Below are 143,293 nucleotides of genomic sequence, written 5' to 3'. Positions count from 1 at the left end.
AGTATACTTGCAATAGTTCCACTTTAGCACAATCAAATATCCTTCCGTTTATCTTTAGTTGGACTTCAGCACAACTTCCACATAATTAAAGTGCATTACGTACAAAATTAGTTCCAATTTAGCAGACTTTAAGTATACCAGTTTAGTTTACCAAAATTACAATTCAGGGTATTTTTATTAAGTACATAAATATGTAAATATATTTGTAGTGTACTTAGCATGAAATAAATGTATTTCAAACACATTTAGTATATTTATTTTTCACTATAGGGTTATCAAGATATTATGTAATTACTCCAATAGCACACATTTATAAATTAATATCAGCCATTATTCACACGCAGACACACACAGACATTTTACATACATATAACAAACTCACAAGTGTGAATCATACATTATTATGAATATATGTATATTTTTTTATTTTATAGAGTACATTTGTTTTACACACACATACACACATACAAAAATGCATATACACACACGAGCTAAAGTCAAAGTGTGTAAATTATTATATCCACTTCCAAAAAAGATAAACATATCTTAAAATGACGACATATGTTGAATTATAAAAAAGTAATGCTGTCAAACGATTAATTGCATCCAAAATAAACGTTTTTGTTTACATAATATATGAGTGTGTACTGTGTTTATTTATTATGTATATATGAATAAATACAATCACATGCATGTATATATTTAACAAAAATATGATGTTTATATATTAAATATATATAAAATATAATAATATAAATATATCAATGTATATATGTGTAAATATTATTATATATATATATATATATATATATATATATATATATATATATATATACTGTATGTGTGTGTGTTTATATATACATACATAATAAATAAACACAGTACACATAAATATATTATGTAAACAAACTTTTATTTTGGACATGATTAATCATTTGACAGCGCTAAAAAAAAGCAACATATTTAAAAGAAAGATGCAAATAAGTAAGTAAGTAAGTAAGAAAGGGAGTGGAATAGAAAGCACACATTTTGGGTAACAGTTTATTTTAAGGACTAATTCTCACTATTAACTAGTTTCTTATTAACATGCATATTTCTAGCATACTGGCCATTAATGCCTTATTCTGCATGACTATATTTTAGATGCCTTAATCCTACCTCGTACATAAACTTAAAAACTACCTTAGTATTAATAAGCAGAAAATTAGAAGTTTTTAATATGAATGAACACAATAACAACAACCCCCTCTTTGTATGGGAAAAATGATAATTGCATTTTAAACGCCTCTAATTAATGTCACTAATGTGGCTAATGTCATCTATTAGTCACATAATGGAATGCTAGCAGGAATTCATTCATTCATTGGGTGGAAATCTTTCTCCTGGAAGTTCACGCTGAAAGTTGGCCCCACAGCACACTGGCGTAATGAAGCTGCGTTACGCTGCTGACTGGCTGTAGGCGACAGAAAAGCCAAACACTCATTCAGTCATTACTCTTAACAGGAGGGGGTATTCTCTCTGATGGATTGGCAACAACACAAACCAAAGGAAAAGCGGGAAAAAACGAGCAGAGTTCAAGCATGGTTAATGTCTTTGCAGCAAACACTATACTTTTAAGTCAGACTCCCCACTGCTGCCGTAATTTTGAGATCCATTTTCAAGAAACAAGAAAACACTTGAATGTCAAACATACAAAATGGATTATGGACCACTGGTTATCATTTGATTTTGATAAGGCTTTTTGTTTACTGATGGAGTAAGTGAAGTGAATACACATCACCTTGATTCACTGATCTTAAATGGTCTGTTTAAAATCTGTTGACTGACACATCTCAGAGTAAATGGACTGCTTTCATCCAATGCATTGCTTATGGGTGTCTGCTCACAGTGCCACTCTTATTATTACACAAGGGCTTTTGGTCAACATACATTTAGGAAGAGCATTTTCAGCTCTTAACTAGTAGGTTGTGACTTAAAATGTGCTGATAGGGTTCATAGTTAACTAAAACTGAAACTAAAACCACAAAACATTTTTTTAGCCAATTGAAATAAAGTCTCGATGTGCTAATATACTGAAACATAAATATAAACGAACAGTATCTTGGTGGTATTAAACTAATGCTGACAGGGTTACAGTATGCAAAGAAAAAACAATGCTGTATGTGAATAACAAACTATAATCAAGCATATTTAGAGGGACAGCAAAATAAATGAAAATAAAAAATAAAAAAACTTATCAACTTTAAAAAGGAGGAGAAAATCCAATATATGTTTATTGAAATCAAAGGTTTTGCCATTAAAGTTTAGTAAATTACTGCAGATCTATTTATCTAAAAAATGTGTCTACTACTAAAGTCAAATTAGATGTCAACATGAACACTTTGCATAATACATTCTGATTACAAAAAAATATATCAATACAATAATATTTACATTTAGTCATTTAGCAGAAGCTTTTATCCAAAGCGTCTTACAAGTGAAAAATAAAATAAAAAATAAAAATGGGTTCAGCGAGAAAAGATTAATTGTTAATTTTCTTGTTCAGCCTGTATCATATTAGTAATTAATATTGCATGTTGCTGGGCCTATGAAGTTCAAGATGATATATTAATGGTATGTTTTTATGTATGTATGTTTGGTACTGTGTCGGCTCACCATTTGATATCTAATGCAAAACCAGATGAGAGCCACTGGCTGAACTTAAATTAGGATGATTAACCTTAGTTCAAAGTTAAAGAAATTAGTTAAAAAAGTCCAATTTAAAATCCAAATTCATTAGATGCATAATTCATACTTTCTTTATAAAACACAAATTCTAAACTGCAAAATCTAACATGCAACTATGCATTTTTCACCTTCAAAAATAATTCACAAAAAACTATGTAAACTGTTAATAACCACTAGAGTGCAGCGCTACACTTATTAACATAAGTGTTTTCTATATTCTGTCTTGGCAGAGAAAGTTTACTGAAATTACATTACTGAACTGTTCAGAGGAGGTGACCCCTTACTTAGTTATTTAAATTAATTATATATATGTATAATATATAACTGGCCCCTGTTTCCATAGAAATAGTCATGATATTTTGACAACATGCTGTGCACATATTACAGGAACAAACCCAAAGACCTACTTCAGGTGTTTCACATGTTGATCAGACACCCCTTATATGTCCACTAGATTTTCCTAATATCAAGAAATTATTAAAAGATGAAACGTGAATTGTCTAGTTTAAAAATCATTTTTTAAATAATTTGGAAAGTATTATTTACTGGAGAATGTGACTAGGTTGAAGTTAAAAATATCTTGATGCATTTGTTTCTAACAAACATGCTTTCGCTTCACAAGACATTTATTTATGGATTGCTTGTGAATTATTGAAGTTTTTATCAGCTGTTTGGACTCTCATTCTGACGGCACCCATTCACTGCAGAGGATGAGCAAATGATGTAATGCCACATTTCTCCAAATCTGTTCTGATGAAGAAACAAACTCAAGCAAATTCATCTTGGATTTCCTGCATGTCGGTGAGTACATTTACAGCACATTTTCTTATTTGGGTGAACTGTTCCTGGCAATCGAAACTTTGCAAAGTTAAAAACAAACACATAACTCTTTTCTGTACTCTAATGTAGATGTATTTAACCAAAGATTACTCTTAGCTCTTGCCTTTGATTAAATATTTAACAGCATTCTTTGGTTTTGACATTTTGTGTTCTGCAATTATTATTATTTTTCTTCTTTTTTTGGTGGATTTTGAAATAGAAGAGGATTTTAAGTGCCTGGACATGGAGTCTGTAATGTTTGATTAATTTATTTTATTGTTTTCAACATTAGTTGATTGTTTTTACCGTGTGATCATGAAACTGGAATGGTAAACAGCACATAATGCAGCTTTAAATGACATTTCGGGTTTGAAAATGTAAAACACGTGCTGGAAAACTGTTAGAGAACATTCCGGAATAGCTGAGGTTTCACTCATTTTCTCTTTCGACATCCATCATCATGTGCTGAAATTTCCCCCTCCGTACACTGTGCATGTTGGCAAATACTCTCAAAATCATCAGATGTAATTAAACGTGATACCAAGTCAGCAATCCACCAAATGCCTCTGAAAACCGTAGGCTGCAATGTGAGTGTTGAATACATAAGAACTAAAAGCTGCTGTTTATGATTCTGTCAGCCTTACAGGCACTTTGGTTTCATGCTGCCTTCAGGATTCAATGTACGAGTTAGTTTGAAAGGCAAAATTATGATGTAAGTAATTTTGGTCAAAATGAAGTGGACACATTGGACAATTTCACATGTTTTTCTTTCTGTTTACACTCTTTTAGCACTAATGCAACAAAACACAGAGTAGGTGTGTAATAGATTTTTGCCACTGTATAGAATTATCTCAATGTAGCTTTATCATTACTCTTCGTCAGCATGGAAATGCATCAGACTGTATGTAATGCTGCTTTACTGATTAACAACCGCATGATTCTAACATGACACTATCATAAATGAGACTGGCAAATGCATAGATCTGTTTCACCCCTCATCCAAACACCAGTCAGAAAGATTACATTAATGACCCTGAAACCAGGCCAAGTCAGTCCAAACAAAACAGACAGTCTATCTTTTGCTCAAATTGAGTGCCATCAGGGGTCCAGGCGCTCGGTCAAGCACAGCATTCATGAGGAAAAGATCACCCAGGTGTAAAAAACAGGTCTGAATTGTGGTCAGGTACTGAGATTGGGGTGAGACGTAAACAGACATTCATTCCTGGGTCTGATTTATCATCTGGTTAGACTCCATTTGAGCTAGTCTAAGTGTACCTGGTTTTACATGCCCCATTTAATTGATGAGGTGAAGTCAGCGAGTTTGACTTGTGTTTTGGCCTTTTATTAATATGATAATAGAGAATGTACAAGAACTTTTGAAGACAAGATTGGAAAATGATGCAAGTACCACTCAAGACATGTCTAAAATGTTCAATATGAAACATGCATAAAAATGTAAATGAGTGTTTGTAATAACTATTTTTAAATCCTTGGGAGAGATTAGAATTACAATTTTTGCGGGTTAAAAATATTCAACAGACTTATTTGATGGATGGACTCTAATATATACACTATATTGCCAAAAGTATTGGAAAATGTAGAGCTGTTAAACTGGCAAATGGAGGTTTCAAAAAGTATTGAATAAAAGGGTGCCGTTAATTATGGCCAATGTGTATTAGAGGAAAACATTTATTTCATAATGATATTTACCCCCATTTTAAATTCTTATTATCCAATGAAAGGTTAGATTTTTGTGAATTAAAAAAAAAAGATCAAAAGGATTAACAATGCAGATTAATTTTCACAGCCACCTTTGATCATATTTAGCAAGGGTGCCAATAATTCTGACCACGACTGTATATATTCTTGAAGCATCTTGGAGACGTTGCCACAGTTCTTCTGGATTTAGTCTGTCTCATTTGTTTCTGTTTCTTCATGTCATTCCAGACAGACTGGATGATGATGAGATCAGATCTCTGTGTGGAGCACTTGCTGTTGCCAAACTCCTTGTGCAAACAAATATCTCACTGGATTATTACAATTAATGGCAAAATGAAAGTTTGTAAATGTAAACTGATATTTCCTACTGACATAGTACACCAAAAGATAGAAATAACTGACTTAAAACCATTTTTCAGCTGGTAAAAAAAAAAAAAAAAAAAAAAAGTTTTCTAATAATCCACTACTGTATGCATTATATACATATATGCATCCAACTCCTATGTAATCCTGGTAATAATAATGATAGCATTTCTCCAGGTGTGTTTGAACTGCTTGTTGCATTTTCTTCCCAGACTTCATTTAGCTCGTTTAGTAACCTTGTTTAGCTACTTACCTTATTGTTGTCAAAATCCTATATTTTATATGAAATCCTTTGGCTTTGTACTTCTGTTTTTATCTATGTTTGTGAACAGATAAAAACGTTTCTCAAATCTTTTCATTTTTTGTTTACAGTTTGTTTTCTACAGTAAAAGTCCTGGTCAAAATATCATAAGTCAAGGGACAACAGGCAAACAGCACTTTCCCCCAACTGACACATACAAAAATATATCCTTGTATAGTTTATTTTATTTTAAAACAGATGAACAGAAAGCTTGATACATCATATGAGACGATACATACTTGAATATTAGATAACATAATTGGTGGAACATGAACTAAAACATTTCTAATGACAACCTACAGACTCCGCGACCACTTCAAAGACATTATTTGTGATAAATAGTGCCTTTCAATGCAGGTTGAATACAATTCACCAAGACAAATCATAAGTGCACTAGAGAGATTTAATTGTATCTGTGTCGCATGTGGGTCTCTTTTGAAGCAAAATCAAACGCGACAAACCCCTCAAAGTTTATGCACCATACATTTTATGAACAAAAGAACAGAAGAAGAAGACAAAAAAAACAATTGATTTTACCATGGGTAAAAGATCCATCTAATATATGCCAAGAAAGAATAGAAACTATTAGCAAACTAAAAGACATTTGTGAGTCTAAACACAGTTATAGTCCAAAGTATATTACACCGCACATATCGAAGATTTGCATAATTATTTAAATGCATTATAATGTACCCTGAATCAATGCTCTCCAGATGAGTGATATAGTTTTTCGGCAAGTATTCAACTGTAACAGAAAAATGACATATTTGTCGCACACTTTGCGATAATGCTGCTGTGGCTCACTCCTTATCAAATTTCTGACATTTGTTTTATACTACAGTACAAAGTCACGTTGTTTGGAAATGCATTGCTTGGCTTTATGAACCTCTGCATTGTCTGTATTACAGGGATCGAAATCTAGAATAAGTTTCTACTGGAGTTCTTTGCTTTTTTTTACCGAAAGAGAGTGTCTTGTCTGTTGCCAAAATCTAACAGCTTGTGACCCACGAAGTGGCCCTCTCCCAAACTACAAGTACTGCTCCCCTTTCTCTGCTGGAGAACTTTTAACATTTGCTCTGCAATTTAAGAGAAAAACAAAACATGTTTGAGTTACAAAGAAAATGGATATCAGATCCACCGTTTCAGATGTAGTGCAATGCAACAGTCCATGCTTTGTAGGGTGTTTTCACGCACATGCTACAATAATACATATTTACAAAGACGGTTTTATGGGGTCACAAACAAAGAGGGGTTTTGGGGACCACGCACACAACAGATACGGGGTGACGATTTTTCAAACACGTTTACTGATCAGATGTTGAAAAAAAGGCACACAGATTTTAAGTATGTAGAGTGTAGATGGGACATTTGTCCAGTCATACAGACAAGCGTCCAAATTTGGATTCTAGGTGGGAGTGAGGGACACAGATACAGAAAGTGGAGCTCGGACAGTCCTCGAATAAAGGCAGGGAGGGTTGGTCAGTCAGGGAAACTAGTCTCACTCAACAACTCATCCCTGAATTAGAGAAGAGAAGAAGACAGTCAGAGAAGAACAGCATTAGAGGAACCTGGGACAGAGACAATTGACAAGAGCCTCTCGGTTCATTGGGTGTTAATACGTTATGTGGCACCGCATAGATGTTTGCTGTTTGTTAGCATGGAAATGTTAGGAAAAATGAATGATGGAAAGTGCACAGACAGCTTGTTTGATATGCCAACAACTTCAGATCTCAGAAAGAAAGACGAGTCTTGGGTTACATGACATTTGCATGCTTTAGATGCATGTGAAATTTCTGTTAGTTAAGGAGAGTTCACTTTTTTTTACCAGGTCCAAAAACTAACGCCTCATTGGTTTTGGAGACAGGAGACAAAACGTTTACTGTCCACCAGTTCAAAACGATTTTCATATTACAGATTACATTTAATCTGAATCTAAGGTTGCACATGTTATTCCAGCACCTCTTTGCATACTAGTCCAACGTATTTTTAACATAAAATCAGACCATTTGTAACTTGAATTTGTTTCTGTTCAAAACTGCTTCTTTGGAATGATTATAAACAATACAATAGTGCCAAAGCTTTTAATTGTCATTTAATTCTAGTTATTTTACCTGTACAAAAACATGTTATGCTGATTGTAAACTGGTGCCATTTTGTTATCATATATTCATAATCATAATCATAAATGCACCAGTTTGTAGCACAAATAGTTTTACAGTACTTTCTTCTTTTTTTGGATTATTTACTATATTATAACGGTTAATGAATCGTAAGTCTCACACATTTAAAGAAAATAGGTTATTTCGATGTTGTAAAATAAGGTAGATATGTGCTTGTAAAGCACTGTGCCATGCATGTTTAACTTGTCATTGGGCCTTTTTTCTTTTAAGATGATGAAACACATGCAGAACAAACGTGTGTAAATCCATTTTAGGTAATCAATAACAACTATGTTTTTATATATCCTGGAGATTAGCTAATCAAGAACTATTAGCTAATCAATAACTACTATTTTTTTAATATATCCTGGAGAACTACTAAGAACTACTGTATACAGGTTCATAATGGTAACACTTTATTTTACGGTTACACCTATTAGTTGCTTATTAGCATGCATATTACTAGAATATTAGCCATGCATTAGTGCTAATTTAGCACATATTAATGCTTATTCTACATCCCTAATCCTACCCAATACCTAAACTTAACAACTACCTTACTAACTATTAATAAGCAGCAAATTAATAATTTATTGAGGGAAAAGTCGTAGTTAATAGTTAACAAGTGTTACCTATTCTAAAGTGTTACCTAATGATTTAAGTGTTACCAAATCTAGCAAAATGAAATACTAACCAAAACCTTACAAAAACCTCAACAGTTTACAATGACTTCAGTAATTACTAGGGAGTTATCACGATCTTCACTTTAGAATGCTGGTCCAAATAATTAGTAATTCCTTCTGAAGAATTTGGTAATACTTGAGTCATTACTAGAGGGTCACCATGACCTTTACTTTAGAATGAATTATTATGTATTTTTCATATTATTTATGAACCTGTATACAGTAGTTCTTAGGGAGGTATGAAAAAATAATAGTTATTGATTGACTAATAGTGAACTACCAGATTTGACTAAGCACTATCACTTACTAATTCATTAATCAGAGTTTCCTGTTAGAGACTAGTAGTTACTAGAGTGCTAATATTGCGTTACTCATGTGTTCTTGTTATTCATTAATGATGGAACGGTATTCTAAAGTGTTACCCCATTTTTATGCAAATAATCGCATTTGATTAAAACTAGCAATATAAGAATGGTTTTACCATGTAAGACTGGTTTGGTACAGTTTGGTGTGATTGTGTTTCATAAATAAGGCCCATTGTCATTCATTTTTTGGGCAAACAGGCTTTCTTTAGGTTAATTATGGAATGCACTGGATTCACAGACCTCAGCATTATTTGGCTAATGTTAAATTGAGTTTATAGATGTTATTTATTTATGGTCTGGATATTCTGCTCACTTTGAGCCATTGTGAGGGCACATTTTTGTGAATAGGATGCAAATTGTGATCAGCACTAATTTTGTGGGTGTTTTGCCTGATTTCTTTTATTGAACTGAGTCCAAGTAAACAGAATTATCAGTGGTGCAATTCATTCTCTGTGAATTCTAAACTCTTTTCTGACACATACTTTGGTCTAAAACCAGTGTTGGACTTTCCCTCGAAAGTGCTTTGTCTAAATAGCATGTTTATATCTTGCGCTGGACGTTTTTTGATTCAAGTCAGCCAATTCCCAGTTCCCACACTGGAGCGCTGGAATTCAATGGTTTTAAATAATGTCCTCTATGGTTCTAGTGAAATTCCCTGTACTTCAGCGGACAGTGGAAGTGTTGTAACTCCTGGTCTCCTCAATGTGGTGTCAGTGTAACCATGGCTGTCAGGAACACACATAGCTGGCAAACAGAGCTCCCACCATGCAGAACAGACCAGCCAATCAGAACAGCCATGACACGTTTCTACCTACAGGCTACGTTCGGATTGAAATACTACTTGCTGAATATTGCGCACTGTATACTCTATAACGCCTACTAATAATATATAATATAATGCAAAACAGAATGCATTATACATTGTCACATGACTTCATTGTTGGATACTGGATAATATTGGATCCAGTACATTTTTATCTAAAAAAAAAATCTAATTGAATAATAAGTCAAAAAAAGAGATGTTAAAATCCTCTCAAGCTCATTGCATTGTGGAGTACTGTATTATGTGCAATGTGCTCTCTTATATGATGTCCACTATGCCAAATGTAGTATAGGTAATCAATGTATTCCATGCACTTTTCACAGTATACATATTATGTACTGCATAAATCATAAGAGTAGTATGCTAGTCCGAACATAGCCGCTGTATCCCATATTGAATCTTTTCTCTTTTGACTTTATTTGCCTTTTAGTTTGTTGAAAGGCAAAATAAAGACTGTGAAATCTTCTAAATCAGTTAGACTTTGTTCCCAGATGATATTTCCATTCACTTTACATAAAAATCGTTAAGTGTACATGGAAGTTTTCCCTGAATCCAATGTAAAATTAATTCAAAAAGTTGTCTTATGGATTTCAGCTTCAAATTAGTATGTAAAGTCTCTTTATTTTGGTTAAAATAGGATTTCCTTAATTAAAAAGCTTATTAAGGTATGTTGGGAAAACCGTACATGTCAATAAAGTACAGAATTTCCACATTCTTCATGAAAATGAAATATAGCAAAATACATGCTTATACAGTATCTCTGAAAAAAAGTACACAAACCTCCTTGACCGTAGGCCTAGACAATGTAAATATTTGTCTGTGTAATAGTTTAGTTTGTGTGTTTTGGACCTGGATAAAATGGTCAGTGCGAGTAAGAAGGTGTGCTCATGGTGGGAAGAGCTCTGTCTCTTGTACCCGCTGCTCTTTACATTTACAGTTTCTCCTTTTCTGCTGTGCTTTTTATTTTTTGGTATTTACACATACTCCCTGGCTGTAGAGGGTTGAGATTGCCGGTAGAACTGCTGTCCTCTTCTGTCCTCGTTAACGCAGGAGCAGCAGAGGAACGAGCCGCCCAACATCATCAGGATGGCAGCCGCCCACCCTACAAAGAGGGCGGGGCCAAACTCATACCTGAAAGACAGAGAGGCTACGCCTTCATTTCACAATCATAAGGTTATGTTAGCAGGTTATTTTTATGTCCAGATAACATGTACCTATAATGTACCTATATCTTATAGGTAGTGTATACATACATCCATATATATATGTATATATAATTACAAAGGAATGTAAACTAATACTAAATTAAACGAATTAAACTAAGACACTAAATTTGAATATTTCTACTCAAACATGTCTAATTTTGTAAAAAAATAAAATAAAAAATAGAAATTTTTAAGTAGAAATACTGTAATACTGAAATCTAAATATTATGTTTTATTTTACTATATAAAGAAATTATATGTGTATATTTACATAATAAATTATTATTAAATACTAGTATAAAAATCTGTATATGTGTGTGTTTTTTTTATATATATATATATATATATATATATATATATATATATATATATATATATATATATATATATATATATATATATTTTTTTTTTTTTTTTTTTTTTTTTTCTCAGGCTCTCATGTATAGGTTCAGTAATTTGATTCAGTAGTTTAATAATTGAACCTACACACGAGAGCTTGAGAAAAATGCTCATTTTAGAAGAAAATTTAGATTTAGAAATTTTAGATTTAATTTTCATTTTAGAAAAAAAAAAAATAATAAATACCAGTTTCCATCATAATTTGAAAATCAAATAATGGCTCTACCTGGCATTAATTGGCGTATTCGGATCGAAGAAATGGTAGGAGATCTGTGTGGCGTACCATGACACAGCCACCAGCGTGCACAAACCTAGACATGGTAGAAATCATAGTCTTAGCACTGTCATTGACTATATCTCTGTTTGTTTACTTTCAGGCTTTACAGAATGTGCTAATGTGACCAGACTAGTCACTTCCTGTTTACTTCTGCGTGTCAGATGGGTCAGAAGTGATACAGCGACTGAGGACCAAAACAGACCTCAAGAATGTGGAGGCTAATGGAGGAATGTCAATTTATTTACCAAAACGAATTTACACTGAATGATTTACTGTGCTGAGGTATGTGTGACATTGACCTGGATAATGCAATTTACTCATTCTTAGCACAGTTACACTCAGTGTAGTGCAGGGTTTCTCAAATCTTTCCCTGGAGGGCCAATCTGCTGCAGTTTAGCTCCAACCCTGATCAAACTCACCTACCTGTGATTTTCTAATGATCTTGAAGACTCTGATTAGCAGCTCAGGTGTGTTTGATTAGGGTTAGCGCTAAACTCTGCAGGAGTGGGCCAGATTTGAGGATGCCTGGTGTAGAGTGTAGTAATGACTTTGTTTACGTTGTCGCTCAAAGTCTGCAGTTTCTTAGTAAGCTTACTGCTATGATCATCTCAAACCAATCCAGTGTATATGAGCATTACAAAGACCGATGGTCATGTTTTCATTTGAAAACACGATTTTACATACTCTATAGCGTGGGTTTGGAAACTCACCTGAGAGCAGGAACAGACTCCCGCCAGAGATGGCGATCTTGCTCTTGGTGGATGGGTTGGTTTCACCCACCTTTGTGCATTTCATCCCGACCACACTCACAATGATAGCGATGAATCCCATTAGCACTGATATCACCATCAGAGCTCGACACGTCTGAATGTGGACTGGAAAAAAACAAGACAAATATAATAGATAGTTTAAGTGGGAACTCAAAATTGAGGAATATTCATTCATAGTCTTAATCTATTTTTTTTTTTACCATAGTAAAGACTTATATTGTTAGAAAAGATTGCTGTTTTGAAGAAATGCTGCTCTTTTTAACTTTGTATTCATCAAAGAATCAAAGAAAAAAGTATCACCTTTCCCAAAAAACAATATGAAGCAGCACAACATTTTCAACACTCAATAAATCAACATATTAGAATGATTTCTGAAGGATCATGTGACACTGAAGACTGGAGTAATGATACTGAAAATTCAGCGCTGCATCACAGAAATTAATTCTATTTTAAAGTACAGTGTCCTCCAAAAGTATTGGAACAGTAAGGCCAATTCCTTTATTTTTGCTGTAGACTGAAAACATTTGGGTTTGACATCAAAAGATGAATATGAGATGAGAGATTAACATTTCAGCTTTTATTTACAGGTATTTTCATCTGGATCTGATACACAACTTAGAAGATAGCACCTTTTGTTTGAACCCACCCATTTTTCATGTTATCAAAAGTATTGGAACAGATAGAATTAACAGATTAAAGTGAAAAAGACTTAATGTTTAGTTGCAAATCCTTTGCTTTCAATAACTGCATCAAGCCTGTGATCCACTGACATCACCAAACTTTTGCATTCTTCTTTTGTGATGCTTTTCCAGGCTTTCACCGCAGCCTCTTTCAGTTTTGGGGGGTTACTCCCTTCAGTCTCTTCTTTAGCAGGTAAAATGCATACTCTACAGGGTTTAAGTGTGGAGATTGACTTGGCCAGTCTAAAACCTTCCACTTCCTGCCCCTGATGAACTCCTTTGCTGGTTTGGCACTATGTTTTGGGTCATTATCTTGCTGCATGATGAAGGATCTCCCGATCGGTTTGGTTGCATCTTTCTGTAAATTGTCAGACAAGATATTTCTGTAGACTTCTGAGTTAATTTTGCTGCTTCCATCATGTGTTACGTCATTAATGAAGATTAATGGGCCTGTCCCAGAAGAAGCGATGAAAGCCCAAGCCATTACATTACTTGTGTAATGTGTACTATAATGTACACCTGTGTACACTGTTTCAGATGAGCTTGCATGTTTGGGATCATGAGCAGATCCTTTCTTTCTCCAAACTTTAGCCTTTCCATCACTTTGGTCCATAAAACCTTGTCCCAGAATTTTTGAGGCTCGTCTCCTATTCTTCTTGCTAATGAGTGGTTTGCATCTTCTGGTGTAGCCTCTGTACTTTTGTTCATGAAGTCTTCTGCGAACAGTAGATAGTGATACCTTCACTCCTACCCTCTGGAGGTTGTTGCTGATGTCACTAACAGTTGTTTTAGGGTCTTTCTTTACAGCTGTCACAATGTTTCTGTCATCAACTGCAGATGTTTTCCTTGATCTACCCGTTTGAGGTGTTACTTAGTACACCAGTGGTTTCTTTCTTCCTCAGGAGATTCCAAATGGTTGTACTTGCTATTGCCAGTGTTTGTGCAATGGTTTGATTTTTCATCTTCTCTCAGCTTCACAATTGCTCGTTTTTCACCCATAGACACCTCTCTGGTTTTCATGTTGGTTACACGTCTAACTAACTATAAATGCAGTCTGCATGGATCTGAAACTGAGCGCAGACATTCAGTGCTAGTTATTGTTTGAATAATCAATTAATAGGACACACCAGGGCAACAAAACACACCTGACAGTCACATGTTACAATACTTTTGGTAACATGAAAAATGGGTGGGTTCAAACAAAAGGTGCTATCTTCTAAGTTGTGTATCAGATCCAGATGAATATACCTGTAAATAAAAGCTGAAATGTTAATCTCTCATCTCATATTCATCTTTTGATGTCAAACCCAAATGTTTTCAGTCTACAGCAAAAATAAAGGAATTGGCCTTACTGTTCCAATACTTTTGGAGGGCACTGTATATTAAAATAGGAAACCAATATTAGAAATTGCAATAAGATTTCACAATATTACTGTTTTTTCTGTATTTTTGATCGAATAAATACAGCCTTGATACAGCAGAAGAGACTCCCTTAAAAAACATAAAAAATCTTACTGATCACAAACTTTTGAGTGGCAGTGTATATATATATATATATATATTAGATTAGATATTAATCAAATTTGTGTTTGCATTTTATTTTTTATTTTTTTTTGTCCATTATCCCTTATTTTCACCTGTTTTATGCATAAACATAATTAAAGTAGTTTATTTATTTATTTATTTTTCTGCAAGTAGTACATTTGACACACCAATTATTAGGTTCTGTAGACAGTGTCCTCGCACTGCAAATTCTATTATTAAACTGTGTTTTGTTTTGAAGTAAAGAAATATATGTTTAGAATATATTATTCATTTATATTTTATAATAAATAAATGAGTTTATAGAATAATCAGTTTTACATTTTATTTTTAAGTTTATTTTGTCGTTTGGCCTGATTTTCTTACCAAAAATATTTTCCGCTTTTTTTTTTTTTGCATTTGTCTAAATGTGACACTTGACAGTTATTAGGCTATTTAAAATTAGTTTTGTCAAACCTGTCTGTCCTGGTCTTGTTTCACCCCAAATTATGGGAATTATAAGAAATTATATTTCCAAACTCAATGCTTTTAATTATTATTATTTATTTTTTATTTATTTATTTTTTTACCTATGCAAAATGTAAATTTGATATTTTTTCTTCCGATTTTTAAGGAAAATTTGATTTGGACATGTTGTGGACACATTAAACTCCCCCAAAACCTACAGAATAAACATTTAGCATCATTTTCCTGGCTATTTCGAGCATTGTTTGGTAGTGATTTTTAGCTGCTTTATACATTCAAATTCCATGAATAACCCACACGGTGTTCGGTTCATGCATAATGCTGTAGGAGTGACATTTTTACATGTTTCGCACAGAAGGGATTACTGTGGCTTTCCTACAAAGGGGGATTGTTTTCAATGCCTGTTTCTCCTTTTGTGTGACATCTACATGCTAACATGCCAGTTCAGCATGGATACTGACTTCAACTTCAACTCAGAATAACACAATAGCAGCAGACCACCAACTCTTTTGAGCTGTCCATGCATAGTTATACACATCTCCTCAAAAGAAGAGTTCAGGTGGCCACATGTAATGGGAATCACTTTTGTAGCCCGCCCATTTTGAGCAGAACCTTTGAAAGTGGTGCATCAAACATGAATCGAAGCCATAAAATAAGTATAACAGCATCTCAAAGAAGTCAAGAGAGAGATTATCACACGACTTTTGATGTTTGATTTATGCGCGAAGAGGCTGCCTTTGAAGTGGGATTTCAGCACTTTATAAGAGAGGTCTTATTTTATGGTCTTTCATCCTTGTTTTGCTTCATTTCTTGATTTGTAAGGAGAGTGTTTCACAGAGTAACACCGTGATCTCAAGGTCATGTTTGAATGAGGGTAGTTAGACTCCTAAGTGAAGGGTCCTCCCACAATCCCTTGTCCAGTGCCAACGTTGGCAGCGCCTGGCACGGACGAAAGGAAGGCAAGCGCACGTACAATGGCGGAGAACATGCTTCAAGAGAAGCTGCATGTGAGGCTCGGCCATTGTCCATTGTTTGCGCTTGTGGGCTGCGACACACGTCATTGAAAACATCTCTCAATGCGTTCCTCACACAAATCACTTATTTATGACATCATCATTATTTTTTGACGCCCTCGACGAGGATTTCTAAAACGTTGTACTTACACATGCAGATATAATATTTAGAACAAAGAACCAAAAGTTTGAAAGTCTAGTTCAATTTATTATCAGATAGCCATAATTTGCATAAATTTGGTTTCCATTTCTTATCATATTTTTTTGTGGTTGTCTACTTGCATTATAGTTAATATTTTCTGGGTGGCTCTGCTTGCTTTTCAAAATCAACCTTAACTAATAGGTTTAAATGAACCAACAGTGAAAGTTGAGAGTCTATTAATGTGTTTCCTTAAAACCATTGACAGCAGTAGAACATATCACACTTATACGTTTCATTTTTATGTGACTTTTACATTTTCTTTTCTTTTAATGTATTTATTTTAATTTTAAAATGTTATATGTATACATAAAATAATTAATGTTTAATATATTTGTATGTTCAAAATGTTAATATATATATATATATATATATATATATATATATATATATAAGATAGATCGATTATTTTTTCTATATTTATTTATAGATATCATTTATTTCAAAATTTTAATCCCAGCTCAGTTGTTCCTTGTCTTTTTTTAGATCCTGTTTTATACTTTCATTTTTAGATTGACACAACAAAACACTATCATTTTTGTTTGCATTGCATGCAGTATTTCTCTGGGCACGTTTACAGTGCGAGTTTAGTAACTTTGAATTACCGTAGCTCAAGTGTGCTTCATAGTTATGTTATTTTATCCTAAATACTGTGTTTAGTTGTCAGCACATAATAACAGTTATTCAAGAAAAGACACTAGAACTTCTGCAGAAAAGAGGCAAACAATGCAAGTTTGTGGGAGGCTGTCTGTACATACAGAAGCCAGAACATTGCAATCACTATCCAACCAGATGACCTAAGGCTGGGAGGAGGGGGGGACAGTGGAATCAGATGGTCCTGTCACCCTTTGTGGGCCGAGGGTTACAGATTCCACCACCAGCAGTACAGTACTGAGTGCAGTCTTTGTGTATGAGCGGCGGATGTGTGTGATAGAGATGCTATGAAAGCCAAATGATATTCCACAAAAAACAAAAGTGTCAGCCGAGACCATGAAATTTCTTTGGATGAATATTCCATGCATAAATCTGTCAGATCTTATGTGGAAAGTTGTTCCTTGATGAAGCAAAGTGGCATTAATGCCAGTATTTTAGACAACATTGCTGTGGTGTTTGCTTTGGCAATTCAACAAAGCCTACAGCAATGATGACTACGATTAATGGCGCTCTTCAAAGTAATAAGATGTTTTTCAATGGTTCTTTGTAGCATTTTAGGTTCAGCTGAGAATATTCTCTTTATAAAGAACCATTTTGGGATTCATAGGGTTCTTGAGGTTACTAAATGTTTCTTTGGAGATTAAAACAGCTTTTGATGTAACGTTATACTTTGGGTTTTCTGATCGACAAATTGGTTTCCGGGTTCTTTAAAGCAGCAGTAGATGCTCATCCAATGACATAATGTAAGAACCTTTTGGTTCCGTTTGGAACTTTACTTTATCAGTCAGTAAGACAAAATCTGTAACAACAAATGTAGTCATCTTAGTTGTCGTCAAATGTTTGTTTACATATAATCTCCTCTAAACCAACGATAAAGACGAACTGTGTGTTGTGTGGGGATGTGCATTCTGAACATATCTTTGGTGTTTGCCTAAACACTGGCCTTTTCTTCTCAACACAACTGGCATTCATCACTTCAAGACAATACGCTGTTATTAAAGCAATGATATAAGATGGCAAACTGTTTTCTCTGAACCATGCCACATTTATATTTCATTTTCATTTTGAAAGTGTCTCATAACTCTTCAGAACCGTTACATTGTGTCACTAACTGCAATGTTGTAATATTTAACCACAAATCACAAACAGATGTGGCTATGATGCTATTTGTCATGAAAAAAAAAATTTATCATTCTAAACGCGCAATCATAGGCCACCATTCATAATTGATTTTTAGAGACATCATCTTCCCGGGATGGTCCCAGAAATAAAGGAGCAGTGACTGATTCCGATTAGATGTAACAAGTCCCCACAAAATTGACAATGACAGTGGCGCTAAATGTTGATTAATTGCCATGTAATTGCATTCCACGGCATTTCAACAGTCTGGTAGAGTCAGCGCCTCAGTGAGGTTAGTGTCACATAAGACTTTCATTACATTGTCAAAATGCACATTTTAATTTGATCGATTAAACGAGTTGATTAAATCCATGTGCACACAGCAGCTCTGTTGATTGCGCTTTTTGCCACCAACCTACTCTAGCCAAAGAATCGTGATTTAATTATTTAATATAAAGTTTTTTTTTTTTTTGATTTGTGTTATGCTTAAAACTTGAACATACTTATCATATTCTTAAAAAATAAAGGTTCTTTATTGGCATCTATGGTTCCATGAAGAACCTTTAAAATCTAAGGAACCTCGCCATTGCATAATAGTGGGAAAAGGTTCTTTAGATGATTAAAATGTTCTTCACACTAGAAAAAAGTGGTTCTTTTAAGAATGGTTCTTCTGTGGCATCGCTCTGAAACCCCCCTTTTGGAACCTTCATTTTCATCAAAATGTAACATACTTATGTCATTCTAAACCTATATGCCTGACTTTCTTCTTCTGTGGAACACTTTTGAAGAATATTTTGGTTTGTACATGGAGAGACATCCAGGTTTGCAATGACATGAGTTTGAGTAAATGATGGTAGACCATCTCTTTTCTTTTTTTCGTACTTACCATCCAGCGATAGCAAGGAGTCGAAGATCTTGCACTGCACCTGGCCCGTGCTCTGAGATGCGCAGGACATCCACAGGCCTTCGTACAAGCCCACGGCCATAATGATGGCATCCCCTGCATACGAGGACTGCTTCCACTGGGGCAGCACCGTAGTGGAGATGATGCCAATCCATCCACCCAGAGCGAGAAAATAGCCCAGAAGCTGAAACCCAGAGTTGGCCATAATTGTCCTTTTTAAACTTCTGTTTCAGTGTAGAATTAGACTGAGTTCAGAGAAGTTCTCCAGTCAGGAAGCCACCTGCAATTCCCTCAAGAATGTGCAAAGAAATCCACCTCGCTCAGAATGAGTCGAACGAGTCAAGATGAGCAGTCAAAGTCTGTCTGATTCTCGCCAACTCTTCGGTCACTCGCTGTATCCCTTTGTAGCTCTCGTTCGCTTCAGTATCTCTCATTTGGAGGCTTCCTGTGACATCCCTTGATTCTGTCTAAAACTGGGTCCTTCAAGTCTCTTCTCTGAAGGTACCCCACTTCTGGAGGCTGTGGAAAGAGCGATTGGGGTGCCCAGGATGCCGTCAGGATGTGGTTGAGTGCTGCTTACTGTCTGCATAGCTGTTCTTGTCACACATCAGTGCGTCTGGATGGTGCTCAGGGGGCAGAGCAGCAGGAATGAGGGGGGGGAAGCACTGAGAATACTTCACAGACAAAAAAAAAAAGCCTTGACGGAGTGAATGTATTGGGGGGTGGAGTACCAGGCTGATGATTACTCTCTGATTGGCCGTTTAGTGAAGAGAAACGCCTACTGAAAATAGTGCAGGAGGGACTAATTAAGCCCAGATGTCACTTGTGGAGTCAGTCCGCAAGAGTGGGATGTGCAATACACCACAAAGCCATAATTGCATAAAATTCTCATAGTGAGCAAGTGAGCAAAGTGATTTTATTTTTCTATGTGTGGATTAAAGTTATTGCTCCTGCGTCAGAAATGTGGCATCTGTAGGGTGAAAGTTGTTTTCCCCATTTTAATGTGTTCCCGCACTGACCCTTGTGAAGCTTTACAGAGGCGCATAATTCAGCATTTAAACTGTGCTCGTTTGAAAGGAAGTGTCACCCGTACACAAAAACTCTTGCTTCTGGTAGAGATTTAGGGGTTGGCCTGAGACAGCTCAGAGGATCTCCATGGGAACCCGCTCGGTGATTAAACCGAGGGAAACACACAGCAGGTCTTGCTGCATGGAAAGGAGGCACCTTTTGGGTCTGATCACGGAGCAGTTGAACAGACTGTGAAGAACTTTCAGTGACAAAAGTAGAAACTGATTTCATTTATTTTTGTGAAGAGAATGCGAGAGACTTGCCAATGCAACCACATCACCATGATGCCAGGCGTTGATATGCTGTTGCTAAGGTGTTCTGCACTAAAAACAAAAAAAACAATTGCATATTATTTTCAGATACTATTACTTTGAAAAAAAAAATATATATATATAAACTCATCAGACCAACAGTATTCCTCCAAATGTCACTCCAGCTATCCAACTACCAACTACAATTTTGCTGTTTTATTACAGGTTATGGAAGCCAGTTTCCGCCACTGAAATAAAACATATAAAAATGTAATCGTTTATCTCAGAATTGTGGGATATAAACTTCCATAGGCCAAACAGGCTTCCATAGGTTAGCATGCATTGCAGCATAAATAAATTATGAGGCTACTGTTTTAGCATTATTGTGTTGTTATTTACTGGCTTAATTTATACTGTTGGATATAATTATATCCAACTTCACCTGCATACATACAGTATATTTACATAAAGTGATATACACTATGCAGCAAATCTCAACTGTCTGATTTTTATTTTGTCAAAAAATATTACTATATTATCACCAAGCTGTTTATAAAGCTCTTTATTTACAAGTATGAACAACTTTATGTGCATGCATACAGTATATTTTTGTAGGGCGATATATAATGTATGGCAAATTTCAACTGCTTGATTGCTTGTATCAGTGTTAAATGTAAACTATATTTTCACTTAGCTCTAATTTCCAAAATCTGACTACAAGGAATAAAGATAAGGGTTAGTTCACCCAAAAATGAAATTCTGTCATTCACTTCTCACCCTTGTGTCGTTCCAAACCCGTAAGAACTTTGTTAATATTTTTGATGAAATCCGAGAGCTTTTTGACCCTGCATAGACAGCAACGCAACTGACACGTTCAAGGCCCAGAAAGGTATAAGGACATTGTTAAAATAGTCTACGTGAGATAAGCGGTTCAACTTTGTTTTCTTTGTGCACAAAAAGTATTCTTGTAGCTTTAAAAAAAAAATCAAAGATAATGTTCAACAACTTCTTCTTTTCTGTGTCAATCTCCTCTGCGCATTCACGAGAGTAACATGCGTGTGGTGCTGCTTGCGCAGGAGTCGTCGTTCTGACGTAGTACCCGGATGCACTGCGCCTTGTTTACAACAAGAGTAAAAAGAATGTTGTACATATAACAGTATTCATAAACATCTAAATATTTTGACAGAGAGGATGACTTGCAATTGTTTGCCGTATTCGACCCAGAACATACAGACGATAAACTAAGAGAGATCCTGCGTCATCAGCATCACACGCATGCGTCGTGTTACTCTCATGAACGTGCGTTGAAGACTGACCTAGAAGAGAAGAAATTCTTTAATAAAGTTGTTATTTTTGTTTTCTTTGTCCACAAAAAGTATTCTCGTAGCTTCATGTAATTAAGCTTGAACCACTGATGTCACATGGACTGTTTTAATACGTTTCTGGGTCTTGAACATGTCAGTTGTGTTACTGTCTATGGAGGGACAGAAAGCTCAGATTTCATCCAAAATATCTTAATTTGTGTTCAGAAGATGAGCTTTTACTGGAACGACATGAGGGTGAGTAATTAATGACAGAATTTTCATTTTTGGGTGGACTATCCCTTTAAGATTATGAACATTAGCATCATGATTTTCTGTAAATCTGCTTTGATTTTTACAGATTACTGACTGGCCCAACTGAAGTCCACTTTATCCAGTCCACTGCTAAATCTTGGATCCATATAACAGAATGCTTCTCCTCAGCAAGTCACCTCATTTGAGGTATCTTTCATCTCTATAGGATAAATGGTGTGGGACGAGTTACGCATATGATACTAATACTGCATATGAGCAATAGCAATAGTAATGCTAACCCTATCAAAGACTACAAATAATAAATAAAGTACATAGAGGAGAGAGAAAGAACACAATGCACTGTCCTACATATTTCGCAAGCATAGAGCTACAGCTACAACAACAAAAACAATCTCCAGACCTCAAACTGCAATCAACTTTTGGACCATTTTAAATTAGATAATTAATCTGGCGTCTTGTAGATGGCCATTACACAAGAGCTGTGAACAAGGATTTATGAAAAACAAGTCATTATTTCATTGACCTCGAAGAGGTGGGGCAGTTCTGTGTTTTCCAAAACGTCTCATTAGGTTTTTCTTTGAAGCATCCTCTCGAAACAGGATTAGCCTCCACGGTCCGTCCCGACACAGAGTCAGGGGTCGAATACGCACTCGGGGGCCCTTGGGATTGGTGTTATTACAGGGAGAGGGGTTAATTATCTAAATAGCAATGAACCTTCTTTTTTTCAAGAGACCACAAGACTATCCATTCCTTCTTTCCATTTATCCACAACCCCATCCCTCAATATAAGTCACACACATGCACAAAGATGAATTCATAATCCCAGCCCCCGTCCCATGCACCGATCACCCCAGGGTTGCTGTTTACATTCGAGTGGGTCTCACTGAACTATGTAGCTCAGATAAACCCTTTTACAAACAGCTCATCAGCCCATCTCTCTGCATGGATTAAAATACCATGTAACCATGCTTGTATGCGCCTGCACAAAACCCACCGGGGGTAACAAGACAGATCCAATGTTCACAGTGGTCAGCGTGGGAGATAAATTAACTGATAGATGGAGTAAATTAACTTGAACAGCATACTTCCTTCATATTTGAAACAATCTCTTTCAGACTGTGGAAATGTCAAATGTGTGACAAATGTCATTGTGGAACATGTATAAACATGCCCAAAAATGTAGTTGTGTGTGTGTGTGTGTTTAAAGTAGACTAAATTTCAAGGAAAATAAATTAATTTATTTATTCTGATTGCAGGGCTTCCCTAAACAGAAATGAAGTGTTGTTGACAACTGTATTTCTTAAAACAGAAAAAGTTGTGACTCGTCATCGTTCTCAGCCATCGTTGTCCCAAAAGCTTTGGTAACACTTTATTTTAGGGTCTCTTAACTAGCATGCATATTACTAGAATATTAGCCGTTTATTAGAAGTAATTAAGCACGTATTAATGCCTTATTCTACATCCCTAATCCTACCCAATACCTAAACTTGACAACTACCTTACTAACTATTAATAAGCAGCAAATTAGGAATTTATTGAGGGAAAAGTCATAGTTAATAGTGAATAAGTGTTCCCTATTCTAAAGTGTTACCAACGCTTTCTATTGTCCATGCATGCTTATATACCCATGTATACACTAGCAAAGTTATACATGGCTTGGGTTTTATTTATTTATATTTTTTGCCCTGTAAAATGTTTTTGTAATGCTGGAAAATAACTATGGATTTCCAGACTGAATGTTTACAAGGCAAGATTTTCAAAGAGCTCCAGCCACTGTTGCAGTTTTTGAAGAATAGTTCACTGTTTACGATTGGAGCATTCAAATACAGCATTTAAAACAACATGTAGTACAACACCAACCTCATGCACTCTACAGTATGACGGGTAAGTGCTGTTCTGTTGCTGTTCTGACCTTTCTGATTTCAGATTCAGACACAATCAACATGGTCTAGTATGAATAATACAAAAAGTAAGTATTTTGAGAAATGAGAAAACTGTTGCTGTAATTCAACATTTACATGCTAAGATAAGGGAAAAAGCAGTATGGATACAAATGGAGAAACTTTTGTGGAGAAATTAAAGTGGATTTTAGTGAAAGTGCCCCTCCTTCACAGGCCCAAACTTCAGCGGCTTAGGAGCTCTCTGGGAAACTTTGACCAGTGAAAAGACCATCTGGTCAAGTTCACTGCTGGCTAATTAGCAATGAGACATTCAAAGGTTTTGTTCACCTCTGTAGACTGCAGACTTGTGTAAAAAGAAAGTTATTTGCAGTTCAGACAAAATGAAGAGAATAAGTTAGAGAAGAGATCCACACAAATGACGGATTGCGAGTGTTGTTTTATGTTATATATTAAAGGGTTACTCCAGCCCAAAATGAAAATTTTGTCATTAATCACTTACTTGTGACTGTCCCATTGACTGCCAAACAATTAACACTGTCAAGGCCCAGAAAAGTATAAAAAAAACATCGTCAGAATAGTCCATCTGCCATCAGTGGTTCAACCTCTAACGTTATGAAGCTACGAGAATACTTTTTGTACGCAAAGAAAAAAAAACGACTTTTATTCAACAGTTTGTCTCCTCTGTGTTAGCGTAGCTCCGTTTTGGAGAGTATCCGCAAAACGCAAACTGCGTACGCTGTCCTGTGTCAGCCGCACCTCACAGATACGTCTTCTATGTTTCTTTACGCTTTGATTTGAACAAAAACAGCGTATCCTTGTGGCGCGGCTGACAAAGTAATCAACTGCCAAGCTACTCTATTGCCAGTATGGTGAAATTTACACTGCTACTGCCTTTAGTACAGTGTCCAAATTAGCCTTCACATCTAGTTAAATACAGATTTTGACTTGTCAAATATGTTGGAAAATGTCAGTTCTTTGTGGGAACTGAAGAAATAAATGTACTATAGATACTCAAGTTACCCAACATGCTTTGTGGCTGGGGTAAATTTGACCTGAATACCCACTAGGACTGTAAAAGTGTATTTAAAATGCAATGCAATACATATGATTGTTTCTATAATGTGGCTTTAAATGTGCCCTGAAACTAATTTTTAACAGTAATAGCTGGAATACACTACATGACTTTTAAAATACAAACAGATCTTAAAACCCTAGGCATAGACTTTTGTAAATGGTTACAGAGAAAAATTGGATATCATACACTAAACGACTAAACGAAAAACAGCAAACTCACACAGAAACATAGAAGTAGTAGACGCTAGTAGACGTATGACAAATGAAAACAATATGTGTTCTAAAATCAGCTTAAAATTTCAAATATGTTTGATATCCTCCGACTGTATGGAATCACAGTCTCAATCTAAAAAACTCAAAAAGTGTCATTGACTACAGACTGTTAAAAAATCTGGGCAAAAGTAGCAAAATTGTAAGCTATTCAGTCTGTAAATCACATGACTCAGTGTGTTCTACACAGGAAACTGGTTAATGAGATTGAAGAACTAAACAAATTAGGGCGTTATCAAATTGTAAAGTGTACTCAGCCACTGTTATGTTCATGTGGTTAGAAGGGTGGGAATGTTGAGATGCAATCTAATTTAATATTGCACAAAGAGAAACACAGTATGCCAGGCGTCCTAAATGTGTTGAGCAGAAACAATACATTCTGGCATTGAGCTGTCAGTATATTTCAAGACAAATGTGGTACTGAGAGTATTTCTTATTCCAAAAAAGCAAGCTGTCAATCCAGTCCGTAGATATCTGAAGTTGTCAGTTTGATTAAAGATAGTAAAATTGCCCAAAATCAAAAGCGGGGGAAAAAATGGGTAAATGGGTAAATGGAAACTGCTGTACTGGAAACAATTGTCAACAGTGTTATTGAAAAGAGGAAAGAGAGTTTCGAACATGATCAAAGAGTCCGTCTCGTGTGACAATGCCTTTTCTCATCAATCGTTCTGAAACCCATATGTGGCTGTATGACCCCGTTCCAGATTTGCTGTTGCCGTATGCTGAGCACGAAATCCGTCCTTGCATTAAAGAAGGTGGTCAGATCCAGTGCGTTTTTCCACTCCTCTTTTTCCAGGCCCTTAAACTGAGCTTAAAAATCAGCTGACATGATCAAAGATACCAAGTCATATTCCAGCTAACGAGACCCGAGTGTTCCCAATGCATGGAGGAGACCTCCCAGAGGACAGGGACCTGCACCATGTGCTCCGACATGGGAAAGGACCGACTTTTGTGGCCCGAGCCCCATTACCTTTCCCATGATTGCTTTTTCCATTGTTGTCGCCCACTCTTCTTTCTTTTGCCTTTATTTTACACATACAGCTAAGGGAAGCCTCTTGCATTCATCCCACTTGGACAGAGGGATCTTTTCTTTCACCCCTCTTCCATAATGTACATTTGGAGGGTTCATGTTGAGCGTGCTTCTCAGGACATCAGAATGCACTCAACAGCAACAATGTCTAGAAAGGAACGAGAACAACAGGGGTCCTTCTTATTTGGCTATGCACTTATCTAGGTCCGGATGGGCTCTTTGTTGCCAATGGCCAATTGTTGCCTGAATTGCCTCTTCCACCTGACCAACAGAAAAACATCAGGCTGGAGTGGTGCCTATAGAAAGTTCTGCTCGAGAGTTTCCACCTGGGCTGGAGGGAGGGAGAGAGTAGCCAACATCAACATGCCACCAAAGTGGGCCAAGCCCCAGGGCAGAGCAGCTGAGTTGGACGTGGGGGCTTGAAAATGGGGGATTAGAAGGGGAATGTGTTGGGCTAATCCACCATTATGCGGCGGCCCTCAGGTCTTTAGTGACCTCAAAGAGTATAAGGGCATTCTTCCGCCCAGAGAAAACCAGAATACTGTCTGAGCAATATCTAATGCAGTGGCAGAATTAAATCTCTGCCTCTTTATCAGGACAAGTGATGGCAGACCTTGCTGTGGCCTGTTGCATCCATGACAACTCAACATCTTTATTTGACAGATCTCCAGCCAGCAAAGACGACCCACAAGAAATTGCTAATTCTGCCCAACACACTCGTAATGGTTCCATTAACTCTTTCCCCACCATTGTGGGAATTTTCCAGCTTTCCATGTTTTAACAGTTTTTTTTTTTTTTAAGTTATATTTTCGGGCTTTTATGCCTTTAATGGACAAGACAGTAGAGAGATGACAGGAAAGCATTAGGAAGAGAGAGGGGAGTGGGATCAGCAAAGGACCTCGAGAGGGGAATCAAACTCGGGTTGCTGTGAGCACAACTGCGCTATATATCGGCGCACTAACAACGAGGCCATCGGTGTCGCCCGTGTTTTCACTGTTAAGGTCATTGCACACTGAGTCCGAAATATTTGCACGTTAAAAAATAAATACGACCTCACGTTGTGTCAATCACGTTTACACACTGCCTCCGAAACCTTCGTCCGTCATAAAAAAAAAATCGGATCAGGTTCAATTTTCTGCGTTTTCGTATCAGTAACAAACAAGTATTTTGATAGGAAAGAATGACGAAAACGGGGAAAACACCGCTATGACCTTTATAGCAGAAGCAGAAACAAGTGATCACATATGTAAGTGCTGTAGATGCATATGTAAAATAACGTGATTAACAAACATTCAACAGCATCGTCAAAACATCAAAATCAAATAAAATCAAAACTGCCTAACGTTACCAAATGAAATACTGCAAACTTTCACTTGTCCTCCCATACAGCAAAACGCTCAATATGTGCATAATGGACTAAATTTAAACATAATATAGTAATAATAAGGGACTTAAGGGTATTCTGTAGTCTTTGACTAAGATGATAAAGACATTAGCCTATAAGTCTTGTTGACACAAAGATACAGACCAGCAGATATGAACGTGCATTATGAAATTAAAAGGATGCAATGCGTTAAATTGCACGTTAAACGCTTTCCTCCCATGGAAAATCATTTTAAATAAAACACTCGTAATATAGCTTATTGGACAAAGACAATGATATAAAAGAGCTGTAGACCGTTTATTCTATTTGGAAAAACGCTTAACGTGAAACTTTGCGTGTTGCGTTTATTCTGGGCTCACCTGTCTGTACATTAGTTATGTATATTTTAATAATGATGAGGAGCATAATGAGTTTGCTCTTTATCATCTTAGTCCATTATGCCACATTATATGCTTTTGACATATTGCATGTTCAGATATGCATACAACAAAATAATCTGGGGGGCATGAAAATTTTGTGAGAATGATCAAAAATGTGTGGCTATATAGCAACTTAAAAAAAATGCTTGCAGGGAAAGAGTTGAGAACCTTTAATATCCATGAAAACTTTCAATTGTAAAAAAGGTTCTTTATAAATAGATATTTTCTTCACATTAAGAAAATATGATTATTCTACTATAAGAACTGCTCTTTGGGGAATCAAAATGGTTCCTCTGTGGCATCTCTGCGAAAACCCCCTTTTACAACCTTTGTTTTGGTAACTGAAGTGGTACCTTTTTGCTTTACCAACATGTCCGTTCTGCAAATGAATTTCCAACCAATTTCCGAATGCAATCTCAAAGACACCATAAAGTTCTACCTCTTATCACAGATCGTTTCTTGTCATAGACCTGCACCTCCTACCGTTTGAAGTGAAGTCAATCCCTCCTCCAGCCAGTATGGATGAGCTTCACGGTTCCCCCAAGCACAATTGCACTGACTCGGAGCCTGTCCCAGCCCGGCACCGGAATGATCCAAGTCTTAGGGGAAATAAGACGACAGTTCATTGCAGTAACCACTGAAGTCATCATTCAGGCATCCATCAAAATATACCATCTCCATTTAGACAAGATTTGGTTAAGATTTTGAAGAACTTGGAATCGAAGAAATTGGAATAGTTTTATGTGTATTTATGACTCCAGTGGATGTGAACTGTCAGGGTTTAGGGTTTTTGCAGATGACTATTTCAGCTATTGTTAACTCTATCTGTATTTTACAGAAGCCCTATAGGCATTTTTTCACTTGTTTTGTAGTGAATTTAACTTAATTTTCTTGTGGTTACTGCAAAACAACAGTTGTGCTTGCGATCTTGATTTTCTCTTGATGTCAACATAAAGATGTTTATTTTACTTTTTCTCTTTTTTTCTCGGTCTGAAGATCACAAAAGCCATTAAATGATGCTGCATTGTGGATGTGCGAATTGTTTTGCCAATTAAATGGTTTGTGAGAAACAGTGAGAAATTTGTCTAGATTACAATAAAAAAAATTTATTAAAAATGATTGCCACTGGTCTATTAAGGAAAATATTGAATGTACTGTAGTTATTTTTTATTATTAATATTTTTCTGTAGCAGGTACTGAGTTATGAACTATGTTATCTTACTTTTCCACAACTTTACTTCAACATTAGTGTTTGTGCAGTTTAAAAAAAAAAAAAAAAAAGCACTTATCCTATATCTATATTGCACATTCACATTTATAGAATTGAATTAATGCCAATAATAGCCAACAGGTTTTCTGGTCATATTCATGAATTGTGTCTAGTTTACAAATCAACCCTTAAAATGTCAGTCTCTCTGTGTTTAACTTGACTGTTAGTCTGATAAAGAAAACCTGCAGATTGTGAGGAAGAATGTGCAGTCTGATATGAATGGACACCGTCAACATGTATTTACTCAGATGGCTTTATTTTCAGAACTTGAATAGTTTTATTTCATTGCATTATATTAGCAACTCCCTGAAATGTATCTGTCAATCAGGATATGGTTAAAGTTCTGACAATTATCATTTTCATTGGCTCAAATAACTCCTTAAAGCTTGCCAGTGTATTTAGATTCACTTGCAACTGATTAACACTCTGACAGAAATATTAGGAAAGTGCTGTGATTATAATGAAAAGGATCAAATTCATGTCTAACATTTGTCCTCTTGTTCTAGCCTCATGGCAACTTTGGCTGATTCCATGTCAGGTCCTGTTAGCCTGCTGTTTTTCAGCCACCTTTTCAAGCCGCAGAGTTGGAATTACTTTCGTCAGGATGCGTCCTGCTGCGTCCGGCTAAATCCTGCCCTGGGAGAGACGTGCTGAGGCTGTCTCTGTGGAAACCACTAATGGATACTTTCAACCTCCTCACTTTCATCTAACGTTTCTTCAGTGAACAGACAAAACAAGAGGAACGGTGCATATTTAACCTCAAATGACACTTCTCTCAAAGGGCACCTCATTGACTTCTCGGAATTGGTCATGTTTCTCAGTTCTCAGCAGTTCTCAGCAGAATACTTTATCACAAGATCTAGTTTTGACATTTACAGCAGTGCCCTATCTCACCTTACTGTAAAAATATAAAATGCTAATAAGCTTTTTTATTGACAAGAGGTCCCTGTAATTTCACTGAATCTGAAATCATTGCCCGTTGAATTTAAATTTGAATGTGCTCTTTGCAGCTGATTCATATTGTGCATAAGCAAATAGGATGCGAAAACAAAACTGACTTTTGTGTCTAAGCTGCAATCATTAATAAGTCTAATTTAAAAAATATTAAAAATAATAATAATAATTTAAATGCTATTTCTGCTCAGTAAGCATTTGGTAAGCACTTGGTATCATAGAACTACTATTGTTTTAAAGTAGTTGAATTTTTATATTCTCTATTCATTTAAAAAAAATTTTTTTTTTTTTTTTTTTTCAGGTTTAGTTATTTTAGTAAATAAATTTAAAATAAATGAAACCGAGAAGCCTTGACAACTATCTTAAAAAAAAAAAAAAATTCAATTAATGAAAGTTTTATCATTTTATTTTTCATTTTCATTAACTATAATAACTCTTTCTTGCTGTGAACGATTCATCCATGCGTTTAATTTTTTTATATTTGTTTTGACCTCATAGTAGCATTCAGAGCTTCTTCAGCCATTTTGTCTGATTAAATCCTGCATCTCTCTCTCTCTCTCTCTGTATATATATATATATATATATATACAATCCTATAAACACACACACACATAACAATTATAATAATTTTCCTAAAGACCAGGGCTGCATTTCCCACAAGCATCGTAAGCCATCGTAAGACGTTCAAATAAGACGTATTTGAACGTCTACTGTCAGTGTCTTAAATGTTAACTGTATGCACCAAGGGTCTGAGAGTAACGCAATTTCAATTCTCTGTATGTATGTGCCGTACATGTGGAAGAACTGACAATAAAGCAGACTTGACTTGACTTAAATTGATCGTAGTTCCATTGTCACCAATAGAGCTATAATCAACTTAGGCTTAATGCTTTTGGGAAATGCAGCCCAGATTGTTCAGGCAACACAACACATAGTTGATGCTAAAAATATGTAGTCCCACACATCCCTGTTAGTGAATAAGAAACAGGTTGTTCAGTGGATTTGCCCCTCTGTGTTCCGTAAGGCTCAGGGGCGACTGCCATTATAAGTGTCTGATAATGGAGTAAGACAAAAGATCTAGTATGGACACAACAGAGCATGTATCATACCGCTTGGTACGGACCACAGATTACTTCTGAGTTAAAAGGCAGATATACATGTAATACTGTATTGTATGCCAGTCACAGTGTTAAGGCTTTGCTTTTCTTTTCTGTCCGAGCAATAGCCAGCCACATACACCACCATCCCTAAAGCAGACAATGTGGTCTGTGTCTCCAAGAGTTTGTATGACACGGCGGGCAGCCCCACACAAAGACGGCATACAGCGGAGACACACGCCCAAGAACTGTAAATGTGCTCGGGTAGCCATCAAACATATCTGAATGCAAACAAACTTCATGTGATAGTTTCTTCATGAATATCTCTACATAAATAAATCATGCATTTCAGTGGAAAGTGATTTACGTCACAGATTGAACTGACCAGCAGCGATGCTAAATGCACACAAGTCAGTGTACTCATGTAAGGGGAGTGTGCAGATGACAAAAGAAAACATGCAACACTACAGAAAGTGCTTCCAAAGCCATTAACATGGAAGTTTGAATTATTTTGCATTTGTTTTACATCTCATCAGCTCAAACAAAAGACAATGGATGTGTGGTAACAGTAAAGGACTGAACCAAGTATCCAAACACCAGCAATCACAACACTGTAAACTCATAAAGTATGTAAAATCAGATATGTTTCAGATGTTTATACTGTAAAAAAAAATAAATAATTGAGCCAACTTAGAATTTGAAGGCAACCAGCTTCAGCAGATTTTTGAGTTTTCTCAACTTGTTGTTTTAAATTTATACAACAAAAAGTTGAGAATCTCCTACAAAAGTAAGTTGAGAGAACTCAAAAATCTGCTGAAGCTGGTTGCCTTCAAATTTTAAGGTTTTTTTTTTTTTTTTTTTTTTTTACAGTGTATGCATGAAGTCTGAAGTGTTTGGTCATTGCTAATGGCTTTTTGCCACTTTCAGAGCAAACAAACTTACCAACAAGACCATATCCGATGTATTTTTCTTTCCTTCAAGCATACTAAATTATTTAAAATATTTCATGTGCATGCACTGCATGCAGCTTCCAGTGACACAATGACACTAATTGCTACTCCAAATAGTTACAACAACTTATAATTTGCTGAGATAGCTTAAACAGCCAGCTAAACTAAAGGTAACTAAACATTATTTTAAGCCAAACACGAACACTTACTTTTTAAAGCTGAAACCAACGCATTATTTGTTTTATTCTAATGTTGAATTTTAAGTAGTGATAATCGCAGCAATAATTTTTTAAAGTGTATTTGCAAAGAAACAAGACATTGCATTTTGAAGTAGAAAGACTACTATTTTCTTTTTCCAATAGTCATTTTATTAACTACGAAAAATCATGTCTGGTGTTACTGACATCTAAAAGGAAATTAACCTGGTTTTTGTTGATTATTAAAACCTCAAGGGGTAGTTGATACTGTGCTTAAATATTCTTTCCACCCAGTGTAACGAGGCCTGTTGAGTAACATTTTGACAGTAAGAGTCATTGTCCCCATTAGTCCCTGGCATTCTGCTCATGGCTAGTTCTGCCCACTCCTCAGCAGTGGGAGGTACACAAGAGAAACTGTTTGTGCCGCTAACAAGGGGAGGTAAAGACACATGAGGGGTCTCATTTCAGCTGCCACAGGTCACCTTTCACGTTCACCTCCACTATTCAACTGCCAGCACGCTCCAGGTGGACTATTCAATGCCTCTTTGCAAGCTGTGGCCTAATAAGTAAGAGCAAAACACGTCAGAATGGATTGAAACAGTTGCTCTTATGCCGTAGAACTTTGTGTATTATATAAACTCTTTAGAAGCAAATGATAAGATATCAACAAATAACCCAGAGAACATGGTGTAAAAGCTTATAATTTCCTCAAAATATTATGAGTAAACCACCAAAACAATGGGGTTTGGTAGCCAATTCCTTACAACAAAATGTGATACTGGTTAGCATGGGAATGCTAAGTATGCAAAACAGCTATTGCAATATGTTCAAAAAAAGAAAAAAAGTGCAAAATACCAGAAAGTTTAGTATTTTCATTCTAGAAAGTATTTTTCATCAATATCAAGCTCATCAATATTTTGAATGTTTTTCCCAAAGAGAAAGGCTGTCAATTTAAAATGCTAAAAGCTAAATGCTAAGGTAATTTTGTCAGCTTTTGATAAGTAGCACATGGATAACCTCACAATTACCAGACTTTAATGATGGACTCACTGGATTCATGTTTATTTATTTATTTGCCATAATACATAGCTGTTGATTATTTTACTCAATACTGTATCGCTTATATCGCTAAAAGCTGTTTAAAGTGATCTTGGTGGTTATTTTTGTCAACTGTCTTGCAGCAGGTGTCAATATAACATAACAGTAGTGATGTTTGTACTTTAGACTTTGTTAGATATAAGAAGTTGTCTTTTTTGATGGCTTGTATGATGTATGATCATATTGCAGTTAAATCGCTAGCCAGATAATGTTTGAATAAGAGAAAAATACACAGCATGATTACTGCAGTGACTCTGATGTCCTTCCAAGATTTTTCCCAGTCAGTGAATAAAAGGAATCAGAAGAATCTGTTTGCAGCAATAATTGACTTTATCAAGCAGATGGAGGAAAAGACTCTTTAAGGAGTAACTGTAGGTGACCTAAAGACTGCCTTGAATATTTTTGGCAATGCAGTTGTCCAGAAAATTGCACTGGGTGGACCAGACATGAAGAACAACAAACAAAATACTTAAAATGGAGGAAAAAGTTAAAGAAAAAACCACTGTAAATAGCCATTGTGACATTTCAGAATGACTATGTTATATAAGAACGCCTCAAACAACTAAGCTTGTGTTGCTGGGAACAACGTACTTGGAGAGTCATTTGAGAAAAAGCATGACAGGGATGCCTAGCTCCATGCTGCTACCTAGTGCAAATGTTACGGTAGTGCATATTCATGAACTCACTTGAGTTTGATAAATCACTTTAATATCCTATGTAGAAAACTGAATTTATGGATGAGTAAGCCAACGGTGAACGCGATTTCACTAAGTACAACATGTTCCTGGATCAACATCCTTATTGATCCTGGAACAACATTCTAATCAACCAATTAGAATTGAGGGATAATTTTTCAGGAAATATCTGTTGTAGGCTTACGATTAGGTTTTCACACTGATTTTAGGAATACATTACGGGTAGGGTTAGGTTTAGGTATATATATTTGGTTAAGTCTATATTTTTGGACAGTAATGTAATGTTGATCCATGAACATGTCTTACTTGGCAAAATCACCATGGCATCCCACAACATCTCAGCACTGTGCATGTGAGTTTTTAACCACTCAATAAAATGTATAATTTATCATTTAAAAAGATATCACTTTTATTCAGTAACTATTTTGGGAATGCAAAGTGGCAAATGTAATCTCTGAAAGCTGCCATAGTCTTTCAAGGAGTATGAAATGTTTGCTGTATTTCGGTTCCTGAGACAAGAAAATATTTAATTATAATTCAGGTAAAACAGAAAATACAACACTCAACTCTCAACTTGACAACAGTCAACTTGATTGTCAAGTCTGCACTCCTGTGATATGGTTTCGAATTCATGAGTCTTTAAAAACAATGTACAAAAACACAAACCTATTAGTACTCCTCTTTCAATGATTAAAACAAATAAAATAAAAACTCAGAATCGAAAAGAACCTCTTCTGCATGAGGCTCATAACTCATTCTTGTGGTTTTCAGCTGTAGAGTCTTTAGGTTCTGTGCTCTTTGGCTTTGTAGTATTTTTAACTGTTGCTTTGCCTGTTTTCTTCTTTTCATCTGACGTTACAGGTTTCGTCTTGTTAGCTGTTTTTGATTTCTTTTTCTCTGCTGTAGTGGTTTTTGTTTTGTCTGACACTTTGCTCTTCGTTTTGTCTGCTTTAGCTTTTGTTTGGGATTCTGTTTTCTTTTTAGATGCTTTGGCCTTTGGTTTTTCACTTTTCTTCACAACTTTGCTGTCAGTTTTGTTATCCTTAGTAGCTTTGCTGGGTTGTTCTGTAGATGTGCTTGTCTTTACTGTTTCTTTTTCTGTTGTTTTAGCAGAAACTGTTCCTTCATGTTCAGAGGGATTTGTGTTACTGTCCATTTCTGTTTTCTGGACATCAGCTTCAACTGGGCTGGAAAGCTTTTTCAGAAGTTCTTCAACATTTAAACGCTCCTGTGGACACAACACAATGCAACAAGGTTAGACAAACGAGGGAACTATTAACAATTACATCTTAAGACAAAACAGGCCTGTGTTATTTTAGTATTATTTATATGGTAATGTAGACCTTGGACTTTCTCACTAACAGACCACAGTCTGTTAGGCCTGACAGCCACAACTCCTCCAAACTCATTTTAAACACTGGTGTTCCACAGGGCTGTGTGCTAAACCCAATGCTGTACTCCCTCTTCACCCACGACTGCATACCTGTACATGGCTCTAACACTATAATCAAGTTTGCAGATGACACCACGGTGGTAGGCCTTATCAGTGGTGACGACGAGACAACCTACAGGGAAGAGTTTCAGCACCTGGTAGGGTGGTGTGCCAACAACAATCTGGCACTCAACACCCAGAAGACCAAGGAGCTGATTAGGTGGTCTGCGACAGATGGCACACACTCTCATCTACATTGATGAGCCAAAGTGGACCATGTGACTAGCTTTAAGTTCCTTGGTCTCTGTATCTCTGAAGATCCTTCCTGGATACCTCCACTCTCATCAAACAGGCATAACGGCGCTTTTATTTCTTTAGGACTATAAGGAAAGCTCCCCTCACATTGAACTTTTACCCCTGCACTATTGAGAGCATCCTAACAAACTGCATCACTGTGTGGTACAGCAACTGCACTGCCTCAGGTCAGAAAGCCCTACAGCGGATGATGAAAAAAGCTCAATACATCACTGGTGTTCAGCTACCCTACATCAAAGACATTCACTACAAACACTGGACAATAACCTGCCCCCACTGCATGTTTACAATGTTTATTATTATGCCTCCCCGTTTTTGCACATTTCTTTGTACTTCTACCTCATAATGCCATTTGCATTGTATACCATACATATGTGGTCATATACAATGGGAAAAAAAATATTTGATCCCCTGCTGATTTTGTACATTTGCCCACTGACAAAGAAATGATCAGTCTATAATTTTAATGGTAGGTTCGATTGCCAACAAGGGTTTTGCCACCAAGTACTAAGTTATGTTTTGTGAAATACTTATGACTCATTAAAATGCAAATCAATTTATAACTTTTTTGAAATGTGTTTTTCTGGATTTTTTGTTGTTATTCTGTCTCTCACTGTTAAAATAAACCTAGCATTAAAATTATAGACAGATCATTTCTTTGTCAGTGGGTAAACGTACAAAATCAGCAGGGGATCAATTATTTTATTTCCCCACAGTGCATAATATATATGTGTGTGTATGTATATATATATATGCACTCCATAAACATCTTATTGTATATACATACATTTCTGTATATTACATTATATTTATATACATATTGCTATTTACTTATTACTTCTGGTTAGATGCTAACTGGATTTCATTGGCTCTGTACTTGTACTCTGCACAATGACAATAAAGTTGAATCTAATCTGATCTAATAGTATTTTTTTAATATTTGGAGTTAATTTTAGTTTTGAGTTTTAGTCATTTGTTATGTGCTTTTGTCATTTTTATTAGTTTTTAATATTTCTATTTAGCTTTTATTATTCCTTTAGTTGGTAACACTATTTTAGGTTTACTTAACTAGTTACTTATTAGCATGCATATTACTAGCATATTAGCAATTTATTAGTAGTAATTAAGCACATATTAATGCCTTATTCTGCATGACTTTATTCTACATCCCTAATCCTACCCAATACCTAAGCTTAACAACTACCTTACTAAGCAGCAAATTAGGAATTTATTGAGGGAAATGTCCTAGTTAATAATGAATAAGTGTTCTCTATTCTAAAGTGTTACCGTTTGAGTTAATAATAACAACACTGCAACACACCCCATGAAAGTTTTCGTTTTCCAGTTTGAATCTACAGTAATTCCTATTTTATCGCTTTATTTTACCATTCACAGAACAGCACTGAAAGTCATACTTGCCTTCTCATTGTGATGAGGATCCAGAGTGAAATGAAGCACTACAGCACACCTCTGGCCTTTGGTTACTGCGGTCACTCCATGAAGGTTCTCCTGTCCAGCTCTGAATCCCACGACTCTACCACACTGAGGCTTCACCACTGCCTGAAAAGATGGTAGAGTGAAATAATATCCGTCTTAAAATGTGTTGTTGTGGCATGCATTTTCTAACAACACAATAAATTAGAAAATGCTGCAACATGGACAGCGACCGAGTCTAACATGAATCTACTTTGAAACTAGTTTTTCAAGCTACATTATACTCATAAAAATGCTTAATTTACACTAGATAAATTAAATGTGACTCCACATACAGGAAACAAAATCAAAGTGATAAACAGCAGTATTTTACAACATATTTAGTTCGAAATTTAATTGGTTGAATTGATTCATTGAAATGAACTCTTTGAAAAAACAGATTTTCAAAAATGAATCAGACTTCCCAATGACAGATTAAGATTGCAAGTCATGTTAATAGCGTCACTTATTTTACTTAGTTACTCCTCTACAGTACACAGCTCACGAGTTTGAGTAAAAATAATGTGAAACATTTAGAAATCTCACAGAGACAGTTTTGGCATCCGACTCAGTGAAGATAAAATCTCCCCCTTCAAAGTCGTCATTGAGGTACAAAATGGCACTACAAAGCAAAACAGAATGCATTAGTGAAAACTCTATAAACTAAATAACCATAATGCTTCACTGGTTCCTCAAACAGCAAACCTGTAGCCTTGATCGTTGTATGCTGACAGCTCTTTGATACAGCTGTTGAGCTCTGAGATAAGCAGACAGTCTGTGCGCTCTTCTTGTTTCTCTGGTATGAAAGAGACCAACACATGCTTGCCTAAGAACTAAATAGGTCAAGATGCAAAAATTAACATGCATTTCTCTAAAAAAGTCAGTTTACCGATGGCAGATCGGCAGACCAGGTTTGAGCTGGAGAAATATAGGGGCGATTCCAGACCAAAGTAAGTTTCCAGAACCTTACGAATCTTCTCACTGAGGTCAGAAAACAATTGTGCACTCTTCAAGGGAACCAGACCCTCCTGGCCAAGATATGAGAAAAAAAAAAATAAACTGATGAATTATACAATGTACATGTAAGAAAGTCTAAGAACAAAGAGTATCACTTTAGTATGTGCAATACAGAGTCTTGAAAATCTGAAAATCTAAATCGGCCTAATACCCCAAGCATAAATGGTTTTACTTCATGAACTTTCAAAAAGAAAGGTTCCAAAAGGTTGATTTCAGCAATGCCATAGAAGAATCATTTTTGGTTACCCAATGAAACTGTGTGAAGAACATTAAAAAAATGCAAAGGACATTTTTTGATTATAAAGAATCTTTTGTAGAACAGAAAGACTCCATGGATGTTAAAGAGTCTTCATGGAACCACTTTTTTCCCCCAAACACATACTACTGTTCAGAGGTTTGGGGTCAGTAATATTATTTTTTAAAATAATATTTTTTAGTAATTAATATTTTTATACAGCAATGACACATTCAACTGATATTTCAATTTCAAATAAATGCTGATCTTTTGAACTTTCTATTCATAAAAGAATCCTGAAAAAAAGTTTCCACAAAAATATTAAGCAGCACAACTGTTTTCAACATTGATAATAATACGAAATGTTTCTTGAGCAGCAAATCAGCATATTAGAATGATTTCTAACAGATCACGTGACACTGAAGACTGGAGTAATGATAAAGAAAATTCAGCATTGCATCACAGGAATGAATGACATTTAAAAAACAGCTATTTTAAACTGTAAAAATATTTGAGAATATGTGACCCTGGACCACAAAACCATATGGGTCAATTTTTCAAAATTGAGATTTATACATCACCTGAAAGCTGAATAAATAAGCTTTCCATTGATGTATAATTGGCCGAGATACAACTATTTGAAAATCTGGAATCTGAGGGTGCAAAAAAAATCTAAATATTGAGAAAATCGCCTTTAAAGTTGTCCAAATTAAGTTCTTAACAATGCATATTAGTAATCAAAAATGAAGTTTTGATATATTTACAGTAGGAAATTTACAAAATATCTTCATGGAACATGATCTTTACTTAATATCCTTATGATTTTTGGCCTAAAAGAAAAATCAATAATTTTGACCCATACAATGTATTTTTGGCTATTGCTACAAATACACCCCAGCGACTTAAGACTGGTTTTGTGGTCCAGGGTCACATATTACAGTTTTTACTGTATTTCTAATCAAATAAATTCAGCCTTGGTGAGCATAAGAGGATTATGAACAGTAGTGTAGCTACCAAGCCCAACAAAAACGAACTAAACGACTGATAAAGTGTTGCATGTTGCTTTAACTGGTTAGAACATGGTGCAAATATTAGTTTCATGAATTCATAGAATTCAAGAGGATTTAAGTAAGTCCTACCTGCAGAGCTTTGAGAACCATTATATCCTGAAACATCTCACTCGCTGAATGAGGGGAGGGTGTTGCTTTAAAACCATCTTGAATAGGTGCTGCCTGCGAGATTCAAATAATAAAATAGAGAAATCTTTAGTTGACTGCAGAAAATACCTTGTTGTACTCTCTTTTGGGAAATGGAATGAGAAACATACACTGGAGAGGCGATGAAGTTCCTGACACTCATCGGATGTGGTTACGCCATCTAGCACGACCCTCTGTGAACCGTTCAGGGCTGAGGATGTCAAGGTTATCACAATGTCATCAAACGGACGTTTGTTGGCATTTTCTGGAGTAGAGGCTGGATTGATATCTGAAAAACACCAATTGGATGACCCAGTCATGTGCCTTGTCTATCCCTACACATGTGTTGAATTCTAATTTTAAATCTTACCATCTTTCGCTAACTTGGCCAGGTCTGATTCTTTACTCTTTTCTTCCACAAGTGTCTCGATCTCCTTCATCAGGTTACTGATCTCCTCTGTAATCCTCGCGGCTGTTTCTTTGTCCGCCCTGCATGCACCAACATCAGGTCAGCTGCATCTGATATATTATCCATGTTAATATATCAGATGCAACAACAAAGGTATACTTACTTTTGTTTGTCTCTTAGCTTCTTGGGCATGATGTCCTCAGGGGTCCATGTGTCCTGAGACAGAATGAGGTAAAGATTTTATTATAAATTGTAATTGATCACAAATATGAGAAGCCCAAGTGTGGGTGCACACTTACTGGATCAACAAAAGTTTTACCAAACATCTCATAGCCAAAGTAAAGAAGCTCTTTTTCCAACAAAGACCTTTTAATATGCTGCTTAACAACCTGCAACAAGACAAAAAAAAGATGTTTTGTTCAAAATGAATCTGAAGATGTTCTACAAATCTAGTTGCTGAAGATCAAAAGCATGCTTGTGCATCAGTGGCATGTGCAGACGGAACCTCTCTGGCTGTAATGTTGACGGCTTTGTTTTCTCCCAGAACAGCGGAGTAGTATGCCAGGTTCTGAGCCATGACTGCATCCTCAGGGTGGAAGAGCAGGTATGTTTTAGTACACTCAATGGCCTGCTCGTATTTCTCACCTGGGAGAGAAATAGATTAAAGCTTTAAAAATGAACTCAGATGTAAATAATACATGATGTATTTAAAACATTCTGCAATGCACAAAAAATCTGACTTTATTAGCAACACTCCAGTGAATCAAACTGCTGCGCAAACTATATACAGCACATCAGTTAGGTATATATACTCGCATACAATGCATTAATGATTAATGCTAAATCTGGCAGTGTTATTTTAACATTATTTATATACTACTAGTGTATTTATTAATATTTTGAATGAACTTTTTATACTTATTTTTTATATTTTTCAGCGTTATTAATTCTTTACTTTTAGTGCTTCAGCTTATTTTAGTTAGCTGCAAAGTTAATTTCTTTTTTTTTTATATAAAATGTTGTTTGATTACAGATTTATTTCAGTTACTGAAAGCAGTTATTATAGTTAACTAAAACTACAACCATTTAAAAAAAACAAATCATTATTTATAATGAAATAAATGTCGACTGAAGCAATTTAAAAAAATGAAAACTTATTTTATTTTAGCTAGTTTCCAAGGCAACATTTCTCATTTTCTTTAAATTGATGTAGCTACTAAAATACTATAAAGCTAAAACTGTAATAAAAAATATAAATATTATAATATAATACAGTGTGTTCACTGCTATGTGTGTTCACTTTGGATGGGTTAAAATGCAGAGCACGAATTCCGAGTATGGGTCTTCAATAAGCAACTAGTTAATAGTGAGAATTGGTCCCTATACTAAAGTGTTACAGAAAAAAACTATATAGACATAAAACAATATTGGTTTTGGTTTTAGTTAACAATAACAACACTGAAATCTGGTATATGAATATGTAATGCTGAATATGATTATGCTGATGAAGAGTATATCGTACTGTTATAATATGAGAACTGAAGATAGTTAAAATGCGTTGGGAGGAAATCTTCAAAAGGCTTCTCTCTTCCAGCGGTGGATGCCAGATCCACAGCACAGTTCTGTTTGCAGTTCAGAGCATGAAGGTAATGATCTGTGATCAAAGCAAATATAGACATGACTACCTCAGAAAATCCGTATTTATGAAACATTTAGAGTAACAAGAAAAAGAGAATTCAAATGAGACATCAAACACCACGAGATTTCAAAATATCAAATTAAATTAAAAGATTACAGAGAATCTGCTGTTGTTACGTGGAAATCAAAAGCATTGGAATACCACATGCCTGTCATAGACTGGAAGAGATCGGCGTTGTACTCCATGTAGTTGTAACCGTCGTAATTAAACGATCCCTCGCAGAGAACTCTGCATTCTTCATAAGTGGTGAAATATTCTTCGACAGCGGCCTCAAAGTGCTCGATGGCTGGGGCAAAATCTTCTGTGCTGTAATGAATCTTGCCCTCTAAAAATTCAGCCTGAAAATCAGCAATCATATTTCAGCATTTTATAAACATTTTATAAGGCAGTGAGGTTATATATCCATCTATCTATCTATTTAGGGATACTCAAATTAATAAACATTGCTCGTACCATGTGCTGTCTCTCCTCCAGGTCCTTGAAATCCGTCGCTTGCACCCCAGCCATCATCCCGTAGTACTCTAAATTCTGTTTCATCTCTACATGGTCAGGGTTTGCCATGAAAAATGTATTTGCTGCTGCCACTGCCTTGTCAAGCTTGTTTATCTGTAAGCACAAAGAGAACCAAAAGTATTCAGATGTTGGTTAGAAAACACTCATGCTTTCCAAGCTATGCTTCAGAGACAAAACTGTTCCTGGAATATAGCTAAACTTAAAAACAACAACAACAATAATAATAATGAAAGTCATATGCAAGACATAAGCAGCACAATTGTTTTTTTTTACTAAAATAATAATAACAATAACATGTTAGAATGATTTCTGAAGGATAATGTGACACTGAAGACTGGAGTAATGATGCTGCAAATTCAGCTTTGCATCACAGGAATAAATTACATTTTAAAATATATTCAGAGAGAACATTAATATTACACATTTTTCCATGTTTTACTGTATTTTTGATCAAATAAATGTCTTGGCAAACATAAGAGGCTTATTTTATTTAATTTTGAAAAATATATATTTTATTTATGTATATATATATATTACATAATGGTGCTGTCATTAAAGTAGTGCTGTTGAAATTCATGATGAATGGTCTGAGGCTCATGAACCTGACTGTATATCTCATTTAAACCACTATTTTAAAAGTTTGTGGTATTTTAGAGCCCTTCATAGCAGTTCTGGAAGCATCTAAAACTCTGCAAGGCTCCACCTAAAGACGTGGCACAGTGATGTGAGTTTGGGGGGGTTGGGGAAACGTGGAAGAACTTCACAAACTTAACCATTCAATGACATCTATATAGATGTGTACAAAATGCACTTCTGCTCAGATGCATCTGATGCACTGATAGAATGTATTTGATAAGATATTCTTTGTTTACAAAAAGCTTCTTCTAAATAGCATTCTAATAATGAGATGCGCTGAACTTTTTTTAAATGCGTTTTTATATCAAGTTTTTCATGCATTTTGCAAGCCACTGTTTTTATTATTTTTTTTACCTTAAAGTAAGCCACTTGCAGGTAATTGTAAGGCGTCCTTTTCTTGAACTCCAGCTCTATAGCTTCACTAACTTTATGAAGTGTCGGTGGTCCCAGTTTCTCGCTTTCACATGCATTCACACAATCGGCCCGTTTGAGGATCCTCTGGAAAAACGCTAAATCCTCCACGGCCCCGGATCCTGGGATCGGGACAGCCACACCTGGGAAAGGATCCCCGAAAGCGGTGTGATTCGCGCAGGATAAGCGGCAGTGCGTCTGGATTTTACGCAGCGCTGCTTTATTCCGCAAAGCTCTCTCCATGTTCAGGATCACAGCCAGCCAGTCCTGCTTATAATACGCCTCCACCGCATTATCAAAAAGCAGATCGTATGGCTCAAATATCCCACTGCTTTGAGTGTCACACAAGGTGAAATGAGCAGTGAAGAGGATTGAGATCAGGGACAGGGTGATCCACATCTTGGAGACTGTATAGGCCTGTGAGGTAGAACTCGGTTTTGGAGAATCTCCCAAACACTTTGGAGAGGGTGGAGCTCCAGGGCTGTGTTTAAGAACTGAGAGATTTAGGGCAACTGTGTGAACATGGGGCTAGTCGCAAATTGCAAAGATTGGACCGATGCATTCTGAACTGAAATTATAATAAAATCAGGGAGATCTGAGTTAGCATACTTTTTTTTTGGTCTAACTTTTATTAAGCATAGTTTAACTGACAGCATTTATTATCACATGAATAGTCATAAAATGCAGTATTCTTGATAGTGATTTGATAAGCAAAATTTAATGTAATAGTCTTTATTTTAAAATTTGAATGTTCAATTTCACAATTATTAAATAAATAAAATCTAATTGTAGTCACAGACCACCTGGGATTCTTTAAACCCTCATAAAAATATTTTAAAGTTGACTAAAAAAATTAATTTGCGTATGTATACTAAATGTATAATAAACATGGCACTTTCCCCTCAGTGTTGCGGGAAAAACACCAGGTTGAAATTGTTTAGATAAAAATAAATAAAGGTATAAAAACAGAGAAACATCTTGCATAATTCAGGTAATATGAAGGACACGTCCAAAACAAGTGATAAACTTGTACAGGCTTGCAATTTTTCGTTTTATAATTTCAAACTTAGATCTTTCATAACTGCAGAAAAGTCACGTTGCAACATTATCTGCAGTCTACATAACACGACATAACCATTAACGCGAAGGCGTCCGCTAAATATGCACTGTCGCTTTGCATTTTAATTATCGATATATTAAATATAAATTTGCTGTGTAATATCCACAAATATTATCATAGAAACACGTGCTATAGTTTGACCCCCCATTAAATATGTGTAGAAATTATTAGATTAAAAAATATAGGTATTTTTACACGGGCAAATATCACGGCTACTACTCGGTGCAGGAAACACAGTAGGACCCCAGAAACGCCTCCTTCGTTTTAGACTTTTGTGACACCGGTGAGAAGTCTCGTGTTAATTACGGCAACTTTACATACAGAATGGATAAAACTGTCAGTCTACCACAACAACCCAACAAAACCACCACGGGTAAGACTAACGCTTTCAGTGGCAAAGACACTAATTATAAGAACAAGCCAATGTTTTCAGTTTAGGCTGTTGCCCGTTTTATCACGGATTGAATTGGTCGAGTTCATAATCCCATCGTTTTAAACAGCAGCGGTTGGATATTTTAAGTGTAAAGTATTATCAATGACAAACAAAATATATGCTCTTGATAAGTTGACAGATCTTTCGTAATGTTATGAAATGTCCTCTAACTGGATTGGTTCATAGGCCATGCCATAAGATACCAGTTACTCACGTGCTTCACATTTTCTCAGAAGCTTAAAATAAAAAGACAAATATATTTTTATCTATATCATATATTTTTTTCGTTTCAGCATCATGAATATATCCTGTGCACCTCCAGAGGCACTTACTTTCAATCTTGAGAGTTTATCCAACCTGTTACATAACGCTTATAAAATGCACATAGCAGCCTTCTTGATGAATTCAGTGCAGAAAGCAGTAAAAACGTCTCTTTAATGGCAGTGGCGCTGAAATGAAAGTATACTGTTTGTTACTGTAATATATATTGTATGAAAAAAACGTTGAAGATCTCAGTAAAGATGTTTAATGCACTCTAGTGCATGTAGTGCCTTGGGATCAACGGAGTCAGAATGAACCCCAAACATCATAAACTCAAACCTTTCACACATACACGATTTAAACCATTAAATGAGTTTGCTCCTGTCGTACCAGCTGTGGTCTGTATGTCTGAGATAGTTCTCTTGTGTCCCACAACCGTTCCTATTTTTCAATTGATTACCATTTGCTCAGGGTGTGATCATCCCAAATGGTGCAGAAAGAACACAACCGTTGACTTTCTTCTTCTCTATAATAAAAAAGCCATTTTGGGAAGAGATCATGATTTAATATGTATTTTGGAGTGGAATCTAGGTCGGAGCACTAGTTTCTTACAATATGAAAAATCATCTCTGTGCTGTGCAACAGGATTTTACATGTCAACACTGTTAATATTATAGTAACCTTGGTGGAGACCAGCAGTAACCCGAGTGGAATGGCACTGGTGAGTCCCTACCAGACTAACCGGGTTGGAGATCCTATGGATCTAGTTGCTCTGGCACAGCAAGTACAGAAGGTAAGTGATACTTTAGCTATTTATCACTTTTGTGATATGGACATAGTTTTTAAAAAAAAATAAATCATTTCGTTGTTTTTTTTTTTTTTTTTTTTGGGAATTTTAGGGAGATGAATTCATCAGAGCCAATGCTTGCAACAAACTTACAGTGATTGCTGACCACATAAGATACCTTCAGGAGCAAGCAAGAAAGGTAAGATTGAACTGTTAGTCAAAATGACTATTTTGTTATACAGCAGTACCATAAATGTCCCTGGACATAAGGTAAAATTGTTTACCATTAAATGCTTTTTTTTTTTGAAAATGTACTTACCCTCAGGTCATCCAACATGTAGATAAATTTGTTTCTTCATCAGAACAGATAAGGAGAAATTGCACCACTTGCTCACCAATGGGTGCCGTCAAAATGAGTTCAAACATCTGATAAAAACATCTACGAGTAATCCACACAACTCCAGTCTTCAAGTTAAAAACATGTGAATGGTAGATTTATTTCTTACAAACATGCAGCTTGTCAATAAATAGATGTTTATTGATGGACTGGAGTCCTGTGGATTGTGACATTTTTATTAGCTGTTTGGATATAATGCTACATTCCTTAAAAGCTGTTCCCATGGAGTAACAAACATCTACATCAGGGATGGGCAACTTCGGTCCTGGAGGGCCGGTGTCCTGCAGAGTTTAGCTCCAACCCTAATCCCTCCAGGACCGAAGTTGCCCATCCCTGATCTACGATGGCCTGAGTAAATCATAAGCAAATTTTTATTTTTTGGTAAACTATTCCTTTAATGTTTAAATATCTGTGCCAGTAATCTGAAATGTGTCAAATAAATAACTGTTCAATTATTTTCTGTTTACACTTCAGGTTTTAGAAGATGCCAAGAAAGATGCTGAGCTTCACCATGCTGCCTGCAATGTTGTGAAGAAACCAGGAAACATGTATTATCTTTACATGCGTGAATCCGGACAGCGGTACTTCTCGATTCTGTCTCCAAAGGTCAGTGGATTGCCTCATTATGAGTGTCTGGGTCTTATCAGTTGACATGAGTGAGAAGAGAGGTCAATCTGAATTGGTTGGTGCCAACAAGTAGTGATAGAGAAACAATACGTTTACTAGGTGTATTTGCAATATAAACTCAAAAGTCACCAGAAAACAAATAATTGTGCTAATATAAAGCACAGTATGTAACAGCTAATTTAATATGATATGGTTTCAATCTCTTACAGGAATGGGGTCCTAATTGTCCTCACAAGTTCCTTGGCGGATACAAACTCCAACATGACATGTCTTGGACACCTCAAGAGGAAGTTGAAAAGCGGGATGCTGAAATTGGCATCATGGACAAACTGTTGAACAGACAAACTGCTCTTCCAGCCTGCACAGAGCCCAACTTTGAAAATCTTTCACAGTGAAAGGTCACAGCTCACTCACGGACTGTCTTATCTGGTCATGGAGGCCACATGGTCTTAAAAGCTACTAATAGTTTTTTTAATATAAAGAGGAAATTGAATTAAAATCAGTTTTGCAAACTGGAAACTTTCCTTTGTCACTTCTACTGGACCTGTAAATGTATCATTCAGTCATGCATTTAATGTGTCTTTATGGTCAGATTTTCTGTTACATTTACACTTATTTTAATTGTTGCTGTCTAACTGATCTTAATTTCAGGGCTACTGATATCTTTGGGTATTTTGTTTACATTAAATCAGTTATTCAGTGCCTTAGTTGATTTTTCTTTTAATAAAGCAGTAGAAAAACACTACTTACTCCACATGAAACAGAATAACATGTGTGCTCATCATATATATATTTTATTAAACATGTAAGTCTGAGATTTTCTATACAAAAATGAATGGTGTTATATCAAAAGGAATTAATAAAAGTTAGTTAAAATTAATACCCATTTAGCCATCTGTTACTGTTTTGCTACAATTATCAGTAATGTTTTGGAGGTAAGAGTTCACAAAAGGTAACAGCTCCCAGTTGTCCGTTGCAATGCTGACCCGAGCGGCGTCCTCAGCCTGTGTAATCTTCAAAAGGACATGGCACTTGGGAGGAAGAAAGAACAAGACTTTCCATGATCTTTCGCTTTGCTGATCTGTAATAAGGTAACCTTGAAAATGTGTCTTGATCAGATCAGCAAGACTTTCATCTTCAGGTTTAAAACAGAACAGACTAATGGCAGATTTGTCAGGATTCCCAGAAGCTGCGGCTTCCCAGATGTGTTCGAACACTTGCTCTTTGCATTCACAGGATGAGTTTGGTGGTAAAGGCAGAGCAAGGAATATCTCAGGGAATGAAACACTCACATCAGGCAGTCGGCTGTGCCAAGAGCGTCCGTCTTGTGTGCTAAACACTGCACTGACGCATAAACTAGTAGGGTAGGGTTGAAAGGGCTTGAGCTTGACTTTGACCTCAGGTGGCTTTCTATCTCTGAACACACATGGTACGTGTATGTCACTTACCTTTGCGTAGTTTGAGTCTTTCAGCTCAAAATGCAGACAGATTGTAAAGACTTTATCGAATAAAGGATCGGTTTCTTTTGCATGAGTCAGATTGTACCTCAAGGTGACCTCAGAGCCAAATCCAGGTGTCTGAAACTGTCCTTGATAAACCTCCAACCAATTCTTAACCTCTCCTGTTGCCTCCAACGACTCTGAAGAGCTTTCAGAAGAGCTTTGAGAGGCTTTTTCTTGCACCTTGATGAGTTGTAAAACATGCTGGTTTGTTTTGTGCACAGTCAGGTTACTGGCGATCCCCTCGCTCTCGGCCATAATTGCAGAATTTGACCGCTCTTTGGTACGTCCTCCAGGTCCTTTGGCGAGAAGCCCCTTAAGCTTTTCCCACGAAAGGTTGGTTAGCAATGTGTAGTAGAAGCGAGCGTGATCCTTAATGTCCGTATCGTCGTAATGTACTGATATGTATTGCAAAAGATCAGCCAACTCGATAAACACTTGATCGATGGAGGGGTGCTCCAAAAGATTGCGACAAACAGCGAGAACAGCGTTTCCAACCTGCCAGTTGCCTCTTTCACACAAGTTGGAGTTGATGAGGACATTGAGAAGAAGGTAAATGGTGTTTCTCTGGGTAATCTGACCCTCTTTAGCCACTCTTTTCAAGACTTTCAAGTGCCAACTCAAATTATGAATCGTCAAGTGCAATGGAGGCATTTCCATAATGCATTTTTGAAGCCCTCTTAGCAACTTGACCGACCAGACTGGGTCATCCAGATGCTCCTGGATGCGATCTGCGAGGCCAATCAAATTCGGAGCGAGTCGCGAATGTCTGGAATACATGTCGCATAATTTGTCGATCAGCTTCTCGGCGAGTTCTTCCATGCCATTGAAGTGCATGAGAAAAATAAACAACGCTCTGAAAGAGGTCACCACCACTTCTCTGCTACCGTCATTGTCTACGATTTTCAAAAGGGCCGTTATGTGATCAAACAGGTAGCTGATTCCTTTGTCCGCTTCGCCCTCATCGGCGACCTCAAGGTGCACCAAACAAAGAAGGTTTAGCCTGCAGAGCATAGTTGCACTATCATTGAAAACAGTTGGACGAAGAGACGCTGCCAGACGTGGCGTAACCAGAACGGGTAGACTCTCTTCTCCGCTGCTGGATATGGGCCGGTTCTCAGGGAAGTTCAGGATGCATTCCATACAGAAGAGCTTTTCTGGAATTCTTAGGAGCGGATGCTGGGCTGTGCCCACGAGACGCTTGAGTAGGAAGTTCTCGTCCTCTGCGGTGAAAAGGCTATCTGTGAATGTGTCCTTCATAAAGAGCGTGGCATGCATGAGCGAAACATCTGCCGTTCCGAAGAGTCGCAGAAGCTGGGATTTGAATAACGTTGGAGAGAGTCCTGGGACCATGGCGACAACTTCTACAAGCTCCCTAAGTAGAGCTGACTGGGAAATAGGTGTTAGCAGGTAAGACTCCTCCAAGAGTGAAGACATTATAGATTTGAGTTCTTTACAATCCAGTCCTTGTGGCAAACGTGGGACTTGCACCAACATGTTTATTGGCATCCAGGTCAATCCTAACTGATTGCTTTTCCATGCAAACCCTTCATTTCCTCCTAAGATACTCTTAAACTCTACGTCAGTAACATCTTTTTGGTTCGTCAAGATCCTTATGGCGTTCTTCAGCCCGAGTGTGTAAAGCAAACAGTAGGACTGATGCAGAACTGTGGTTTCTTGCTGTTTTAGGAGATACAGGGCCTCTAACTTTTGAGAAAGAAGACCAGGGCTACAGGTTTCCATTTCTCGTAGGCAATCACAAGCGGTGGCCCTTATTGGCTGCTGGGATAGACCACATCTGTAGTCATTGGTGTCCTGGATCGCCTGAAATAGCAGGTCAAGCCAGTCTTCAGCCATCTTTGTGTGGGTAGCCAGGCAGGGTGTGCATATTATCACATTGGTGATGGCCAGCATGATATTGCACTTGAGCACGATGGATTTCTGTGGCGTGTGAGAGAAGACTGAAAAGAGTTCAAGGGCCGTTTCCTCTCCCACAGAGGCAGAAGGGCAGAGAATAGTTGGATGCTCCAGTAGCACAGACACAAGGAGTATCTTATAATAAACAAAAAAAACAAAAAACACAATATTACATAAAAGCAAGTTAATTACAGGGAAAATGCACAGCATTTCAACAAAGCTTTATGGTTATTAATAGGTCTGGTTACTGCAAAAGCTGCAAATAATGTGGAGCAGGGTTTTTATAATTAACTAAAACTAACACAATTAACAACTTTCATTATTGAAATAAATATTACTTGAAAAAAAACTTCAGCTAAGACTATTTCTAATTTTCATTTAACTTGATGTACTAAAATAACTAAAACTGAAAAAATCTAAAAACTATATATATATATACATACAGTGCCCTCCAAAAGTATTGGAACAGTAAGGCCAATTCCTTTATTTTTGCTGTAGACTGAAAACATTTGCGTTTGACATCAAAAGATGAATATGAGATGAGAGATTAACATTTCAGCTTTTATTTACAGGTATATTCATCTGGATCTGATACACAACTCAGAAGATAGCACCTTTTGTTTGAACCCACCCATTTTTCATGTTACCAAAAGTATTGGAACATGTGACTCTCAGGTGTGTTTTGTTGCCCTGGTGTGTCCTATTAATTGATTATTCAAACAATAACTAGCACTGAATGTCTGCACTCAGTTTCAGATCCATGCAGACTGCATTTATAGTTAGTTAGACGTGTAACCAACATGAAAACCAGAGAGGTGTCTATGGGTGAAAAACGAGCAATTGTGAAGCTGAGAGAAGATGAAAAATCAATCAAGCCATTGCACAAATACTGGCAATAGCAAGTACAACCATTTGTAATCTCCTGAGGAAGAAAGAAACCACTGGTGTACTAAGTAACACCTCAAACGGGTAGATCTAGGAAAACATCTGCAGTTGATGACAGAAACATTGTGACAGCTGTAAAGAAAGACCCTAAAACAACTGTTAGTGACATCAGCAACAACCTCCAGAGGGCAGGAGTGAAGGTATCACAATCTACTGTTCGCAGAAGACTTCATGAACAAAAGTACAGAGGCTACACCAGAAGATGCAAACCACTCATTAGCAAGAAGAATAGGAGACGAGCCTCAAAAATTCTGGGACAAGGTTTTATGGACCAAAGTTTGGAGAAAGAAAGGATCTGCTCATGATCCCAAACATGCAAGCTCATCTGAAACACAGTGTACACAGGTGGACATTATAGTACACATTACACAAGTAACGTAATGGCTTGGGCTTTCATCGCTTCTTCTGGGACAGGCTCATTCATCTTCATTAATGATGTAACACATGATGGCAGCAGCAAAATTATCTCAGAAGTCTACAGAAATATTTTGTCTGACAATTTACAGAAAGATGCAACCAAACTGATTGGGAGATCCTTCATCATGAAGCAAGATAATGACCCAAAACATAGTGCCAAAACAACAAAGGGGTTCATCAGGGGTAAGAAGTGGAAGGTTTTAGACTGGCCAAGTCAATCTCCACACTTAAACCCTGTAGAGTATGCATTTTACCTGCTAAAGGTAACCAAAGGTTGCGGGTTCGGGTCTCTGGCCGGCAGGGATTGTAGGTGGGGGGAGTGAATGTCCAGCGCTCTCTCCACCCTCAATACCACGACTGAGGTGCCCTTGAGCAAGGCACCGAACCCCCAACTGCTCCCCGGGCGCCGCAGCATAAATGGCTGCCCACCGCTCCGGGTGTGTGTTCACGGTGTGTGTGTGTTCACTGCTGTGTGTGTGCACGTTGGATGGGTTAAATGCAGAGCACGAATTCCAAGTATGGATCACCATTCTTGGCAGTATGTCACTTCACTTATTTAAATTCTTATTTTCACGGATTTACAAAAGAAGAATGCAAAAGTTTGGTGGCCGGCAGGGATTGTAGGTGGGGGGAGTGAATGTCCAGCGCTCTCTCCACCCTCAATACCACGACTGAGGTGCCCTTGAGCAAGGCACCGAACCCCCAACTGCTCCCCGGGCGCCGCAGCATAAATGGCTGCCCACCGCTCCGGGTGTGTGTTCACGGTGTGTGTGTGTTCACTGCTGTGTGTGTGCACGTTGGATGGGTTAAATGCAGAGCACGAATTCCAAGTATGGATCACCATTCTTGGCAGTATGTCACTTCACTTATTTAAATTCTTATTTTCACGGATTTACAAAAGAAGAATGCAAAAGTTTGGTGATGTCAATGGGTCACAGGCTTGATGCAGTTATTGAAAGCAAAGGATTTGCAACTAAATATTAAGTCTTTTTCACTTTAATCTATGTTAATTCTATCTGCTCCAATACTTTTGGTAACATGAAAAATGGGTGGGTTCAAACAAAAGGTGCTATCTTCTAAGTTGTGTATCAGATCCAGATGAAAATACCTGTAAATAAAAGCTGAAATGTTAATCTATCATCTCATATTCATATTTTGATGTCAAACCCAAATGTTTTCAGTCTACAGCAAAAATAAAGGAATTGGCCTTACTGTTCCAATACTTTTGGAGGGCACTGTATATATATATTCATAGTCAGTTTTGTTTTACATCACTTTAAAATAGAGAATATTTTCAACATTATATTAATATATAAAATATTATTACATGTTTTGTATGTAGAATATTTTTCTACTATTTCAACGGATGCACATACAATATTTTATAAATTACAGTGCCATAAATATGAAGTAGGTGCGTTAGGTACCTTGAGTTGATCATTGGCCTTATCTTTCCGCAGTTCGTGCAGGAGTTCAGCCAAGAAACTCTCAGTGGTGGTGCTGGCCAAAAACTGAGATGGACTCAGTAGAAAGGCAGATATTCTCTGATCCCAGAGATCCGCAATAGTCATTCTGTAAATAAACTGTGACTTGCGATTAGAAAAGATGAATGTATTCTACATTGATTTAATAATGTACCCGAACATTAACATAAAAAACGCATTCTTTAAATTTAAAGACTTACCTATCAGATCACACTTAAAAACATAAATAAGGCAATTTATGCAACGTCCAACTATTGACGTCTCTGGAAATCATGTGCTCCGAAGCTGTCATATGATCAACCGAGCAGTGACATCAGTACACTTTAAAATTAAAGTCCAAGTCGCCGATATTTAAATATCCCATCATAATTTTGTTTTCATTATCTAATTGTATAGTGAATATTTTCAGATTTTTTAAATAATTTTATTTTAATATTACACTCATATTTTACACTTTAAACTCACATTTCTGAGTTGAAACAGTGCTTTTATTTTGAAATCGTTTTCGCATTTTACTGCCATCGTGTGGTGCGTTCAATATTTAGAGAAGTAGCTCAAAAAGCAACCTAAATTAGAAAATTAAATAAATAATTAGAAATACTAAAATCATACCCTCTATGAATAATAAGCTCCTGGCTTGTAAGATAATGTGATGCACATCTTATCTTGACAGATATCAGACTTTATTGCTGTTATTACATATCAACACTGCTGCTATTGCAAAGAATTGCAAAACAATATATAAATTATATCAACATATACGTAATTAAAATAAGATATGTTTTTAAGCATGTTAAGTATTAAACATATTAAAAGGGAATTATTTTAAGACATCATTTCACATATCTAATTTATTATAAATATTAATATTTTATTTACATTATTATCACAGTTTGTGTAAAACTAATTAATTAACTTGTAAATGGCAAATTACTTTTTTTTTTTGACAAAATCCTGCTTTATCTTTTCTCCCTCCTTGTTAATGAAATATTAATTGAACCTGAAATAGAACGATGTTTAGCTAAGCAAGTTTACTAAAATGAAATGATAAAACTTGCATATATTGTGTTAGCTTTGCATTTTTCAAAAAATCCTTGAAGTTCTGTCTGTAATGAAGTGTGATGGAGTGACGCAGCGTCGCTCGCGCCCCTGTTCTTCAGTTCTGGAAACCCCGCGCGCGCGGACCTGCCAACGCCCGGCGCAGAGAAACAAACAGAAAGGATACGGTGAGTGCCAATGACGCTCTAAATATTAACTAGACTTTTCTTCTTGTAATCTAAATCAGCGATTGACTTGGTCCAACATCGAGTTATGTATGAATGTATATATTTTGAATGGGTATTTAACGAATTAAACTTGTTATATGGCACCGGACGGCAGTTAGCACAGGCGGCTAGCTGAGGCTGAGGAGAACCGGTCAGATTTTACCATAAGCGCTTTTACAATTATCATCTTTTTTATCGTATCACATAAATTCTGTTCTGTATAAGTTCTACGTAAGGTCTGTGTTAATACAATAATTAATATTTTTTTTGTCTGTGTTAAATAAGCCATTTCTGGCTTTCAATATGTCATCCTTTGCAGTCGCCTGTTGACGACGGATAACTGTCATTTATTTATATGTTCAGTTAGCACTTTATAGCTAATTAGTCTTAAATGCAGATTGAAATATTGTGGTTGGATTGCTATAAAGGGATTGTGCTGTGAATGCTTATTAAAAATCTTGTTTTGGTGGCCTTCAGTGGTATAGCATCATTGGAAATTCAGAAAAGCTGTATGTATAATATATATATATATAACATATACATGAAATCAGTGCAATATCATGGCCCTATATGTATAAAGGTTCATGTTATTGCACTAATTTCATAATTTGAGTGGTTCTATTGGTTGGAAGGTACTAGTTGACCATTGTTTCCTGTTGATTTGTGTCTTTTTTTAGCACTGTTATTAACTTATCTGCTGGTTGTAGGTTGTGAAAATAAAAATAAAAGCATTACTAATGGATATTTGCATCCAAGGTACTGCTTTCGTTTGATTTCTTCATTTTAGACTGAACGAAGTACCAAAACAGTACTCCCTCTCAGTCTCAGATAAATTTGTTTGGTAGAGAAGGACGCAGCATCATTTTTACTTGCATCATTATGTATTTTGCAACAAGTTCACTTTTACTTCTGGTCATTGAGGAAATGCTTTTCCTGCCACACATGAATCATTAAACTATCACAAGAAGAAGGCAGGACTTGCATGAGAAGAATGGACGAATACAGCTAATCTATCCCACTGTTTTATAGAATAAATAGGCGATATTCAAATTATTTTTTACTTTAATTCTTACTGTAAAGGTACATTTAATGTTCTAATGATAAGTAGTACCATTTGGTGGGTCTCTAAAGAATAGCAACCAGCAACAGCTTTCAAAGTAGTCTATTTAATATGTAGGATGGATCGTTATTTATGTTTTTACATAACAGCTGTTCATTCTCAAGTGCGAAATGTGTAGCTAGAATTAGACAGGCTAGCAAAACAGGTTGGCTCACATTTACATTATTAATGTTGCTAACAATAAAATAGTTATAGTACATTTCTATTGCAAAACTCTTGTATTTACTATATTGTCAGATGCTGAAATAAAATGATTCCACATTATTTCTGCGTTTTATCACGCTGTTTATGCATAATGTATGCATATAATATAAGCTCATCACCCATCACGTCTTTGTAAACCCATTTCTAATTTTTAAAAAAATCTCAGTTCTGACTTTTAATCACAATTCTGACATGTTTCTTGAAATTCTGAGAAGGAGAACTCAGAATTGCAAAATACAAACTTAGAATTCTGAGCAAAAAGTCAGAATTGCGACATGTAAACTCGCAATTGAGCGGGAAAATGTTTATAATTCTCAGTTTATATTTTGCAGTTTTGTGTTCATATCAGAATTGCAAGAAACAAAATCCAAATTGTGAGATTAAAAAGCTGCAATTACCTTTTTATTCCATGGTGAAAAGTCTTTCATGCATCTCAGACTAATTAAAGGAAATTATTACTGTGTAAATGTAACTAATTGTCTATAACAAGCATTACTGGTCATTCAATCCCATATGCCTGCAGTGATGTTATTAATTTTATGTATGTGTCATCATATAAATGGCTGATGATGCATGGTCAAATATTTTCCACCCCAAAAATCAGGGTGGATTTGGGGAAAAAGAAGAATTAGAGGTGAGACTGATTCAAGTAGGCTTGTCCAATGTGCCCTGGTTTTAAAGAGCACGGATTTACTGTCTAGGTTTGCACATGAATCAGGATTATATTGCTTTACACAGTCTAGAGCTTGAAGGAAATTGAAGTTTGGCCTTAATACAGTTATTTCCAGTACACCACTTTTTGTTTGTGGGTTTTTCACTGGCTGTAGAATGAGGTCAGGCCTTGCATCCGCAGATTGCAGTGTGCGAGGGGAAGGAAACAGCCGGGATGGGCTTCCATCTCCTCGTCCTGACCATCTGTGAGCTTGAAGGATCACCCGCTTACTGCTGCATAGCTCTGCAGAGGCTTAGCTCCTGCTCAGGCGCGGCGCAAACAGCAGGAAATGGTTCTCTCAGTCTCGCGGTCCCCTGCTTCCCCTCTACACACCAGAGGAAAAGGCTGCTGCTCAACTATTATTTCTGCCCCCGTGTGTCCTCTCCACACGGTTCGGGTCTGTGTGGTGTGGATAGTGCTTTAGCATACTGACCCGCTGTACGATATGCAGAAACTGGTGACGTTATGCTTGAGTTTAAAGCCACATTGACCCACAATCAGAACAGAGGAGGGGCCGTCAGAGGGGGGAATTTGAATGTTTTAAATTTGATCTGTATCAGAAATTAAATAGCGCTTGTTTTCCTTGATGCTTTGTGTTTGCTATTGGTTGCGAAATAACTTTATTGTATTCAAAAACTCTTTACAGTGTGTATCTAATATTCGCATTAACGTAATTGCAGACTGTGTCGTACTAGCTTGAATAACTTATATTGTCCAATTTTATTTTTGTTTTAGAGGCCAATTTGTCAATTAGACGCATAAAGTTGTTTACATGGTTATACAAGTGGTTTTTACACATTACAAATGTTATTGCCAAATTTATATTCTCAAATTTTAGTAAAGATGCCACTTGTGGCGCATTCACAGATTAGCTAATTTCCACTGTATGACCATTGCAAAAAATAAAATAAATACAAATAAAAAATGAAACAAAAAAGACATCTTAATATTTTAGACCTTAGATGGGTTACATTTTTCTGTTAATCAACTACTGGGTGCACAATGTGCAGATTGCGCATGTGTGATATTTTAGTCCTTTTTTTATGGTTAATTATTCTAGGAAACATTTGAATTATCTTCGAACATGGTCAAATTTTCACACTAGCATGTCAGAGACTTGAGTTATGAGAGAATATGAATAGTTGAGCACTTGAGGTTGGATGTAGGTTGTCCTTAGTGTAGTTTTGCATGAGCAAAATATGAGTGTTCTAGGGATCACTTCTAGGGATGTGCGGGTCTAGTCGACTAAACGGTACAGCTCCTGCTAGTCGACATTGAAAACAATAGTCAATTACACGAAAGGATTTTTTTTAACAGTTCATTAAACAAGAAGTTAATATTAAGTGACTTATATTGTCTGACTACAACACTTTTGCCTTGTTTTGCTCTATTTCATCAACGAAAATAGTTTCAAACATTCTCCATTCAAACACAGCGGTGTTTTGTTTATGAATGAACTGCGTAAACTAATCTAGTTAGTCAGTGGGTGCTTTCACACCTGCCTCATTTAGTTCTGTTGAATCGCACTAGAGTTCGTTTTCCCTCTTGGTGCGGTTCGTTTGGGCAGGTGAGAAAGCAGCAATCACACTCGGGTGTTCACCAAAAGCGGACCAAACAAGCGTACCGAGACCTCCTTGAAGAGGTGATCTCGGTACGCTTTCAAACGAACCCTGGAGCGGTTCGTTTGTGGTAAGAAAGCAATCCGACCCAACGAACCAAGCGGTATCATAATTAATAACGGGAAATATGTTATATAAAAATCAGCAGTCAGTGTCTTTTGCGTCTAGCAGTCAAGCGCTTTGAGTACCCAGAAAAGTCAAGTCACCTTTGACAATGTAAATTGTGTCAAAGCAACTGCACAATATCAAAAAAGGTTGTCAATAATGTAAAATTAAAAGATAAAAAAAAGCGCTATATAAATGTAACAAATTATTATTTTGTGAATGCAAGTGAGAATTTGTGAGAAACTTGATTTTGTTAATGAGAATATTTGTTATTGCAATTAACCAAACCAAAGAGCACCTCTTCATATTAAAATGTTGTGTAATTAATTACTCTTCTCCGCACATTACAAGAAGGCTGTCCTGACGAAGCCTCGATTCCTGCTCGCTGTAACTGCATTATATATGTGTATATATATCTCACTTATATTAAGTAACTTATATTTACTTTATATATATATATATATATAGTGAAAATATAATTCTATATAGATGGATATGTTAGAGAGGAATGCCAGCTACATTCGTTTTGCGTTTGTCAATGTTGCCGTGTGAAAGCGAACCGCACCAAACAAAAAAAAAATCAACATTGTATTTGGTCTGGACCAAAGCAAGTGAACTAACGGACTTTCCTGGTGTGAATACACCCAATGATTCAATTACCCATTCATGAAGACAGTCAGTCACGTACTTCATTCCTGAATGAATCAGCCGTTCAAACAAATCAATTAAATTAATGATTCAGTGATTAAAATCAGCGACATACCGCCACCTACTGGCAGTTTAGTTTAATTTTTAAATATCTCTTCTGTTATTTAAATTTAATATTTCTACATTCAAAATTGTATATTTAAAACGGAGCACAATCGCTCCTAAAAAGAAAAGTCAACGTAGAGCTCTTCTTTAAGGAGTTCCGTAGTACCCGTCATTTTCTTTCCGTACATGGTATTGGGATGTGGCGGATTGCGGAGGGAGGATCACAATACCGGATTAACATCGTGATGTCTTTCAGCCTTCGGCGATGGACAGTAGTATCGTCTGTCGGCCCAACCCTATTATGGTAAATGCGCGGGGATAGGGCTGAGTCCATTCGGAACTACGGGAGCCCAGAGGTGAGGGTCGGTGGATGTTTGTTTTAGTATGGTTTCTGTTTTGGTTTTCAAAACTAATGTGAGACCAGTGAGGTGCTAATTCGGCGAGAGAAGGAGCCAATAAAAGGTCCGTACACCATACTAATCAAGCAATTACAACTGTTTATTGTTGGTACACACAGCTGATATCAATAATACTGATACTGATTATAAACAAATGCATAAAATTGATAATCAAATCATAACCCATTCAAGAAAGATAATCATAAAACAGTGCATAATATAAGAATGATCATGAATAAAAGATAATATTTGTGAATGAATAATACACTAACTTAAGCATACACTAAAACTAAAACCCCAAGCAAAAGTATTATAACCAATATACAACCTCAGAACTGTGCTTTCATCTTCACTCTTCGGTGGACTGGGGAGCTCGTTTCAGTCACAGTGGAAGACCAACACCTGTTCGAGAATGCCAGGCGACGTATACTTAAAACACGGCTGAGCTTCCACCAAAACTGAAAGAAACCCCATGTTTTATACGTCAAAATTAGGTGCGGGTTAAGAACAACCCTCCAAGTGAGAGAGGAAGCAAGTTGATCAGGCTCGATCCCCCTCCCAGTTGGGTGCACTTTGTATCAATTACAAAAGATGAACCATTACTCAGCAATATTTCAGAGGTTTCACAATAAGTATATTGTGCCAGAATTCTGCACTCAGTACATATCAACGTCAAGATGTAACCAAGTCCTAAACACGTTGTTCTTTCTCAGGAGATAATGATGTTGTTTTGCACCAGTTGCAACCTTGAATGTATCCCCCCCTAGACTTTCAGTCACTAAATGTTTATCCGTTGAGCGTACCACAAAAAAACAACCCATCTCTTACAATGTTAAAGAGAACACTGATTTTCATTCAAACAAGTCGATGCAAACTACACATTCGATAAAATCGATTTATCGCCCAGCCCTAACTACAGCCCGTTGCTGTGGTCTGAGATCCCATCCATGCCATCTATTCCTCTAAACGAAGACCCACTTCGGTGGTGGTGTGGGGTTTCCAGGCTCTTTTCGAAACTGTCTGCTTGCTTGTATTTGTCTCTTTGCGTGCCTGTGACTTCAGTTCCTGCATTGCGCTTTTTATTTTTTCAATTGCAGAATCTCTTCTAGTCCACGTTAACATCTTAAATTCACTGAACAAATGTGCATGGTCTGAGTAAGTAAAATGAGCATTGTTTTGTTTTTAGACAATACAACCGACATGAAGTACATTTTTAAAAGCCGTTTTAATGCTATTCCTTTAAACTTTCCTATTGTTTTTTTTACTTGTTTTAATGTTGGCTAACGTTATATGAAAATTAAGAATTCTGTCAGTCTATTGATTGATTTTTCTGATCTGAATAAATAAGCTATGCACTGGTTTATGTTGAGTGTATGCTTCCTTTTTTTCCTGTTTAACGACCGCTTAAAATGATAACGCAAGGCAAGCATACGGCAATATTCATGACCTATTTTTAGCAGAATTCGTTGAGGGATTTGACAGTGTGATTCAAAGTTTAAGTATTTCAAGTGTCGGCTGTTATATAGATACGTGCAGTTTTTTTTCTTTTGCCATTTTTTTTTGAGGGTTTCTAGGTTTTAGACTAGTCGGATACAAAACTTAGTCAAATTAATCGTAGCGCACATCCCTAATCACTTCTAAGATGAGGCTGTGTGTCAAATCACAGTGTGCGTTTTTTGCTAATCTTCTAGTATGTGTACTACAGATTACCTAACAGATTTTAAACTCAAATTTAAAAAAGCACTGAATTGCTCCCCACATTTTTCCAAGCTCTGTCTCGCTTTTGTTTTGGCTTTTTTTCCAAAAAGTGTGCTGTGTAAAAATGACAGCATGCGCTTCGTCCGTGTTAAAAAGTGAACTGCTGATCTGCGTTAGTGTAAGAATATATTGTTGGTATTGTAACAGTCTGAGTGGAGAACAATCTTGTAATTGATGCACCTAGTCTGCAATCAGAACACAAAACGCTGTTAACCTTTTAAATATGTGCGATTTTCAGTCTAGTAGTATGCATTTTGCTTAAATCTGACAAGTTTCAGGCTTCAGTTGTTTCCATCAGCTAGGTGGGTAATAGAAAAGCCATAATGCATTTAAATGAAACCATTTCTTAGCCATTGCACATACCATTTCTTCAATGCATGTAATATGAGCCAATCGCATGCCAGACTAATTAAAAGACATTTATTACTGCACAAATGTGAGCCAAGGGTGTGAAATTGATTTGAATGTGACTTATTCTCGATTATGCAGCAGTTAATGGGGACTGATTAATTTTGCACATTTTGTGTTGATAGCAGCTAAGCTTGTTACAGTTTCTAATGTGGGTGTTTTATGCTTGCAGACCAACAACATATTTAGTTTCTAACACTGAAAAATCTGTGTGAGAAACTTCATTTAAGAGATTAGGTCTTAAATCTGTTTTGGTATTATACTGACAAATTGAGATGTTACTAGGGTTGTCACGATACCATAAAAATGTCTTACGATACTATACCAGCTGAAGTATCACGATACCATGCAGTATTGTGTTAATTTAAAATTAAATTCTACAAAATGAATAAAAACTTCATAAATAAATAGATGTAAATGAAAACAGACAATATCTTTCTCTGAATAGTTAATGTGAATGAATGACTGGCTATTGTTATCCATGAAATGATCTAAACAAAACTCATCTTAGCACTGCACAGAAGCTGCACGAAGAGACATTTAGATGTGGAATTTATACATTTAGACTGCATTTATAATTGCATAAATAATGTTATGATATTAATATTTTAAATGCTAAATTCTGTATATAGAAATATGTTGGAAAATAATGGAATATGCCTACTTTTAGATGGGAAACTTAAAACGGCCAGCAGGTGGCAGAAGTTCGTGATTGAATCACTGATTCATTCAAACAATTCTTTCAAAACGGCTGAATCCTTCAGGAGCGAATCAAATGACTGTTTTTATGAATGGTTTAGTGAATCAGTGATTTGCCGATTTGGATTCGAACACAGGAACTAAACAAAAACAGCACTCTTGCTCATGTCATATTGCCGTACTGTCAGGAATTTTTTTTTGCTTGCAAATCTTGACATTTCCAAGTTTGCAGCATGTATATTAAAACATAACATTATAAATGAATAAAAATATATAATGACTGATAAGAACCAAGTGCAAAGCCGCTATGTTGATGAATGGAATTGCATTCGTGATCGCAAAGATGCTTCCAAAATTGAACTATTACACCTGTTCTAGAAGTGGTCAAATGAATAAAACTGCGAGAATACTTTCTTGTAAGATATTATGATGTTGAATAAGTGATGCTTGAGCTGCTGTTTTAAAATGACATCAGACGGTCTGAATCAGACTCTTTCTTCTGATAAACTGCAGCATGAACAACGGCGTGCAAGTGCAACTTCTCATTGCAAAGTGAACTGAAGCGTCGGGAAACACTCAATACCATATAAAGCGTAGCCTATACACAGACTACTACACGAGCACACCAGAAAGACATTTGGCAATCAACTTGTAATGTTTTTGCTGGCATGCATGTTCAAACGAACGTTTTAAACAGTGTTACTGCCGTGCATACAACATATCTTACGGTACTACCGAATGGATGATACTACAGTTTAAAAAATGCAATGGCACCACGGGTATTTTTAAGCTTTAGTTTCGCGATAGTACCGTTGTATCGTGCAACCCTAGTGGTTACTGGTCATAAAGTATTTCTACACTGCTTAAAGTCAACTCAAAGTATTTTTAATTCAAATATAGTTCTGTTACAAACACAGCTGTTGCATTTTTGAATATTTCACTACACTTTGTCATGTGAACAACTTTAAGTGAGTTTAGTTTAGTAACCAGTTTGATGGATTTAGTGAAAAACTTGTAACTAGCAGTTCGTTCAAAGCCATTTGATCATGAATCTTTCAACACTGTTTGTGCTGTATATTTGTTTTGCGGTGCAGGTACACTGATTTAAATCATATGGTCAGTTCTTCAGAGCATACAGTAAAGGAGAATTTAGCCCTGCTAAATACAGTTCCCGCTCTGAATATTGCTATCACGAATGATCCCATTTCCTCATTTACTCTTTCTGCTCTCCCTCTCTATATATGTTATAGAGTGCAATAAAGATTTGCTAAAAATATTTTGGCTGTTTCTGTGGTTGTATCTGTATTTTACTCTGCACATGTGATAGTAGTGGGCATAGAGATGTTGTGTAATACACGTGCTTAAGTGACTCTTTACATCTTCTAAAGTGTCTCATGTGAATGCTTTGTCTTTCATTGCAGATCTTGAATGAGAACAGTGGATTTGTAAAAGCACAGCTATGCAGACGATCAAGTGCGTCGTTGTTGGTGATGGTGCAGTGGGGAAAACCTGTCTATTAATCTCCTATACAACTAATAAATTCCCCTCCGAATATGTACCAACGGTGAGTATCGTTTTCCGGTTCCTTTCATGTTCCCTTGTATTATTGAAGTCTCATGTCTTGACCTGTCATGTTTATCATTATTATTATTTTTTTTTTTCCTGCTGGATTTCAGTGGCTGTAATCCTTTTATTGTATGAAAACAAACAAATATGTTTCCTGAATGTACAAAGAACGCTTTCTTTGCTCTGCTTACAGGTCTTTGATAACTATGCAGTTACGGTTATGATTGGTGGTGAGCCGTACACCCTTGGGCTCTTTGACACTGCAGGTACAGCACAAATTACTTCATCATTTTAATTTATAGCTTATTAATTAACGTGCATCATCATTAAGCTTTAATGAAACCTGTTTGACAGTAGGAAGTTCTCTGACTTTTAGAGTGTCTGTGATGGTGGAACTCATAGGCTGATGGGGAAAAAACATCCATGATGATCATTGTTATAGAAATTAGACCTCAGCTGCTTTGGATCATTCCACACATTCCTGTGGAGGGTGGTTGATCTTGAAACTGCTTTTTCTGGACGATTGTGGGACCAGAGTTTTTTTGCTCTGTATGTGTTCAAATGCACCATGGGCAGCATGACTGAACGACGTCGATTGGCTACTCAGAATTGCAAATGCACTCTTGGTTTTAATGTATCCTTTCATTTCCATCTCTTTGCAGGTCAGGAAGATTATGATAGATTACGACCCCTGAGCTACCCTCAGACAGATGTCTTCTTAGTCTGTTTCTCAGTTGTTTCACCTTCTTCGTTTGAAAACGTCAAAGAAAAGGTGAGCTTGAATCATTTGAACCTCCCAGGGAAATGCATTTTTTCCCTCTATTTTTGATGTGACATGGTCTCTGCCTGTAGTCCAAAATGATCACCTGCAGTGTTTCTCCACAAGATTTGATGAAACTATTGGGGTGGACCTTGGTCCTTCTAGAGGGATTCAGGGACATACAACGTTTTGTACATTTTGAAGTTAAATGCATTAATCTGGTGCACTTTGAGATTTTAAACTCCAACCCATTTTCATTGTCCAAATTTGGTGCACTTTGAGATTTTAAACTCAAACCCATTTTCAGTGTCCAAATTGAACGGAATACAAAGTCTTGTACCTGGACTTTAAAGTGGACTCCAATCTCTTTTTACTTGTGGTAGTGTCTCAGTCTGTTATGTTCACATTGGTGTTATAGAAAGCTAGACAATTTTAATATAATTATTTTACTTTTAAATTATTAGTAGTAGTAATTAGGGGTCGAATATTCGCAGGGTGTTATGATCATGCCGTTTTGGCTATATGGGGGTTCTCAAATGTTACATAGAACTACCGGTTTTCTCCCAATAAATTAATATACAGCCTATTAAGATAATGCTGCAAAAAAGAATCTGAAAAGGAAGAAGCTTTAAATAAATATTTTAACGTGAGTAAATAAATCCAACCACCCCTATAGATTTAAATTTGACTTTCCATAATCCGTGACTAGGGATGGTTATCGTTAACATTTTATCGATACCGATACTGCTTAGTGATAACAGTATCGATAAGTACCGGTATCGGTACTATTCGATACTAATACATTTTCCCTGTGTGTTAACGTCAGTAATTATGACCGTCAAATGTCTGACTTGACTCTTGGTAATATATTTTGCCCCGCCCCCAAACATATGATGATTATGAATCGGCAAGATTCTTAGTCGGGGACACCCCTATTAGTAATAGGAGTACTAATGGTAGTAATTGTACTGTTTTTAAGATGGTAATATATTACTACTGTAATGTATTTTCACTCTAAAATGTATGTAAATAAATTAGCTTTATAGTAAGTATTACGTTAAGGAAACTTACTATACAAGAGTTAAACCATTGAGCTGTTATTTTGGTGGAAGGTTTACTAATGCGTCACATTACAAATCTAGTGAACTACTGTAATCACTTGTCCATGAATATGTCCATGAAATTATGCGAATGTGAAAATGCATATCTGTTGCATTTCTAAATGATTCACAAGCTAATCACTTGAGCAAAGTGTGTTCTTCGCTTTGAAACATGCTGCACAACAGCATTATTTAAATTGCAGCATTTTGCAATTTCATAAGGGCACTATGCCATATCACGCTTTTGATTTTATTTTGTTTGCCATTCCTTGCCAAAGCAGTAGCGCAAAACACAACGTCAAAGACATTTTATGTTATGAGAAGTGTAAAAATGTTTTTGCTTTTATGAAACTGTGGCGGGCCATCATAGTATTAATGGGAAACACTGATCAGCGATTTTGTTAGTAAGTTTTCAGTCTGGTCATATTGGTTCTTTACTAGTTACAGAACAATTACACAAGTTGGTTGGAAAAAATGGTCTGATCCTTTGACCTTTGTCCTACAGTGGGTACCTGAGATCACGCACCACTGTCCAAAGACCCCCTTCCTGCTGGTGGGGACGCAGATTGATCTGAGAGATGATCCTTCTACCATCGAGAAGCTTGCCAAGAACAAACAGAAACCCATCACTCCGGAGACAGCAGAGAAGCTGGCCCGTGATCTGAAGGCTGTCAAATATGTGGAGTGCTCCGCTCTGACGCAGGTGAGTGAGGTCTCACGCACAGCACACAATTGTAATATGTTCATGAATGTGTATCATCTACTTTATTAACAGAAACTGTCATTTAACATGCCAAAATATCCTCAGTAAGATGTTTTTCAAGTCATTCTCAGTGGTTAGAAGAAGTGTCCTGATGAAATAGGATTAAGATTTGACATTTGATTTTTGAAACAGTCTTCCAGGTGTGTTGTATTTATTTATATATTTATTTCAATTTATGTACTGTTTACGTTAACAAGAAAGTGGAAGCTTCGTAGCATTTGGTCAGAGGCTCAGAGACTTGGTGACTTGTTTGAATTTTTATGTTTTTATAAATTATCTTTGGTTTGTCATCAGAGGTTGATCTGTCATTACCAGCAATTCTTCTTGTTGCTTGCTAAAATATAATTTATGCAACTGCATAGGTGATTTTTTTTTTCTTCTCTCTTTCACAATAAGACCAATAATGTATTTTAAAGTAGCTATTATGGTTTTATTTTGTTTATGTTTGGCACTTTAAGCCTACCACACTAATTTATCCATTTTCATTATTTGTTAGTATCATCCACTGGCCTGTCTGGCCTCTGCACCTGTAGAGTTACTACTTGGTGGTTCTTTGTGTGCAACAAGTTCTTCTACAAGCAGCTTCTCTTCCTCATTAGCTGCTTTTCTCTGTTGAAATTTGCTAGTTCCTCTCTTTATATCTCACCTCTTCTCTCTCTTTCCCATCTGTTTTCTGTAACTGCTAACATTGGTGCTTTATTCTGTTTCCCTTCCCTTCTGTGTTCATAGCGAGGTCTGAAGAATGTATTTGATGAAGCTATCCTAGCTGCCCTCGAACCTCCTGAAACGCAGCGAAAACGGAAGTGCTGTATATTTTAAACCTCTCTCTTTCTAACGCCCCACTCTTCCCCAGATGTTTGCTGCTTTCTTTAGTTACCTCTTGCTCCACAGAAATGACAAGTTTCCCAATTTCTTAAGTGACATCATAAATATGTATCCTGTTTCACCAATACTAAAGGATTTTCTTTTGCTATTTTCTTTTTTTCTACTTTTTTTGCTGGCTTTGGAGACTGCTATCTACAGATTTTTATTATTATTATCATTATTTGCACTTTCGGTTTGAAATTAAAAATCTGGAAGTTTACAATGAAGGGTTGAAAATATAGTTTTTTGCTTTAAGTACTGATATGTTGCTTTAGACATGAAGGTTCATAGTCTTTATTTCATTGTTGGTGTTAAGAGCAGACAAAGGTAAAATAGTTAATTACTTTGCTGCTCAGTTTATTTGCAAGAAACATTATTCCATATGTCAGTGTATTTATTTTGTACTGCAACAATTGTATCATATAAAGTTAATTCTAAACTTAACGTATGGCTACAATTTGCAATTTGGTGCCATTCTTATCCTTACAGCGTCTTGAGAGTTTAAATGGCTTAATATAATCCTGTGAACTGATTTGTGCCATTAATAAAGGACAGCTGCAATTGCCATTACTTAATGCGTCTCTCATCAATTAATGCATAATGCTGTTTAAAGAGTAAATGTGTTTTTAAAGGGTTGTTTTTTTAAATATCCTCGATCAACTTTGATGCCAACACTAACACAAGACTGTTATACATTACCCACAGTGTCTTTTTGCACAAAGCTTAATCCACAGCTACCTTCCACCAGTTGTTTGTGAATAAGTCCTTTTCACTATGGCTCACACAGTGGGGCCTTGTCACAGAATTCATTTGAGACATGCTAACAGAGCACGGCTGGACAATAACTTCTCAGGCTACTCTTCTGAGGACAGTTTTCTCACACAATGCCATACTTATTGTTTCCAAGTGCCCAGCAGTTCCTCCTTGGCTCCAATCTGGGCATGTGCACAGAAAAGTGTATTGTACATGTTCTCTCTTGATTTAGCTATCACTTGAGGTGTTTTGTCAAAAATAATGTGAAATTCTTATGAAAGGGTTGTTTTTGCTCAGTTCGCCCAGATGAGGGCAGTCTTGTAGCAATTCCGCAGTGCAGGTTGCATTCTCTTGCAGACCATTTGTCCCTGTGAATGTTTGTTATTTCACCCAGAGGCCTGAGTTTCTGTTTGACAAGCCCTTCACCTCACCTTCGGTCTCTGAGCCTGTGTTTGCTTGCACTTCCACTTTCTTGTTTGACACCTTGTGTTGCGCCAGAATGACTGCACAGCATGGTTAATTCAGTTGGTTTTTCAGTTGACTGGGTTGCAGAGGAAGTATTAAAATTTGTTTACATTTTATGAAATTGGCCAGCCATCTGAAATTTTAATTTTTAGGTCATTAGCGGGCCCACATGGAATATGTGTCTGCAGAATTGGTCATTAATAAAATTTGACACATCCCACATGGCTAGTCCACCCAAAAATGAAAATTGTCACCATTTACTCACGCTAGTGTCATTCCAAACCAGTATGACTTTAATTTTTCTGCAGATATTTTGAAGATTGTTGGTAACCAGTTTAATTTCCCATTGACTTTCATTATATGTGTAAAAAAAAAAAAAAAATGGAAATCAATGGGAACTGAAACTGGTTACCAACAATCTTCAGACTATCTTCCAAGTTTAAGTATCTTCCAGTTTAGGGTGGATTATTCTCCTTGCTTTTAGATACTAGTAGGAGTACAACACTCTTTTTCACAGTTTGAAAAGATATTTTGCCTTTTTGAAATCCATTTAGCAGATTTTCTTTCAAAATAAACAGTAAATGCATCCCAATTGATTATTTTCCTTTTTTTAGCTTGTTCCTAATTGCCGTTCTTAGTTGCTTGGTTCACTGTAAATATTACTTTGTTATAGGCATTTCCTACTCATTTAAGTTTAGTTTATGCTGCTTATCCATTATTTTTACGATGCTGTTCTTATATTTTACATTTTCAAATGTGCAAAATCATTGAGTCATGTTGCATCTGGCAGAAGTGATTTTGTTCCTAACCCACCCATTGATTTTCTTTTGTTTGTCTGTGCGCTGACCCATGTTGAGTGTCCATCTCTCCCTTGCTTTGTGTTCACAGAAAGGCCTAAAGAACGTATTTGATGAGGCGATTTTGGCAGCCCTGGAGCCCCCAGAGCCCAAGAAGAGGCGTAAATGTGTGCTTCTATGAGCGCCCTGTTACACATCTCTCCCCCTCCCTTCTTTGCTCTGCTAAGGCTGGTCCACAGCTTTACACTCTAAAAAGCAATGTGTAAAAGAAGTGAATTTAAATATTTGCTCTGCAATAAAGATATAAAGAGTACCCAGCATACACATGCACATACACACACAACAAAAGCCACACACGACCCACATTAATATAAAAACCTAGAGGGCCTTTTCTAGTTTTGATTCCAGGGGTCTTCTGTACTTCATGGTGAGATTTATTGGAGATGCTGCCTTGGTTTGCCAGCCATTTTTTGACATTTAAGTGGGATAACGTAACATACAGTAATAGCATTGCACAGGCACTCTTAGTCGCTAAAGTCTTAAGTAGGTTCAGGTTGTATTTCTTTCCATTGTGCTGTGCAAACATAGTACAGTGTACAAATTGGCAACCGAATCTCTCTGACCTGATCCGAAACGTCACTAGCCTAAGAAATAAAATAATTATTATATTTGGAGATGTTCACGAGTCTGCCGTAATCCTTCTCGACACCCTCGAACAACATCACCTGAAATGCTTAGAAATAGCTCCTTATTCTTTGCCAATATTCCCATTTAATATGCATTCAAGTCAGTAGTCCTGTAAATGGTTCAGTTGCTTTCCGTGTATAATTTTGACTCCTCATAAAAACAATTGGTCTATCTCAAGCAGGGAACTTTCTAACAGTGTTAGCAGAACAAGTGGTGTGTTCTAATGCGTTGCTAGGGACCATGGAAGCATTTTTCCAGAACTTGTGATGCATGTAGGTAAGCCTCCAGGTTCCTTCTGATAGGTGAGCGTTAATAATAATGTAAGCTGACAAAAGTTGTTGTAGGCCCCAGTTGTTTTTATTTTACCAAATGTTTTTTGTTGTTTTTTTTCTTTGTGATTTTTTTTATTTTTATTAATTTTGTTCTCCTCAAAGGTGCATTTCACTCCTTTTTTAGGAGCTGAATCCACAGCAATTCTCTGATCCACTTGTGGTTTTTAAGAAAGAAATCATGCAACAGTTGAATGTTTATGTGGTAGTGCAAGATAACCTCTCTCAGAACCAAGTTTAATAGTGCTACACAGGTGGATCAGAGTTGATTTCCAGTCTGTTTCCCCTCCCTAGTTATTTGTTTGTTTTTGTTTTGGTGTAAACCAAATGATCTGTATGAAGTCTCTCCTTTGTACTGTATATGCATTCTTTTGAGAAAAAAATATTAAACGTATACCTTAATTGCCTTTATCATGCTCCAATCCTTTTCTTAAGGTGCATTGTAAAATGAACATTGATCTGAATCTTTACTTAAAGGAACACATACTTTTTTAATTGATAAGCAAATTTGTTCATGAATTTTCCTTTTTCCCCAGCCTCAGCAGTTTTTGGACTCTGGACTATAGTTGTTGGTCAGTGTGATAATTTCTGCCAGCAGGGTATGCTGTGTGTCCAGATAGGTAAAGGATACCCTCTTCATCAGTAATCTAGCAGTGAAGGCTTAGTGAGTATTTTTCAAAATGCATTCACATGGGAATCTCTGTTACTAGGTTTTACCTGTATAAGATCTGTTTAATTAATATTTTATGCTCTTACTTTCCTGGCTGTAAATTATTATTAAATATCCCATTTTAGCTCAATCTATTGTTTTTAGCACACAGTCTTCTTAAGATTTATAGATTACGCTGGGGTGGATGAGTTAACACATTCCTTGAGTGTTTTACGTGATGGCTGTCAGTGTGCACTTGTGTTAAACAGCCACAGAAAACCATTAATTATGAACTGTGGAATGAGGCAGCCTTTGTTTGGTTGGTGAGGGTGTCCACCTGCACGGCTTTACTCATTATCAGCATCATTATCAGTGTGTAGGTTCAACCGACTGACAACTTTGCCATTACACCGATGCAGATGATGACTGTTATGAAAACATCACCAGCTGTGTTGCCGTCATCGGGTGAGTCTCACGAGAACCTGTCAAGAAGCTGCCCGGGTCGTGTTTCAATCCACAAATCAAAAGGAAGAATTAAGACTTATTGTTATATTGAGTTTGTCTATTTTAGGTCAGTTAAGATTTTTTTTTTCTTGACATTTTCATCGCAGTCAAGCATGTTTTCTAGTCATTATCCAAATGTTAATATAAATTCACCATATACTACATAGTAAAAACTATGTAGTAATGTACAATATCACAGTTGTTGTTGAACTTCCCACAGGTCAAAGACGAAAAAGGCTTTTCAAGCATCTTAACAATACATATTTAATAGAACTTTAACACAGAAATCACTGAAGACACCCACTAAATTGTCATTCAGTATACCAAACAGTTCATATACCCAAAATATTGTCAGTATATTATCGTATTAAATCATATTTTGAACAAGAATCATTAGATGGCTTTAAACTACTCTATTTAAGGATCTCAGTGCAGCTCCCAAAAACTAATTATTTGTCATTTTAAATCTCTACCCATCTTTGCCACCACCCTTCAAATCACCAGGTTTTACCCATTTGTCAGCCAGAAGTTTTCAGTTATTTAAAACTAAATTTAGTATGATCACTTATTCTTTTTTTTTTTTTTTTTTTTATACCTTAAGTACGTCAGAATAGATGATGTTTCATTTTACGTAAACATCCGTTGCGCTGAATGACGAAACATTAGACACTTTACTTGCAATTAATATGCTTTCTATGTATATAAAATCACTTGTAAATTTAATTTGATGTGGACCTTAAAATAGGATGTGTGTGTATATATATATATATATATATATATATAGAGAGAGAGAGAGAGAAAGTTAGGTACTATTGTGCCAATCCAATTTTTATAGGTCTGTTCTTCAGGGGTGTGGACTCGAGTTAATTGACTTGACTGGGACTTGAGTCCCAAATTTGATGACTTGCTCGCCTCATCATCACCGTGACTGCTGCTGTTAAATGCTAAACATATTCCTCACTTCTTTTGTTTGTCCGACACTGAGGTGCACCATAAGTGACGGATCCGCATCCCGCCACGACCCTCGCAGCTCTACAAACTCCATGTGCTTTAATTTTCTTTTTTTTTTTCATTCTTTTTGTTCAATTAGTTGCATATTTTAATTGCATGTGCATTTTATTTTATTTAAACCTCCATTAAGTTTAAAGTTAAATCAAGTTTAAGTTAAAGCTCATAATCAAGATTTAAATCTGAGTTTAAAGTTATGGTGCAAATATTACTTAAATCCAGGATCAACATGATGGGTTAAAATGTAAACCTGCATATTGTTAAAGGTTTAAAATTTGTTTCAAAATAATTATTAGATAAACCTTGATTTAAGATAGATTTCAAATTAATCATTGCAAAAAAAAAAAAATGCTATAATTTGAAGAAGAAATAGCGGCAATTGGCCTAATGATCATTTAAAATATAATTTGAAGAAGTGTTTATTTCACAAAATGATTTGTGAATTGTAGTCTATATATGCAATATACTAAATTTCTCTCTCTCTTCACCAGGCACTCATTTCACTTTTATTTCGTTCTGGATAAATAATTGAATTCACGTGTTGTAAATCAGTCTGTATAGCGCACAGCCCCTAAATTTAGCGAGCAACTATGCATATTATAAACTTAACATGTAACGTACAACATTTTGTCTTTGTTACTCTTAGTTATAAAGAATGGTAGCATTTTTGAATGACTGCATGTCTTCATGAGTTTGTCTGCATCCATATTGCAGGTTTCCTCTCACATGTAAAGTTTGGTAGCAGTTACTTCTTCTAGTTCTTTCAAAGCAGTTCTTTCTGCGTTTCTGCTCACGTGTTTTTGAATCTGTTTCATTGAGGTTCCAAATAATGGCTCATTGGCTTAGATAACACCTTATGCACACATGCAAAGTATTGCAGCTGTTATTTCTATGAAATTTTGTCTTTGCTATTCTGTTATATATATTTATTTATTTTTTGTCCTATTTTGGCACATTATCTAAACTGAACTTGAGTAGTTTTACTAAGGGCACCCATCTCACATGAAATTAAAACATATTCTACCCGACTTCCTGATATAAATTTGATATGGTAATTAATACTGAGATACTAATTTGGGCGAAGAGCACTAATGACTTGTTTAAGACTTGAAGCTAAAAGTTGAGGACTTGCAACTCGACTTGGACTTGTCTATTTTGACTCGGGACTTGGGACTTGTCTGTCTTGACTCGGGACTTGATTTGAGAATTGAATGCAAAGACTCGAGACTTACTTGTGACTTGCAAAACAATTACTTGGTCCCACCTCTGCTATTCTTTCAGTTTCTTTACTTGGACCCTTGGTTTTAGAGGCCTTGTGCCTTAAAAGAAGGTAAGCTTTTTTCTCCTCTTAAGACATGTCTCTGTGTTTCCTGAGCGTGAACGTTTGTACTCAATGACTTGTACACGTGTATCCTCAGAGGTGTGATTTGAGGTCAGTGTGATCCTATGCAGGTCTTCCCCATCACTTCATGCTTTGTACTCGCAATTTCCAGGTGGATGATTTTGAGATGTTAAACTTTTATCCGAGAATAGGGGTGATTTGTCATCTGGGCAAGACTTAAACAGATTGTCCAAGCTCTCCGCTGCTTTTGGATCTCCTCTGTCCTAAGTGGGAGAGCTGCAAAGCTGATTCCCATCCAAAGCAAACACTAGGTTTGACGTTAGTTTCATTGCCCTGCCATGCTCTTCTTGGAGAGTGTTGTGATGTCTCCCGCAGGATGGCATGTCTCTTCATCATGCCTGAAGGGCCAATTAAAGCCAAAGGCTAAACCTAGAAGGCCGCAAAAATCGCATAATCCTCAAAAGACCCATAAATATTAGCGGTAGAAGTGACAAACCCAATTCCATGTCTTTCAGGGATGGTGTTGTCAAGCTTAAGTCTGCACAGCGAGAGATCAAGCCGCAGATAAGCCAGAAGAGGGCTGGGTTGGAGCCTCAGATGTGCCAGTCAGTGTGGGATGTGTTGAAAGGTTAGGCTGTGGACTGCGACTGCTATGAGCGTTGAAATATTACAGAGTCTTAAATCAAAAACCCACATCCCCTGCTCCCCACCACCCTTTGGCCATCTGTAACGTGGCAACAAGCAGAGCTTAAACTTGAATTCTGTAAGAACACGCAGGCTGTCTTTATGTTGGATCGGCTTTTGGAACATCTTAGTCTCTCACACTTGCTTTTTCCCTAGTCTTTTTTTGGAACATGAAATACAACTAATGCTAGTCTTTGGGTTTGGATAGTCAAGTTTAGGCTATATATGAATAATATGATTTTAATGTTTATTTTCACTCACACCTTAAACTGCACTCAAAATATAAATATTTTTAAATTTAAGATTTACATATGAATTGCGTATTAAATTTCCATCTGTTTGGGTTACACAGTTTTAACAAACTTAATGTGATGTATATTTGGCAGTGATACTTTAATGAAACGATAGATGCGTTTTTGTAAAAAAAAATAAATCAATATTTAAAATCAGCATGAGAGACTGCCTCTCCGGCAGATAACATAGGATGCTGGCGCAGTGCATGCATGTGTGTGTCTCACAAAAACCAACGTTTGTTTACACCCGCTGACTGCAATGATAGAGCTTAGAAGAGCCAGAACAGTTTTTAATATAACTCCGATTGGATTCGTCTGAAAGAAGAAAGTCATAAACACCTAGGATGGCTTGAGGGTGAGTAACTGACAGGATAAATTTCATTTTTGGCTGAACTAACCCTTTAAACCAGTCATGGAGATGCATCTTCTCTAGATTGATCCTCTGCTGTGGATCAGACTGCAGACATGAAGAAATCATCTGGCAGCATTCTGTGATCAAAGATGAAAGACGTTTGATTTATTAGCTTATTCTTTACACCTGCTCTTCTTCAAGCTATAGGTTTTTATTGTCTGATTTAGAATACACATTTCCCTTCTTTCTTCTTTCATGAAGATCTTTCCTTGTGACAGGCCATGTCTGGTCCAGCTCCTCTTGCTGATCAGATCCAGGTCATAGTCAGTTGGATAATATCCGCATGCCATCATGAATAGGAGGATCCCTAGAGACCACACTGTCATCGGCTTGGCATGATATTTGCCGTTAACGGTGACCTGGTGGACAGTACGCTTTTGTGCTTTGAGTCCAGTCATTAATTCTGAGGAGATATGGGAAAAAAAAAAAAAATAATAATAATAATTTAAACCTCAAATCCATCCTTGAAGCAAGTCGCTTCGTAGACAAATCCAAATCCTCCTTGACCCAGCTTGTTGCTGATTTTAACGTCTGCAGATGCGGCCTATTGAAAGATAAACAATTGCACGTTTCTAAGTAAAAACGTACTTAGAAATTTAAATGCCTTAAATTTCTAAGTACGGTCAACATACTTAAGTCGCTTCAAATTAAATTACACTAAACTGACTTAAATATTAGTTGAATCTTGTATAACTTATGAAAAAAAAGTTGAAAATTTATTTAAAAACATTTATATTATTTAATGTAAAAACACAGTCATGACTTACAGATCATATAATATTTTTTACAGTAATTCACAACATTTTCTAATTCTTATGGATTTATTATTCTTACCCTTGCTTGGGACGTCCTGCTCCAGCGGTTCCTCAACAGCAGGGTGGACTTTAGAAGCTGGAGCTATATCAAATCAAATACATCAGTAATATATCACATACTCAAATTTGAGTGGTTCTTCATTTTGGGGCACATTTGACTTGATATCTTAAAATAAAACTTTTCTAAACACTGAATCGATTTGTCTAAACTCTAACTTACTGACCGGTTTGGTAATGATACCTACAGATCATGCTCTGGTCAAAAACCTTTAATTTAATTTCTGTGATGTGTGTGATGATGGCAGCAGTGTTTTAGGACCATGATTATTTATTTTAAAAAGGAAGAAGAACGGAATCAGCCTAAAGTTAAAACAGGATATGTTGATGTGGTTGTACCATCGGTAAATGTCCGATATGATCCGGCTTGAACCTGGTACTTTTTCTCAGCGGCCTCTTTATGCGGCGAGGACCACATCCAGGAGCGCTTCTTTTTCTTTTCCTCCTCTCCCTCTCTCCCTCCTTTCCTCCATCAGTACCACTAGTAACAACAGGCATCTCATTAATCTGATGAGCATGATGGTTCTCTGTTGTACACTCCTTCTCAATAATTTTTTCCAGTCGTGAAAGAAGTTCCATGATGATAATATTTGTCACTCGATAATAGTCATATAGCAATCAATCAATCAGTCAATACTCTGAAACTTCAACCCACAAAATGAGCAAGTGAGTTCCAAGCCATTAAAAAGACGAGATGTTCTAAATGTGATGTCATAAACTAAAGGTGCTGATGAGAAAGATTATAAAAAAAAACAAAAAAAAAATCACGTGGTCCCTTCTATATCATTTTATTATCCGTGGTTAAAATTCATGTCTAATTTCATTAGACTTGAAGGAATATTATAACTTGCTGTATCTTGTACATCGTGGTATGTAAATATAGACACTAAGGCAGGACTGCTTAGTTGTTGACACCTTAAAGCGATAAAGAAATATAAATGAATGAGAAAATACAGGTCTTAGATACAGTGCAGAAACTGCTTGCGATTGAAATATTTAACGGCTGTTTTACGAACTTCCTTGAAGTACCTAAAGATTATAAATTAATTATATTTGAAGATTATAAATAACAAATCTGAATTTCCTACTTTTACAAAAATAGATATATTCTCAAACCATGGCAAAAACAAACGTGTACAGAATTTAGTATATTTAATTTTATGATTATCTATTAAAAAAATCTGCTTTTTTGAACTCCTAGACCAATTGTCAGATCTTCACTGAACTTTGCAGCTCTAGACCTTTTTGGCAAGATGTTATCAAAATAAATTAATACATTCATTTAGTAAGCAGATTTAGCAGTTTGTTCATTTGGAGGGTAAATCATTTTGAAGAAATATGTTTAGTTTCATGACTTTTTGATGCTCAACATATAGACAGAAACCAGTTTGGAAGCATCTGCAGCCCAAAAATTATTTTGTTTATTTTTGGTTTTTTTGGTAATTGATTGTGAGAATTGTAAATCCTACAGCACATTTTTTCAGTGTATGTTTTAAGTTCAGAGAAGCCAGCAGTGGCTCCTCTAATCCTTCAGTTTAGTTTATTGTGACACGCCAGTTCACTCATGGTGTTCAGATACATGTCGCGTCCATGGGCCACCTCCTTCAGTCACCGCTGCGTGAATAAGAACCCCTCAGGTGTCTTGGGTGTCCCATCTATCCATAAACCTTCAGCTTATCTGTTGACAGCCTGTACCGTCTGCTAAGCGGCTCACCTCTCTGACCATACTTCCATATCATGGATGCAGAACAACCATGTCCAAACTAGTGATACCAGCATGCAGTCGCAGTGCAGGTGGCTGGGAAATCTCAGTTGGTAAGACTGTATAGCTGAGGTTGATGGATTAAGTGTAAGGCATGTTTATGGCCATATCCTCTTTTTTTTTTTTTTTTTTTTTTGTATTTGTGATCTCATGACAGTCCCTGCACCTGCGGATCTGATATTTGGCCACATGGAAAGCACCTCCATAGTTTTAGTAATTTCATCACCTCTGAGATATGTGGATACAAATTTAGATTCCTGACTGCTGGGCAGAGGGGGTTTGCATCAGAAGGCCTTGTGTATCACTGCATGATGGATGAGCCAGTGTAGAGGAATTCTCTGTGGTTCATGCTCAAACAATACTTTGCACTGAGCCGCTGCCCCAGCTTGAACCTTAAAATCCTTAATGCTGCTCCCAATGACAACCATTAGTATTTTCCTTAAAATCGGGATTGTTGCGTGTAATGGTGCACTAAGTAATTAATCGTCTTTTTCGTTCCACCTCCTTCAACCTAAACCTAAATGAATATGTCAAACAAAACTAAAAATCCAGGAACAGGAGCAGATTTGGAGAAATTTAGGTTCTCAATAGATCCTCTGCAGCGAATGGGTGCCGTCAGAAAATGAGTCCAAATTTCATAGTCCATAATAATGCATGAAAAAGTCCATCTCCTGTTTTTCTCTCAAATCAAAATCCACCAACATTTTGATTTAGAACTCTTTTGCACTGTTTTGGCTTGTTAACAGTGCTTGATCGGTGCATATTTCTCTCCTGATTCAGACCATTTTTATTCACTAGTGAAAGCAATATTATGGATAGAGGACAGAAATAGAAAACACTGTTTTTCACTTCGCAAGATATTAACTGATGGACTGGAGTGGTGGGGATCACTGTGATGTTTTTATCAGCTCTTTGGACTCTCATTCTGACGGCACCCATTCACTGCAGAGGGTCCATTGATGAACAAGTGATGTAATGCTAAATTTCTCCAAATCTGCTCCGATGAAGAGACAAACTCGTCTATATATTGATTTGATTTGCTTGATTTTAGTAAATTTTCACAAAATTTTAATTTTTGTGTGAACTATTCTGTTTGGTTGTTGCCTTAAATTAAGTATAATCAAATCAGCTGTGCAACTTTGTAGTAGATTTCAAAAATTGAGTTGAATATGTTCTTATGATCATCTCTTTTGTAATGAGGGAAATCGATAGTTGGCAGTAATGGGTGAACTTTTTTAGTGGAATTCTGAAATGCATGAGGAATAATAATTACCGCTTGATTCTACACCAGTGCTTGGTATCGGGATAAGGACTTTGTGAGGGCCCCGGGTCATTGCACAACCTGAAGCTTCACAAAAAAGTGAAGAAAGAAGGGGGGAGGAGTATGGCAACTGTCATCACAAACAAGAAACATCTGTCTCATTTGTGTAACTTGTTTTCTTTTAATATGAGAAGTATGTTGGTAGAGATCTGTGAGTTTTGAGGAAGGCCTGGGAGGAGAGAGGAGCGCTTACATTTATCTTTTTTTTCTCCCCATTTCACTCCTGGAATCATTCTTCTGGACCGTTGGTGAACTTGTGCCTTTGTCTGCAATCACATCCACTTCTCATGTCCTCTAAGGTGAGTTTAACTTCTACATAATGAAACTTAACAGTTTTGACTTTACCATTTTTTTTTACTTAGAATATATATACATGTATGTAAATTATGTGTGTGTGTGTATATGTGTATGTTTTGTTTTTTTGTTAGACATTGACACTGACAAAACACTTAAAATATATGTATAAATCTATTAATTAAACTTGTATAAAATGCATAATCCTTTTGCCTATATGTACGTAAATAAATAGCATATTTGTCATTCACTTTAATGTCTTGGCTAATCAAACAAATGTTACTGTGATTACTTCAGAGACCAAAGTCATATTAAAAGTAGCTGAAAGGCTAAAGCCCCTGATCTTTGAGTTCCTTTATTGAATTGTAGGTTGATAATTATGTTATGTCCCTGGAAAAGCCTTTCCAAATATTAAATTACTGTGTGGTATTTTCTATCAAAGAGGCGGTGACAGGGCCATTCTGTTGACAGGATTAGATTTCTCAGTGAAATCTCCCTCAAGCACATTTTAGATCTATTCTCATACAGATTTTTCCACATTCATGCCTGTATATTTTTTCCCCCAATAAGCCATAGGAGAAATTTCTTACAGCCACAGACAGTCGTTCTTTCCTAGGTGTGTTTAAAAGTCACACTGAAACATCCATGTTGGTGAATCATGTGTTTCAAAACCACGCAGCACGAAATGGCAGCGAATAAAAACAGTTGTGTTTTAGGCCCCAATATCTCTACTCCCTTAAACACAGGATGTGCTGGATATTATGAGGATTTTGCCATGATTTCTCCAGCCTGCATGCACAGATATGCCCCCTGCTTTAATTTCCCGGTGCACAATAAAAGGCAAACCCTCCGCTCTTCAAACCACCTCTTTCTGTTCCTCAAAGCAGCTTATTAGTAACAGACATCAGTATGACCAAAGAATGGCAAAGAATATGGAAGCAGACATTAAAATGTACATATAAAATGAGATTGTGGGATTGTTTTGTACTATAGTGATGTGCACGTTCTCACGCTTTTCCAACAACTGTAAAAAGCCAGAGGTGGCTTAATGACATATGAAACATAAATTAAAGGTAAAATGTGTCAGCTCGGTTGAAAGGAAAACCGGAGGGTGTAATCTACCCGTCGACTGTTACGACAGCAAAGTTAGGCCCTTGATAGGGTAGACAGTAGTATCCTACAGCAAGGGTGGAGCGGTGTAGTCTGTGGTGTTCACTTGCAATAGAAACATAAGATTTGGCAGCCCAGAGTCATGCTTTTTTAAGGTGTGTAACCATGCCTCTGTACTTATAAGTTTCTGTATGTGTTTAAACTCAGCCAACAGTGTACGATTTGTTTTTGTATGCATTCAAGTTTTTTTTTTTCAAAGTAGGCATCAAATTGATCAAATATGACAGCAAAGATATTATAATGTTGCAAAAGATTCCAAATCCTGAAAAATTATTATAATAATAATAATATGAAATGCTTCTTGAGCATCAAACCAGAGTTAGATTAATTTCTTATTTCTGAATATGATGCTGAAAATTCAGCTTTGTTACACAGGAATAAATTACATTTATGTATTAAATTTTATAATAATATTTCACAATATTACTGTTTTTTTTTGTTTTTACTGTATTTTGGATCATATAAATGCAGCCCTGGTGAGCATGAGACTATTTTTATAGAAAAACCCGACCCCAAATTTGTATATATATGGATTGAACTGCATGCAAAAATAACATTGCCCTCCAAAAATGTGTGGAAATGTTACACAATACAAGTCATTGGGCAACAACTCAGCAAAGTGTGGTTCTTACGAAAGTCATCCTTGGGGCCGCTTTGTTGCAGCACTGAACCACATTTATGCATGTCCGACAAAGCTTCATTCCTGCCATTATTCCATGAATAGTTTCTATAAATATTTATTGTTCTTGGCGTGATGGCATGACTCTCTGAGTGCAGCCTAGACCATGTCACTCGGCAGCTGGCTGACTGGTACATGCACTGGCACTGCTCTGATCCATCAACCCTAAACCATTACGCATGTCTGTAAAGCATGATAAAAATGGAAAATGCCATTCGTAATGTTATGGAATTTTTCAGAAGTTCTATAGGTTTCGTTAACCTGGGGATTTCATCATGGCCATGTACATAATAATTCAAAAGTTTGTTGTCTCTTATGCTCACCAAGGCTTCATTTATTTGATCAAGCATGCCGTAAAAACAATAATGAAACAGTAGTGAAATACTATTTTGAATTTTTTTTAATAATATATTTGAAATTTTATTTAATGTGATCAAAGCTGAATTTTCAGCATCATTACTCCAGTCTTCGGTGTCACATGATCCCTCAGAAACCATTCTAATATGCTGATTTTTGTGGAATCCATGATACATTCTTTGGATAGAAATACGTTTGGATCTTTTGTAAAATTATTTTCTTTACTGTCACATCAGATCAATTATCAAATGAAAAAAAGTATTAATTTCTTTAAAAAATATTACTGATGGCAAACATTTGAATGTGTAACTTAAAATAATATTCCAGGTTCAATCCAAGCAATGGCATAATGGGATATTATGGCATATTGTTGATTACCACAAAAAATATTTTGAGGGGGACAAAAAAAAGCAAAAGATAAATTGTGTGGGGGCCAATTTGTGGGTTATTTAAATGTAAATAAAAAGTATATAATTTTAGAAAACTAATTGTATAAAATAATTATATTCAACAATTGGATAATTTTATAAGTAATATTAAATTATTTAAAAATTGTTAAAATAATTTTATATATCATCATTTTTAGTCATTGTATAGGTTATGCATTTACCTTGACAAGTTAAATTGAATATAACTTTGCAGAAAGCATAGAAAGCAGGCTAGTGTGCAATTTTTTTCACATCCAAATGATAACACGCATTAAGTCTAACCCAGTTAATTCAGATTGGCAAGTAATCCATAATTGATAAGTCCATATGAATGTTTGTCATAACCAACATTATGTAACAGGTGCTGTCAATTGAGCTACTAAACCAAACTTTACAAAATGATATCTTTGTGTGAACCCATTAAACAAGACTGAATGCATTCATAAAGACCATTAAACCCTGCTAAAAAGAAAAGATTTGACCACCAAGTTGGTTAATGTTCAGTGTGGTCTATTTGAGGAAGCTGTTTAACTATCAAAGGCCTACTTCCACGAATCGCCGTTTGAAAAGAGCAATTCACCCAATAAGCACAATCACAAACAAATCAGTCTTTGACACGGCATATATTTCAATTTTACATACATTCATATGAAATATAGTCCTCTTCAGTGTATAAGTCTTTACAAACCTATGTTTCTTATAAAAGCATACTGGATAGCAAGTTTTACTATAGAAAAGCTTGGAGTTATGGTATCGTACATAAATAATTCAGTCACTCGGTCTGACTAATGGAGCAGGGAATGCTGGGGGATTTGTTTATTTGCGGTATGTGCGTCTGGAGAGGAAAAGTGCTAGAGTCATCGTGCACAGAATCCATGGTCCAAGCACCCCAAGCGGGTAAACAATTTATGTTTGTCAGTTTCGTGCCAGATGCATGGTTACATCTCAGCACCAATCATCCGTCTGCGTCAATAGCAAGTTAACTAACGACTTTGATTTTCAAACAGCTTGCTAACACTTATATTTCCACTCCATCTTGTCCGGAGCCGGTTTGCATCCCTAGTAAAGCAGACCTTGCTTCAATACTTGCTATACATTATCGGTGAGTGATTCTTGAATTCAAGCAGCATCACAGGAACGAATGACCATGAGTATGGAAAACTCTTTGGAAAGTACATGTACACCTGGACTGCATATCTCAGTTAGTCTGAAGTCCATCGTTCAGGATGAAACCCTAAAGCAGCATTAACGATGAAAAGGCTTTTAAACGTTGACCTTTCTCCATATTCATGTGCCCCTGATCCCAATGGCACTTCTCTGGTGCACGTCACATTAAAAATGCACTCTCTATTTGATTGCAATAAGTTAAAATAGATAGATAGATACATAGATATAGATATATAAAAATAAGAGAGCAACCACAATTACAAACAGAACGAGAAGAGAGAAAAATACTCTCAATTGGGACCTCGAGTATATTCGCCCCTATATTTTAAAGTCTCATGTATGACATGTTCCTCTATTGTCTCATGAAATGCTGGGGAATTTGTCTGGTTTCCCTGTGCATGTAGGGAAGTGGTGACGATAAGTTCTGCAGTCTGGATCACCGACACGTGTGCATCTCAACCATCTTGTGGCACTGTTTGCACTTGACGTAGCAGCACCAGTGGAACTTGCAGCTGCAGCGGTCCACCACCTCCACCTCCTCCGTGTGGAATCCGCGACCGCAGCACATGAGCTCGCAGCCGTCGATGGCCTTCGAGGTCTTGTTGCAGAAGCGCCCTGCGGTTCCCAGTATGCCTGGAGTTCTGGGGTCATGTTCGCAGAAGTCTGGGCTCGGGTCCAGATACACCAGATCTTCATCTGTGTGCGGCTTGAACTGTGAGTTTCGTGGAATCAGGACCTTGGTGGTGCCCACTTTGCGCAGCTCCACTTCTGTAGCGCCGTCGAATTTCTCCTTGATGACGTTGCCCACTTTGCGGAACGGCGGCATTGCTTTCCAGCAGGTTTTTACCTCGCAGGAACCTGAAACGCCGTGGCACTTACATTCCACTCGCATGTGGTTCAGAATTGCCTTGGGACGGTTAAAGAAAAGTCATTTGTTAACAAATTACGAATGCTAAACGTTTGCGGCGTTATGCTTGTTAAGGGTCTTACCTTCCTCCCTGCCTCGTTGTTATGAAGGTTCATTAGGGCTCTGTTGGAGGACTGTCCTTTACTTCGTTCTCTGACATCCACAAAGGACTGGGAAAAAGCAACCCCGTATGCAATGTTATCCGAGCATCCTGACCACTGAAAACCTGTTGAGATAAAGGCGGTCAAAGATGGAGAAGTGTAACGAGAAATCAGGTGTTTTTATCAGCCCATCTGGAAACCAAGGTATGGATTGGCAATTTTTGTCCAGGTTAGTGACACCAGGGGCCAGATTTACTATCAGCTTGTGCCAGCGCAAACCCTCTTTTGGTGTTAAACTACTGTCAGGATTTACTAAAGACATGCAGTGTGGAAATTAGCGCTGAAAAGGCTTGGACACAGTTATTTTTGCGACTCGCCTTATTGAATATGCATTTGTAGGAGTTTCCCTTTTGATCTGTAAATTTATGGGAGGAGAGTATTTAAATGAATTACGCAACGCAGTTTACTAAGATTTGTGCTCGTCAATTCACTGGTATTTGTGCTATTATTTAATGCCCAAAAAAGCATGTCTTAAAGTAAAATTTGCGCTGTCATTATGGAAATGAGATGTACACCTTGTCAGTAAGTCACCCGCAGAATTTTCCCATCGCATCGGTGCTTTTATGGAATTGCGCTTTAACGCTAATTTGCCCTGTTTAGTAAATCTGGCCCCATATCTTTGAATGTCATTTATAGTTTAGTTTGAGACACTTACTAGTAAGTGAACTAGATATCCATAAAGAACTGTGAATTTGACTGTGATTTAGTTTTAGTTAATAATATGAAATAGTCTGCAATTATTTTCTGTATTTTACTGTCATTTACTGCAGACGTTTTCAAACGTTATGATGATTTTTGATTATAGGGGAGAGTGGGATAAGCTGAGCCAGTGGATAAGTTGACCCACCCCTGTATCTTGGCAACTGTGTGGAACCACCCATCATTTCTGTCAGACTGTAAAAGGGAGAAACACACTGGAGGTGTGGACGGCACCTATTTACTTTAAAAACAGTTTTTGCTTCGTCAAAGTAATATTTTAGCATTACATCAAAGCAAATTTATTCAGGTCTAAAAATATTTATGATGCATAAGTAATTTAGTAACGTATAAAACCATGCAAGTCATTTATCTAAATATTAGCCTGAATTGGTAAGCTAGCTAGATTTATTATTATTTTTTGTTTAAATGGCAGCTATTGGGCAAAGTGAGCAAAATGCTGTGGGGTGTGTGTATATATGTAAAATGTATTTTGATTATTGTAGTATAACCCATTTTATATCCAGTTCATAAACTGCACTTATGAACAACATGAATCGTTATTTGATGACCCTTCCTCTCTAATCTGCACCCTACACCTTTTGGTCTGGGTCTGAAAGACTAATAATGGTTTTGTAGCTATTTTAATCATCATAGTCCTAATCATTTAATCATAATTATTAATAGCGGTTTCACAGCATCATAATCATTATTCAAACTGCACATGCCTTCTGGACTGACTCCGTGCACATTGCGGTCGCAGCCACACTTGTCCAGCTCCCCACTGCTGCAGGCTCTGGTCACTGCAAAGGCTACGCTAGCAGCAGATATGGCGTACACAAATGCAGCTTCCCGTGTACCTGTGACACAAATAAGCAGCCATTAAGCATGCACACAGTTTTGAATGTGTGTCCAGTTCAATTTAAATGAGGCTACTTGCCTTGTGTGACCACTTTGCCAAACACAGGAACACTCTCTAGCGTCGAGCAGTTCCAGCGTCGGTTGCGAAACTGAAACTGGCACTCGTCGATAGCGAGCTGAGCGCCCCTGCGGACCGCATCCATCACCTCCACATTACGCTTGCAGATCTGAACCTGCCTCTGGATGAGTCCTCTGAGCTTCTCACAGGTTTCTTCATCCGAGATGCTCCCCACCGATGACAGCTTTGCCAGGTATCTGAGGACAAACCAAGAGTCGTGATCAATAAATGTTCATAATACAGGCATTTGTAAAGAGAAAAACGGTCACACTTTATTTTAAATTAACAAACCATTAACTATGACTTTTGCCTCAATAAACTCCTAATTTTCTGCTTATTAATAGTTAATAAGGTAGTTGTTAAGTTTAGGTCTTGGGTAGGATTAGGGATATAGAATATGATCCTGCAGAATATGTGCTTTATAAGTACTAATAAACAGCTAATATGTTAATAATAGATATGCTAATAAGTAACTAGTTAATAGTGAGAATTGGTCCGTATACTAAAGTGTTACTGAAAAAACTTTGTACCTAGACGCTGGATGTTTTTGGAGCTTGAAGAAAAGGAGTAAATCTAATTTGCAATATTAAAATATTATGATTTTTATTGATTTTAAAGATATATACTATCATATTTATCAAAATATAAATATTTTCTAACAATATAAGTATTTACTATCACTTTGTATCAATTTAACACATCCCTGCTGAATAAAAGTAGTAATTTCTTTGAAAAAAATAAACTAATTTACTAACCCCAAACTTTTGAACAGTTGTGAATAATGTTGCAAAAGATTTCTATTGTAAATAATTGCTGTTCTTTTTTTACTTTTTATTCATCAAAGAATCCTGAAAAAAGTATCACAGGTAGCAAAAAAAATATTAAACTGCACAAATGTTTTCAACATTGATAATACATCAGCATATTAGAAGGGTTTTTGATCATGTGACACAGAAGACTGGAGTAATGATTCTGAAAATTCAGCATTGCATCTCAGAAATAAATAGCATTTAAAAAGTATATTAAAATAGAAAACCATTATTTTGAATTGCAGTAATATTTTACAGTTTTTTTCTGTATTTTTGATCAAATAAACGCAGCCTTGATGAGCATGAGAAATTTATTTTAAAAACATCAAACATTTTACTGTTCTCATTTTATTAATTAATTTATATTTATATAAGTTTTAGCAATTTTAGGTTTTGTATTATCATTTTTCCCAGTGTATTTGTTTGTTTGAATTAAATGGCTTGATTTATTTGTTAAAGGATTTGACCCATGCATCATTCCACTAGTTTGGTGACTCAAAATAGTTTTTTTCATTGACTTCATAGCACAAACAGTATAAACACCGCTAACATAAACAGCTTTGCCCTCCTTTGACGTTCTTGGAAGGCTGTGCTGGACAGATGACGTAAGGGTGATGTTGAGAGAGACGGATAGAGACTATCTTCATCCATCACCTCCAGGGCTAGGGGGTCGGGGCAACACCATCGCTTTAAAGGGTCTGCTGAGCTGCATCTCTTTAAGGCACCTTATATAAATAGTCCTGTGCTACAACACATCGCACAGGTTTTCATCCGTACACACCAAGCTTGGTCTCATTATCATCAAGACTGGTGGAGATTAAAGTCTTGACTGTTTAAAGTCTGCACAGATGCATTTAGAGAGTTGCGTGCAGGTGATGTTTGCAAGGGCGCTCACGAATGGGATTGTTTTGCATTATTTGTTTCTGAAGGTCTTTTTGGTGTGGTGCTGGGTAATTCCAATGTGCGCCCAAGTGTATTGTGGATGGAGGTCGTAAGAATGGCTTTGAAGGTGCTGTGCTGTAAATAATCAATTAAGTTGCAAGAGCTCAAGTTTATTGATTCTGATCGTTGCTCAAGGCTAACCCTCAAAATCAGCATGGATCAGATCTGACTCACGTATATGAGAGTATTTAAACTATAAAAAGTAGGGTTTAAAAGGAGGTTTTCACAGCGATGGAACCATTTTTGGTTACCTTTCATGGAATGGTTCTCAGAACCATTTCATTTTAGAAATCTAAAGAACCTTCTGTGGAATGGAAAGATGAAATGTTCTTAATGGAACCATCAATGCCAACACTGTAAAACCAGACAGTAAAATTAATTAAAAAAAAATATATATATATTCACATGTACTAAACTCTTATAGTACTTGACAGAAAAAAGTCGCATGAACTCAATAACCAATTATATTAATCTGAACATGAAATAAATGACTTCTAGTTCTCAGCCTGCTTTGCGTCATTATAATAAAGGATGTTTTAATGTTTAATGTTCTGTTAAGTTGGGATTTTTAGGAGTTTTTTTAATGAAGATCTGCAATTGTTACCTTCAAAGAGCTATTTTACCTGATTTAACCCATAAAATGTAGTTTTGCTGGTATAGATGAATGTATTTAGGTTGATTCGGCGATATTTAATAATATTTTTGACTTGGAAACAAAAAGAACTTAGAAGTTACCTTTTTTTCAGCTAAGCAGTAACCTGAGCTAATCTGATGTTAATGCTATCACATGTATGTCAATATTTCAATTCATGAATGTTCAATTGCAACTAACATTCAAAATTAATCTTCTACAAACTCAATCTTTGAGTTTGACTTTACAATTTTGATGTAACTGGCCTCGAATTGTTTGATATCAGGATTTAAAGTGAATAAGGAAGCTTTACTTTTTGGTTTCAAGGGCTCATCTTGAGTTAAAACGGCACGTCCAGCTCCCTGCAGCTGGCAGCGGCACATCTCATCCCTCTCTGCTGTTGACAGGAGCTGATTTTGAAGGCCACGGCTGGGGCAGATAAGAAACAAACACCTCCTTGTCCACGGGACCATCATCTCTGCTCTCTTGAGCTTTGATAACGCACTCCTGTCCAACTAGAAGATGAAGCATGACATCAGCAGAGCGGCCAGATGTTACATGCATTCTGCTCGGAGGGTGTTTGACTTTCTTTTTATAGCATCTGTTGACGATTGCATGTTCTTGCATGCGCGTTTACAGCTTTTGTTTGTTTCACCAGTAAATTAGCTCTGTGATCCTGACCTGATAAGGAATCTGGCAGCCAAATGGCAGAGGAGGTCCATCCGTTCTGGCGGGATAAGCGCTGGAATATAATATATCAGTGCCAGATGCTCTCATAAGCCTTGCGCTCGTATCAAGCTCGGGATTTTGACAAACAAACACCTGAAGAACGGACCGCTGCATATTTGTCTGGGAAAAAGATTGTCTGAGACCTTGAGAGAATCTTGTTTTCATTGCTTCCCGATTCTAGCTCTCTAGCTTTCTTCTGTGCACTCGCTAATCGCAGTGCTAAGTTTGAGAAAACAAAGGGAGCAGACTGTGGGATTTTGTAAAAGAATGGGAGATGCCTTCCTCTGTGCTTCCTGGGAGGTTTTTGCGGGATTATTCCACCTGGAGCACGGTGCCTTCTTCCTTTTGTGTCATGTTTGTGTTTAATTACATTGCCCTGGCCTTCGAGCGCTGTTGCCTCCAGATGGCTTAGCCAAGCGCGACTTAGCACGCAACCATGCTGTACGAGAGAGTTTGGAAGAGAATAAAAGAGAAAAAGAGAGCGGTACACACGCTTGGCTGTATACATCTGCTCGCTTCGTACTGCTGTCACCCTATAAACACACTTGAGGTGACCATACGTGCCATTTTTCCCAGACGCAACCTGGCCAGGATTTCTATATTGCCTAAAATATCTAGGATTTGGCTTTGTTTGCATGTGCAGACCGATCGGTGTATGACATCGGTTCCTTATGTTTTCGAAATGCTCTCGAGGCACTTTGAATCAAAGCAATATAGAAATCCTGGCCAGGACACGTCCAGGAAAAATGGCACGTATGGTCACACTTACAGTTATATAACATACACTACCGTTCATGCTTACCAAGGCTGCATTAATTTGATCAAAAATAGAGATATTTTCAAATATTTACAATTCAAAATAGTTATTTTCTATTTCTTAATATATTTTAAAATGTAATTCATTCCTGCTGAATTTTCAGCATCATTCCTCCAGGCTTCAGTGTCACATGATCCTTCAGAAATAATTAGCTGATTTGCTGCTCAAGAACATTTTTTTTTTTGAATGGTAGTGTATACATACGTTCCAATTCAAGACTGTTTAATGGTTAGAGTCGGACTCGTAACCCAAAGTTTGCGAGTTTGACTCTCAGGTCCGGCAGGAATTGTAGGTGGGGGAGTGAATGTACAGCGCTCTCTTCCACCTTCAATACCATGACTGAGGTGAGACCCTTGAGCAAGACACCGAACCCCCAACTGCTCTGGGTGTGTGTTCACGGTGTGTGTGCACTTAGCATGGGTTAAATGCAGAGCACAAATTCCCAGTATGGGTAACCATACTTGGCCACATGTCACGTCACTTTCTTCTTCTAAAAGCTTCACTTCCTCTCAGAATCTTTTTGTGAGTTTACTGAATAATAAAAAGATGGATGTTGACATTTCCTGTCTCTCTGCTGTAAATCACTGAAAGTAAATATCAGACCTGTGCAAGCTACCGACAGCAAGTAAACATGCGTGATACGGCGTCCAAGAGCCACAAATTCATGATGTTTATCAAAATATTTGATATTTACATATTTGTCAGCTGTGCGTCACAAGGCACTCATGTCTGTGTATTAAAAGCTGTTCCTCTGAAATAAGTTCAGTGTTAGGGGTGTTTAAGGGAACTGATGCATTTTAGTGCTTATTAAAGTAACACATTTCCATTTTTATTATAATTATTTTTAAACACTACCTCCATTTAAAGACATTTAATGTCCCTCGGCATTGCCAAGAAGTGTGTTTTGAACAGAAACACTATTGCTGTTACTATAATGCATGACTTTTGGCAATGCTCATACTTTTCCAATAAACTTTGTGAGAAACTCATCCTGCACCGTTTGTGGCACTGACAGGAATGATAAATTAAGTTGTTCAGAATTTTCCTTTTCTAATCAATCAGATTTGATTTTCACAGGGCAGATGATGAATTGCATTAATTATGCAACCACCCAAAGGGCCATAAGTGACCCAACAACATGCCAGTAACCTCTCAGAACCTTAGCAACCAGTACGGCACTGAGCTGGTGAGTTTAGCATGTTCAAGCACCTCTTGCACTTTCATTAATAGAAGCACAATTCTTTGTCCTTTAAAGAGTGTAAATTTAACTTTGAAAAGTTGACATTACTAAGATTCAAAGAGGTTTAGAGGTTGGTAAAATTTTAAAATGTTTTTAATGCTCACAAAGGTTGCATTTATTTGATTAACAATACAGTAAAATCAGTAATATTGTCAAACATGATTACAGTTACGAATAACTGCTTTCTAATGTAATATATTTTAAAATGGATTTTATTCCTGTGATGAAAAGCTGAGTTTTCAGCATCCATTTCTCCAGTCTTCAGTGTCACATGATCCTTCAGAAGGTTTTTTTTTCTTTTTTCGGCTCAAAAACATTTATTATCAATGTTGAAAACGGTTGTGCTGCTTAATATTTTTGTGGGAATTGTGACACTTTTTTCAGGATTTTTTGATGACAGTTCAAAGGAAAAGCATTTATTTGAAATAGTGTTTTTTTAGCATTATAAATTAACTTTCAATTGAATGCATTTTTGCTGAATAAAAGTATTAATTTGGTCATTTTAAATTGTAGTCTAAAGATGATGACAGTCACACCTTAGTTCTCCTTACAAGATTGAAAATACAGTCAAGATGTCCTAAAGAAAGGAGCCAAAATGTGAATCAAACATCCATCACAGAATGCGACATGTTTTCAGAAACAGATGTGTCATTCTTGCACAACAGTGTTTCTCTCAAAAACAGCTCTTGTTTCCTCAATAACTCAGTGACTCATTGGGATTTCTAGGTCTTGCAGACTCTTCACAGCACATGTACCAATGACTAATTTGCTTGTTTGCTTTAAGTTATGAGCGTTCGACTAGTGCTACAGGGCAGAGTCTTATTACATTTACACTATGCTTATCTGCAAGTCTAGTAGATGTCTTTAACTCTAGAGGGCAGTGTTATCTCATTTATTGACATTAAAAGATTAGCACTGCAATTAACTGAACATGTCAATTAACTTCAGTCAATCATATTAATCCTATTTGACGTCCAAGAAAAAAAAAAAAATCACACTTGTCATTTTGTTTTCTGGGTTGTTTTAAGCTTGTTTCTCTTCTCGCAAATTAAATATTGAATGCACCAGATGAGACTTTCAGAGAGGTAAAATAAAATAATCTATACAGATTTATTCAGCTTCGCAGATGAATATCTGCATCTGCAAAACAGGACCTTTTGGATCATATGCCCTCAAAACCAAATCAAGAGGTAAATTATAGAATATTACAGAGTCATTTCTAACTTGTTCTGTTTAGGTGATGACAGGCCCCTATGGAAGTTTTGCAATTTTGAGAAAAGAACATGAGAAATGTTGTCTGATGATGAGATGGAACATAAGAATACGAAAGTAAAGGCCAAAAATATATACAATTAAATGTTTTGGTCATAAAATTGCGCATGAGGCCTCTCAGAAGAGCCAATGTTGCTCTTGATCTCAATTTACATTTTTGAAAAGCAACATTTCTGCAAGAACATTAATGTTTATTAATGGGCTCTCAATTAGAGATTATTCAAATTCATCTTTTTAGTTTTTCTTTTACTGTACTTGTCAGTCACCTGTCTTTTAATGCCATCTTAAACATTTTATTAGGCTAGCTGAGGAGGGAAATGGTGGAGGTTGCCTGTTTTTATCAAATTAACCTTTCAATAGGCTGCTGTATGAGCGGCGGTATGTGACAACAGGTTTTACAGCTTCATTACCCTGTTGTCACTGGTGTTATTTGTGTTATCAGTGCTCGGCGCCAGGATGTATTTCGCATTAGAGGTTTCTCTCTTCTCATGTTGCTCATCAGCTGTGAACTATTTATTGACCGTCCTGTGCAAACGTCTCAACCACTGTTCTTTCCATCCCGTTCAATGAGAGACACTGTATCACTTCCCAAACAAATACAACTACATGGTTTGGTAGTATATTCGTAATCACAACCGCAAGTGCGTTTTTACATTAGTAAATCTTCTGTGACCTCAGCATGTCAAAAAACATCTGTGTTTGACACCATGCAATTCTTTCTTTAGTTCTGAAATTGTTGCATCATGAAACTAGAAAAGGAAAATTCATCAAGATAAACTTTAAAGTTTAAAAAGGTTGCACAGGTCTTATGTTCGTTACTTAAAGGAATAGTTCAGAACAGGGATAGTCAGTTCAAATTTTCTGAGGCCATCCTGAGATGAGTTTGTTTCTTCTGTTCACCATTGGATCCACTGTAGTGAATGGGTGCCGTCAGAATGAGAGTCCAAAACATCACAGTAACCCACAAGTAATCCACAGGGCTCCAGTCCATCGTTTGTCTTGTGAAATGAAAAGCTGCATGTTTGTGAGGCATTTTAACTGTAACCCGTCACTTCCATAATTCATAATGCTTTCTCCAGTGAAAAACGTAATCCCTTGTTGTCTTCTCACATCAAAATCCACCAACATATTTGTTTATTTTTTTGCTTGTAAACGGTGCTCTTGATCTGTGCGTATTTCTCTCCTGATTCTGACGAGACTGCTTTTTTTTTTTTTTTTTTTTTACTGGAAAAGCATTAGTGTGCATAGAGGGCTTATATTTTAGCCAGTTTGAAGTTAAAAACACCTTAAAGCTGCAGTCCGTAACTTTTGGCGCTCTAGCGGTTAATAAACATTCTTCGGGCCACGATGTGGCCTAATGGTTAGAGATTCGGACTCGTAATCCAAAGGTTGCGGGTTCGAGTCTCGGGCCAGCAGGGATTGTAGGTGGGGGGAGTGAATGTCCAGCGCTCTCTCCACCCTCAATACCACGACTGAGGTGCCCTTGAGCAAGGCACCGAACCCCCAATTGCTCCCCGGGCGCCGCAGCATAAATGGCTGCCCACTGCTCCGGGTGTGTGTTCACGGTGTGTGTGTTCACTGTTGTGTGTGTGCACTTTGGATGGGTTAAATGCAGAGCACAAATTCCGAGTATGGGTCACCATACTTGGCTGTATGTCACGTCACTTTCACTTTTCACTAAACAGAACTGCGCGCGTCTTGCGGAAGAACATTGTAGCCAGAGCTACTTCTCTCTGTTTATGTCTATGACGAATCACGCAGGTACCGGGTTACTCCGCAGCGGTACCTACCCGAACCAGTCTAAATAGTCAGAATATAAACACTTATTATAGGTGTAACGTAGTGATTCAGGACAAGCCAAAATCACGGTTTGGAAAATGGATTCATGGTGTACTCGCTTATATAAATTTTGAACACAAAAAGTTAAGGACTGCCGCTTTAATGATGGATTTGTTTTTCTTCAAGCAACTTAAACATGCTTCACAATATGTTAATTGACAGACTGGAGTCCTGTGGGTTACTTATTGTGATGTTTTTATCAGCTGTTTGTACTCTCATTCTGACGGCACCCATTCATTACAGAGGATCCATTGGTGAGCAAGTGATGTAATGCTAAATTTTTAAATGCTAAATCTATAAAAAATTAAATAAAAATTAGGTTGAACTATTTCTTTAAAGATCGGGTGGATTGATAGTTCTTCTATTTTTCAATAGAATTCTACAAATTATTTTAGAAGCATATCTGCAACAGGGAAACTCTTCAGTCAGTTAGAAAAGTCATGGCACACTAAGTTGGAACAGACTGAAAGTTTGCTGAATTTAATTTGAAATGTTGATCCCAGTTTAAGGATTTTGAAGTTTGATCAATACCAGTATGTTGACTTTGCCAAACCAAGATAAAAGCAATAGTCGGTGCTTGTCAAAATGCATTAGAGTAAGGATTAAAAGTGACTAACTGCAGTGTTTATTTAGGAAAGAGTTTGTTTAATAACATTTTACCATCTGTTATTTATAGTCTCTAATTAATGATTCATTCCTGGCATTTTAATACAAACAAACTGCAAATGGTCATTCATAAAATATTATAAAGCAATGTAAGCTTATAATTGCATGAACAAGCACATGTTGATGATGTTTGAAGATGTGCAGGTGCTCTTGTGACCTGCACCTGCACCTCAACCCTCTGCAGGTGCTGATGGATGTGCTCAAGAATAATACATTCACACAAATGAAAAGCTCTCGACTGTACTTCAAAACATTTAATTATGACTACTGAGAAAAGAGTGGACTTTTACACCCTAGTAAAATGACTCTTTATACTAGAATTACAAATGCTTTACAGCTTGATACTTTTTTAAGCACCAAAAAAACCTTTGTTTTCAGAATGTTTATAGTTTCAAAGAGCTCAGAAGCCAGAACACTGATCCGAAGAACCAATAATGAAACATCGAGAATGTTTTAAAGTCTACATCTAACCTACTATACAGCAAATCCATTAAAGTACTTTTATTTTTGAAGATTTGCCGCACAATAATCCAGTCTTCATATATGCAACCAATAGGAGACAAAACAGAAAAAATTGCTTACTCAGTCATACCTTTAATCTGATTTTATTTGAAACGACTGAGACAAAACATAAAGAGTGTGTTTTCTTAATCTTACTTTGCATCTAAATCTCATTTTAAGATCAGTCATGATAAAATCACTGTTTATTTCATCTGAACTAAAATAAGACCGCTTTGTTGCTTAGAAGCTTTACCTCTGAAGATGATCTTTGTTAAAAAAAAAAATTACTCAAGTGTTTTAAATTCACCATATGTATTGTTGATTGTCATGCAGTTGACACTGAGCTATATTTTTTTACTTTATTTTAAAAATTAAAACGAGTAACCCTTAAAATGCTTTAATGTTGTTTGGATATTGCAGGTTTTAAGTTTTTACTCGCTGTGCCATTTTCCTGTTGTTAGAATGAACGATAGGGCTAAACTTAAACCTCACAGTTCTTATCAAAACTTAGTCACATTTTATGACATTCAAGTTAAATTAGCTGCTTTCCTTAAAGTGTAAATAATTTTTGCAGTGCGTTTTAATCGACATTTCAGCTTCTTGCCCACGTGTTGCTCATATAACTCGAAGCGATCACATTTTTTGTTTGCTAAAGAAAACTTGTCTAATGTCTATTTGGCTACCTGCTAATACCTGTCCTGAGATGGGGTTGGAATAGTGTACAAGCTCCTGTCAGAATGATCATATTTTGTAGACAGGTAGGAGGTTTCCCTTAAGTGTGAAGCGTGTCTGTACATGTCCCAAACCTGTCACCACGCCTTTAGTTAAAAACACTCTTGCATCGAAAACTCAACCACATCTGGATAGATTAAAAGATGTGCTATTTCTGCCCCGAGGATACGGATAAATAATGCTAAACACCTAGAAATGCAAACATCTTGATATGGCCTTAACAAAGCATGCTATTCTGCTTCATAACTACATAAACATCAAAATCGTGTCATTGATTTATGAGTTCTGTGCTATAATCATAAATGACCACAAGTGATTCATTTATACAGCTCTCTTCAGCACTAAAGAGTGCTGTTACTTCTGTCATATTCATGCGTTGCTCTCCAGGCTGCGCGCAATCAGCGTCAAGCGCGGCTGTGCCAAAAGCACATGAACCGAACGTCTCCAAATAACCGGTTTCATTTCCTTATTTTTCGTGCCGTCCATACGGTGCATGCTCTGACATACGGTGCATGCTACTTTAGACTTCTTAGACAAAGTTTACAACTGCTTTGCGGGCTACTTCATGTATTCTGCGCTTTCAAAAATTGTAGGCTAATCTAGATAGGTTATATTCTCATTCACAAATTCACGTAGTTTCAGATTTGTAGCTCACATGCTGCATTTGACATTTGCTCTTAGGAATCTGACTAGTCATAACAATCAACCTAGACGTCAAAACATCAAGTGAATGAAGAAAGTGATATTGACTTACAGCCAGTTGCTCGCATTGGCGGAGAAGAGTGCTAGACAGAGCATAAGCAGTGACCTTATCAAATACTCCGATGACATCTTCAAAGGATAAATCAGGTAAAGGTTGCTGGCGTAAAATCCTCAGGAGAAGTTTATCAGGGCACCGCGCGAAAAGCGATTAATCCATCATTGCGCATCCATTTGGATGAGAAGCAGGTCTGTCCGTATCAACAGTTCTTGTCTCCTCGTATAAACAAGCGCAAGTGCTCGATATAGTTTATATGTAGTGGCAGCAAAATCACACTGAGCGGTATCCTCTGATGCGATTTCTTGAGAGCGCCTGCAGCGGTTTCCACGGTCAGCTTTTACGCAGCATCAGATAAAGATGAACTACGCGCGGTCTAGCCAGTAAAGTGAGTCTAAAAGACAGTCCCGGTCCTGTGCGTGCAGTTAATTCATCTAAACGTGAAGTTCAGCTCCGTTTGATGACCCCTGTAGATGCCACTCTGAATTGAGTCTGAGAGGGAATGCTGAATTTACTGACTCCTGAAGGGTTTGGTAGGGGCGGCGCGTCATTTGGGGGAGGTTGTGATGTGTGAGAAAGCAGATAAAGGCGGGTTTAGTGCATGCATATATGTTTTCTCTTGCTCTTGGCTGCCAACTATTTTTTTTTTTTTTTTTTAAGTTCTCCAGAGGGACTCAATGCGGCAACTATTCGCCGTGCTTGATGTATAACCGCTTATGATTTTGGCAAGGTGTATTTTCCCTGGCCTCAGTGCCCCTAAACGCAAGTACTTGTGGTTAGGATACTATTTATAGGGTGTCTAGCATTTTGACAGTTTTGGACAAAAATAGAGCACAGACATTGCTGTTATTATGGTATATTATTATTAATAATAATGTTGTGATGCATAGGTGTCATTGAAAATGAGAAAGAAGAGTCAATTCAAGACGGAGCGTTTTCAAAGGTCAAGTCTGATTTATTAGGGGTGCGTACACAAATAAACCAGGTTTGTCTTCGTATTGGACATTTGTCTGAAATCACTCGTGATGGTTTCACTTCGGGTCGTTTCCTGTCAGCATAATCACAGCAACAGTTCATCATAAATTCATGTGTTTAACAGGGCATATATGCAGTGGGAAACCACAAACACCTTTCTATGCTGGTAAATATGAAGTGTAATTGTTTACAGGACTGACAGACAAGTGTTTGACTGGGTCACTCGGAATCGCTGTTGACCAACAGAGGGAGAAAGTGAGTAACAATAACTGATGCTTGAGTCAAGGCTGGCGAATTAGAGGACTGCTGGCTTTCATTGTTAGGTATTAGAGATTGTTCTGATGAACCTTATTATTATTTTTTTATTATTATTTTATGTATGTATGTATGTACATATCATATTTTTTATTTATTTATTTTTTGCAGCTTGCTTTGTGTAACAACCATTCAAAAATGTCCAGGCTTCATTTAGTATGCTTTTTTTTTCTGGCTTAAATATGATTTTATTATTATTGTTGTTGTTAAAAGCAAAATTTAGGTTGAAATAATAATAATAATAATAATGTATTCTATACAACCCATTAAAATAATAATGATTGAATAATTGAAATAGTGATTAAAAACATTTACAAATAATGTTTATGTAAAAATGACAATCAGTGTGTTTTTAAATATTTTACACGTCTTATGCTCACTAGGGCTGCATTTATTTGAAAATTACAGTAAAACAGTTATACTATAAAAATTATTTCAATTTAAAATTGTTTTTCTAATTTATTATATTTTAAGATGTAATGTATGTGATGCAAAGCTGAATTTTCAGCATCATTACTCCTGTCTTCATGATCAAAGGATCCTTCAGATGTCAGTCTAATATGCTGATTTACTGCTCAAGAAACATTTTTGCATTATTGTAGAAAAGGCTTATTATAATTTACTGGTTTTAATTGTTCTTATTCTTATTGGTGGACTGTGAATTGTTGGCAGCGTAGTTTAGTCCCGGCCCCGGCAACTTTTCATGTTCTGCTTTAACATGATGAAGGTATTCAAGCCATAGATGAGTGTGCGTATCTTTGAAAGTAAGTTTATTTTGTTTTTTTTAAGCTTGTTTATATTGCTGTATTTAACCGTTCTGATATATATTGCATCTATATCTCCTTGAATCTGATGCTATGTTATAAATGTTTGTCTCTATAAGTGTGATGACAAATAATATTTAGCATTTTACTTTAATGTATACATTGTACAAATGTCAGTGAGCCATATTTGTATGGATTGATAAGATTATGTATAATTGAGAAGCAGTTATAAGACCATGATCGCGTACATCACTACTCGATTGTTAATTCCCAGTTTCTCTCCTAGAAATGCAAAATTGATGATTTGGGGTCTTTTTCCATTTCAGTAACGAGACTGCTCGACATGCATGTGGATAAACGGGCAGTCAGAGATGCTGATTTACCACTGAGAAATTATAGACATGTGCCACCAGTGAATGAAGCCATTCTTGTGGCGCGAGCGCTGCAGACGTCTGGATAGGCTCTTCACAGCATGCGCTGAACATGCAAGTGCGTAACAGTCATTGCACAGCAGACTGCAGTGCTTTCAGAGCCTAGCAACCTTTGCATGACTCCTGCATAGCGTTTGCTCTTCCTCTGTCTGGAATCATTCAAATTATGCTGCATCAGCCCTGTCTGCTTTGGCTGATGCTTATCAATGCTTTAGGTTTCATTGCATAAGAATATTGTCCTTTACACATCAGCCGGTGTTTTCTCACACACACACACACACACACACACACACACACTTTATATACATACATACATACATACAGGAAATAGGCTTATTTTCATAGGAACAAAACTGAAAAATTTAATTATAACAAAGTAGGCTAAATTGTCAGGATTATGCAGTTATGTTAATATTAATCAGATATGAACAATTTTACTCATAATTACAATAACATTAATCTTATTCCTTTTGAAATTTACTTTATTATTTATACCTGCAATGAGAATAAGCATGGTTTGTGCCAATGAAAAAATAATGACTTCGTATTTTGCAGTTATATTAATACTGCTATTTTTAATTTAATACAATTAATTAATAACATTATATTACTATTATTCGATAAATTGTATGTATTGTATAAATGTTTGTTATTGAGCAATTGCATTGTGTTGTTTATTTTTTTATGGATTCATTATTTTAGTAATTTAGTCAATTTAATATATTTTGCAGACTATGTAGTTATATTTTTATTAATATTTAATTATATTATAAGTCTTAATAATATATTACCAATATTATTAATTAATTCTGTCAATAATTCAATTTAAATATTAATCATGGAAATTAATAATTTATATTCAAATATGAATAATATTTGTTATTGTGCAATTTCATTGTGCTATTATTGTATGTTTGTTTGTTTGCTTGTTCATTCATTAATTTGAGTAATTTAGTTAATTTAATATATTGTTGAGACTATGTAGTTATATTACTTTTAATAATTTAATTATAGTATACATATTATATTAACAATATTATTGAATAAGTCATCATATCAATAATTCATTATAAATATTGCTCATGTTAATTAATAATTTATATTCAAATATTAATATTTGTTATTGTGCATTTGCATTGTGATATTTATCAATCTAAACCTTATAAACCTGAAGCTTGATGCCATCAGTGAACCATTGTACTTTGCTAAAATTCATTTTACTCCATTTGTTTACTTATTTTTAAGTAGAAGCTTCTGACTGATGAAGTTTTAAATTGAAGCGAACATGGAAAGAGTCACGGGGTCCGTTTTACTGTGCGCATACTTTGGAAAGATCCAGGAAATGACATCAGTATCTGTGGCCCATCTGCTGAGATCGTGTGGAGTTCAAGAGAGGACGTCGAGCAGATCAGATCTGCTTTCTTTGTCATGAATACATATATTGTTTTCTTTTCAGACCAAAGCAAGCTGGCTAGAATTAGGCCATCGGTGTTGAAGTTACTCAGAAGTGAGCAGAGAGGTGCAGAGGTTAGGCAACAGGAGGTTGATCTGATCATCCCTGTCTGTGATAAATTAAATCCAGAATGAATGACTCCTAGAAAAGGGGCTTAGTCATGAAAAGGCGTTCCTGAGCGGTCCCGCCCTCCATGGCAACATGGATTGGCACATATATCTGATCACAATGGCATTCCTAACCCAAACAGATTTTATACAGCTTGTGCTTGCAGAGCCATTGCCAAGGAAACGGTTTTCCAATGGCATGTTAATGGTGGTGCGCCGAACCCCTTTAACATTTACACTGAGCGTTGGGTACCATAAACATTTCCCCTCCGTGTTGTGTTGACTGTGAGTTATGGCAGTATTATGGTCACAGGTCTTTTCCGGCCTCCCACCGTCACACCTGCTATCGCAAGAATTAGTCTGGATTTAGCCAATGGAAATAACTGCAGAAAACATTTAGATTAAGATTTAGTCATTTGTCAGACACAAGCAATTTGTAACTCAACAGCATTAGGAGTGCTGCGAGATACATTGTCTTATTATTAGTTGCTTTCATTCATAATTTTGATTCTAATTGGTCAATCCTAGCACTCTGCACAAATTTTCCTGATGAGCACAACACGGATGACATCTCAGAGGAATCTGTAAACACTTTCACTATCTCATATCACAACAGGTTAAGTTTGTTCTCCTTTCCCTTCTGCCTTCAAACATAAAAGCAGATCCTCAGTCAATACTGCACAAATATTGACCAGACTGTTTGTAATACTGATCTCCAAAATTTACACTGTTCAAATGACCACAACAAACCAACCTGGGGTGCGTTTCCCAAAACCTTCGTTGGTTAACTATGGTCATTAGTTCCATTGAACTCTATTGGTAGCTTGCGACCATAGTTGCTTTTGGAAAACGCATCCCAGATTTATACAGAAAATGCCCATATGATAGAACATCCCAAATAAGCTTACCAAAGCTGCGTTTATTTGAACAAAAATACACTTCAAATAGTAATTTTTGTGAAATAATATAATTTAAAATGACTGTTCTCTATTAGAATATATTTTATGCTGCATTTATTAAAACGGATAGTTCTGCTCCGTGGGCCTCATTTACGTTATGTTGTGCAGAAACCATCCTAAATTTGATCTCATTCTAATACGCCGATTCATACTCAAGAAACATCTCATATTATTATCAATGTTGAAAACATTTGTGCTGCTTCGTATTTTTATTTTTCAGGATTCTTTGATAAATAGAAAGTTCAAAAGAACAGGATTTTATTTATTTAAACATTTTGTAACATGTACAGTGAACGGTGCTTTGTTTTTCTGAAGAACAAAAATCTAAAGACCCTTTTTCCACTATAAAGAACCTTTTGTGAAATGGAAAGGCTTTATGGATGTTAAAGGTTTTTCATGGAGCCATCAATACCAATAAAGAACCTTTGTTTTAAGAGTGATCAATAAGGGTTTGATTCTTTAGCTTTAGTTAGACCTCAGTCTTTTAGTACATGTACTAAATATGCATAACCATAATATATACAAGGACTTGCATATGGGCCTGTAGCATTATAGTACATGTGTGAATACTGGTGAGAGTGAAAGAGGGGGATGTGACATCTAAACTCGGGTTAGGGGACCCAGGGGTCAGTAGTCCTAGAGATTGTAGGAGATGAGCGGTGAACTGGGTTATTCAGTAACTCTTTCTCTCGCACAGCAGGGTTTCGGACCAGCACAGGATTAGATCGACACACAGAAATTCACTCCTGTTTCTAAGAAGATCTTATTTCGTAAAGCCGCTCTCAGCACAGTCCATTCATATAATTTGGTTTTGTTTCTTTTTATGGATCTTCTTCCTTTGAATCTCATCTCATCCTTTCTTTCACATGCAGATCGGTAGTCTTCGTTTAATCTCATTGTGTATAATGTCGTGTTTTCCCATTCTGTGTTTACATGCACTCTCTCCAATCAGGATGTTGACTCTCTGGTTAAGGCGGAAATCAGCAGGATGGGTGATGTAGAGTAAATGTTAGTCCACAGTCAGTGTCAGGGTCAGGGATAGCAGTGTTTGAGCAGAGCCGTCCTCACACTTTCACAGCCTCTCTGGACCTGTTGCCAGAGACCAGACTCTCAAACGCTGGAATGCTAATGGAATAAAATGATAACTATAATCTGACAGTTATGTATGAGCATCGCGTATGACAGCCACAACAATGAGCCCCAAGCACATGTAGACTTCAGGAATTGTGTATAGATACTCTGTCCCGTATGTATGCAAATTTATTACTGTGATGGCAAAGCTGATGGCTTTTTTAGGAGCCATTATAGCCATCAATATTTTTTGGAAAGTGTGATACCAAGGATTCTTTGATGAATAGAACGTTCATTTATTTAAAATATAAATCTTTTGTAACCGTTTAAAATACTGTCCATTTTGATCAATTTATTGCATCTTTTCTGAATTATTATTATTATTATTATTAATAATAATAATAATAATTTTACTGACCCCAAACTTTTGGAAAGGTAAAAATACATTTATAATTTATATTTTTAAAATTTCATTTGTGATTTTTCTGTCCTAGGATGAACAATTATCACCATAGGCAGTGAATAGTGACAGTGAGTGTTTCAAATGCAGAACATAACTTCTTATTATTCAAAAAGGCCATTAGGAGACACTGAGTTCCCAGAAAACTAACTGCATGATGATTAAATTAGTTTTCAAATGCTTAAGTTGTTCTCAAATTCAGTGGTTCTCAATTAGTGGTCCATGTTGAACATGGAAAAATAAAAACAATTAAATGTAAGTGATCATATATTGTATCATTAGCACAATAAAAAATACATACGTTGATCAACTTTGAAAGGTGCACAAATTCACAGTCACAACTAGTAGAAGCTACTTCAATTACTGTACTGTAGGTCGGTTCCAGTACAAGGTAAATGGACATCTGACCCAGACTACATTAAATATGGGTTACATTTAGTCCTTGTAATGAGAGTGTAATGTAAAATCTGGTTTCTGTGAACAAAATCTGGAGAAAATCTAATGAACAAAATCTGGAGAACCACTGGTGTAGTTTCTTGAGCTGTTGTGATGTGTGGAGACTCTGAGAGTGACCTGCAGTTTTTTTCTTTTCTTTTGCTTCTGTAGATGCTGGTCGGGGGTTGGTGGGGGTGTTGCAAGGTTGAGGGGTTAGTCCCTCAAATGAACAGCTGAGTTATCTTATTTAGTCTGTACAAAGGCTGCCCAACTGTCATAACAAAGGAGCAGGACAGCAGGGCCCCTTGACAGACAATGGGGAGTCAATGGCTCCAAAGAGCATCCCTAACACAGAGCTCCCCTGAAAAGAGACGCTGGTTGAATGGGATTGAGGGACGCCCATAACAAAGCTGGAATCCCACTCAATTGGGGCATCAATCAGTGCTCTCACACGACCTTCTGAACACTGGCCACCCTGTAGAAATTAAACTTACACCTGTAATAAAACAGATCTAGAAACACATTATATAACTCTGCATGTGCATATTTTATAAATATTGTATTTGATTTATCTCTTCAAGTGAAACCCTGGGCTTTCTTTATGAACATTACCTTTGCAGCTCGGCCTTGGAGATGATCCAGCCACCAAAGTATGTGAGTGAATTTGACACAATTTACTAAAGTGCTTTAAATAAACTGCTGTGCAAATTATTATCATGAACAACTTTCTCACTGCGGACAGGTAAATACACTGACAACTAACCCAATAGCTTCAGTCTCAATATTTGACAACCAACCCAAGAGCTTTAATCTCAGTGATTCACATTTTGCTAAATCAAAATTTTAATAACTAATTAATTTTAATTAAAGTGCCCCTATTATGTATTTTTGAAAATGACCTTTCATGCAGTGTGTAACACAGCTCTAAATGAATGAAAACATCTTGCAAAGTTTTACATCTGAAAGTGCACCATTTATAAAGTTATTGTCTCTCAAAAGAAAGAGTCGACTCTGAATCATTGAAACGAGTGGTTTTTAAAACGAATCCCAAGCTGTTTCATGTTGACGTCTACATGAAACATTAATAGCATATTTCCTGCCCACTTGTTGGTCTTTTCGCATTGGTCTGAATGAAAATGAAAATTCATTCTTTGCCACTAGGTGCAACTTTTGGAGCATTAAAAAAAGCGGTTTCCCGGGAAACGCTGTACACACAGCAGCACTGCACTCACAAACACTGCTTTATCAGGCATTACAGGCATGATGAATGGAAATGAGACCAATCGGACCAATTACCGCAGATAGCGTCGCGCAAAGGAGGGGTTTGGAAAAATTCATCATTGAGCGAAACGTTTGGGAGTCGTTGAGCAAGTAAGGTAAAAAAATAAATGCATATTATAAAACAATGAAAGTGTTTGTGTTTTTGGATTTGTTGTGTCATCCAAAAAAAAATTATTAGCAAACTTTTAAAACCAAATTTTTATGCTAATGATGCCACATGCTCAACCCAAGCCAAAAGAGCCCATTCCCAGGTCTTAGTGATATTCTGGTCTCTAGATATGGTCTGGCTTCCTCCTTGAATGTGAGTCTGTTGTTTTATTGTTTGCCAGTCTGATCATTTTGAAAATTAATAGTACACCTCTCTTCAACAAGACATTTGAGGTGAATGTATGCGGCAAAAACAGTGCAGGAGATTCGGGTGTGTGATATTGACCAAAAAAAATAAATAATAATATGTTGGTATTTTAACAATAATGATAATTAAACAATATTTTGCTGAGTCTGTTTGTTGTGCTGGTATTTTGGCTGGTTTAGGCCTGTCATGGATAAATCAATATGATACTAAAACCGCCAGTAGGTGGCAGCAAGTCCCTGTCTTAATGAGTGTTTCATTGAATCATTCAATCAAACTATTCATTCAAAAATTATTTATGTAGAAATGTAGGAAGTAACTGTTATTATGAATGGAACATTGAATCACTGACTGAAATGATTTGTTCAAAAACAGATTCCTTAAAAGAAAAAAAAAGACAATTTTGTGTCTAAAATATATATTCAACATAAAATAAGTTAATATTGTTTGCGTTACGTAACTAAATCAATATAAACTTATTGTTTGTTGAACTGTTGTAAAAAAAAAAAAAAAAATTCCAATCATGCTCAAATGCTGATATTCGGGAAAAATACACTCTTGCTTGAGTGATATTACTTAACTATATCATATCAATATAAAAAACAAACAAACAAAAAAACAAGGATAATTTTTGCTTCTATAACTTTAATTTTATAGGAATTTAACTGCATTCTAGTTTTCTTGATCAAGTAGTAAATGCTTTTGGACAGGCAAGATCTGTTTTATTGGGGGGTGGTTTTCTCAAAGTGAGTGACATACTCAATGTCAGCTCGCACATTAAAACAACATTTACGATATTGTTGATGATAAAAACTGGAGAAATGTATTACTTAGCTTTAGCAAGCACAGTTAATTATTGAACTATTTTAATAAATAGTGCGGTAATCTTAACTGAACTTACCTAACTTTTGCGATGAAGAAAAACACATCTAAAATATTTCCTGTGTTGCTGTCGATTAACGAGAGGTTCTGGGTGGGAGCTTTAGAGAAATGTGTAACGGAGAACAATAATGCTTTTCAGACTGCATGTCAGCAAAGTGCTGTCAAGCAGATGTTCGCACACATTGTCAAATTAATGATTAAAACAAGCTTTGCTCTGAGATTGGGTTGTATTCAGTGTTTGTGAGGGCCAGAGGTGGCCGGCGGTAGACTCCCTTTGCTGTCAACCCTCCCCCAGGTCTCTGTTCCCCTTGTATTCAATGCCGGCATCCTCACAGTATATCATTCACTTCGAGTTCACTAATTAACACGTTCGTGACCTACATTTCCTGGTTCCTGACTCTCCTGTACACACTTTCTTCACCTTTAACCTACTGAAAAAATTTTCTAAAAACATATAGATATTGTGATAAAACATATGGATACTGTGAATTTTTTTTTTATATTATTAAAATACAACCCGAATTCCGGAAATGTTGGGACATTTTTTAAATTTCACAAAATGAGCTCATTTCAAATTTGATGCCTGTTACAGGTCTCAAAATAGTTGGGACGGGGGCATGTTTACCATGGTGTAGCATCACCTCTTCTTTTCAAAACAGTTTGAAGATGTCTGGGCATCGAGGTGATTAGTTTCTGGAGTTTTGGTGTTGGAATTTGGTCCCATTCTTGCTTGATGTAGGTTTCCAGCTGCTGAAGAGTTTGTGGTCGTCTTTGACATATTTTTCGTTTAATGATGGGCCAAATGCTCTCTATAGGTGAAAGTTCTGGACTGCAGGCAGGCCAATTCAGCACACGGACTCTACTACGAAGCCATGCTGTTGCAATAGCTGCAGTATGTGGTTATGCATTGTCCTGCTGAAATACACGTCATCTGGAGGGGAGCATATGTTGCTCTAAAACCTTTATATACCTTTCAGCATTCATAGTGCCTTCCAATACATGCAGGCTGCCCATACTGTATGCACTTATGCACCCCCATACCATCAGAGATGCTGGCTTTTGAACTGAACGCTGATAACACGCTGGAAGGTCTCCCTCCTCTTTAGCCCAGAGGACACGGCATCCGTGATTTCCAACAAGAATGTCAAATTTTGATTCTTCTGACCATAGAACACTTTTCCACTTTGAAACAGTCCATTTAAAATGAGCCTTGGCCCACAGGACATGACGGCGCTTCTGGACTATGTTCACAAATGGCTTCCTTTTTGCATTATAGAGCTTTAGTTGGCATCTGCAGATGGCACGGCGGATTGTGTTTACCGACAGTGGTTTCTGGAAGTATTCCTGGGCCCATTTAGTAATGTCAATGACAGAATCATACCGATGAGTGATGCAGTGTCATCTGAGGGCCCGAAGACCACGGGCATCCAACTAAGGTCTTTGGCCTTGTCCCTTACGCACAGAGATTTCTCCAGTTTCTCTGAATCGTTTGATGATGTTATGCACTGTAGATGATGAGATTTGCAAAGCCTTTGCAATTTGAAGATGAGGAACATTATTTCTGAAGCATTCCACAACCTTTTTATGCACTCTTTCACAGATTGGAGAGCCTCTGACCATCTTTACTTATGAGAGACTCTGCCTCTCTAAGACATGCCTTTTATAGCTAATCATGTTACAGACCTGATGACAGTTAACTTAATTAGATGCTAGATGTTCTCCCAGTTGAATCTTTTCAAAATCTATTGCTTTTTCAGCCCTTTGATGCCCCCGTGCTAACTTTTTTGAGAACTGTAGCAGGTATCGAATTTGAAATGAGCTCATGTAGTGGATAAAAGTGTAAAATTTCTCCATTTAAACATTTGTTATGTCCTCTATGTTCTATTGTGAATAAAATATTGTCGCATGTGATTTGAAAGTCTTTTTGTTTTCATTTTATTCACATTTAAAAAACGTCCCAACATTTCTGGAATCCGGCTTGTCTTAGACTTAACAATACAATACATCTAATTGTACTGTGTGTTTAGATGTAAAGAAGTAAAATTAATTACCTTATAATTTATGGTAATACATATGCAGAAGTTCCAAAGAAGTGCTTGACAGACCATTTGATCGTATTTTATTAGATTTGCATGTCTTGCGGTCTCTCTTTGGGAGTGTTGTGGATATGTATGTATGTCTGTATGTGTATGTATTCTATTTTATTTATTCATGTATTTATTTACATGTTAGTTTCTTCTTCATCATATGAATTCATTTATTTATTTATTACCGTTTATTTAACTTTTAAGTTTTTCTATTTTAAGTTTTTATTTATTTACTAGTAATTTTTTTTTCATAATGTTTCTACAAAAATATTTTTTATCAGATGTAAATGGTAAATTTTTGTTGTGTTCCAAGTTCAAATCAGATCAAGTAGTTAGATACAGTAGGTTAGTATAAGAACAATCATGCAATCCTGTAATGGCTTCAATTTCACTGTATTTAAATTGTCACTGTGTTCATTTTATTATTATAGTATTTATTATTATTATTATTTTTTTTTTTTTGGCATTGCTGGCAGTATTCCTGTAAATTTAAAGCAGGTTTGCAGGTTTCAAATGCACAGCTTGTACAGTAATTTAGACGTAGCTTTGGTTGTCGTGTATGAAAGTCAGTTTTGAATTATTACATGATAAAGAGAGTTATTGTTACTTCTGTAAACATAATATAAGCCCTCTGAAAAGCAAGAACATCCATTAATTACACACCGAGCTTAGAGCGATCATGGAGGGAACAGGTGCTGATTGTCTCTGAGCGAGCGCTTCGTGCCCGCAACACCCCCTATTATATCCCCTTACCCAATGATCCAAGAAACACACAACCGTGTTTCTGAGAGAACAGGCCGCAGCTGTGCGTCACACCTCATAACGCCTCAACGCTGCAGCTCTAGGAAGTTTTAGGTGGGTCGGCATCAGCAGAGAGCGTTTATAGGAATGCAAGGAGTCATATATTTTTTTCACAGTTGCTGTAATGGGCTGTTTGAAGTGTATGATTCAACGTTAGCTCATGAGTAATGTGACAAGAATCCAAGTTAATGAGATCGATAATTCTATCAGGATTATCTTTGGTCTTCTCATGAAAAGAACGGCTCATAAAATTAGATAATTTATGAAATAAGAGCTTTAGTTGAAACATGCCCCATCTGTAGCAAGAAGCTGAATGTCTCAGTGGAGGAACAGGCAGTGCTAGAATGAGAGAACACAAATGTTCATGCTGATTCTCAATGATTTATGCTAAGTATTAGTATTAGGTTATTGTCTAGCTGGTGTATCAAAATAGCCAAAATATGGAAGAAGCCTGGCGTGGACATCAGCACATGTTTGGGCCACTTAGTAGCATGTGAAGATATGCATGAGTACTATCAAATAATATGTTCATTACTGTCTTCAAGGTTTTTTTTTTTTCTTTTTTTCTCTCTCAGCACACACAGACATTGGGTTTTGACTAGTATAAAGCTGCGGTATTAACTAGACTTTATGCTACAAGTCAAAGTATGGCTATGCAAGAATACCAGCATGTCCTAATGGGGACCAGCATTCGAAATACAACATATGCTGGTTCTGTATGTTCTGAAAAGCATCTGGGTATTGTGTTCATGTTTTTTTTATTTTTTTTATAAACCCACTGGTTCTGAACCGAATAACCCTTCAGTATACCTCACCACAACTGAATGAGATTTACTGCAATTTTCACACAAATTTAGACATTCAATCACGTAAATGTGGGAATTTGATGTGTGGCATTTGCTTTTAGTGAACAAGAAGTTTTTACAGCGATTACACCCATAATGCAAAATGTTTATATATGGTATTTATGTATATGTATATATTCAAAATATACCAAATTGGGCAAAATAAATTCCTAATTATAATGTATTTTAAACTGTCCATCCATATGTTTTTTTTTTGTATTTTTATATATTTTTTTAATTAATTTAATTTATTTATTTTTCCTGTATGGACAATAACATTTCAAGTCGAGCATTTTCTTCTCGTGGTGGCCTGCAGATGACTGTTTGTCAAGAAAAGGCTGAATTGAATTTGAATACTTGTTTTTAGAAATCATCCATGAACAAATTTTTTGAAGAAGAAATGTGTTTGAAGTACAGCTGTGGTGTTGACAGCACTGTAGACATTCACATCAACAGAATCTTGCATCTTATAGTTATTTTTCCAGTTATATTAGGGATGTTCGATACTGTCCACCCCTTTTGTTCATGCAATATAAAATCATTTGATAATTTTATCATTTTTATCATTTTATCTGCAAAAGCAACCTAGGCCATAAAGCCAACAGGAAATGGCATTTGCAACCCATTTTACTTGCCTAATGTAACGTATTTCCAAAATGAAACCAGATATTCAGTGAGAGAAAATTTGGCTGTTACATTCAGATTAATAATGAATAAAACCAGAAAAAGTGTGGTGAGTTTTAATTTGTCTAAATCATTGAATCATTTTCCTCAACGGCACAATGGTGGCCCATTGAGGCTCAAATCGACAACCTTCTGGTTACCAGCCTTGCTCAAGAGCCACTACATCAGACCACGCTAGTTTCCAGCAGCCCACAATAGCTTGATCACAGTCTCTGATACATTAGTTCATGCCTCTGGAATTCCCAGTGGAATCAGAGTCCTGTGGAAATGTGACACAACCCAGCACTTCCATTACCTATTAAAATGTGACCATGGGACATGGGTTCAATGCAATTCTTGCGAGTCAACAGTGAGGTTAGAAATACCATCAGGCTTCTGAAACCATATGCACCGCTGTCCCCAAAATAGGTTAGCAGAGGCCTTTTAACAAACCCCATGAGGGGAGGTGGGAGACCCTCGTTCACAGGAAAGATTAATATACCATCAGAAAGAGGTGCCAAGGGGGATCAGAGTGGAATGGGCCGAGGGATGAGCTCACCGACGGTGAGGCTGTGTGTCTCTGTTCTCGGGCAGATCGGACCCTCTGAAGTGCCACGTAGAGACTTGATTGACATGGATACAAGTCATGAATGGTTATGGGTGTAATAAGTTATTAATGCTTTGCTGAGAGCTCCTATTGACTGCTTATGAGAAATCTGCAGAGATCTGTTCCTTTAACGTTCACATAATGCGAAAAAAAAAAAAAAACATTTAAAAAATTGATGCTGTGAGCATTCAGTAGTAACATTCCCATGATGTTTGCAAAATGATAAATTGGAATTGGAACATTCACAAAACCAAGAAAAAATGATAAAATATTTTAAAAAACTGTACAGTTTTTGTAACTTTTTAGAGAATGTTAGAGAATCATCACAGCCATATTTTTGGTTTCTGGGGAATACTAGTGTGTTTAAAGGTATAATTTCTGCATCAGTTGTTACAACAAACTCCAAATAATGACTGTTTGCAAACTGGTTTCTGTTTGCCATTGTTGGGGTCAAATTTGCCCTTGTTGGACAGTGCAGTAACTACATTATTATGTAGTCAAGAGGAATTTTTCTCCATTGTCTGTATCCATGTATTCTGACAAAATCACAATTTTTTCAAGTAACATATAAATCACTGTTATTATATTAAATTAATATTAGAGCTGTAGAAATTAATGTGTTAATGCATGTAATGCAACTGTGCAGTTAACTGTTGTTAAATATTTTAATCCACTGACAGCATTAATTGTAATTTCAGTTCCCAATTTTGACAAGGCTTTTAAAAGAAAGTTTGATTATTTTTTATTATAAAGTGATAAATCACAAGACATCTTCAGCTCAAAAAATATTATCTGAACTGAGCTCCCATGAAGTGGCAGCATCCAGGTTGCATACTTCCAGGGATGCATGCATAAACCAGACGAAATAAATGGGAATGCTTACTGATAGCTCTCTGCAGTTATGTCCTTGGTTTGCACGGATAGTCCTATAATCTCTGGAGTTTGGAAATGTAACCACATGAAATGCAATCACTGTTGCAGGCAAAATCTGAAATGTGACACTTCCTGATTCGGTTTGCATTGCATAAATGAATAATCTTCACAAATATTCCTTGCAATCAGCAACCAGGGTTTCTGCAGGCCACACCATAATGAACTTCCTTCTGCCCAAAATATATTTTTTTTCTTTGGTCACAGCATAAAATCTGTTTTCAACACTAGTGCTTAATCCAGTTCTCCAAGCTCTCCTGTGATTGAATAAGAGCACGAAAAAAACCAGCGGGAACAAAATGAAGACAACAAGCTGTCTTAAAGCCAATGGAGTCCAGTGACAAAAGCCTTGTCATGCTCTGGTGGGGTCTTGCCTCTAATCCAGAGGGTTTTAGAGGCAGCAGACACTGGCTTGTTGTTCTCTGGCGGGGATGGCTAGGCGCTAAGTAACTAGCAGAGCTACTGGCGACAGTTCCGTCCAGGAGAGATGGCCTGCTAATCCTAATCACGCCCGAGAATGCCGTCTGGGTCACATGACCTTTCGCTAGCTGTAATGGAAGGGGTCATAATTGGGATTTATCGCGGCAGAGGGAGCCCGCAGGAGAGGTGCCAGTCAAAGGGTTCTGGGTCCTGGATGTCTGACGGGTATAGTGGAGAAGAATGAGTCATCTGAACGCTTATAGACACGGAAGCCACACGGAGAAGGACACATTGAGCAAGTAGAAACATCAAACACTAATTCAAATCAACCTGTCGTGATGATGGGGAAAAATGAGAAGGGAGGAAAAATTATTTCAAAGATTTTGTGTTCCCCTGAGAAACTTGAAAAAGTTTTTGCTTAACGTACGAACGTAAATGTTTTGTCAGCAAACACAGCTTCTCAGAGTAACAAAGTACTTTTGCCAAAGAATGCAAATGCTTTATGGGAGTATGCAAAGTTTCTCTGGCGAGCGCAATACTTTTACAATAGAACACAAATGTTTTCTGAAATAATGCAAAGTTTCTCTGGCGAACACAACACTGTTACACAAGAAAATATATTTTGCGAAGTAATGCTAACTGCTCCGGGTGTGTGTTCACGGTGTGTGTATGTGTTCACTGCTGTGTGTGTGCACTTTGGATGGGTTAAATGCAGAGCACGAATTCTGAGTATGGGTCACCATACTTCACTTCACTAAGTTTTGCAGGGGAACACGATACTTTTGCAATAGAACACCAATGTTTTGCGAGATAATGCAAAGTTTTTCTGGTGAACACTATACTTTTGCACTAGAAAAACTGTTTTATGAGATAATGTAGAATATAGTATTGAGTAGATAGAATATAGAAAAAAAGAAAACTAGAGTTTTTTTTTTTTTTTGTAAGAAACAAGTGGATAGAATAGAAAAAAGAAAGCTAGTGTTAGTTTTACAAGAAAAGCTAGCAAATAATTATGCAATTGATAGAGGGTCAAATGTGTGTGTTTTTCTAAAATAAAAAGAAGACAGATAGATACAATAAAATTAGAATAGAGAGGGCTAGAGTTAGAGGGTCAAATAAAGATGGAAGAGATGCGTTTTTAGCCGTTTCTTGAAAATGGGTAAGGATGCAGGTGCTAGGATTGAGTTGGGCGGGTCATTCCACCAGATGGGAACAGTTAATGAAAAAGTCTGTGAAAGTGATTTCGTGCCTCTTTGGGATGGCACAATAATGCGTCATTCACTTGCAGAATGCAAGCTTCTTGCACTAGAATGCAAATGTTTTATGAAAGAAAGCAACCTTTCTCAGGGAGACCGCAATACTTTTGCCAGAGAACGCAAAATGTTCTGCGATTGAACACACAGGTTTATATTTTATATTTTTCCATCATATTTTTCCCATCCCTTTATTAGTGTGTGAATGAACATTAGATGCTTTTAGTATAGTGTTTATGTACTGTTAATTTATGAATGTAAGTACCAAAAAAGCAGGGATACCACATAAAGGACATTCCAAAATACTTCCTGCACCAACATATGTGACCCTGGACCACAAAACCAGACTTAAGTCACTTTTGTAGCAATAGCCAAAAATACATTGTATGGGTCAAAATTATCCATTTTTCTTTTATGCCAAAAATCATTAGGTATTATATTAAGTAAAGATCATGTTCCATGAAGATATTTTGTAAATTTCTTACCGTAAATATATCAAAACTTAATTTTTGATTAGTAATACGCATTGCTAAGAACTTAATTTGGACAACTTTAAAGGCGATTTTCTCAATATTTAGATTTTTTAAAACCCTCAGATTCCAGATTTTCACATAGGTGTATCTCGCCCACATATTGTCCTATCCTAACAAACCACACATGATTGGAAAGCTTATTTATTCAGTTTTTAGATTATGTATAAATCTCAATTTCGAAAAATTGACAGTTATGATTGGTTTTGTGGTCCAGGGTCACATATAGTCCTATACTTGCCGTGCAGTTGTGTAATGTTGTCTTGTGGGAACATACGATCTAGGTCTTTCTTTCTTTGTGGTGTTGTGTTTGAGACATGCAATGTGTTGTGACATCAACACGTACAAACTTTAGTGGAAACATGAGTGCAGATTTTGCCCCCCAAATCCCGTTTCTACTATTCTTGGTTAACATGAGGACTCTCCATAAGTGTATAGGCAGAAGTACAGATTGTTGGTTGAGCTTTGCTGGAGGGTCCTCTTCAACAAGAAGGCCTTTTCTGTCTCTGGTGTAAGTCTATTCAGGGTGTCCTAATCCTGTTAACAAGATCCCTGACTGTGGGTGTCTGGGAAGTTGGATCAATATCAAATTCTCTCTTTTCACTGTTCTGCTCAGGCAAGTGATAGGCCAGCTTAAGAGGGTCTGGCAGGAGAATATGTCGCTCCGTGACTTTGCTGTACCAACAGAGATTCAAACGGCTTTTCGTGCTGCCAAAATGACTATTTTACAAGCTAGAGATTTTAAAAATGAGCTTTGCATCCATTGTTAAGAAATTCAGATTTTTCGTTGTTGTATTTGTGGTGTTTGAAAGCATCATAAAGTTCTATTGTATATATTTAGGATTAGGGATTTGAACAAATCTCTTAAAAGTGTTCAACTTCAGCATTTTACTTTTTTGTTATCAGAATTTACTTATAAATTACTTTAATTATACCTTAAATCATGTGGTTTGTCGAGAAGAGGTGCACTGGTAAGTTTAAGCGATCCAACTGTAGATTTTATACCTGATAAAAAAAAACAATTATACATTTAAATTATTGTATTTCATATTTATAGTATTTGTAAAATATAAAATAATTTAGAATAAAAATTTAATATTATTATATAATGTATATTATTAATATTATCTTAGTGATCAGACATATTACAAAATTACAATGATAATTCTTAAATTAAAATGACATATTTATAATTATACATTATTATTCTTATTCTAAATAAGGTGTGGTGATACGTTTCTTAGTGTTCTGACACATAATTTTATATGTAATTATATATATATTTTTTTTACAACAGTATGACGATAATTATATTATAATTACATTTATTATTATTATTATCATTTTTATTATATAACGTTTTATAATAATTATAAATATATGCATTTAGGAATTTATTTATTATTCAGGTTTTATTTAATATATAATATATTATGTTTAATGATATGACACATTTATAAATACAGTTTATTTATATAAAAACATTTTCTTTCTTTCGTTTAACACTATGAAATTAAGTAGTAGTAGTAGTAGTAGTAGTGGGCATCGCCAGTGGTCCCAATTAGCAGAGTCCATGCTCAGGTGAACAATGGTCCTCCTCATCAGACATGAAATATGCTCTCAATTAATCACAGGGATACGTAACCTGATCTGGGGTATTTTCTCATCTTTGTCTCGACCGCCGGGGCTGGATAATCCAAAGGCCTTGATGTATCATTGCCCTGTTGGATGTCTGCTGACTAATGTACCAGTAAATGATAAAATAAGTAAGAGGGGGTGGTACAAGTCAAGTGGAACTTAATTACCTCTGACAAGAGTTTTCGAGGGGGAAAAAAAGGAGACCAGATCACACACGTGAGGATTGTGTGACAACAATGACCAGTGCTCTAGAAGTAAAGGTAATGTATACCACATGAACGTAAACTATTATTTATAACCAGCAGTTTTTAAAGCAGATGACGAATCGCACAGTACTGGAAATCGAATGATTCCTTTTCTGATCTATACCACCCAGCAATCCCCCTCCAGAAAAACATGTTTGCGTGTGACCGAGGCAAGAAAAAGGCGATCTCCAGGGCCCATGTTCCTCCTGGGGGTCCGAGCGCTGTGTGCATCTGGAAGAGATATTTGGCTGAGGTTCGGCCCAGAAGGCTTTCACAATGTGCCTTCCCATCTCTGAAACACATCGGCTGAGTTGAGATACATGTCAGGAAGACAAAATGCAGCATTATTGTCGGAGAGGAACAAACAGGGGGTTGTTGAACAAAATTGCAAGAAACAATTAAACCAGTTTGATGAATAACAAACATAAAACACATTGCTTATTTTCTCTCTCTGCGTTTCATTAGAAACATTCTCCACACTTTTTCCAGTTAACATGTAATAAAACTCATTATTTATATTTAGAAAAAATCATTCTGGATATCCAAGATGTTTATTTCGGGATCTGGTGAAGCGCGGTTTCAGCTGTGGTTCAACACGCCCTCGATGAACTCTTGCACTCTGACTGCTAATCTCGAATAGCTCTCAATATTCACACAGGAGCTTTTGGCCGTGCTAATTGTTTTGCTTATTTTTATCTGTCTTCCCATTTTCCTTTCAGCGCCGAGCAGAGGAGCAGCCAACAAGAAGCAGGTCCAACAACATGCCTCTCAGCACGAGCGGGAAGTCTAATTTTCACATCTGCTCAAGTGAGAGGCTTAAATCAACAATCACTTAAGATAACAAGTCTATATAAATTACAATGGCAATGAATTTAACTAGCAAAGCTCTTAAACACACGATATTGTGGCTGTTTGAAGGTCCCTGCTGAGTTGAGCAACTGCGGTGAGTAACCGGTGACTCAAAGAAGTGGCAGAAGTTCAGCACAGAAAGCTAAAAAGATGCTGCTATACTTCTACTGCCATGTTACGAATTCCTGGCAATGAGTTAAGATGGGACATCATAGAACATCTTTGTCTTCAGCTATGAAAATTGCACACTTTTTTTTTTTTTGGCCAGGAAATTAGGTAATGAGTAAATATTATGTTTGATTATTTCCACGGAAAGCATCACTGTTTCTGTTGCTCATAATGAATGACTCAATGACTTACAAAAGGTTTGCAAGATATTTTTATGTTTTTTAAAAGAAAGAAGTCTCTTGTGTTTTCTAAGGCTGCATTTATTTGATCACAAATACAGTATCACTGTCAAATATTAGAGCAATTTTAATGAACTGTTTTCTATTTGAATATATTTTCAAATGCAATTTACTTCTGTGATCAAAGCTGAATTTTCAGCATCATTACACCAGTCTTCAGTGTCACATGATCCTTCAGAAATCACTCTGAATGTGTTGCTCAAGAAACATTTATTATAATTATAAGTGTTGAAAACCATTGTTCAGCTTAATATTTTTGAGTAAACCGTGATACTTTTTTTCAGGATTCTATGATAAAGTTCAAAAGAACAACATTTATTTGAAGTAAAAATCTTTTGTAACATTATTAATGCCTTTACTGTATTGATGATCAATTTAATGCTTTCTTGCTTAATAAAAGTATTCTTTTATCGATCACATTTTTTTTTTAAGTGTAAAAGTCTAGTTTATACCCTTCCAAAAAAGGGTTGCTGAATAAAAAAATTTAAAAAAGTAATAAAAACTTGGAAGTGTGGTGCTAGATAGTGTTAAAAGACAAAAATATTTAGCAGATGAAAATGTGTTAGTCTGTTAAGGCACTGACATCTAATGCCACTGATTCAGAAAGTAAAAGTCTTTTGTTCATTTGTTAGATTATGTGGAATGATTATTTGTACTCTCCCAGAGGGCCGTTTTCTTTTTTCAATACTGTACGACTAGGACCGTTTGCCTAGAGTGGCATCTGCTGGGAAAATATGGATGTGTATTATTAAAACCGTTGTTATAAATGTAATAGTTCAGAATGAAATTCAGCTTATTAATCACTGTTACATTCTCTGCTGCTACTCTCAAACTTCATTTGTCATATATTCAGTTTATATTCAACGTACTCACTATAGTATATTCAAATTTACAACAAGCGTTGACATAAGTCATCATTTCAGTGAATATCGAGTTAAATGCTCTACTCCGTGTGTTTCTCTACACAGACCCTGTTCACCCAGGACGCGATCTTCCCAGATGTCCTTCACTCCGGCGTCGGGATGCCACGGACCCTGGGTGCACCAGCAGCGGAAGACGTGAGCCAGACCCCGGGCGACGACCTCTCCCCCTCTGCCGCCTCCGGTCTTTGAGATCTCCACCCGGAACCGCTTCGCTCCCCTCCGCGAGCCAGAACGCGACGCTGTGATCATCGGAGACTCCATCATCTGGTACGTCCGTGCTACTTTAGCTGAAGGTAAAGTGCACACTCACTGTTTCCCCAGTGCTCCTGTTCTCGATGTTTCTGCGCAGATACCCGCGATCCTGAAGGGCGACGAGAGCATCGGTGCTCTCGTGCTGCACGTGGGGGTTAACGACACCAAGCTGCAGCAGACGGAGACACTGAAGAGGGACTTCAGGGGCCTGATCGAGACGGTACGCAGCACATCGCCCGCGACGACGATCATCGTGTCAGGACCGCTTCCCACGTATCGACGAGGACACGAAAGGTTCAGTAGACTGTTTGCTTTAAACAAATGGTTATTGTCATGGTCTAAAGAACAGAAACTGCTCTTTGTTAATAATTGGAATCTTTTCTGGGAGCGTCCTAGGCTTTTCCGAGCTGATGGCCTGAACCCCAGCAGAGTCGGAGCGGAACTCCTGTCGGACAACATCTCCAGGACGCTACGCTCCATCTGACTAGTAAGCCAATTCTCAAATAACTGCTATGATGACTTTTGTTCTACCCACTTGAAAGATAGAAGTACTTGCGTTGTCCAATCTATACAGACTGTACCTGTTCCCCGAATAGCAAGGTCAAAATATAAATTTAATGCAGGATCTAGAAAAAATCTGATCATGATTAAACCAGAAAAACGCAAAATAAATGAATAAAAACTATTTTTAAGGCTTGGGCTCCTAAATATTAGATCACTCACACCCAAAGCAGTTATTGTAAATTAAATGATCACAGATAATAATTTTGATGTACTCTGCCTGACTGAAACCTGGCTTAAATCAAATTAATATTTTGGCTTAAATGAGTCTACTCCACCAAGCTATTGTTATAAACATGAGCCCCGTCAGACTGGTCGTGGTGGCGGTGTGGCAACAATATATAGTGATATTCTCAATGTTACTCATGTTACAGCCTAAGCCTTATGAGTGTTGTATTTGTATTATGTGTATTTGTTTGTGCTCTGATTAGTCTTTTTTTCTCTTCTGAGTGTTGGGCTCCGCCTCTGCACACCTGTGTCCCGCTGCTCTAATGACTCCTGCTAGAGTATATAGGAGAAGTGTGTACCAGAATGAGACACGCAGCGGTGAATGCCGTGCGCGTCATGACGTCCAGCCAGCCGTTGAAGACGAGTTGTGTTCTATTTGATGTTTTTTTTTGGTTTGATCTATTTGTTAGTCTCTGTTAAGTATATTTTGACTTTGGTATAGTTTAAGTGTTATTGTTACATGTGGAGAGTGGGGAATGGAAGATGGGAGTTTGTGAAATCATTTATTAGTCTTATAATAAATGTTTTAAATTGCTCTTTGCCTCGCGTCGCCCTTTATGTTGCTGACCCCTTTCTCAGCGAGCATCTTAAACAGGAGTTCGTAACATAAATGGGGGCTCGTCCGGGATATTGTCCCGATATTTTTGTTAGGTTGATTGATTAATTTGATTGCTCTAGTTGGATAATTGGATATTCTCCGGTTAGAGTAAGCCAGCAGGGCTGTGCTAAGTGCCAGTCCTGACGACGGTTTGCTGTTTATTGTTTTTCTTCATTATTTTAGTTTGTTGTTTTTGGAGGTATTCCGGGGGAGAGAGTAATCTCTTAATCAGTACCCTCTGAAGACTAATTAGGTTAAAACAGGATACAGGAGGGTTAACTCAATCAAAATACTTCTGCTTAATGTTACACCGTTAGATATGCAAAAGAAATCTATCCTATCTCTTGCTCTGGCTGCTGTGTATAGACCGCCAGGGCCATATACAGATTTCCTAAAGGAATTTGCAGATTTCCTCTCAGATCTATTAGTTAATGTTGATAAAGTGCTAATTGTCTGAGATTTTAACATTCACATTGATAATACAAATGATGCGTTAGGACTTGCGTTTACTGACCTAATAAACTCTTTTGGAGTCAAGCAAAACGTCACCGGGCCCACTCATCGCTTTAATCATACGCTAGATTTAATTATATCGCATGGAATTGATCTTACCGATATAGATATCGTACCTCAAAGTGATGATGTTACTGATCATTTCCTTGTATCGTGCATGCTGCATATTACTAATATTAATTATATGGCTCCGCATTATCATCCGGGCAGAACTATTGTTCCAGCCACCAAAGACAGATTAACAAATAACCTGCCTGATTTATCTCAACTGCTCTGTGTACCCATAAATACACATGAACTAGACGAAATAACTAGCAACATGGGCACTATCTTTTCTAATACATTAGAAGCTGTTGCCCCCCTCAAATTGAAAAAGGTTAGAGAAAAACGTACTGCGCCATGGTACAACAGTTATACCCATTCTCTCAAGAAAGAAACTTGTAATCTTGAGCGCAAATGGAGAAAAACTAACTTGTAAGTTTTTAGAATTGCTTCGAAAAACAGTATGTCCAGCTATATACAGGCTCTAAGCTGTCAGGGCAGAGCATATCCGCAAAATCATAGATAATAACCAAAACAATCCAAGGTTTTGAGAATGTTAAAACCTCCTTGCAAAAAATGATCTCTATGAAGAATTTCAGTCAGGTTTCAGGCCTCACCATAGTACAGAAACTGCACTTGTTAAAATTACAAATGACTTGCTTCTTGCTTCAGACCAAGGCTGCATCTCATTGCTAGCATTACTTGATCTTAGTGCTGCGTTCGACACTGTAGACCATGACATACTCATAGATCGATTACAAAACTATACTGGTATTCAAGGGAAGGCTTTAAGTTGGTTTAGATCCTACCTGTCCGATCGCTACCACTTTGTTCATTTAAATGGGGAGTCATCTCAATTATCACCAGTAAAGTATGGAGTACCACAAGGATCTGTCCTAGGTCCTCTGCTATTTTCAATATACATGTTGACTCTTGGTAATATTATTAGAAAATACGGGATTAGTTTTCATCGTTATGCTGATGATACTCAACTATATATCTCAACAAGACCAGATGAAACTTCTAAACTATCTAAGATAATGGATTTTGTAAAAAATTTAAAAGATTGGATGACCAATAATTTCCTCCTATTAAATTCAGATAAGACAGAGATATTACTTATTGGACCAAAAAACATTACACAGAACCTCTTGGATTACAATTTACAACTAGATGGATGCACTGTTATGTCCTCTAAAGTCAAAAATCTGGGTGTTATATCAGACAGCAACTTGTCCTTTGAAAATCATATTTCCCATGTTACAAAACAGCATTCTTGCATCTTAAAAACATTTCCAAGCGTCGAAACATGCTACCTGTTTCTGATGCAGAAAAGCTAGTTTATGCATTCATGACCTCTAGACTGGACTATTGTAATGCACTGCTAGCTGGCTGTCCTGCATCTTCAATAAACAAGCTACAAGTCCAAAATGCAGCGGCTAGATTTCTTACCAGGTCAAGAAAATATGATCATATTACCCCAATTTTACAGTCTCTGCACTGGCTACCTCTTAAGTTCTGTATCATTTACAAAATATTATTACTTGCCTATAAGGCCCTAAATGGTTTAGCTCCTGCGTACCTAACTTGTCTTCTACCACGCTACAATCCAACCCGCTCCCTAGGTTGGAAAACACTGGACATTTGGTAGTACCTAGGATAGCAAAGTCCACTAAAGTTTTTCACATTTGGCTCCCAAACTCTGGAATAGACTTCCTGATAACGTTCGGCGTTCAGACACACTCTATCTGTTTAAATCTAGATTAAAGACACATCTCTTTAGCCAAGCATTCACATAATGCATCTTATAATCTTGTACTGCAGTTGTATCTGATCAAATGTACATTATTATTATTCTTTAGCTTGGGTTGAACAAATAATTTTTTCTTAGATGGAACAGCAGCTACGCTAATTATGTCTCTATTTGTTAACATTAACATCCCGTGGTAACTAGGAATTACAGAAGCTTCAGTCTGGATCCAACCCTTAAATGATCTGAGATGACCGAACACCTGAGAAAAGATAATGCCAACCCCTCAGAGGATGCCAAATTTTGCCATAAGTTAAATATATTAAGGTTCTGCAATATATAAATATATTGTGGAAACTTAATTTCCTGTAGAGCTGCTTTGCAACGATTTGTATTGTAAAAAGCGCTATACAAATAAACTTGAACTTGAACTTGAACATATAAGCTGAATAAATAAGCTTTCCATTGGTGTACAGTTTGTCAGGATAGGACAACATTTGGGCGAGATACAACTATTTGTAAATCAGGAATCTGAGGGTGCGGAAAAAAATCGAAATATTGAGAAAATCACCTTTAAAGCTGTCTAAATGAAGTTCTTAGCAATGCATATTACTAATCAAAAATGACGTTTTGATATATTTGCGGTAGAAAATGTACAAAATATCTTCATGGAACATGATCTTTACTTAATATTATAATGATTTTTGGTATAAAAGAAAAAATATATAATTTTGACCCACACAATGTATTGCTACAAATATACTTGTGCTACTTAAGACTGGTTTTGTGGTCCAGGGTCACATATGTACAAATTGTACCTTGGGGTTTTATATATGTCACAAACTTATATATTAATCTACCCAGAGGTATAGGTAACCTAATAGGTATTTATAGCAATATGATTCTTGATATAGGTCAGTTCAATGTTGATTCACTTTAGTTCAATAACAGTGTCAGTATTGCAAAGTTCATAAATTATGAAACAAATTCAGTATAGCTTCAGTATATAAGCAGCTCTACAAAAGACAATAGTCTCATTGTTCAGCTCAAGTCAGTTCGATATGGATTCGATTCAATTCAGTAACAGTGTCAGTGTTGCTAGTTAGTGTCATTATCCAGCTTAACTCAGTTCATATATTGTTCTCATCCAATAGTGTCAGTGCAGGTGTGTGTTGTGATGTCCAGGTAGGTCTTAGAGTCTCTGTTGTGGAATTTCCTCTCTCCCTTGTTCAGTGACGGCACCCTCGGGTGCTATCTCTTCTCAGGGTTGAGAGAGCATTAGGTTACAAGACCTCGCTGATGTTTTGACTGCGTATCGATCTTAATGGTCTCCCTGTCTCTATGACTTGTTAAAAGTAAACGACCGTGCAGGGCTTCACTGCAGCATTGCGGTCGGCCTCCAAACTGCTGTCTTGGGGATAATGCTTACACCACAGGCTGTTTTTTTCCCATCTATTATAGCTGAAAACTGTGAGGAGCTCCTTCCGCTTGTTAGCATTTTGGAATGTGGCGAAATGCGCAAAAAACACGGTTTGCGGCAAGCATTCTTGGGCAGACGCTCATTTCAGGACTTTTTCCTGACATGGCACCCACATGATTAGCACAGGATCGGAAAGCATAATGATTTGCGAGACATCTGGGAAAGAGCGTACAGAGAGGATTCTGAGAGCCAAACCACTGTTGTTGTTTTTATTGTCGTCTACGGGACTGACTACATTTATTTGAATAGCTGGGCCAGAAATATACTTTATGTAACTGTGACACTTTTTTGACTTAAGATGTCCCGTCAAGTACATCAACTAATATGCCAAGTTATATTTCAGAATGCATGCTATCAACTGAAGTTATAAGAAAGCATCTATAGGGCCACATAAATGTGGTATGTTTTGTTTGAATTAAGGCACAATTTAATATAATGAATTAATATAAAATTATGAAAATTACATGAAATATGAAAACACATTCCAGTGCTCCATCTTTAGGAGAAAAATGGGAACATTTGGTCATAGAATATGTGAACATTTTACATTTCCAATAAAAGTATGATGATGCACTACCATTCAGATTTTTAAAGTACATTTTTAAAAATGTGTTCTCTCTCTCTCTCTCTCTCTCTCTCTCTCTCTCTTTCAAATAAATGCTGTTCTTCTGGACTTTATATTTGTCAAATATATACATATATAAATGAAAAAAATATATATATATATTTATATATCTATAAATGTGTATTAAGCAGCAAATCAGCATATTAGAATGCTTTCTAAAGCATCTTGTGACATTGACGACTGGAGTAATGATGCTGAAAATTCAACTTTGCATCACAGGAATAAATTATATTTTAAAATATATTCAAATAGAAAGCAATTATTTTAAATTGTAAAAATATTTCACAATATTACTGTTTTTACTGTATATTTGCTGAAATAAATGCAATCTTGGCTAAATTTATAAGAGACTTATTTGAGTAAAAAAATTCAGCACTCAAGGGGGGTATAAGAGTTCAAATTTATCTGTTAATAAACCAGATATGAATTTTTTTAGGTGGCTAGGTTCTCTTCAAATCCAAAACTGAGTGTAGAAGAACGTTTGCCCTAATGACAGCACACTTGTGGCAAGAGTGAGAATGCAGTGCATACTTAACATCGCCTTATGAATTTGGCACATAATCGAGTTTCGTAGCTAGAACCATTGCGTGTTTATAAACTTGCTATGAGTATGTTTTGGATATTTTTCTTTGGGGCAACAGAAGGGCTAACGTATAGATTTTGGGTGGGCCTGCTAACTCTAAACGTGTCTTGCATTTCACTTTGAAACCCAATGAGTCTAATGCATTTCAACCGGACAGGATAACATGGCAGCTCTCGCTCCAGGCGCTGTTTCTTTGCTTCACTACATTCCCTCATGGCGCTTCTGTCGCCACCAGAGATGTTGCCACCCAGGATGCTGAAACATCCCCAGGCGACGACTTCGAGAGCCTGTTTGTGGTGCCTTCACCAGCTTCCCTTCTGCTCTTTTGAGATCCATTCAGCAACGGCATCTCATTTTATCACACCTCTACAGGATCTCCAGTGAGCTGATGTGTGTTTTGGGCCTGCAGGCGGTTGGTGAAACATGACTGATTTGTCAAGGGGCATGAGTGATGTCAGGGAGAGAGGAGGGATGTATTTGCACCCGGCAGGTCAAGGGTCAGAGTGAGGTTACACTTGAACAGTGTGGTAAAGCTAAGCAGGGCCTGGGGCTTCAGCCTTTCATAGAGTCGGAGTCACATCCCTGTTTAGACAACAGTATGAGGAGATGCTTCAGTTTGAACTGTCTGCTGCGATGTTTACATGCTAAAGACTGGCAAAGGAATGAATCAAGGTGCAAAAAGGTGCTTCCTTTTATGAATTAATATGACACAGATTTAGAGAAAGGCCTAAAAAAGCAACCAAGAAATCACAATTGTTATACCGTGTACTTACATACTTATAAACGTAGTCTTCAGTGTTAGCTTTCAGGGAGAATCTAAAATGTAAAGTTTTATTTGCTGTTTTGAAATCAGAACAATATGTCTGTGTTTTAGTGCCATGTAATAATAATACAATAGTAATAATAATAATAATATTTTGAGAATAAAGTCAAAATTACAAAAATAAAGTCGTTACAATTACGAGATTAAAGTTTTAATATTTTGAGAGTAAAGCACCAGGAGAAACCCCACCATTTTGACAGTATTATGAAAATATTATGGCATTAATCTTGTAATATTTTTTTTTTCTCAATTTGGCACTAAAACGCCATTGTAGAACACATTTAGATTAGATTAGATTAGATTAGATTAGATTAGATTAGATTAGATTAGATTAGATTAGATTAGATTCAACTTTATTGTCATTGCACATGTAAGGTACAGGGCAACGAAATGCAGTTAGCATCTAACCAGAAGTGCAATAAGCAGAGGTACAGGATATACAGTGCCTACAATATGTTACATATGTACAGAAATATACAGATAAGGCAGTACTATGGACATAATTTACAAATTTTAAATACTATCAGTATGATATACAGATGGGTGATTATGAACATACTATACAGATGGATTATGCAGTAAATGTATGTACACTATGAGCAAAAACTATGAACACGATTACAAATGGATATGAATAAGCAATACATTAAGATATATAAACACTAGTGCATTAACATTGAAAGTGCATAGAAAATAAAAATTTCCAGTACATAGTACTCAGTGTGTAGATGGATTTTTTTTTTTTTTTTTTACCGATTTAGTGATGGGGAGGGGTGGAGAGTTTGGAGTGGTGTGTGAGGGGGTATCATCGGGCAGAGTTCAGTAGGGAGACAGCTGTAGGGAAAAAGCTGTTCCTGAGTCTGCTGGTCTTTGTTCGGAGGCTCCTGAAGCGCCTCCCAGAGGGCAGTAAGTTAAACAGTCTATGGTCAAGGTGAGAGGAGTCCTTAAGAATTACTGATATTAATTATATGGCTCCGCGTTATCGTCGGGGCAGACTTATTGCTCCAGCCACCAAAGACAGATTCACAAATAACCTGCCTGATTTATCTCAACTGCTCTGTGTACCCATAAATACACATGAACTAGACGAAATGACTAGCAACATGGGCACTATCTTCTCTAATACATTAGAAGCTGTTGCCCCCCTCAAACTGAAAAAGGTTAGAGAAAAACGTACTGCGCCATGGTACAACAGTTATACCCATTCTCTCAAGAAAGAAACTCGTAATCTTGAGCGCAAATGGAGAAAAACTAACTTGTAAGTTTTTAGAATTGCGTGGAAAAACAGTATGTCCAGCTATAGACAGGCTCTAAAAGCTGCCAGGGCAGAGCATATCCGCAAAATCATAGATAATAACCAAAACAATCCAAGGTTCTTATTTAGCACAGTGGCTAGATTAACAAATAAACAGACACCGCCCGATCTAAATATTCCCTCACAGTTTAATAGTAATGACTTTATGAATTTCTTTACTGATAAAATAGATAACATCAGAAATACAATATCAAATGAAGATTCTACTGCGTCTAGTATTTCAGCTTCATTCATCGCACCCAAAGAAAAAATGCAATGCTTTACAACTATAGGACAGGAAGAGCTGAATGAACTTATCAGTGCATCTAAACCAACAACGTGTTTATTAGATCCTATACCCACTAAACTACTGAAAGAGTTGTTACCTGTAGCAGAAGAACCGCTTCTCAATATTATGAACTCATCGTTATCTTTAGGTCACGTCCCAAAACCATTCAAGCTGGCGGTTATTAAGCCTCTTATTAAGAAACCACAACTAGATTCTAATGAACTGGCAAATTACAGACCCATTTCAAATATTCTGTTTATGTCTAAAAGTTTAGAAAAAGTTGTGTCTGTTCAATTGTGCTCCTTCTTGCAAAAAAATTATCTCTATGAAGAATTTCAGTCAGGTTTCAGTGTCAGACAGGTATGAACTGCTCATCAGATGAAAAATGAAGGCGCTGTTTTGTAGACAGTGTGAGTGTAATTAGCCCACACAAAGGAGTTGGTCTGCGCTTAGTAAAACTTCTCTTAACCTAACGGGATCGACAGGTTCACATACGTTAGATGTAAACGCAACGTCTTAAAGGAATGCTTCAGGCTCAAGTTCTCAAGCTCTATTAACAGCATAATGGCATAATGTTGGTTACCACAGAAATTAATCTGACATTGTTAATTTCTCAACATTGTCTTCATACTCAACTAAAAACATTATTCAATTAACCCTAGATATGATTTATATTGTTTCTACATTTTGATGTAAAAAAAAATATATATATATTTTATAAATTCGCCTGTATGTGTGTGTGTGTGTGTGTGTGTGCATATATATATTATACATGCAATTGTATTCAAAATGTTTATTCAAAATAATATAGGTTTTTCCTTGTAAAAAAAAATATGTGAAATGAATTTGAAAAGCATAATAAAGAAAAATAGTATTTGTTTGAATCTGTATTTATTATTGTTGTTGTTAACCAAAGATATTTTGTTTCAGTGGTGATTTTTCAGAGAATTGCTGCCTTTATTGAATTATTATTTCAAATGACTTCATTTTAGAGGTACTCTTCAGTTATTTGGCATGAAACACCTGAATCTCTTCCCCTGCTATGTCTGTAAGGGCTTGTTTAGATTGCTCTTGCTATCACAACATGCCACAGGCACATTTCTGTCTGACATTAAACACATTTAAAGTATCTCAGGCCCATTACGTGAACCAGAGTCTCAACAAATGTAAAACAAATTGGGAAATCAGGGCAGAGGTGTCTATCGGCATTCCCCCTACAGGGAGACAATAAGATATTGTAACACTCCAAGCAGCCCACACAAATAAACCCAGCTCTCTGTGTGGGTCAGGCAGCCGCAGGCCAGGAGAGGATCATGGGAGATGAAAATAGAAGAAAGGCCCTTTCACATGAGCACACACCTGAGGGTGCACAGAAACCATTACAGCCCTGAAAAGTGGACAGTTCATCAGCTAGATACACATTAAACCTGTAAAGAGACAGATTCATGTGACATCCTCATGTTTTTAGGGAAGCTCTGCTTGAAAACACACACAAGGCCTGCAACCAAACCATTGAGTAACTGATGGCAATTTTTCTGTTATACTGTTAACATCGATGATATGGTACCTGTACAGTAAATGCTGAAGACACACACACACACACACATACACATTAGGTTATCTGACTACTTAAAAAAAATAAAAATTCAAACATTTTAAACTTACCAGTAAATGTACCATATTGTCATGGTGTGGTGCAGGAGTGAACGCACAAACGAGAAGAATATAGATAAACGGTCTTTAATAATCCACATAAGGGTAATTCATAACAGGAAGGCAGCAAACACATGTACAAATCAATGAGACAGGACGAAGAAACACAGAACTGAATGCAAATTATACGTGGAACGTAAATGAGGATAATAACTAGACACACCTGAACATAATGACACAATTAACGAGAGACAGAGACTAGATCACAGAGCACATGGGGAAAGAAAACACAAACAAAAGTCAATGACTGTGACAGCCCCCCCCCCCCCCCCCCCCCCCCCCCAGAGGGCGCGCCCTCGCGTCACAGAGAAAAAGGGAAGGAATGGGACATAGGAGGAGGACAAAGGAGTGGATGTGGGATGGAAAAAGGTGATTGGGGAAGGTTCAGGAGGTGGACGGATAACCGGGAGGAGGATGATAAACAGAGTCCAGGGTGGTGATGATGGAAGATGGAGCCAGGGATGAAACAGTAGGACTCAGGGCGGATCAGATGGATGGAGGAGCCAGGATGGAGACAGGAGGGACCCAGGCCACAACCATGATGGCAGCCCACGGTGGAGCAGACAGAGGGAAGAGCCATGGTGGAGGAAGGGCTTACCTGCATGTCAATATGACCATGGAACCAAATCACAGAACTGTAAACATTCCTTAACTTCCTCAGAGATATTTTTGTAAATATAAATAAGGGTTTATGTTTGCCTGACAAAAATGTTTGGGGAATCCCTGCATTACATGAAACACACGCACGCACGCACACACACACACACACACACACACACACACACAAACACACAGGTTTCCATACTAAAAGCTATTTCTCTGATTGGTGAATCTGTCTTCTGGATTATGGATGCCTGTTCACCATAGTTATTCACCATAATTTAGGCTTTTTCAACACCTCAGGATCTTATGCTGAGTCTGTAGTAAAAGGTTCAGATGATGCATCTAAAAACAATTTTCTCTGTGGAGCGAATGAATGGAATTTTTACTTGGGGAACCTTTATGTTATTTAGCATTAAGTGCTTATTTATGTTTAAATATGTTGTTTTGAGTGCTGTAGCACATTATGATAATTACTCATTACAGGATTCTGATATTTCAGCCAAAGAAGGACCTATACGCGATCTCATGGAAACCTGATCCAGGACTCGCATGAGCTGGGATTAACACAAATATTTCAGCTCTGCCTTCTTCCCAGGTAACAATACGGCCACCTGACAATTTTCCACATAATTTCCAGCCTCTTACCTCCCCAAACAGTGTTTCAGCAAACGTTCAGACTTTTGGCTTCAGGTTCCACACATATTGTAAACGGCGCTATGTAGGCATCTCACAGTTGGCCAGTTTCAAGGTCTACGCATTATAAGTCAGGATCCATTTAAGAAAAGCACTCTACATCTGCTCCAGTCAGAGAGATTGGATTTTTTTTCGGCATGGGCCACAGGTTCCCCCGGCCACCAGAGGTTTTGTGGTAAGCATCAGGTTTCATAAATGTAAATCTTTGACTGAGGTGGAACTGAACACGGGACCACACAGTGCCAGTGTCATACGGCATGACCATTAATTCACATGCGTCATTTTCAGTGTTTGCAGGGAGGAGGGGGCCAAGTTTTTACAGTAATGATGCAAGACTAAACAATAACAAATGCTCTGTGTAGGTTAGCTTAGGTTTGTAACTGTGGTTCAGCATATGTCAACTGTTGCTACTATCATCACTAATATCATGCAGTTTGTTTTCTGTTTAGTACCTTTTCAGAGTAAATGCAGCATTTACAGTATGTAAGAAAGAAAAAAAACAATCACAATTCATCATGGAAATAAAGACATGCGTGAGGACCAATCACAATTCAGTATCCAGATATTGCATATTTGTATTCTCTGTTTTAAAATGAACATGTTTCTGAAACAACTAAAAGGAATTTTGTTTCCACTATGTTTTGAGGGAGAAAGAAAGGTTTTCTGTGGAAGTTTCCACCACAGGATAAAAAAATGAAAAAGGAATTTTGAGAGCCTCACAATTCAAACTTTTTTCTTGTGATTCTGAATTTTTTTCTCAGAACTGTGAGAAAAAAAAAGTCTTAACAATATAGATAAACTCTAAAATTCTAATTCTAATTCAAAAATTCCAAATTGCTAGATATAAACTTAGACTTCTGAGGGAAAAAACAAAATTGCAAGATGTTAACTCAAAATTGCAAAATAAAAAGTCAGAATTGTGAGATATAAACTCAAAATTCTGAGGAAAAAAATTAGAATTGTGAAGGTTAACTCAAAATTCCATTTAAAAAATTGCAGATATTAACTCAAAATTCTATGGAAAAAGTCAGAATTGTGAGAAAAAAGTCTAAAGAATTTTGAGATGTAAACTTGCATTTACGAGTTTATAACTTGCAATCACAAGATATAAATTGTCTAAATAGTTTACATTTTTATATTCCATGGCAAAAACAAGCCTCCAGATTACTTAGCAGGTTGCTAGTCAACTGTGAGTGTTCAGATCTTTTTAGAAAGTTGCGATTCACTTTTTATTATCACACTCAGTGTGACTCCATTATTTCCTAGACAGAAAAGGATTTTCTTCTGAGCCGTACTCAGGAATTTATTTAGCCCTCTGGGATTGAAGACATGGTTTTTATTGCCTCCCAATTGTATGATTTAGTGATAGAAGTCATGAGAGGTAGTGAGAGGAATACTAGAGCAGGTGTGAATAAAGACCATAAGTGGCTTTCACAACCCATAGGAGGTGCTGACAGTAATTTACGGTTTAAATATCTTGAGGATTTCCAATGAACAGCTCCTCAGCTGTAAAAACATATATTAATTTTTAAAGGTAGCACAGTGAAGACAGGTGGAGATGATCCCTCTTAAGTGAACTCGATCATCACAGCAGTAGTTTCGAGGTGTGATGCACCTGTGATGTCACAGGGGAATGAATAATGTGCTAAAGAAAGCCATTTCCAAACCCGTGCCTGTGCTTTTCCCCCCTCCCTTTCTCTCCCAATCTCCCCGCACTTGCCTGCATGGGTGACTCTAATTCAAGCTTCATCTCCTCACTGTTTGTCTCTCAGCACCTTGGCCCCTTTCGCTGATCTTATCTTCCAATTACTGCCCTGCAAACATTCCTGCACTCCAAACAGGCCCCGAACGTGGAACGCCGGAGTCCATGATCACCTGTTCTCTTCCAGACATGCATCTACTTCCTGTTCTGCACCAACAGTAAGCAGTTCATGTCATCACTGTAAAAAAAAAAAAAAAAAAAAAAACCGGCCAAATGACTGGCAGCTACTGCTGTCAAATAAAAAAAAACATAAAATTACAGTAAAATAGCCTAATTGAAAGAAAGTGCAAAAACAAACATTTTACAGAAATCTTCATAATTTTCAGGTTTTACAGAAAAAAAACTATTATTTTACAGATTTTTCCTCGTTTCAATTTACAAAATTTTAATTTTACGGTAGCTGCCAGTCATTTAACTATTTTTTACGGGACTTTTTTACAGTATAAAACCCTTATCTTACAGTTTTTTCCTTGTTTCAATTGTGATATTTTACTTTAATTTTACGGTTTTTTACAGGACTTTTTTTTTGTTTTGTTTTACGGTTTTTACACCTTTATACTGAAAATGTTTTGAAAAAAAAAAACTTATCTTTCATAACTGTCAGTGGAATAAAATTTTCATTGTATACATATTGTACATATTAAAATATAAATTGATTCCAAATATTATTCTTGATATAGTATATGCTAAATAAATAATAATGCAAAAAATATAGTTCACAACTATTCAAATGTTTGTGGTCAGTACAATTTTTTTTTTTTTTTTTTTTACATCAATACTTTTATTTAGCAAGGACACATTAAATAAGACAATTATAATGTTACAAAAGATTTCCAATAAATGTTATTCACCAAAGAGTCCTGAAAAAAAATATATATATCACAGCTTCTACAAAAATATGAAGCAGCACAACAGTTTTTAACATTGACAATAACATGAAATGTTTCTTGAGCAGCAAATCAGCATATTAGAATGATTTGAGAAATAATCATGTGACTGGTTTTATATAAATTCAGAAGGAGTCATATATTAAATAAATATGAATTAAAATGAATTCATTGAAAATATGAAATAATGGAAAATTAAAATAATATAATCACAAAAACAGGAAGCACTCTTTCTAATATGCTACTTTTTCTGTGGCATATATATATCATTGTCATTGTTTATTCCATTCATCTTTTTTGTATAAATCATCTTGTTTGCCCTAAAAGGTAAAAGTGTATTGATGCTACTTCGTTCTCCTGAACCTTTATTTATTTACTACAACCACTAAAAACCGTAACAACTGTTTAATAACTAATTGAATTAATTAAATATCTGAATTAAGTAAACTTCCTTTTGAGTGCAGTTTATATAAGAAAGGTAATATGATGAATAAGAAGGAAATTAATATAAATTGTTTCCACCCATCATTTCTGGCCAAAGGCTCAAGTACATATATTGTTATAAGTGGTTTCACACACTAATAAATCTCAAAATTAAATGTACAATATTTTGTAAATATGTTTGTTTTAATTATTTTTGTTTAACTGATTTGAGGACATTTCTATTCTCTGCCTATGAGAGGAGGAGAAAAATATCAATAACTACTTTTCTAAGTGTCACAATACAGGAAAACTTCCCATAAATATCTGTGACTTGTGTGAGTGGATCTGGCAGGGCTCAGATTTGATTAGAGAGAGTTCTCCAACCAGCAGTAACTCTGCCCTCCATCAGTATGAATCATTACGTCCCGCAGACCAAGGATCGTAAGCCCAAGGTAACGTATCAGTCAGCAAACATATCTAACAAGGGATTTATAGGACATGACAAAAAACAAACAAACAAAACACCTGAAATATGGGAGAGAAAAAAAAAATATTTAGGGGTGCCTGATTGATTTAGAGAGCTTCAGCTCATCTCTCCTGCAGTCCAGATCTCTCCTGTCAAAAGTCTGATAATTTACGGTAGAACTGTAAATATAGAAATTTGTCTCCATTAATAGCATAATTGAATGTTTTATTCAAGCACAAGGCAGATTATACTCTTAAATTCAATACTTAATGCTTGGCCTTAACTACTATGTACTTGCATCAAAAAATAAGTGCAATGTACTTATTGTGGTCATATTGTATTGCAAAACAATATTTATTTGTGGTGATGGCGCAGTGGATAAGACACATGCCTTTGGTGTGAGAGACCTGGGTTCGAATCCACTGTGAGACACCAATGTGTCCCTGAGCAAGACACTTAACCCCTAGTTGCTCCAGAGGCGTGCGACCTCTGACATATATAGCAATTGTAAGTCGCTTTGGATAAAAGCGTCAGCTAAATGTAAAAAAAAAAAAAAAAAAAAACACTTTTGCTGCTATTGAGGTGGGATACGGGTAAGGTTAAGGACAGGTTTGGTGGTATGGGTAGGTTTAAGGGTGGGTTAAGTGAGGGATGGGTCAACAGTGTAATTATAATGTAATTACAGAAATTAATTACAGATGCAATTACATATAGGTATTTTAAAAAATATAAGTACACTGTAAAAATATGTATGTACACAATAAGTGCATTGTACCAAATTATTAATTTAAATGTAAGTACACAGTAGTTAAGGCCACCTAATATAAAGTGGGACCTTTAAATCTGTAACATCATTAAATCTTACATTAAACACCTCTAATTAATATCCTGAATGGTAAACTATGAATTTCAGAGTTAACTAACGACAATTGTCAAAGTAAACAGAGCCATTAAATAAATAATATTGTAACCTCAACACACCTGCTCATACTTAAATTACCAGCTACTCATTAACAACATAAATCACTGTATTTATCAAGCTGTGGTTGCTACGCTGACTGAGTCTTTCCAAGAACTAACCCTGTGATCTTTAGCTCAATTTTCTAGAAGACCAGCAGTATCGTTGTACACGTGCCCTTGATAGCTTTGACTTCTGACTTTAACATTGTCTGATGTTTCAGGGAGGCAAGAGAGAAGGGCAACATGGGTCAGATAAACAGGAAGTAATTACATTAAGCAAAAGGTGGGGTTGGATCAAATGGTGAGAAAAGTCCTGTTTTTTGTATGTTCTCTTTAAATTAATGTAATGCTGAGTGTGTTCAATCAGGTGTTAGCTAGCTGGATGTTTTGATTTATGTTATAGTTTCAGAATTATACAAAAATGTATAAAGTGTATCTATCACCGGTCGTATTGACCATAAAATAGGGAAGCTGTTAAAGAAAATATATAGGTATTGGCAATAAGTGAGAAACATGCACATTGCATTTCTGAACTTCAACGTCAAAAGACATTCGTTATAGCACATGCTCATTTTTCTTGTAGGCTACCGTTTTTCTGATGAATCCGGAGTGCTAGTAATTCCCCCAAGTTGTGAGCTTGATGTTTGAATTGAATGTGATTTGATAAAAAGACCCTGTAGCCTACTGCAAAATAATGATAAGTTGATCTGTCCCAATTCGCATATTGTCTTTGTTTTATATGACAGTAGCGGAATTAGACAGCATTGTTTAGTTCGCATCATGAACACATGCCTCTTGAGAGCTGGTTCTTTTTTAGCGAATCAAATTTACTAGTCACTCGATTCACTAACTGACTTATGAGCCGGATCTTTTAGTGAATCAAAACATGTCATGCATTTGATTCACCAGTACATGACTCTTATAAGCCTGTTTCTTTTTAGTGATTCAAAACCATGTAGTCCGATTTAGGAGTAAATGACTCTTATGAGTCTGATATTTTAATGAAGGCTGAACTTGGAAAAGTATTTAGTGTAGTATCTGAATTTAATTCTGTCCTTTATAGTTGTATAAAATGAAAACAAATTCAAAATATACTATTTAGGAAAATGTGTTGAGGAACTCTTCGTTAACACTTTAGTAGGGACCAATTCTCATTATTAACTAGTTGCTTATTAGCATGAATATTACTAGCATATTGGCTGTTTAATATTTATAAAGCAAATATTTTGCATGACCATATTCTACATCCCTAATCCTACCCTAACTTTACAATTACCTTACAAACTATTAATAAGCAGCAAATTAGGAGTTTACTGAGGCAAAAGACGCAATTAATGGTTTGTTAATAGCAAGAATTGGACCTTATAAAAAAGTGTGACCAGCTCTCCATTTTTTAATATACAAAGATAAAGAGAAAAGTGATAAAGCCACCTAGTCGTCATTTTTTCCAATTCCTTTAACCAGTTGACTATCTGAACAGTCTTTTATGCGTTTACATCTTCCCAAACATGTAACGTACAAGCACGCATTTCCCCCCTTTAAGCACGGCACACAATAGGCCTCAACATCTTACAAGAGAAAATCAATCCTGCATCTCTCCTCACATCTGACCTCTGCACTCTCTACAAATCCTGAATTAATTAAAGAGGGAAATCCCACTGGCCAACACAGAAGAGGGATTGAGTGTTTTTGGCCCCCTCCAAGGTACCAGAGGATTAGAAGAGCTCACTCAATGATGAGAGTGTTTCCAAACCTCCAGGTACCTGCAGTGACGGACATACCTGCAGTCGTGTTTTTATTGACGATACCAGTGGCGTAAGTTGCATGACTAACCCACTGATGCTGCTGTAAATCGTATAGCATGACAGATAAACTCTTCAACTGACTTTTAGAGCCTCAGAAGGATATTTTTGATGGCTTTTTTGGAGTTTTTCAACAGGGATAAGACAGGAGTTCATGTTTAACAAGAGTCTTGCTCACGGTTGAGTTGCCTTGCCCCCTCGTCCTAGAGATGGAGGCAGTTCTGGGTTTGGCTGCTCAGTTTCCTGGCTGCTGACCCACTTGGAAATTCAGCGCCGTAGCTTCAGCTTACACGGGTCGCTCCTGTGGCAGGCTCCCAGTGGTACATACCCCGCGATAAGGAGCTGCAAGGGAACTATTGTTCCCTGAGCCCAGTCTGTCATCGGGGGCTTGTTGAGCAAATACGCCCAGGTATGACTGCAGTCTCAGCATCTTGCACTCCACCTACCTGTCACATCCAAACCCCAACCTTGGAGAAACGGAGGTCCTTTCTTATACTCTTAAAGGGGGGTTTCACAGCAGTGCCATAAAAGAACAATTTTGGTTCCCGAAAGAACTTTTCACTTTTATTTTTTGCGTGTGAAGAACATTTTAATATTCTAAGGAATCATTTTGTGCAGTGCAAAAGTACCATGGTGCACCCCTAAAAATAAGAGTTCTTTATTGGCATCTGTGGTTCAATGAAGAACCTTTAACATCCAGTGTTTGTCATAATAAAGAAAAAAAATTGTTCTTTCTGTTCGCTGAAAGGTTCTTTTGGGGAACCAAAAATGGTTCTCCTATGGCTATGGCATTGCTGCAAAAGCCTCTTTTTGGAAGTTTTATTTTTATGGAATAATGACATTATTGAACTGTCATTAGCATTAATTTAAGAGTCGTATTTCCACAGACACTAAAATGTCCCAGCTCAAACAGGAACAGTTTTCTCCGCTCTTCCGTGGAGGGATGGGATTTCTCTGTGGTGTGACCTAAATGTTTCAGGATTGTAATCTAAATGGGAAGGGACGAACCGCAGGGCTCGTGAAAGCGATTGTATGGCCTCCTGAACTGGGATTGTAGTCTGCGAGGAAACGCTCTCGTTAAACTGCCACTTTCAATCAGGAGTTCGACCGCGGCGGGCGATTGTGGGGCCACGCCAGAGGGCGGGAAGTGGGTGGGAAAGTCGTCTCTCGCTCCTGAATTTGATCCAGGATCTGCTCCCTCGACGTGTGTTTGGTAGCGTTACGTCACAGGCCAGGAGACCCAAAAACAAAGTGTAAAAATATTAGTCTGAATCGCTGAGCTTGAGTTGCAGCCTGGCCATCTTTAATATAACACTGTTACCCTAACCAGTCATTGAGTGTTATTTAGATTTTATCTTGATTTCAGTCTTGGGACTGTCTTGAGTGACTGATGGTCCAGTTTAGGGCATGCACCAATTTTTACAGCCAAAACCAACACAGTTTACTGCCAAATAAAGGCAGTTTCGAGATTATCACGTGTTCCATTTGTTGCATCACTAACGTCACAGTTCACTCTTCTTCAAATTGTAAATGCGAAGACGTGCCAGTCTCAGAAGCTGCATGAGGCTCTCTTAAAGACTCATTCATCACTGTAAAACAGTCATCCTCCATTTCAGAATAAACAGACTGTCGTTTTAAATGCATTCATTCATGGGTGGCCACCCTTGCCCGCCCAAACAGCCCATTGGAAGGTCTGGAGAGGTCATTTTCTTTAATAACATACCGTCGTAGTTTGAACATGGTTATTAAAAACCACCACTATTCTGGGCTCGAGGGGTTTTGTGCCAGCCAGCAGTCCTGTGCCAGTCCTACATCTCTGAACTAATTCCTCAAAAATAGGAGAAAAATTGCTGAGCCACATTTATGACTGAGCATATTTTTTTTTTACATAGTGAGACTGAACAGTATGGCTCTCATTGGTTATTATTGTTAAGTGTTTTGTGATTTAACTTGCTGTAAAATGTAAGTATTAAAAAACTATTCCAGACCAGTTTTTCAATGCCCAATTACTTTAGTCTAGACGATGTGCAATATGTAAATCTTAGTATTCCAGCCAAGAGATTTTACTTGTATAGAGTGAGAAGTAATATATGTTAAATATTATATTTAATATCAATATATAATTTATAAATTATTATTATTATTTAGTCTTTTAAGTTAACATGAAATCACGTGCTATGTATAATTAATCTCAGTATTCCAGCCATTACTAGGAGGTTTTACACATACATAAAAACACGTAAAGGATATATGATTATAATTTCATATATTTTATATAAATTTGTTAGTAAGTTTAACACAAAATTGATCCTATTTACTTATGAATACACATTCCCAGGCTTATTATTTGAATCTCTCTCTCTCTCTCTCTCTCTCTCTCTCTCTATATATATATATATATATATACACACACACACACACACACACACACACACACATATATGTACAGATATTTGTGTAGATTTATTTATAAATTAATAACATTTAATCAGTATTTTCTAGACCTTTTCTAAACTCTTATGTATGTCATTCCAGTATCTAAATATTCAAGATGTACGAAGCACAAACTAGATGTGTCACACTGTTTATAGTCATCAATTAATCATGATGTTGCTCAGGCTACTGTCTCAGTTCTGTCCTGATGTTTTCACAGTCCAGCAGCACTGAAAATAAACAATTCTCCATTACCTTGGAACGGTAAGGCCAGGAATGAGGAACGTTTAGCAGGCAGCTCTAGTGAACCACAGCTATCCAAATGAATATTGGCACAACCAGGGTGTGGATGCCCTCTAAGAAACGAACCGTGAAAAGGCAGGAAAACCTGTTTATTATCAATTACACGGAAAATATGCACCTGTCACTAACTCTTATTGCTGTTATGAATTATTGCCGGCTTAACTGTGAAGGAAGGCATCTGGAAGATGTTGAGTTTACATCGTAATAAAGCCAGTACCATGCTTCATTTAAAGTCAACATGAAATCACATTTCACGTCCTGGGTTTTATTGTGCACAATTCAAGGACAATTCAAGTGCACGGTATTGCAAGGAAAACATGGCTGTCTTCATAATCTTTCACCAAAATATGAATGTTTGTATTGTGTTAATGTGAACAAATAACCAAATTTAGTCATTATTTAATGCCACTGTTGTAAATAATGCAGCCTTTCTAAAATCTTGCCAATATTTAATGCCAAAATGAAAATGTGCGAAAATGTACTCACTCTCAGGACATCCAAGATATAGATTTTTTTTGATTTTTGTTTCTTCATCAGAATATATTTGGAGAAATGTAGCATTACATCACTTGCTCAACAGTGGATCCTCTGCAGTGAATGGGTGCCGTCAGAATGAGAGTCCAAACAGCTGATAAAAACTAACTAATGTTATATAATGTCGCTTCAGAAGACATTTATTTGATGATCTGGAGTGGTGTGGATTACTTGGATTATTGTGATGTTTTTATCAGCTGTTTGGACTCTCATTCTGACGGCACCCATTCACTGCAGAGGATCCATTGGTGAGACATTCCAGACAAACTCATATCTTGGATGGCCTGAGGGTGAGTACATTTTCAACAAATTTTTATATTGGGGTAAATTATCCCTTAAACGTTATGAATCTGTTTTATTTTGATTCTATCATGTGGTTATAACTTTGTTTCAAATCTGAGTGTGCATTATCAGTTTACATATGTGGTCTAGTGATGATTAAGATTGTGAGCATTCTCTCTTTCTTTCTTTTTCTGAAAATAAATAGGCTAATGTGCAGCAGAGCTATATTTAGCCCTTTGGCCAATCTCTGGAGTTAAAAAAAAAAAAAACGATTATTTTTTTTATTTAATTCGTTATTTGACAGGGACAATAGACAGTCAAAAACTGCCCCAGAATTAGCTACAGAGCTAAATTTCATCTGCTGTCCCTGGGCAGGAGAGTTCCACAACAAATTATATAAAAAATCGGGATAATGCCGTATACAATAACCCCCCCCCCCCCCCCCCCCCCCCCCAATTTAATAGGTAAAAGATAAAGAGTGTAATCCCTCACATAAAAACTACAATCCAAATTTCTACAAAATTTCCCTATAAATAATATAAAACATCACCCTTCAAAGATGTATAAAAATGTACAACTCACCAAAGTTATATAGCCATTCAAGATACAGAAATACTCAATGGTCACACACCTGACTCTTTAACCATATTTTCAATTGCCCCTTAAACTGTGCTAAGGTGGAACGCTGTCTAATATTAATTGGTAAATTATTCCAGTGATTAACATCTCTTACAGAAAAAGCTGAACGACCAAAATCAGTAACTCTAAAACTCGCTCCACAATCATCTCTTGATGAGGCTCTAGTTTGTCTTATATTTTCAGTACAAGAGAAAACTAATTCTTTCAAGGGTGAAGGTGCAAGGTTATTAACAATTTTGTACATTAAACAACAGTTGTAGAACACTACAAAATTGTCAAAAGCAAAAGTAAAGCACGTTTAGACAAAGTATATAAAGAGTACATTTTCCTGCTTGTGACCATAAAGTAATACAATAAGTAAAATGAGAAAATATATAAAGATAAGACTCAATCCATGTTATTGTATCTTCCGAGAAATTAAAGAATGATAATTTAGATAATAAGATATTATGATTTAGTGTATCGAATCAAATGCCTTTTGTAAATCAAGGAATACAGCACCCACAACCCCACGCTTGTCTAATTTGGACCGAATTTGCTCAATAAAATAACACACAGCAGTTTCTGTTGAATGCTGTTTACGAAACCCAAATTGCATAGGACATAGGAGTTTTTTTTTTTTTTTCCTGTAGTACTGTTTGATGTTTTCCTCACATATCTGATGTTTATTGTAAAGTGTCCTTGAGCTCTGGAGAGGCGCTATATAAATAAAACGTATTATTATTATTATCATATCCTGAACTATACACTCGGTAACTGTCAGATGAAATGCAGGTTTTACTAACTTCACTGAATTAATTTCTTTATATCTTATTACAAATTTGTCACTAAAATTTTGAACTGAATCAATAAAGTAATTATTAAATACATCTGCAATTTCATCTGGTTTATCAATTATACTTCCTTTAAAATCCAATTCTAAACATTTATTGCATGTTTATTAAAAGATGTCAGCGCTGTTTACGTGCATGGCTAGCACAGCCAGAGGGAGCAGCCGGGGCGGCCGATACAACACTGTTGAAATGCTCTGGTGTTAATAAGCAGCTGACAGGTGCAGGTCCCTGAACTACAGCACGGTGTATGAGTCCGAAACTCTTGAATAATTAAAGAGTTCAGAGGCCAAATAAGAACCACCTGCTACAGTTTGGAGAGTGCTAGTCAGTGCATTCTGCTGAAGAATCTCTTACTAAATCTCACCCTCATGTCTTTCCAAACCTGTGATGTTTCTGTTGTTATAAAGATAAGGATATGTTTTGAATTATGTTCAAACTGTTGCATGTACTACCTTAATGAGCCTTGTTTTGTCTTTCTCCAGATTACATTGTTATGCCAGTAGGTGGCAACAAGTTAGATATATTGAAGTAATTGAATCATTTGTTCAATCAATTTGTTTAAAATACTAATAATTCATTCAGAAACAAAGCAAGCGACCTTCTTTGTGTGTGAATCGCTGAATCATTCCATCAGCCAATTAATTAAAACATTCATTTTCAATTTTAAGATTATTTAATATTAACATTGTATATAAAGATTTATAAAAAAAAAAATAATATTTCTGAAATAAAATTTTAATAATCAGCAAGGCTACATTTATAGGTAAAACAGTAATATTATGAAATACTATTACAATTTAAGATAACTGTTTTCTATATTAATATAATTTTCAGCAGCCATTACTCCATA

The 143,293-nt window shown here is 36.6% G+C and overlaps 6 protein-coding genes across 8 annotated transcripts; 2 read left to right on the top strand and 4 right to left on the bottom strand.

Annotated features, from left to right (window-relative positions):
* Nucleotides 1-6,095: 6,095 nt before the first annotated feature.
* Nucleotides 6,096-19,827, bottom strand: LOC306855160 (claudin-19-like). The gene is made up of 5 exons (XM_079393625.1): nt 19,169-19,827; nt 12,551-12,715; nt 11,790-11,874; nt 10,944-11,090; nt 6,096-7,005 (listed from the first exon to the last, which is right to left on the bottom strand). The coding sequence occupies exons 1-5, from the start codon at nt 19,389-19,391 to the stop codon at nt 6,957-6,959; spliced, it is 669 nt and encodes a 222-aa protein (XP_079249751.1). The 5' UTR covers nt 19,392-19,827; the 3' UTR covers nt 6,096-6,956.
* Nucleotides 19,828-33,679: 13,852 nt separating this feature from the next.
* LOC306855091 (prolyl 3-hydroxylase 1-like) lies at nt 33,680-44,265 on the bottom strand. Its single transcript, XM_079393540.1, has 15 exons — nt 43,701-44,265; nt 42,651-42,803; nt 42,346-42,535; nt 42,021-42,152; nt 41,004-41,143; nt 40,798-40,887; nt 40,662-40,714; nt 40,460-40,578; nt 40,221-40,378; nt 40,033-40,125; nt 38,531-38,669; nt 38,347-38,437; nt 38,188-38,263; nt 37,588-37,728; nt 33,680-35,649 (listed from the first exon to the last, which is right to left on the bottom strand). Exons 1-15 carry the CDS (start codon nt 44,154-44,156, stop codon nt 35,167-35,169), a joined length of 2,514 nt encoding a protein of 837 aa, XP_079249666.1. The 5' UTR covers nt 44,157-44,265; the 3' UTR covers nt 33,680-35,166.
* Nucleotides 44,266-45,121: 856 nt separating this feature from the next.
* Nucleotides 45,122-48,267, top strand: LOC306854879 (uncharacterized protein C1orf50 homolog). The gene is made up of 5 exons (XM_079393174.1): nt 45,122-45,250; nt 46,249-46,364; nt 46,471-46,557; nt 47,230-47,361; nt 47,592-48,267. Exons 1-5 carry the CDS (start codon nt 45,202-45,204, stop codon nt 47,775-47,777), a joined length of 570 nt encoding a protein of 189 aa, XP_079249300.1. The 5' UTR covers nt 45,122-45,201; the 3' UTR covers nt 47,778-48,267.
* Nucleotides 48,161-53,938, bottom strand: LOC306854878 (AP-5 complex subunit beta-1-like). Of its 2 annotated transcripts, none has more exons than XM_079393172.1 (3): nt 53,845-53,938; nt 53,588-53,743; nt 48,161-50,933 (listed from the first exon to the last, which is right to left on the bottom strand). In XM_079393172.1, exons 2-3 carry the CDS (start codon nt 53,729-53,731, stop codon nt 48,270-48,272), a joined length of 2,808 nt encoding a protein of 935 aa, XP_079249298.1. In that variant the 5' UTR covers nt 53,732-53,743; nt 53,845-53,938; the 3' UTR covers nt 48,161-48,269. The 2 variants fall into 2 exon arrangements, with proteins under 2 accessions (XP_079249298.1, XP_079249299.1); XM_079393173.1 differs by having other exon boundaries at nt 53,588-53,732; nt 53,845-53,925.
* Nucleotides 53,939-54,754: 816 nt separating this feature from the next.
* LOC306855213 (cell division control protein 42 homolog) lies at nt 54,755-71,179 on the top strand. 2 transcript variants are annotated; one of them, XM_079393724.1, is made up of 6 exons: nt 54,755-54,870; nt 64,107-64,249; nt 64,445-64,517; nt 64,914-65,023; nt 66,617-66,814; nt 69,845-71,179. In XM_079393724.1, exons 2-6 carry the CDS (start codon nt 64,145-64,147, stop codon nt 69,932-69,934), a joined length of 576 nt encoding a protein of 191 aa, XP_079249850.1. In that variant the 5' UTR covers nt 54,755-54,870; nt 64,107-64,144; the 3' UTR covers nt 69,935-71,179. The 2 variants fall into 2 exon arrangements, with proteins under 2 accessions (XP_079249850.1, XP_079249851.1); XM_079393725.1 differs by having other exon boundaries at nt 67,604-71,179.
* Nucleotides 71,180-83,149: 11,970 nt separating this feature from the next.
* On the bottom strand, nt 83,150-97,883 carry LOC306854901 (protein Wnt-4a-like). The gene is made up of 5 exons (XM_079393206.1): nt 97,387-97,883; nt 86,416-86,651; nt 86,204-86,335; nt 84,702-84,844; nt 83,150-84,618 (listed from the first exon to the last, which is right to left on the bottom strand). Exons 1-5 carry the CDS (start codon nt 97,461-97,463, stop codon nt 84,148-84,150), a joined length of 1,059 nt encoding a protein of 352 aa, XP_079249332.1. The 5' UTR covers nt 97,464-97,883; the 3' UTR covers nt 83,150-84,147.
* Between the last annotated feature and the right edge of the window lie 45,410 nt (nt 97,884-143,293).

This window comes from Barbus barbus, assembly GCF_936440315.1.
Source record: "Barbus barbus genome assembly, chromosome: 35".
In the NCBI taxonomy this organism is placed as follows: Eukaryota; Metazoa; Chordata; class Actinopteri; order Cypriniformes; family Cyprinidae; genus Barbus; species Barbus barbus.
This window is presented reverse-complemented; position numbering and strand designations above follow the sequence as displayed.

Bases quoted from the DNA above. Each gene is read 5' to 3' on its own strand.
- LOC306855091 (XM_079393540.1), bottom strand. From the start codon at position 44,156: ATGTGGATCACCCTGTCCCTGATCTCAATCCTCTTCACTGCTCATTTC. The intron at 40,126-40,220 runs GTATGTTTCTCA...TGAATCTCGCAG, and splicing joins AACTTCATCGCCTCTCCAGT to GCAGCACCTATTCAAGATGG. The intron at 38,264-38,346 runs GTTTGCTGTTTG...TTTGCTTTGTAG, and splicing joins TACAACGATCAAGGCTACAG to TGCCATTTTGTACCTCAATG.
- LOC306855213 (XM_079393724.1), top strand. From the start codon at position 64,145: ATGCAGACGATCAAGTGCGTCGTTGTTGGTGATGGTGCAGTGGGGAAA. The intron at 64,518-64,913 runs GTACAGCACAAA...ATCTCTTTGCAG, and splicing joins TGGGCTCTTTGACACTGCAG to GTCAGGAAGATTATGATAGA. The intron at 66,815-69,844 runs GTGAGTGAGGTC...TTGTGTTCACAG, and splicing joins AGTGCTCCGCTCTGACGCAG to AAAGGCCTAAAGAACGTATT.
- LOC306854879 (XM_079393174.1), top strand. From the start codon at position 45,202: ATGGATAAAACTGTCAGTCTACCACAACAACCCAACAAAACCACCACG. The intron at 45,251-46,248 runs GTAAGACTAACG...TTAATATTATAG, and splicing joins ACCCAACAAAACCACCACGG to TAACCTTGGTGGAGACCAGC. The intron at 46,558-47,229 runs GTAAGATTGAAC...TTTACACTTCAG, and splicing joins TTCAGGAGCAAGCAAGAAAG to GTTTTAGAAGATGCCAAGAA.
- LOC306855160 (XM_079393625.1), bottom strand. From the start codon at position 19,391: ATGGCCAACTCTGGGTTTCAGCTTCTGGGCTATTTTCTCGCTCTGGGT. The intron at 12,716-19,168 runs GTAAGTACGAAA...GTTTTTTTCCAG, and splicing joins CTCCTTGCTATCGCTGGATG to TCCACATTCAGACGTGTCGA. The intron at 11,091-11,789 runs GTAGAGCCATTA...TCTGTCTTTCAG, and splicing joins AATACGCCAATTAATGCCAG to GTATGAGTTTGGCCCCGCCC.
- LOC306854878 (XM_079393172.1), bottom strand. From the start codon at position 53,731: ATGACTATTGCGGATCTCTGGGATCAGAGAATATCTGCCTTTCTACTG. The intron at 50,934-53,587 runs GTACCTAACGCA...GTTTATTATAAG, and splicing joins AGGCCAATGATCAACTCAAG to ATACTCCTTGTGTCTGTGCT.
- LOC306854901 (XM_079393206.1), bottom strand. From the start codon at position 97,463: ATGTCATCGGAGTATTTGATAAGGTCACTGCTTATGCTCTGTCTAGCA. The intron at 86,652-97,386 runs GTAAGTCAATAT...GTTTGTCCTCAG, and splicing joins GCCAATGCGAGCAACTGGCT to ATACCTGGCAAAGCTGTCAT. The intron at 84,619-84,701 runs GTAAGACCCTTA...AACCGTCCCAAG, and splicing joins ACAACGAGGCAGGGAGGAAG to GCAATTCTGAACCACATGCG.